A 144,179-nucleotide genomic window follows, 5' to 3' on the forward strand; every position below is an offset into this window, starting at 1 on the left:
TACCCATATGATGAGCTTTTCTTCAAGATGGAGGGTGGTTGTGCCCCTGGGAGGGGGATATCCTGAGGGAGGGGTATGGCAGAGGGGGCTGAGGGTAGAGGAAGAAAGTATAGATATTATCAGGTCACCAATTAATTAGTTTTCATTACCAGTTCCCAGCAGAATAGTATCAAAGATGTCAAAACAAACACAGCGTGGAAATCAAGAACATGTTTTTCATAAAAGTCTTTTCTAAATAATCTATGATTTATTTGTTGGTAGGAATCTGGGGAGCGTTATGTGAAAGGACCTGTCAGGTGTTTTGCCTGACAAGGTATATTACACACATGTCAAAAAGTAATATTTTTCAAAGATTTGATAATGAATTGGGTATTGACTAAATCATATTCATTCATGGCAACTTCATATGTTCAATGAGAAATCCACATATTGCTTACATTATTGAAAAAAAATGAAATATTTCATATTTCATAAAAAGACAAAGCTAACAGTGAGTGTGTGACATCAATGGATCCCTAATTTGCAGACAGACTGTGTTGATCACATCACTGTTTTGTGAAATTAATTTTTATAAGCAAAAATTGGAAATGTCATGACTTTCTTATCTGATTTATATGAAATATTCTGTTATATGTTTTTTCTCTATTTATTCAAATCAATTCTTGTTGAGATGGACTCTACCTTGAAAACATAAGAATTATGAAAGTATCTTACCATTTGGGGCATCTGGGAGCGGGATAGATTCCACCGTCACCTGTCTTGCATCTCTAATAGCCTCTGCAATCAGAAACAAACATTCAAAATATATATTTCATCATGCAAGTGAATATAATTACAACTTCTTTTTCAGTATACATTGAAAAAATAGAAATTGACATCCCATTTCAAGTTGTCCTTTCCTTACATACGTGGAGAACTACTTTGAGAATGCAGTCTTCATCCTAATCCAGCAAATTTACTTCTTAGATGCATTCCATGCCGTATACTTTGATTCACAAACACACTTACTTTATACAGACTTTTTTTTTTTTTTTTACTTTCAGATATTTTGGGGGTCTTTTTAATTAAAGTAGGTCCCCCGTCCAGCATAAGTCAATCTTCCAAATGTGGAATAATCACCTTTTACTATCAGCGAATCAGATTGAAGGATTTCAGAGGCTTATAAATGTAACTGTCAATTTTTTATTGTCACAAGATTTATGAAACAGACCCCAGAATAATCATCTAATTCAATGCATTATTTCTGACCAGGGTCCTGTTTCAAAAGACTTGTTATAATAACAAATGCAAGGTTTCTATAACAAATTTACTATCAGCGAATCAGATTGAAGGATTTCAGTGGCTTATAACTGTAATTGTCAATTTTTTATTGTCACAAGATTTATGAAACGGACACCGGAATATGCAAACATGTGTTAAATATCTTTCGCCTACGTCAAAGAGATTTGACTTATTAACCAGAGTCACATCTTGCTTTAATTTTTAACTATTGTTTTTTTTTTCTGATCTGCTTATTAATTCATGTTGATTTTTAATTGGTTTGATTACAGCACATATAAACAAAATTTGACACTCCAAGATTGGGTAAATAATTTACAAATAATACAGCTTGGAAAATACCAACGATGTAAGTGAAGATCAAATAAAAAATGGAAAAGCATACGTCATGCAGATTTCATCCATCCGGACACTGTTGTATAGAAGTTACCATTATGGTAACTTTGCCATGCAATGGTAACTTGAATGGAATCCTTGATTCTGATTGTCTGTTGATAAGCGTTACCATGGTAGTTACTATTGGATGGCAAATTGTCCATAATAGTAACTTTTATGCAATATGGCCCTGGATATCCAATTCCTTCAACAGTGTTTAAGAATATTTTGTAAATTGAATAATTTGAGGGCATTTTTCTCACCATATTCCTTGACTTTTGTCGTTCTCTGTTTTTCATATTTCTTCTCTGCCTTCTTAAAATCATTGTAACGTTCTGGTTCCTCACGACTCTGTGGATAAAATATTGGAAACATCATAATGACCATCGTCATATTCATGATCATCATCATTATTACCACCATCATCATCATCATCAAAATCACCACAACTATAATCATTATCACCCACCACTATCTAATAGCCCTGAAAGACATCAATGTATACTCATCTAAAAAAAAATACATTCTTCCTTGAATACATGTACAGATAACATATTACAGACTTATTATTTTTCAAAAATGAAATTGAAAAGTTGTTGAAAACCCCAAAGAAAAATAATTTTAGTCATTTGATATGTTCTTGGCTCTTGCAGGGACCCCAACTTCTGTAATTAAGCTATAATTTTGATTTTTTCCCAATAATAAAGATTTTCTATTGCACCTTTCACACATGTGTTTTATGAGATACATGTACTTATTTATCTAATCTGACAATGAATTCAAACAACTTTAAATGAATTATCTTGGGATTTACATGGACTTTAAAAACAAGCTTTCAAGCTATACTGTGCAGCCTTAATTCTGTATTCTTATGAAATGATTCACAATGTAAGAATTTTTACTAACTCACATATAGTTTTAAAACTCTATCAAGGGTTTCTTTTATTTTCTTTCTCTTTTCCTTGATAACTTTCTCATTCAGGTCTGTCTTCACCTCTGGATTCAACTCTAAAAGTGAAACAAGAAAAAAAAAATTTATTAATAACATAGCTAAGAGGGGGGGGGGGATAAATGATAACTCCCAATTTAAACTAATGTAAAGATAATAAGAAGAGGAGAAAATAGAAAGAAAAAGAAGATGCAAGTATGGATTAGGGATGGCTTGATCATGTTACTTGATAACTTTTTTTAAAATTTTAACAAGATTAATAAAAAACCATCCCTCCCCACCAACAAAAATATATTAAAAAAAACTGCTGTCACCCATTATATAATGTTGATTTAATATTTCTCAAAATGTACATTTTTTATACATTTAATAATACCTGCAAAAGTTATTGATATTTCATTAATGATCTTCAATTAATTTTGTTCTAAAGTATTTGAATTAATTAAACTCACTCATTTCTTCAACTTCAGAAAAAAAGTTGTTACAATAACAAGTAACCTAATTTATCAAGGGCAGTAATGAGCACAGAAAAACCTTGGTTCATCCAGTGTTGAGACAATATATGTGACTTTGATGATCTAAACCAAGACATGCATCACAGTACATTCGGGGGAAAACCCCATAAAATAAATGCATTTTCAACTGAAAATTCTGATCCACCAAGTGTAATATGGGCAAGAGTAACTCACCTAGTTCATCCAATGCTTCTAAGTCTTGTAGTAAACCCAATGGATCTTTGTTCTTCAAGACAGCAGCTCTCACTGCCATACGCTGCTTCTTGTTCTAATAAACCAACAAGAAAGTCAAACACCAATGATAATGTGAATATGAATTTGGGGTTGACTTGACTTTAAATATATAGAAAAAGGTGATGAATGTACATGTATGAAATGAGGCAATGTATGAATTATAAGTACATTATCCATTACATCACATTTATTTTGTCATGAAGCTCATTTCATCCTGTATGACATGTTTCCACATACATGTAATCAACGAATGGTATCAGATTCTTTAAAAAAAAAAAAAGAATTCTCCAAATTGCATTGGTAAAAAATTCTTGAAACGAGGATACTACAGTGATCAAGAACACAATATGGACATTCTACAACAGAGACCACCACATGAAGGCCAACTGAATTTCAGAGAAAGAACATCTCACTCTCCCACTTCATTACTTTATTCTGACCACATCACTTGTGTACTCTGGCTGAGCATAGGTTTAAAGTTTTGACACAGTGAGGGTGAACTTCACAGGTTTCTATGGAATATTATCAGTAGCTCTAAGAACATATCAATTCATGCCATGAGTCAGTCTCTTCTAATTTATATTTGAAATCTGATATGCTTTACAACATGAAATATTTAAATTTGAATGATTTATTATTAATTCATGGAAACACTTGTCCCATACATGAACATGTACAGAAGTCAGAACAAAATGAAAGACTTTGTAATCACTTACACAGTATGTGACAATGTGTAGTCAGAGACACACTGAGGTGTAAGTGATCAAAACGACTTGTTTTAGTTTTATATCAATATAATTTATCCAGTCAAGAAGGAGGCAAGGGGAGGAAACCATGAGACCCCATATTTACTAAACTACAAGGTTATTAAAGTACTTGCCTTCTTTAATTCCCTCTTTCTTGCTTCCTTCCCTGTGAAAATAAAATATACAATTGTAAAATAAATGTTTAATTGTCCTCTAAAGTCTTTATTTTAAAGGGCTAATGCTAACATCAAGATTTAACAGAAATCCATCCAATCCAAGCCAGCTCCATGTCCCAAGAATTACAGAACATGCCCTAAATTCATGAGAGGTTAAAGCCAAAATTAGGTTTTGAAGCTGTATTTCAGCTTCAATCTCATCATCATTGTGCAAATTCTCAGTCAGACATTGCTTCGCCATAATTTTTATTTAAACTGAAGTTAGCGACCAAAATCATGCAAACATGCGGCAAATAAACAGGTGTGCTGCCGCAGACAAATCTTTTGGTCACTAACTTCAATCCATGTCAAAATTACGGCAAAGCCAAGTAGACCTACTAAAAAAAAAAAGATAACGTCGAGATTGGAGCCGAAATACAGCCTTTCCCGATCGCGATATCTCAGACTCAGGACAAGGTCACAAGCTGGACAAGCGGTGGACATATTTTTATTGACTTCGTCTTCGGAATCGGATGTGACCGAGTCTGACTCTGAGAGTGAGAGACTTGCCATCAATCATCATATTTGCAAACAATTCTGGTCATGCTGGTGGGGAATTAGCTCGAAGTCGGCCGGTGCAAAACTGCATTAGCACCACTGGCATTGCCATTTGCATTAGCATCTCGATTTCGATTGGCATTGCCAATGGCAAATGGCATTGGTTCTATCATTGATACCGCCAGGCATAACAATGCATATTTATCTGCGTGTGGGACCAGGCCTTAATAAAAATAGATTGTCCCAATCCATCCCGAAGCACTCACGCATTCTCATTTCTTCAGCATGATTTACACAAAATTTACTTACTTGCTTGATCAGTAGGATTCATATACTTCCCACTTTTCGTGGTATTGATCGATCGTCTCCCCATTTTGGCAGAATTTTAATAGGAATTCTCCTCACGATCACAAAATCCACGGGCACGGTTAAAGCAAATGTACAATTATTGTATCTCTATCGATGAGGGCGCGAACACCGATGATGATCTCCCCGCGATTTACCCCCACAAAAAGCAATCCTACAGATCGAGGAGGAATTACTGGGAATTACTCGGATATAAATATATAATGATAATATATTCCAACATTTCCAAGAATTTAAAATTTCTGTGATTTTAAATATGTTTTCAGATTCATTTGAAGGAGTCTAGACCGACCAAATTAGGCAACAAGTTTTTCATGGCCCTCAAGGGCGGAAATCTCTCCCGGAAGGTATAGGGGACCAGGGGCTGGAAAATTTGACAATTAAGCAAAAAAAAATTAAAAAAAGTTTATCACCCCAAATGTAAGGTCACTTCGACCAAAATAAATTTTACAAGCAAAAAAAAAAAAAAAGAAAAGAAGGTTATCACCCAAAAAGTAAGGTCATCTCGTCCAAAATACATGTTTTATTTCAATTTTGAATTATGTATTTCTTTCCATCATACAAAAAAAGTAGGGGGATCAACATTTTGATATTTCGAGGCCTCCATCACTTTCAAGCTCCAAGCTTAAGATGGAGGTCTCCCACATTTCTATATATATATGTTCAGTAATTAAAGAAAATGTATATATATAGATATAATTTCACAGTCCAGTTGATATTTTATAATGATTTATGTGCATTATTCATTATGTTTAAAAAAATATTTGCCTATTATGTAATATTGAAAAAAAAATATTATACTTGTATATTTTTTGTTTTTGTTTTGAAATGTGGAAATAAAATAAATCAAATCAAATCAAATATTGTGTCCCCATACTATTTTGGGTAGGGAGGACGCGTCCCCCTGTCCCCCCTGGGATTTCCGCCCATGATGGCCCTGCGAAGCGGGGATGCTAAAGTTCAGCACCTCCTAGCTGAATTCTGGAAGATGTAGCGAATTTGGAAATGTAAGGAAAATGACTTTTTTCTAGGGACCAAAACGACCTTCATTTTGTAATGAAACTTTTTTTTTTGCTCGTCAAATTTACTTCAGCACCCCAGCAAAGGACCCTGAAAAGCTTCTAATGGAATGCTCCATGTTCAAAATTTTGTTGCACAATTAACACATGGCTTAATTTGTGATGCGACAATTAAGACAATCACAGAACTCTATGTCCACTCTCACAAAATAACAGATAAACATAGATAAATACATAAAGAAGAAGAAGAAGAAAGGAAGAAGAATTAAGAAGAAGAAAAAGAAGAAGAAGATCGAAGAATTGATTTGTCATACTACTTTTTGCGTTACGTTCTATCTTTATATACCTTGAAATTTATTTGTCACTGAATCTATAAAGTCGGCCTAAGATTTATTAAGAATTAGGCCTACTATTATCATTATTGTTATTATTATTAATATTACTTTCACCATCATCATCTTTATTATTATTATTTTCATCCCGGGATTTTCATCACCATTTTTATTGTTATCATCATTATCTAATATTAGTTTGTTCTTGTTAATTGTTGTTGTTATTCATCACTATTAGTGAGAGGTTTTCCTCTGTTCTTTGTTGAAACCGTAATCAATGATGTATTTACATACAGGCTTATATGTTCTCAGGCCTATTTCCCTGTATGCAACTTATTACTTTTTCCCGCATTTTTTTTTTACTGAAATGGAGTCATCTCGGTGTAGTCAAGAGAAAATCAATCCGATAAATCTGGACAGACCGGGGGCCGCGAAACGAGGGAGGAGGGGGCTGGGTTGGCTTTAGCCCCCACTTTTTTTTCCAAAACCGTGTACAAAAACATAAAAATTACCGTCGCATTGTTATTTTTGCATGGTCCCCCCCCCACCCCCCCCCCTTTCACAGCCGTTCTGCCTTCCGCGACCTATAGCTAGTCTGCAGGCACAGACTAGACCTAGACCAAAAGCTTCGGTCTCCGTTATGTTGGTTGTTCAGCTGAACTCCGTTTTAGTTGGCTTCACTCACCAAATGTGTACGAGGAGAAATTAAAAAAATTAAAAATGTAAAAAACCTCCTCGAAACAGACGGCTGCCAGCTGTCTAGCACAGACCCTGATTGAAACTTTCAGTGTGTCTCTACGCAAAGACTAGCACATATAAAACTTGCTGTTGAGCGCGAGAGGGCCTTCAGTATATACACAAGGCATGAGTAGGTAGGCTGCAATTCAGACCCTTTACTCGAGTGAAGGGTTTGCACAGCAGACTATAGCATTTAGCCCACTGAACTAGAGATACGTATTTTTAGTTCAGTGATTTAGCCGCCGCGCCCCTCCAAATTAGTCTGCTATGCAGACTCTGAATGGCTCGTGAAGTGGGATCTGCAGCTGGTTTGCGAAGCAAACCAGCCTGAAAGGGCGAGCGAAGCGAGCCATTTCAGATCTGCAGGCTCTAGTAGACCTAGTCTGCTATGCAGACTCCTTGAATCAGCTGTGATACACACACTGCAGATGTGGGTCTACAATTGTAGACTACCTCCAAATCGCATCGATGATGAAAAAAAAAGGGGTCCTATAATTATACTGCTGCTAGAGGGCGCTCGTTCTGGCCAAAGAAAGTAGCGTTTGCTGCGTCCTTCGGTCCCAGTCAAGATGTAAGAACAATCGCTTTATTTCGAACACATCTTAATATTCTCGTCGTAATTTGAAAATTTATGAGTATGCTCGATATGTTATCTTAACATGCATTGTTAAATTTTTGTATATAATCAATATATTAGCGTGATGATCATCGTGTCAATTATGCGAATCCATTGACGATCGAAGTCATTTTAATGACTTTATTGTCAATGAGTGGGACTGTACGAAATGAAACTCGGTTTCTAATTACGGTTTTCTTGAGTAGATCTACCCTGAAATGAAATCTTATTGTAATGGTTGTACATGTAAAAACTGTCCTCATAAACAAGGACCCTCGCAGGTAATCCTAAATCCTGGGTATTTGTGTTTAGCCTTTTGCTTTAGGCCTAACCTAGAGTAGCTTGCCTTTTCTTTTTGACTTTTGAGTAAAAATTTTAGTTTTACTTTTTAGTTTTAAAATTAGCCTTGGCTTTGGCTGCCACATGTCACATCCTACCTCAGGCGATGTTCGTGCAGGCTCCACTTCACTACCGCTACACTACGCTCCACCTACCCGAACATCGGGACCGTGAACCATTTCGGATATACCGAGTCACAAAGGTCATGAACAGTAGAGGCGCACGGCCAATATTGGAGACTGTCTCCAATGTGGGAGATTATCTCCAATATCAGAGACTTTTGTAAAGAATTTGGGTATCCAATTTCAGAGACAGTCTCCAGTTTTGGAGTCCAATTTCCTTTGTTTACATTTGCTGCAAAAGGATTACCTTGGCGGCAAATGAAAATGTGATAAGCAGATTCCTCATGAAAAATTACCCCTTTTCACCGTCTACTTTAAAAATTCACCGTCTACTTTTGTTTTGATAAGGATTTTTGTTGTCAATCACACACAAAACAAATGGGCTTCTGATCTCAGTGAGACAAAATTTTGGGTGGAAAAAAATCATGCTTTTGTTGGTGTTGTTTCTTTTGTCCTTTTGCAAAGCAAGGCTCCAATGTGGGAGATTGTCTCCCCTATTGGAGAGAGTCTCCCATATTGGCCGTGCGCCTCTACTGATGAAGGTGGGATGGCAATCATGATAATCATAAAAATTAAACAAAAAAAATATAACGAAAAAGATGATTGACTTAATATCTTACTCTACACCCGTATTTCACTCCGTGTCCATCCTCCGGTTATCCTCAAAATTTGTGATTTTGGGCCAGTATCTTTCTCCTCACACGTATTATTCACGGCTGATTTCAAATCATCGCATGCGATCGCGATCGGTTTGACTTTTAGACATCCGAATTTGAAAATTCAAACAGTTTTGTGAATCGTAGATATTGAGCCTCATTGTGAGCATATCAAACATGCTGGAACAGCCTTTCCTAATTTTCACCTGAAGTGCCTAATTTAATACCTCATTCATTTTAATGGCCCCAGTAGTAACAAGAAAGTTATGGTAGTTTTAAGTTCGTACAAATCGCCCCTTCAATTCTTATGTATTCCTTTGTTTTTTAAAACAAAAGTTGTGACCTTAATTGGGGACCAAGGTGCACTAATACTAGAAAACAACATACATTGGCATATGGAAGTGCCCAACAACACTCCCCAAAATTACAGACGCCGCCGAAACAGGGACATAAAAAACACACTTAGCGTCAGTAGATCTCTTTCAAATTTCACCGCAATGGAGTTGAAATGTTGTTCTATCGGAATAAATACCTTTTAGAGTGGGATGATACCTGTAAATATAAATAGCAAGAGGTTGAAAGCAAGGCCAAATTTCCAGTAGCACACAGGGTCGCAAGATCACCGAGTGATATTTTTTCAAGTCTAGACAGCTGCCATAAACATTCAACTACGTAAAAACAATGATGTTATGGGGAATAACTTTCCTTGCACATGCAAACACAATACAAAGCAATGCCCCCACAGTCACCCTGCAATTATAGGCAGCACACTCAATGCTTCATTCACTTTTGTAACATACCTATACCAAGGCTCCACATTAACTTTTTTTGGTGGTGGCCCGTTCGGGCCACCAAAACCATCAAATAATTTTTTTTTGGTGGCCCGATATTAAAGTTTGGTGGCCCGAAAAATATAAAGAAACACATTAAAAATTGATAAAACAAACTTCTGAAATATTAATTCTGCAGCCACTACCACTAAGTTACTTCCACTTTATCATCTTGTATGTAAACCTTGTTTGCTGTTATTTTACTTTGCTAATTGGCTTGTGGTAAAATATAAATTGTTTCTATCATTGTAAAAATGAAATGATTGAAAGAGAATAAATGAATTTTATTGTTCCCAGGTTGTGTGGACTTTTTTTAAATCTCTGTATAGACACACACACTCATAATGGTAAAGTAAATAAATAGTGCATAGCAAACACAGATAGATGTACAAAACTATGGTTTTTCATTTCTTCCTCTTTGAATCCTAAAACCTAAATTATGCAGGCCCCAAATCCATTTTATTTCTGTTTTCCCTTTTGCAGTATATTATAGCAGGAGAAAATCACAGAAAAATATTCTGCAAAATTAGAACAATGCATAAAAGGGGGAAACAAATGAAAATAATTTTCAAAAAGTATATTACAAAAAGAAAAAGAAAAGAAAAGAAATAAGTGAAATAAAACAAAAGAAAGAAAAAACAAAGAACAGGGAAAAAAAGAAAAGAAAAAATTAGAGAGAAAAAAAAAAAGAAAGTGAAAGAAAAATGAATAAAACAAAATTAATATAAACATGGGAAAAAGGGGAAAATTAAGAAGCCATTACGAATATTTGTTAACAGCTGTGGCAACAGTCTATTCTGACTGGAATATAATTAAAAGCCAAGCAAATAATTTTCACTTACCTTCTGGGAATGGCATTTTATATCCTTTAGTTTGTATTATTTTATTTTCAGTAGAAACATATTTTTTAATCAGGCATATTCAATGGGAAGGGGTATAAATGGTTTAACCACTGTAAAAAAAAATAAGAAGAAAATGGCAAAAGTTATATCTGGAAAAAAGTGTGAGAAAAGTCCTTCCCTAGTATATTTGCCAAAATGTTGGAAAAATTCACATTTCATATCAATGAAATGCCTTCCCAAAGTATTTACTTTCTCAAGAGTGGTTTAAGAAGTCATTTATAAACAAGAAAGAAAGAAACTGTCTGTTTATTTTTGGCTAGAAAAGACACAGCTTCGAAAGAAAACAAGTATCAACATACATACAAATGCACACATGGGACTGTGATGTACTTGCCTATGTGTTTTTATGTGTATTAATTCATTTGGAAATCGGTCTTTTGTAGTCTCAAGAGAGGTCATAATTCCTCTTCTTAATGCTTGCAAATAATCAGGGTACACCAAATTTTCGTAATATAGACTGTAGAATGTCATTCCATTGGTGTAAAATGTGACTTTGACTTAGATTTTCAAAGTTCTGTGGAAGATTTCTTAGCAGCGACATTTTTTATCGCAGCTCCCGGAGTCTGAATAGGCCGAGCTAGATCTAGAGCACAGATATGTATGCAGTGGCTTCATGCATGCAAAGCTCACGCCAGCCGGCCGGCGTGGCTGGCTGGATAATAGCTACTGTAGTAGGCTATAGCTGTAGGCTTAATATGCAAACTATGTGTGTGTGTATTTGTGTGTAGATCAACAAAAAGGGCGCATGACGAACTGGGTTGCAATTTGAACTGTAGAAAGTTGATAAATGCGTGCAAAATCGGGAGAAAAATTGCTCTACTTTGAAAATTATTGGTTGCCCGATTCGGGCCACCAAAACTTAACATTTTATCAATAATGGTTGCCCGAGATGAACTTCTGGTGGCCCCGGGCCACCGGGCCACCGCTAATGTCGAGCCTTGCCTATACTCTCCACGAAGCCAGGGATTCTATTGCATTCATCTACACATACCACAAAAATCCCTCAAACTTTCGCCCCCGAGATTTCTACTTTCCTTCTGAAAGATCTAGCCCTGAATCATGTAAATGGGATACAACTTCATTTCCGACATTTCTACGCTATTGATTTCATTTTTAAACAAGAATTCATCAAAAATATGAGAAAAATATTATGAAAAGATTGGGGAGACTCGCCTGATGTTTACGCCGCCATCTTGTTTCCTATTGTTCTTCCCCAACATTACTGACGCCCGCATCCTTAACGTGGTAGATGCACATGACTGGGACGCAATCCCTGGCTCTGTGGAGAGTAAGCACACATAAGTGAATGATTTTTTACTCTCTAGGAGCCTCCTTGCTAGGTGGGATGGCTGGCAGCAACTGCGGGAATCGTGGAATGGGGGAGGGCTAGCGTAGATCTATTCAATTATTTTACAGTGTGGTATGCTGGGATAAGTTTGACGAAGACCATTCAGCAACGACTTTTGTTTGCAAATAATTTAGTCCCCTAAGTAAAACCCAGGGCCAGGACATGTCCTGGTTTATGAGTATATCCTTGTTTTCTGGGACTGGGATGATCATCATTTTTGGACCAGTAGATCTAGCTAGAGGTGCAGGTGCTTGTCCAAAACTTGGGATTTAATATTCATGCATATGAGCTCACCCTAATAAAATCAATCAGCACCAATATTCAACTAACAAGTCTCAAGAGAACTTATTTATCACACAGCACAACAATAATTAATTTTTTTACACACCTGTAGTCTTATTACAGGGCTCCACACTAACACTCTTTTTCTACTGGTCTATTCATATCGGACCAGTAGATACCCAGATTTTGAATTTTTTACTGGTCTGAACCTAAAATTTACTGGTCCCCCAAAATATTTTAAAACATTAAAAATTATTATGCTGTCGTTAATTGATTTTATTCCCCCCATACAAATAAACAGTACACACTCACAACATAATTCGTGAGAGCAATTTCACAATTTTGGAGAGCCATTTTTATAATTTACAAAAGGAGAAAAGATCATTTGTATCAGTTTGATATATTTTTACTGGTCTGGGGCCATCGGACCAGTGCCAGTGTTGCATGTTGCTTATCATCCAATACAGCAAAGTCCTGACTTTGAACTCTTGCATCTTTTTTTAAATGAAATATCAATACGGATCAAGGAGAATACCAGTCAATTCAACTCGTAAAGTTTTCAAGATAAACTGTAATTCTTACATGTCCTTTTGTTTTTGCAGGCCAAGAAGTCGGACAAGGAGTAGAAGTAGGAGTGGAGGGAGGGGTGATAGGAGAAGCCGAGGGAGAGACAAGAAGAGAAGAAGCAAATCAGTAACAAGTAGAAGTTCATCTGGTTCAGACAGTAGTTCAGGAAGGTATGTCAGAAATTTATGTCCACTATCTATTTGATGTTTAGCAAAATATGATGTTTAATGACAATCTTTCTTCCTTGATCTAATGGAATTTTGAGAAGCTTAAAAGGAAATGTAATGGAGGAAGTAAAACAGATGGTAGAAGGCATACATACATTATAACATATGCATGGATAACAAATGCCTTTAAGGATTCTAAAGGGTCAGATTGTTGATCATATAAGATATTCCAAAGATATTTAACTGATCAATTCAAAATCTTGTTCATTTCATATTCTTTTTTATGCATTCAACCTATCACAACAGTGGAGATTCCTTAGAAATACTAGTATTTAGATCTTGCCTTACATTGATCACGAGAAATATTGTCAGTATTTCCTTTTAAATTTCATTTTGCCCATTGCTAATTAGTTCCAGCAGGTCAAGGAGTCGTTCAAGCTCCTCAGGGAGCAGTTCCGGCAGCTCCCGATCACGATCCAGGTCATCAAGATCCAGCAGTAGGTCCAGCTCCGGTAGTTCCAGTGGGTCAGGGAGTGATTCGGGTAGTGCTTCAGGGAGCAGCCGGAGTAGGAGCAGGAGCCAAAGCAGGAGCAGGAGTAAAAGCAAAGGAAGAAGTAGAAGCAGAAGTGTCACCAAAGTAAAGGGAGGAGCTGGAGACAAGGATGGGAAAGCAGGAGGTGCAATAGAGAAGGAGACATCCAGAAAGTTTGATGATAGAAAAGAGAAGGAATCAAAGGAAAGATCTAGACCAAGGAGAAGTAGAACAAGGTGAGAAAAGTAGAAGGGATCAATTAGTTAACAAAAAAATGTCTATCCTTTTGTCAGTGGGTGTATAGCCCTTTATTGTTCATAACTCAGTTTATCAAAAAAGCAGATGACTGTTGATGACAAATCTTACAATATCTGTATTTATAGACAAAAAATGGGGGATCTGGATTGCTGTCATGAAATCACTTGTGCGGCAAATCAGGATGATGGCATATCTGTAAAGCGCATAGAGACAGTCCGATGTATTAAACTCTAGTAGTATAGCAGCGTACAAAGCTATTGTCAATGTACCCAAGGCCTCCATTTTCCTTGTTTTTCCTTAGATCAAGAACACCCCCTCGTCGCAAGCGATCTCCCTCTCCCAAGTCATCCCGGCTTCATGTTGGAAAGCTTACACGTAACGTCAACAAGGATCACCTGATGGAGATCTTCTCCATCTATGGTGCGGTTAAGAGCATTGACATTCCTCCTGATCGGACCCATCCACATGTGTCCCGTGGCTTTGCCTACATTGATTTCATGTCATCCAATGATGCAGAGAAGGCTCTCAAACATATGGATGGAGGTAGGAATGTTTTCGTAAAGGCAGGGTTGTTTTAAAATGCATTTGAAATAGATTTAATACACGTTTTTTTATTTTTAATTTTTGATCACAAGTCTGCTTTGTGGCTTATTTCCCCAAAGCTGATTCCTACCCCTTTATTCACTCTTAGCTTCAGATTTAGCATGAGGAGCCCAAATTGTAAGTGATTGATAATCATATTTTTAAAAAATAACTGCTTTTTTTTTGTATTGTATGGTATCAACATATGAGTCATAGTTTTGATAAACCACTTTGAACTATGATGAAAAGAAAAATTGTATCTTCTGGACACCTCAAGTTATTTGAAGACGTGGGAATGAAGTATTAATTTTGTCTGTAAAATTCAAAGATTGATCATTGTCAAGAAAATTGATATTTTTAGTATAAATATCCATTACAGGGAATTTGATATGCACTATTTCATAAAAGTATATGTAATACAATGTGGTCACACAAATAGAATATTATCATTTTATTGGATCATACTAATCAAGCTGTTATTACTTGTGTTGGCTTGTAGGTCAGATCGATGGTCAAGAAATCTCTGCTGCCTTTGTATTAGCTCCAGTTTCCCGTCCCAGACCCCTTCCACTACCAAGACGTAGCCCACCCAGGAGAGGAGGCGGATGGAGACGATCACCTCCCCCAAGATTTAGGGACAGAAGAAGGTAATCAGACTCAGAGATTTGTTTTTAATTGTCCATAATTCACACAATCAAATATATGAATTTTTAGAAAAATCACAATAGGCCTACAATGAAAACATTTAAAAAATGTTTACAATCATGGAAAAACATAGAAAATGCTTGAGTAGAAAGCAATGTACCCTCAGGAAGATGAAAAAAAGTGGAGATGAAGATTGATTGAATAATTGCTGTTTACATCTTTGTCCTATCAATGGGAGGAGAAATTGTTATTTCACTTATTCACCTTTTTAAATAATGTCCAATATTTTTTATGCAGAGCACTGAAATATAAAGAGACATGAAAAGAATGATTGAAAGAATATTTGAGAATTCCTTTTCATCTTTCTGTTTACAAAGTAGATGTCCTACAGACAGTGCTCTTATTGGTCTGGTTCAGATGTGGGGGCCCTGTAAGTTTTCTGATTAATAACACAATGGCTTTCTTTGTGATTGCTTGCACATATTGATCAAGAAGTCAATCAATTATAAAAATGAGACATGCAATCAGTCCATAAACTTTCAGCTATTTGGCCTTGAGAAAATTGTACAGACTATTCCAGAAGAATTTGGGTGATTTTATTCACAAATCGATTTATCAGTTGGTGTTATATTTTTCATGTGAGTTCATTTAGATCTCCAACAAAAGTTGTCTTTTTACTTATTCTATGACCAGGTCACCACCAAGGAGAAGGTCACCCATTAGATCCAGGTCCAGATCTAGATCAAGGTCCAGGTCACCAGCTAGACGTCGTAGATACAGCCGATCAAGCTCCAGTTCCTCAAGATAATCCATTAGTTTCCTAGTCCTGTGATACCGCTTTGATATGTACAGCTTGCACGGATCGAGATCAGCTCATTCTGCACCAGTCGGACCCTGATCATTATTGCTGATCAGGCTCCAGTTACTAAAGATAATCCATCAGCATATCTTTGTCCTGTGATGCCACTTTCAATTCATACAGCCTTCAAAGATCTGGGATAGCTTGTTTTGCACAGGTGCGGGCCTGATGATAGCTGTTCAAGCTCCAATTCTTTTATGACAATCCATCATTGTTTCCTAGTACAGTGATACTTTCTTATTTGTACAAGTTACAGTGATTTGTCTCGCATCCTGCACATGATCCTAAATGTCATTTTGAATATTCTCCTGCAGTCATTGCTATGGCCCTTGTTTTTAAAGATTAAAAAGTATGGTAGCTTTGCCATTATTGTAACTGCCATGGAAACTTTGATATTGGTTGACTTTGGGGCTATATCACAGTGGAAGATAACATAATGGCGAAGTTAGACTAATCTTGTGTTCCTTGGTAAATGGACCACTGAACAGTGAATAACTAGTAGCCCTTTGTTATTAAATATGTTGTATCAGGGCAGACATACCGGTAGCATCGCTTGTAAGTATATTGGATCAACACAGAAATACTCTCTGATTATTCAGAAGTATTGTAGTATTTTGTATTCATCTGTTATTTTCCACAAATACTGCAAGTTCTATAGATAGTACTGTAATTTTCTATTTAAAAAATGTGCTTTTTATCGGTCAGAGCGCTGCAATGCTGCCTGTAAGTTCAACAAATGTGTAAGGGTAAAATACACTTAAACAGTAGTCTTGTTTGGGAAAATAGGAGGATTGATCAGAAATATTACCGTAAATGTTCTTGTGTGAGAATCACCAAGAGCTTATGAAGGGGGTTGGCATACAGATCAGGTATAGATGGAGTCTGGAGTGTAGTTTTGTTGGGCATTCGTCCATGACAAGTTTAAGTATGAAAGTGGTTTTCATATTTTATGTAATGTATGTTATTGAAATATTCAAAAAATGCTGTATAAGAAACGACCTTTCTTACACCCCAAAAACTCATTGATTCTAATATTTGGAAGACATGGGGCCTGTTGGATAAAGAACTTTAATTCATGGAAACTTTTCCATTGTAATAATTGCTAGGGTAACGGGCTGAGCAGCCAATCAGGTTTCCACTGTGGTTACCCTAGCTTTAGTTACTGCTTTATGAAAGATGATCAGTCGAAAGTGCTATAAGAAGTCCCTTCCGAGTAAAAAAAAAAATGAAAGCAATGGAAATCACTTTGACCTTATTAAATCATTGAGGATGTACTATTTTTGTTTCTTAATGTAAGATTGCAGTTAGCAAGATAATCATCATCGATAACAGTTTCATTCAAACAGCACACACTCTCAATTACGAAGTTAAGAGATAAGGAAGCCTGTTCATGTTGTGAAATCTGATTTGCTCCAGTATGATTATATGTAAATTCCTATCTAGTTGTATTTCATCTAGGATTGTTCTGTTTGTATTTTTTTGTAGTGAGGAGGGATAGTGATGGTTTAGCATTTTGTAAATAGTAACATAATAGTTTTCATTACAATACAAGTATGTACACACTTCATTTGTATGCCTTTGATATAATGTAGAATTATTATGTCTGCATTTAAGATCAAAATATGAATGGAAGTTAAGAAGATAATATGCTTTATGTTGGTATTGCTTTATATTGATCTTACATCAAGAGCAGACTTCTTTAATTCCAATATTTTACAAAAAATTATTTCCATGGGAACAGTCAAAGACCATGCTTTTACCATGCACAGTAGAGCAGTGCTAAGTTGCCATGATGATCATTATTCACTTTTAGGAAGCCTCTTTGAATTTGTACTTACATAACTTTTGCAAGTTGGAATGCAATGTTTAATGCATTGCCTGCATATTTTTTTATATGTAGAATTGCAGATACAAGCACTGGCATCCAATTTTGTGAAGGAAATAGAAACAATTGGTACTAACTGTTGACAAAGGTATATTCAAGTATCCCATCACTTCAAGTGACTCGATTTGATTACATATTTTTTATCATTATAGAAGGCAAAAAATTACAACAGTGCCATACTGGCCGCGAAAGCTAAGTTTTATTCTTTATTCTTTGGAAGACTTCCCTTGTCAACACATATTTTCAAACATAAATTGTTCCTTATCCAAACACACATACAAAACACCTTTTGTCTGTAAATGAATATTTGTACTTCATTGTAATTTGAGTAATTCTTTTGTAGGTATAGTGCAAACTGTTTGACAATAAATGTACATTGAATTTTAAAAACAGTCTGAAACTTTTTGTTTATTGTGTAGACCTCACTCTTGAATTGAAATCTCTGCAGTTTGGGTATGCATTCAGTGAAAATCATATTTATCTTTAAAATTGAAATTCATTGATCATGAGTATGGTCTTATCATATCTCAATGTAAACATAGTGATACGAAGTATTATGACATTCAAGAAGTTTGAAGGAAAAAATAAAGAGCAAGGATCAACTGCAAAGTGTTAAAATGCCCTCCCAAAATATATGTATGCCTGGAAGGTTTGTATCCACCTGGGCCCCGTTGTACAAAGAGTGACGATTGATCCGATCAATCGTAACTATGGCAAGCCAGCAAAGTCAACATACGAAATGCATGTTTGTTCAAAAAAATTCTAGATATGAATGCATATCCATAAATTCATTGATTTCTTGACAATTTGGGGTGTTCTCCTTTGATTACAAAGGACATTTTGCAAATTTCCTGTAGAAAAAATTATGACACTGATGGATTTCCAGAGTTACGATTGATTGGATCAATCGTAACTCTTTGTACAACGGGGCTTGGTCTACTATCAGATGGTCTAATTCTCTTTTTGTAAGTGGTAAACCCACTTGGTCTATTATCATTCTGGGCTTAATACTGATTTGGTCGGCCTTCACTTGGTCCACCTGCCATTTAGTGCTTAGATGGTCTCATTTCCACTTTGCCTTCTTATTATCTTGCCCTTTATCAAATAAGTATTTGGCTCATAAACAAATCTAAAGATATAAAGTGGATATTAAGATGAAATAGACACAATACAAAGTTGGGTGTAGCCTAAATGGTAAGGGTACCAAATGGTAGTATACAAGACAAACTAGGATTAGACCGTGTGGGGTGAGACCAAACGGAAGATAGCCAAAGTAGTAGTAGTGCAAATTTACTACCTCAAGTACATGTACATCTCTGAAAGCCCCTATTTGGATGATGTGTCCATTGAACTAACAAATCACAAGGGTCCCAAGAGAAAACCCCATGGTTGGCGACTGATCATAAATCTATTTACACGATAATCAGACTTTACAGGGGTCAGTATGACCAATTGCTAAGCTTTGTGTTATGGACTGCAGGTTGCTGTTTCATACTCGCTGTTCTAAGCTACCGAAATGGTAAAGATTGATTGGAAAAGAAATTTATCAATAATTTGATTTATTTTGTGTACTACGAAATGGGGCTCTGGCTGGAGTGATTTTTCTCACAATAAGCTGACTTTATTCTCTTGCATATTCAGGAAGTCATCAAAGTGTTTATAATAACAACTCTTGAAACTAACGAACTATTTCGTAGAATTCATCTCACTTGGGGAAACCTTCCATGAGGGCTCATCTTACACGGGACCACCTTACCCAAAAGGCAACTCCGTTTTTCTTTTGGTTAAAATCTAATTATTTAATGTAACTTAATAGATTGTAATTAACCTCACAATAAATAATACAAAGATGCAAGTACAGTAATGATAAAGCACATTTATTGTCACAATTCTTAAATCCCATCACATTTTCAAGAGACATAATGTGCAATGCTAAATTTATGAATATATATATATTTTGATTGCAATACCATACATACAAATACAATACACATACACACAAACTATCTTTTTAGAAGATGAATAACTGTGTCTTTACAGTGAACTATAGCTGTGCATAGCAAAGGATATGGGTGTAATGCATAACATAGCCAAATCCACTTGAAAAGCAAATTTATTCGAGAAAAAAGAGAAAAATCAAGCATAAAAGTGAACTTTCATGGCTGGTTCCATTTCTTAAAAAGCAAATTATATTTCATTAACAGTCATATAATTTAATTATTCCTCCTTATTTTGATACCTAACATGAGTTTGAAATCTTAATGTCAAAACCAGGTTGCACAAAAAAATGGAACAAGATTGGTTCGAGATACAACGACCATGCTTATTTGACGATTTGATGCATTTTTTTGTAATAGTTTCAAATTCAAGATATGGATATGGATATGGGTGTAATGTATAACATAGCCAAATCCACTTGAAAAGCAAATTTATTCGAGAAAAAAGAGAAAAATCAAGCATAAAAGTGAACTTTCATGGCTGGTTCCATTTCTTCAAAAAGCAAATTATATTTTTCATTAACAGTCATATAATTTAATCATTCCTCCTTATTTTGATACCTAACATGAGACATTAATGAGCAAGATGAGTTTGAAATCTTAATGTCAAAACCAGGTTGCGCAAAAAAATGGGACAAGATCGGTTCGAGATACAACGACCATGCTTATTTGACGATTTGATGCATTTTTTTGTAATAGTTTCAAATTCAAGATAAGATTCCACTCTTGCCATGAGTGTCAAATTTATAGTAAAAAATATGTTTAATAATTGTGAAATCTATCTCTGAAAACAGGTTTCCTTTTTGTGGGATGCACTGTATAATACATCAAAGGCATTACAACAAGAGATAATCTTGTAAGAGCTAATTAGTATTCTACCTTTTCCTAAACATTGACTGCTTCAACATATCTGGACTAAAATAGGCTGCATGAGCTGTTGCATGTATATTTACACAAATAAAAAAATAACATTTAGATTCCTTTGCCGTGATGTACATTTCTGCCCTTAATTAATGTTTGGTAGAAAAATAATTGTTTTAAAATACAATGTCTATTTATGACACAATGTTGGTGAAAGTTGGGCAGAACTTGATTAACTTGAATAAATACACAATATGATCAGTCTGTAATTCTCAATACATGATTACGTGACTGTGTTGTTTTAAAGTGATAACTGTGCAGATCTCTATCTTGTTACATTTCTTGCATTCATAGCTTGAAAATATTAATGAGAATGTGAGAATTTCAGCTTACAGTTGTCTTACAAAATTAAACAAACCACAGAACAAGTACAAAATGGAGTGATTCTAAACCCGTTGACTATTTCACATGTGAAACTGTTATTGGTCAGACTTGTGCAAGAGGAAGCAGATGTAAAATTCTAAAATGGTTATATATAAGTCAAATGGGGCATTTACGATACAGAATTCAGTTATATATCATTTGTGATGTGATCATTATAATTGTTGTAATGTGACTTCTCTACTCCTCTCTATAAAACTTTCACTTTTTAACAACAGAATAAAGGCAATGACAAACATCATAAAATGTGTTCCATTATCATATTTTTTCATCACTAGACAAATAAACACACACACAAAACAAACAGTAATAATATAAATACATATATTCATCTTGTTTTAGATTATAAAGACCTCGTCAGACTGAGTTTGATGACTTAATTGCCGAAATCATTTCTTCAATGATCTGAATATTCAACATGAAACATAATAACACCTTTTGTTCCACTAACCTTCCAATCAAAACTTGCTTTGCCTCTTTGTATCCACAAAGTTTAAAAACTCTTTAATGATATAATGATCATACTTTTATTAAACAGAAAAACCAACATTTTTCTTATGTTTTTTTTTTCAAGATACATGCACAAATGCAATTAAACATGATTTTGCACGTATGCCTACTAGCACATGCTGAACTGGAAATACAAACAAATATCCTGCTGAATCCCAAGCATCCATATAAAGAATGAATTTATTTTGAGCGCAAGTGGTTTGCATATCATCATCATCCAGTGATGATTAACCAATGGTGATGTCGACAGGGAGTTCGATGTCATTGAGGGTGTAGAAGTTGATGTCAGCGTTGTCGACAACACCCCATATGAGTGGGACAGGAGCAGCCTTCATCAGAAGATCAATCTGAGCAGCAAGCTCAGGGACAGGATCCTCCTCACTGTATCCAACAAGACAAAACAAATATTGTTTCTTAATACATGCACACACCATTACCACCATCACCAACATTATCATCCTCACTAATCATCCTTCTATCCCTCAAAATCACCTTCACCATCAAAACCACCTTCCTCATCAATACCATCATCACAATCCCCATTATCATCACCATCATTGTATCATTGTCATCATCATCATCACCGCCATCACCACCACCACCCCCACCATCATCATCATCACCACCGCCACCACCCCCACCATCATCATCACCATCATCATTATTATCACCATCATTCTCATCATCACCATCATCCTAATCATCTTCATCATCCTAATCGTCATCACCACCATCATCATCGTCATCACCACCATCATCATCACCATCATCACCACCATCATCACCATCGTCATCACCATCATCATCATCATCACCATCATCACCATAATTATTATCACCATCATTCTCATCATCATTACCATCGTCACTATCATCATTATCATCATCATCACCATCATCATCATCATAATCATCATCTTCATCATCCTAATCATCATTGTCATCCTAATCATCATCGTCATCATCATCGTCATCACCATCATCACCATCATCATCACCACATCACCATAATTATTATCATCATCATCATCACCATCATCACCATAATTATTATCATCATCATCACCATCATCATCATCATCATCACCATCATCAATACCATCATCACCATCTTCATCACCATCATCACCATAATTATTATCATCATCATCACCATCATCATCATCACCATCATCTTCATCATCATCATCTTCATCATCCTAATCATCATAATCATCATCACCATCATCATCATCATCATCACAATAATCATCATCATCATCATTTATCACCTTCTTCTTCAAGATCACCACCACAATCATCACTTCTCTTTTATATCCTACCTGCAGACCACCACACAAAAGTTAGGCTGACCAGGGTTGGTTTTCTTGTACTTCTTATCCGGCAAGAATACATCAAACACAATCTTGGAGTCCACAATTGGTGGAGAGAATCTGTACACAGAATTGGAAATGGAAAAAAAAATCATCATTTTCTTTGAAGAAAAATAAACCTTTGAAACCAGCTTAATTTTATACAAGAGGAAACTTTTAAAATATGGAAGTTTTAGAAAAATTGAATAAATGTTATGAAAGTTTTGAGCAAGTAAATGTTGAGATTGGGAATGCAAAGCACCTGAGACATGGGATGTCACACTTCAGTAATTTCCCAATAATTTGTGTAAAAATTTCACTTAAATTATTTTTTATGATGTTTTGGTAGATCAGGTGTTACTTATTTTTTATGAGAGGCTTCACCAAATATGAATGAAGAGTTAGCATTATCATATGAATTAGCAAAAAAGAGATGTTTGAGGGTATTTTTTTTTGACAATCAAAGAAAAGGGGGGAGTTATCAATGTGTGGCATCAAACATCTTGGTCACATTTCCACATGTAATTGAAGGATCTCCATTTATGTTCTTGCTATACAAATGCTCATAACTTTGTTATTGTTATTACAATCTTTATGGAAATTTTTTTATCTTATTCTTTGATTTTTCTGTTTTCTCACAGGCCAACTAGTTCTAAGAAATTCAGCATTCTTTATTAAAATCTATTACATTCATTAAAAATAAACACACAAACAAAGCATTCAGGAATCTGTAACACATTTAGCTTCTTAGCAAATCTTAGAAAAATTTGGGGTCTGTAAGACACACGAAAGTAGCAGTCTGTCACAAAACTTGAATAAACAATCAGTTTTGCAGTTTCATGTGCACCTTGTTCAGCATATCAATATTCAGCCCCATCAAAAACATGGCATTGAAATTTACATAAAATTAATTGAAAATATTTGTGATATAGGACCCTTATTGGTGACTTCTTACCTTTGACCTGCATGTTCACAGGTCAGATTGGCCGCCTGGATGACCTGTAGTTTGTTCAACAAATGACCTGCAATGACAAGATATCACAATTTATTAATTTTCCTTCATTACAGAATATACCATACATAAAATGTAAACGAAAACTGACATGGGAACCATGTTAAAAATCTACTGACAAAAACTGCTATATTGAGATTTATCATTCACACGAATTTAAGGATTTAAAACTTTACAGACCTCATCACAATTCTTTTTTCTGTTCCCATTTTAAAAATTCATGATACATGGAAAACTGCTGGCACATGATGTCACAAATAAAAAAATTAAATTGCTAATACAATCTCTGATGGGTTTCCTTCGAACATTCAACAATTTTATTATTCTTTGTCTGCTATTTTTACAATAAACTTTATGTCAGGCCAGTCAGGGTGTACTCAAGACCCCTTTCAGACATTAAAACAATAAGAACACAGAAACCCATAATATGTAATTAAGTTGCTGTGGAACTGACATACCCCTTTGAAGACAATGCATTACTTGCTTCTTATTCCTCATACTAACAAATACTTTTTGAGCATTGTTGCAACACTTTACTATTTAAGATTTTTTTCATGCTGAAATGATTAGAAAGTGATAGAGAATATGTTTCCCAATTTACAGGGAGACTCACTGATTTAGGCACTACTAATTCTATTGCAGTTAACATACCAATCTTTAGCAATCATTTTCCTTTCGAAATTCTTAAAATCTAGCAGAAGATATCCATGCAATGAATTCATCACTCATTCTTCTCATGTAATAATAATAATAATAATAATAATAGAGAGTATTTCTAAAGCGCCAAATCCACATTGATTATGTGCTCAAGGCGCTGCGAAAAGGAAATAAGAGAAAAATTACACGGTACAGGAAGGGACAAAGATAAAAAGAATGACAGTCATGACGATGAAAGGAAACTACTGGAAGGCAATTTTAAACAAATGGGTTTTTAGAGTAATTTTGAAATTATCGATATTTGAAATACTACGAATGGAATATGGCAACTGATTCCATAAGGATGGCCCAGCATGTGCAAATGTCCGATCCCCCCATGATTTCTTGGATTTAGGAACTGTAAGCAATTTACAACAATGTACAGCATATCCTTTCTTTTTCTCTGAGATATTCAGGGCTATGCAACAAAATTTATTGAGCCAATCCATAAAATGTGATTACTTTGTCTATGACTAGGTTGATGGACTAACAGACAATCATATTCAAGAGGTTGACTTCTTCTCATAAAAAAATACATGATTAGCACCAGGAAAGGATATACGCATACTTTTATAATCTATTCAGCCAATGGAAATATCAAATATCAATACATTTTTCATCTCCCCCTCCCCCTGGGTTGAAAACAGAAGGACATAATTCACTTCAAGACTATTTTGAAATTTTGGTACAAAAAAATTAGAGGTTACCTCCAGATCCTCAAAACCAAGGAGCATTAACTCAATTTATCTTCATACATGTAATGCCTATGAAGCATACAACTCATCACATCTCCTTAGATGTGCTTAATTATAGAAAAATCCCTTCAAAATCAATGTTTGTAGTAAAGGCCTTCTGTTTGTCAACCATGATTAATATCTCTTCCCATCTAGAGATCTGATCTACATTGTATATAAGCTCCTATTAACATATGATCTACCATCCACATCCTGTATTTCATGATGTACATGAGAGTTTATCCTTCACTTTATTATGTGCATATTAATGAGTAGGTGCAGATCCAGTGAGGGGAGGGGGGGGGGGGGGACATCCATCCCCTTTGCTCAAAATCATGCATTATGCCTCTCTTTTTTTATTTGTGCTTATTACAATTTTTTTAATCAAACATTTTTTTTTGCTTGTCAGTTTTGTGTTGAAGAAACTGCATGCAATTCTGGGAAATGTGAAAGAAATTGGTGCATTTTCTCAACCCCCACCTTACATAAATCCTAAACCTGCTCCCGTTGATATGAGGTTTGTAAATTCAATCAGTCTATCATAGAAAATGAATGAGGATGCGATGGAATGAATTCACCTGTAAGGAAATCTTGCACTTGTACTAAATTGTGATGATTTGAGAATGTATGTATGCATGTAAAGGGGCCTGGTAGCAAAAAGGTGCAGATTTGAAATTATAAAAAATGGTTGATTTGATATGTCGTTGTCACATCTGAGCCAGTAGCATAGTAGTTATCATAGTTGCTCTGATACCCAGTCATAACTACCCTGTTTACAAAACTCAACATCTGATCAAAATTAATGAATATACATACATGGGGGCGTCGTGGTCTAATGGTTTAGACTCTCATCTTTCAATATGAAGGACATGGGTTCGATTCCAATCCATGGCGTATTTTCCTTCAGCAAGAAATATACCCACATTGTACTGCACTCAACCTAGGTGAGGTAAATGGGTACTGGCAGGAAGTAATTCCTAAAAAAGCTGTGCGCACAGTAATTGGTAGACTAGCTTAGCCGGGGTAATATAGGAGTGCCTTGAGCACCTAACAAGGTGGATACATGCGCTATACAAATCCTATATTACTTATTTATGTATACATGTAAATCATGATTGAACGTAACGCTACAATAGCTGTGCTTTTTAGAACACAAATGCAATGGCCAGAAGCCATTGTAAAGTACAAAGAAAAGCAATCCTCATCAATTTGATGGCAGTATCTTGTCCACTCTGGTTGAAGAGTACAGCATTCAGATTTTTTTTGGTATTTATAACTAAAACTGGTTTTGCTATTTGATTTTTAAGCAAATTCCTGACATACCTGTTGATTTTGCATCACATGGTTTCACCAAGGGCTTGACAGTTCCACTCCAGAGATGGCCCACAGGGGAATTAACCAACTCAGTCAAATTTTGCTCCTCCTGGTGTTTCTTCTCCTTATACTCCTTCCAATTGTCAGGTTCCTTGGCAGTGTCACTTGTAGTCTTTGAGTCCTGATTCTTATCCTTCCTGTCACCGATGATCTCAAGAACATCTATGATCTTCTTGGACTTGGCCAGGAGCATCTTGTTGTTGTTGCACAGCTTAGTAAGCTCCAGCTGTTTGTCTTCAACCATTACTGCGTTTTCCATGCAACGGCCGGCAGCAATGCTTGCAGGTACCAGCTCCTTGGACGGGAACGGAAGGTGCGCAGGCTTGATGCTTGAGGCAATGTCTGGTAGAGCAATCTTATCAAAGTTCCAGTGAGGATACTCCAGATAGGCTTGGATGTCCTGGTCATTGATCTCTGGTCCCTTGGATGCTCCTTGCATCATCGGGACCACCATGTCAAGGAACTCTTCAAGATCTACAGATGTCTCAGAGGCAGTGTCAGAGAGCCCTAGATCGGAGCTAACGCTTCTCTCATGGTGCTTGTGCTTTACTTGCTTTAAGCCCTGTTTGACCCGTTTACTTGACAATCTATAATTCTGATCAAGCTTGGCCGACTCCTGGTCAAGGTCACTTCGTGTGTCTTTCCCGCTATCATCAAGTGTACAAGCTTTTTTGTCAGAGTGAGGTGGAAGTCGTGGACTAACATTGAGGTGTGAAGACAATCTGAACTTTCCTTTTCCTTGGCTGCTATCGCTTTCCGTATAACTCATTTTCATCTTTTTATGTTTCTTTGAGCCATCCTCACTGCTTGCAGTCAGCCTTCTCTTATGAAAATCTAAAAGACTGATACTCATGTCCTCAAAACCTGACCCTTTGCCAGTATCTTCTTCAGGAAAAACAGGACCATCAGAATAAACAGAACTGTCATCTGAAGTGTCTTTTAAAGCTTTGGTGATCTTTTCAGGGCTATCAATCGGTTCCATTGGTTCCACAAACTCACAAGTCTTTTCCGCTCTTGTAGTTTCTCCATCTTGCTCTTCAGATTGTTTCAAGTTTCTTGAGACCCCTGAATTATCCTCATCATCTGCTACCTTGGTTTGCTTTGAACACCTTTCCTGTTTGTTGATATCACTCATATGCTCCAGACTTTGAGATTTCATTTCATCTAGCCCTTCCTCCTTCTCACAAGTTTTGTACTTTTTAACATTGCTCAATTTTCCAGGTAATTTATGGTTTCTCTGTCTGGCTTTGATGGCTCTTGACATCTCTCCTGCACTTCCTACCTCTGAAGAATCACAGCCAGACTGCTCCCTTCCATTGCTGCTGTTCGTGTTGGCATTGCTGTTGCCTGCCGACATCCTGTTGCGTTTGTACCACTTCTGGGAGGTTATGGAGCTGAGGCTTCCACCACTGGAGTCGCTATCAGGCCAGATGGAATTCATGGGTTGGTCATTCCCAAGCTGCTGAAACCATCCCTGAACTTTGTGGTAGGCCAAGTTCTGTGTGTGACGGTATTGATGCATCCGAAGCCGATATTCATAGTCTGTGACATCAGACCTTCAAAAGATTTTTAAAAAATTTCATCATGATCATTAAGGATAACTTTTGTCTAAGAAATAATTGGAATCAACTCTACTTATTTTTCATTGGCATATCATCTTTAAAAGAAATATATCAGAAAACCATTTCAATCAAGGATAGTTCTAAATAGACCGTATGTTCTCTATTAAAGAAAGGGCTCTATTTATACCTTAAGGAAGCCTAACATTAATCAATATCAAACATTCACAATCTTGTTTTATGAAGCCTTGGTATTCACAGAATCACCAGAAAATGACATTTTTCCCAAACAAAAATGTCTCATGAATTCTCTTTTACCAATACTGACAATGATAGTGTAATTCCTGTCAGTATATAATCTTTGTTAGATCAAATGATTCAAGTAGTTCTGTCAAATTTAATCCTATTACTGTAAATATGTAGGGAGACAATAGTTTTCTCATGCCGAATCCTTCAAGTGAATGATGAATACTCACTCTATGTGCCGTGTAGTGATGTATCCAAGGCGCATGAGATGGCAGTATACCTAAAGAAGAAGACAATAATATAGAGTTCAGTGACCCCAACTCCAATATTTTGAAAAATGAAAGTGGAGTTCAAAATCTATTTCTTACCCACCCCAAAACCTACGGACAGTTCAAATTCCTTTAAAAAGTGTAAAATGTATAGTAACAAGTTTACTGGCGTGACCTTGGGCATAGAATTTCAATTTAAAAACACATTACATTGCATAGGGTGGAGTATTTATCTCACCTTGTCTGAACACTAAATAAATTTCTGCAGAGCTTGAATAAAACGTTCTCCTGGCTTAAACAGGGGAAAAAAAATATATTTTGAATATCAAATGATCTGTTAATACAGTGAATCTTTTCATTTGATTGAATACATATGAATACAGTAAAAACTAAACACCATTAAGGTCAAGATTTCCACTTACCCTATAATGTTCCTTGGGTATGTAAGTCGGGATCAGCAGATTGTACGCTCGCTGGACAGAGAGGGGAGTACCACCATATTTCAGCTCCATTGAACCCTGTGATATCATATGAAAAATCAAAGGCTCTAAAATGACTGAAAGTCACTCTTGAAATATAATTAAAATTTCACACAAGGCATTTTTTTTCATTATTTCAGAGAAATTAGAGTTCAAAATAAACTTGGATTAAATGAGAAGAGCTCTAGGCACATATTATTTATATCTTCTAATAATGCATTTAATTTTTTCATCTTTTTTTCACCAAATATTGGAAAATAGAAAAAATACTGTTACTTAAATAGAATATCTACATGTATTTATTGTTGATATTTTGCTTGTTTAATTCAATCATTTTCATGCACTGTAATTATGCAAAACAACTTTATCAGAGGGTGGACTACCCCGATAGTTTTTTTAATTTTTTTTTACAAATTTTCAGAACCTTAATATACAATGTATCTTTTATGATTTGATATAGCTAAACATATACTTGCTTACCACTTCAAGAAGAAACAAGCCTTCTTCAGGATAGAGGTACTTCTGACCTTGCAGCATATAGCCCATGGTGCGCCAAAACTTTCCCTTAAAATAAACAGGAGATAATTTTTTGACAGGTTATACTGCACCCTTTCATGAATGTCATCAGAAGTGGTGACACTAGCCTGCCCCCCCCCCATTTCATAAAAGACTTGCAACTGTTGTAACTTTGACATAATGGCAACTACCATGGTAACAGGGCTCAGCAGCCAATCAGAATCAAGGTTACCATGGTAGTTGCCATAATGGAATGGGCCCCTGAGGAAAAGTGCTTGTCATGGGGGGGGGGGGGGGGCTTTTTCTTTCATTCTCTACATTTATAAATATTACAAATGATAATTATGATATTCTACTTTTAAATATGTATCACTTAATACATAAGAATGTCTCAAAGTGCTTTACAGATATCAGATATTGGCTTGCCTTCACCCAATATTTGCACTTTCTCCACTCTCTGGGGAGCATTCCAAAGAGTTTCCAAACTCGATTGCCCAGCACATATTATAGGCTTTTGCATCATATCAGGTATCCATTTAACATCTGGGTGGAGAGTGGGAAAGTATAGAATGAGGCCTTGCCAAAGGATGCTAGGTTGTGGAAGGTTTGGAATACATGAATCCAACGAATCTACTGAATCCACTTAAGCACTTTATCAAATAACACATACGTTTTCAAAGCAAAGCTGAATCAGGAATTTGCATTTCTATTTCAAATTGCTTGGTCAAGTCTGATTACATGGAGAAAGTCAGAATCACTACACTTGGTAGTTCACTTCCACTATAATTGAGGGGTTGGGGAAATTACATTTTACCAAAAGACAGAACTCACCTTGTGGCTTTTGACAACCACTAGCTCTTTATCGGGCTCCCATTCTCCAACTGATAATGTGCCACTGAAAAAATGAAAGTGATTGGTTATCATTTTTACATAAAAATAGTATAGACATATTTATTTATAGTCTCAATTCAATTTATGTTATTGATTTCAACCATAATAGAATACAAGATTACAGAAAGCAATATATTCATGAATACTGTACAAGGAAACAATATTTTGCACGCTAAAGAAGCAGTGATCTGCTTTTTAAAGGGCCCTGCAACAATTTTCAACAACAATAAAAGCAAAATGAAGAAATGTAAATAAAAATTATCAACTTACACTAGTTTAAGAAAATATTCTCAAAGTGTAATCTGAGCAAAAAATTGTAAAAAATATAATTCCATGTTAACTTCCTTTTCTTAATATAGAATTTTCTCTTTTTTTAAGACTTAAAAGAAAACAATGATTTTGTCACTTAAACTTTGTGTAAACATATCAGGTGTATGGACTAATCTTATTTTTGCTCTCATATTTTTGAAGTATTACCTCCAATTTTATCTGTACAATTCAGCACTTCTGAAATGTTCTTGACACAATGTAGGGGTACTTTTATGGTGCACACAATTATGATGCAAAAAATTGATTGCATCAGATCTTAAAGAGCTGTAATAACATGTTTTTTTACTTTCTTTTTAGGTCCAAACTAAAATCATTTGGTACAGAAATGATAGTTGCACAAAAATTCTAGAAACTTCTTGTGCCAGATTTGAGTCCATTTTGAAGAAAATGGTCACCCCAAAGAATGAGATTTGGGGATATTTAGGGGTTAATTATGGGCAAAATAATCATTTGTTGCCCAAACTTACATCCTACCCTCACTGACACTAAATTGAAGTACATGAAGAGTGTTTTGTGTATAGGAGAGCAACTCCCAACAGTGAGTACCATACCCTCTACCTCCTATTTCACTCTATGCCTACCAATTTTTTTCTGCAATTTAGCCATTTAAACTTTTGTAAGTTATACAAACATCTAAAATTCTGCTGACAGATTTGATTTATTTATTTTTTACTGATGCTACACATGGGTTGTGTAATGTGGTGAATTACATATTGTTTTTATTTAGATTGACATTATACTTGGAGAATAATGAGCTTCATGCTCTTACTTTTAACATGTTTGTCTATCATTTAAACGTATGCATTGTGGTTTGACTTTGAGTCCCCAGGGGCTGATTTCATAAAGAACTATTGTAACTTTGCCATAAGGGAACTACATGTACCATGGTAACAGGGCTCAGCAGCCAGTCACACAATCAAGGTTTCCATGGTAATACAAAAACGGCAAATTTGTCTTTAAGAAATGGATCCCAGACCTACACCCCTGGAGTACAATTCATTTTGCCAGGGAATAACCAAATCACAAGCTTTAATTGAACATAAAGTCTATTTTCGAGCTTCTTTGCATTTTTATGAATCCACCCTTCAATCACTGCCCCTCTGGATCCAAAGAAACCCCTGTAAAGCATTGAATATTTCTGTGGAAGGAAATTCCTTGGAGTAACAATGTAAGATGCGTTGACCCATGTTCAACGTCACCATCAACGTCATGACTACAAAAGTAACGTGCATGGTGGACTCACACGTAAGGACATGTGCCTGTCTCTTTCATGCATTTATCATTCTATGCATCTGCTTTAATGGCGTGCATTCATTCTCATATATCGATACCCATTTTGACCCATCTGAAGCAGCCATCATTTATCCCCCAAAAAAGGAAGAAATCTAGCTCCATGATTACTATATTCCTATAAAATTAGATTTTGCACATACTTTGCTGCATGACTCCTTCCACAAATTTCAGCTTAAATTAAAAGTAAGCCTATGTAAGCATGCCCTATCCTGCTAAAAATTTATGTGTAGAAGTATTCCATACAGGAATTGAAATTTTGTAAGGTGTATATTGTGTATATTAACCTGCTTTCACAACTCAAATTGACAATTATTAATTTTTCACCTTCTTTAATTTCAACAAAAAATGATCAAAATAAAATATTAGATACCAGTAACAAATTAGAGATCATAATGATTGGTTATAGTTGATAGCTTTTATTCAGGAATGACTAAATGGCCTAGTCTACTGTACAGCACTAGAAATAGTAATATTTTATGCGGTAATTTTTTTTTAAAGTTCTAATCAAATTCTGATTTTTCTAGAATTTGTGATAATTTCTCCAACTACAGGTTGATTTGAGTAAAAAGAGAAAAGTAAACAAAAAAGCAGAGCACTGAAAAAAATATCAAATCAGAAATTATTAAAAAATGATATATTTTCCACTTTCAAAGGACAATTACATGTATATGGGCAGTATGAAATGCGAAAAACGATTCATGTTCCAATTTATTTTGTATTTCTTTGCATAAAATTTCACCTGTTTTATGATGACTCTTCCCTATAAAATCAAAAATTCTTAACATACTATAGAGATAGAGGTACATGTATTTATTGTCTCCATCATAAAAAAAATGCTTTAAATGAAATTGGGAACACATTAGCTTGTGTGAAATAGAGATATCAAAGAAACTAATCAATGTAAGATTGAGAAAAATCGAACAATATTGAGGTACTAACCAATGTTCTGGACATCCCCCAATTGGCAATGCAACTACATGTACATGTACATGTAAAAATGATGTTACACTTGTAAAACTGCCCAGTTACTTTCCTACATTCTACTAAATTTTCCCTTTTATCACATCTATCCATAGATCAGGTGTATTTTTTTTTTGAGAGGACATTTAACAGACGTTTTATGAAATATATCATGGACAAAGGGTTTGTACTTTCATTTTAGAATGAGATAAAATATGTTTTGGGGAATGTTTTTAGTGTACTTATGTGACATCACAAATCTTGGTCGCTTTACCAATTGGAAGATCTCCATAGCATTCATGAGTTTGATATTCAAATGCACACCACTTTATTATTGTTCTCTAACTTTCATAGACATAAAGTGATTTTATACTTTTTTACAAGCTAACGGATCAGTGTTTCATTTTCCTTTATGGCCTAATTTTTATAATTTGCTACAGTAAAAAAATATAACAAATGATGTAAAATCTTATGGCCCGAATTCACAAAGGTGGTTTTTAAACCATCGGTTGATCCAATGGTTTATGCAGATTTCCTTTATAAATTACGCTTATTGACCGTGTATATCAAAAACTGTCAAATGCGGATGCGCGCTTTTGTCAGTGTGCCAAATTGATGCCTGTTGCCATGGTTAATATCTACACTATTTTATTCATGAGTCCACTGTTTTGAACTTCAAACAGTGGACTCGTGAATAAAACCACAGCAACAGGCGTCAGTTTGGCACGCTGTGACAAAGCCGGCCCATGTCCCCCCTTTTGAGAGGCACAATTAGAATTTGTAATGTAAAAATGCCATTAAAACAGACGTGGGTGTTGTCACACACGTCCGCATATGTGGATGTCATGTGACCTATCTAGCCAATCAGAGACATGTACCCTGCGAGATACCGTGCATACGGCACTTCGACAGAGTATATAAGGCCTGCTTTTACAAACTTTGCTCATTCTCCTGAGGCCGACAAGAACACACTTGTCGAAACGTCGAGATTGGGTGGTCCTTTTCAGGACCAACATATGCCCAAGAAAGATACATGGTGTACCGTGAAACCTACTACACTGAGATCACTAATGCCATGTAGATCCTCCCATTGGCAATGCGACCAAGATCTGTGATGTCACAAACGTACAACTCCCTCATTACTTAAGTACTTATTTCACTTATATTCTCACTTTTATAGAGTCTATCACAAGGTGAGGTGTTCTCTTTATGAGAGGACAAGTACAGAGGTTTCACAACATAATATCATTGATGAATCGTTTGTCATATGATTAGAATGAGCAAAAAGAGATGTTTTGGGGTATATTTTCAGTGTCCAAAAGGGGAGAGTTGTTCATCTGTGACATCATAAATCTTTGTCGCATTGCCAATGGGAGGATCTCCATAGCATTAGTGATCTCGACATTCAAATGCTCATAACTCTTCTATTGCTAGTCCTAATTTACTCAAACTTTTGTTTATCTTATTCTTTGATTTTTCTGCTTTCACAAAAGCTAACTTGCTCCAAGAGTTTCATTTTCCTCTAAGGCTACCTCATCTGCACAAAAGGTGATGGGTGTGTGTCATAAGTTCTAAAAAAAAGGGAGTTGTGTCAATGGACAAAAGAGCTTTGAACTTACTTTTGACCAATTTACTATCAGGAGTTTTATGAGTTTACACAAACATCCAAGCATGTTTAAAAGTATAAACAGTTTTACAAAAATATGGAATGCAGAGTAAAATAGCATTGACATTTCCTTTGAAATGGACGTGAAATGAAAAAAAAAATGGCATTTTTAAAGATTTTGCTTTACTTAACACACCATAATGAACAGAATGCAGATTATTAAAAATGTCAAAGGCTTGGTATTTTTTGTGCGTTTTTTCATTATGAATTATTATCTACTGAAGATTTTATAAGAAGTGCTTGATTGAATCATAAGTCAGAATAGTGAAGAGTTGATAGATGAAGTTACTATGTTCACATACTTTGTTTTCATATTTTATGATATACGTTAATTTGAGATTACATGTACTTAAGAGATAGACCATGTTTAAGGTGGAGGAAAACATTGTAGGATGCAAATATTTCATATTCAATCATTTAAGAAAATATATTGAAAGCAAAAAAAAAATAAACACTATAATAGGACCACTCGTTAGCTATTGTGAAACTATCAAACCTTAGGAATGCTAAGTAGAACCTTCTTCATTTTTAAATAATTATGATGAAATTTCATTTGTAACCAATTGTTTGATTGTCCTTCACCCATTAAAATACAGTTGGTCTTGGGGTGTGCTTTGCCTGTTAAAGGCAATATATCACAGCCATATTAAAACATTGAGTCATGGATTCACATGTGCCCTGCAGTGTGGAAGAGCCCAGGGGAGTGTTTCATCAACATTTTCATTCAACAAGTTGTCAGATCTGACATCTTTATCTGATGTTGATTGGCTGAGAGGTACTGTTACTATGGTAACTGTCGGATAAAATGGGACTTGTCGGATAAAACGTCCGACAAGTCCTTTCATGAAACACCCCCCAGGTGTAGTGGTTCTGACTCTCGCCTTGTAAACAGAGGGTCATGAGTTCAAATCCCACTGCAGTCTAGCATCCTTTGGCAAGGCGTTAATCCACACTTTGCCACTCTCTACCCAGGTGCTAAATGGGTACCCGGTAGGATGTGAAAAGTCATTGCAGCTTGTCCAGTCATGTATGTGCTGATCCAATACAAAGGACTCTGGTGGAGACTTTGGTAGTGAACGTATATACAGGTTTATTATACAGGCCAGCTAGGCAGTTCAATCAACAGGCATGGTATCCATGTTGCGGGAGGTGTATATGTGCTTAGATATCAATACTGATATCGTAACATGTGCATGCTTTACCGACGACTGACTGGAATACTCCCTAGGGAGTGGAGAATGTGCGTACATTGTGTGCGGGGATGACTGTTTGAATCCAATGACCAAAATTAATACTAAATGTTGTAACATGACCCCAGTCAGCAACAATAAAGGGCTTTCCTTCCCAGCCCGAACAGCACTCACCGTTGGCCTATTGTCTGCTGCTTTGTTGGGAAAACAAAATGCTTGTCTTTCAACAATCTGTCGAATAAGTAGTTCCGAGCATGTTTCATGCAACTTTTTCCTGAACAAATGCGTCATTCATATTTGATGCATATTAAAGGTATCATTATAAAAGAGGAAAAGATGGATAATCCAGTTACCAAATTTGATTTCCAATAGATAGCAGTACAAGCCACAAAAATTCACTCAAAATCATAGTTTGCTCATGCAAATGAAAATTTGGCAGCACCACTTTCCATTGTTCGAACTTAGTCATGCGTGTATTATGAACCTTGTGATAGGTCTCAAATGAAATCTTTCCATTCCTGTACATTTCATGAAGCAAATTCATGATCATGGACTCATGGTAGGAAAAAATTACATTGAATCACGGTTTCCTTTTTTCTGGGACGCACTGTACATCTTAATAACAAGCTAGTCAAGCAGAATATATGTGATTTAGAACCGCATTATGATTATAAAAGTCATTGTAATAAAAGAAGTGTTTCCGTCATTACTTGCAATGTACTAACTAATTCAATTATAAGTTTGCTGTAATACGGTAGAAGAAGCTAATTGACCAGAAATTAAACCGAATGCATGTGTAATTTCCCTGGCACTAGGCATGATCTGTAATTCTAATGTAGCGACATGTATTTAAAGAGAAATTCCAGTAGTTGCAGTAAACACTGATTTCATGAGAAAGTCTGTAAAACCAGGCTTAATTGTCAGTATATCATCGAGGATCTAGATCTGGTACAGTTACATAAACTGAACTTTGTGAAATCTTGAAATCTACGCTGAATAATGTTCAGACTGAACTTCCCCAACACAGATAAGCGCACGTGGGACAGTGTATAATTATTGCTTTGAGCGTCGGGCCCGACGCTCTACCCGAATCCTGTGCTTATTTGCTGATTTCTCAGCAATTACACAATTTCTTCCAGAATCCTTTGGCACATGCGTTTTATTTATACAAACAGACACTTTGGTGGTCATTTCATTGGATTATGTACGAACTCATTTTGATATCGTTACCAAAACTAGCATTTACCTTTAAACTTTAGTCACACATGGACCCTACTACAGTGTACATATGTAACATGTAACACTGTACACAAATAGGGCTTTGGATTATAGCCGCACACATTCTGTTCTTGCCTTCTGAATAAGGAATGTCTAAGAAAACCTCAAAGCTTGTCCTACGGGCTTTACAGACATAGCAACAACAAATGTTGAAATATGGAATCCATATTGAATTCAATGTATCATGCTTTCAGACATAACAGCTGAATTTGATACGTTATTACAAGGGATACCTCCTCGTCATGACTGATCATGTGTCAGTTGCATAATGTCAATAATTTTGATGGTCCTCCAAAAAAAATAAACATCACATTAATTCCAGAACTTCTGAAAGCTCTGAAAGACCAAAAAACAATGCTGCCAGCAAGATCCCCACAGGACCTGGAACTTAGAAGAAAGCTGGAAGTTGAAGAAGACCATTAGAAGGTCACTGAAAAATTATCTGCGTATTATCAGAGATCTTAATTAAATGGAAGATCTCTGAAAAAGTGACGGAGACCACTGACTGATACTGACACATGTTGTTGTTACTGAACTTACATTAGTACCACCTTGTTCTTTCAAAAGTCTTTTAACACTCTTCCAGAGATCTTTAATACTTTTGTCGATCTCCAAGCAGGTCTTGCATAATTTGTCTTTCAATCCATCAAGAATCTTTCAGTCAACGGGCTTTTCAGTGAAAAGATTATGAAAAGACAACCTTTGAAAATTCACTGAGACTGAGTCTACTGAAAAACCACCAAAAGACAATTTTCTTATATGACTGCTAAAAGAATAATTTTGATTCCTTCCAAGAGTTTTGGAGAACATGCAGACCACGAAGACCACCGAGATATCAGTCAGGAATTGTGAAACTTCTCAGAGATCATTCAGTGTAGAGTGTTCTGAATAGACCATCGGAAGATCAAGCAAGTTTCATGCAAATGCAAAGTGCTTTTTTATATTTAAGCATAATTCATTATAGTGAAAGAGCTCCAAAGAAATGAGTTACAGCCTCTTTTAGTTTTGGTCAATCACCCCACACTCAAACAAACAAACAAATGGTCAGAATTCCAGTTTATTAGAAGATTAAATGAATGTGTACAGTGTATGCCCAATTCTGTCACTGATGACACAACATATAAAATGTGTTTAGCAAATTGTACTTTGCAATTTTTATATTTTGGTCTTTAAAGATCCTAACCAATTTTCATGAAAATGAAAGACACACATTTTTTTCTCTATTTGGTATAAACCATTTCTAAAGCATGGAATGGGCTGAAAATTTCAGGATACAATCATCTTTATGTTGCAGCCTATATGCAATCACTAAAATTTGCAAGATATGAGTTCAAAGGGTCATTACCGAGAAAGGATATTTAATATCCTGAAATGTGAATTTCAAGTTTCCACACAGAAGCAATGAAAAAAACAAAATTGTCACACAATTGGAATGGTAGATGGTACTCCAATGAAATTCACACAAAGATTTCAGACCAGCTTTATAAAGCCTTCTCTGTGAATTCTTCTTCTTCTTCTTCTGATAATGATGATGATGAGTAAGATCAAGGTTTTGGGACTTTTGGTGGGGACTAGCAAATGCAATACACAAGGTGAACACCCCTCTCTTTTACGATTAGTTTTCATGTGCATACATTGTGAGTGACTCTCCTCTGGGGCCAGTACCAGAAAGCATAGTGAAAGCATGGAAAAATCAGGGTCCCATAACTATGGAAAGCCAGCAATGTCAACATCTAAACTGCATGTTTGTTCAAAATATTTTCTAGATATGCTGTATATTCAGACACTCATTAATTTCTTGAAAAATCAATGTTCTCTTCATCGTTTATTAAGGACATTCTGCAAATTTACTGGAGAAAAAATTATGATATTGATGGATTTCCATTTACAGCTGAGGTTAATTGGATCAATTACATCCCTTTGTAAGATGGAACCTAGCAGGACATGTAAAATCAGGCACTAGGATTTGTGTTAAAGGTAGATACTTACAGTCTGGATACTCTTTGAATCCCGAGTAGCTCATGTCTTTGATCTCTCCTTCTCTCGATCTGTTGCTCTTGTTTGGTGCTTCCGTCCGGATGGCCTTCTTTAGGCCCTCTGTAAGGTATCACCGTCTGACTGTGGTTGTGCTCAATCAGATCCTTCGCGCTATATTAGACACAACAAGAGACTGCATTAGAATCACAGGTGTACATTGTACATTGTACAGTATAAGAGTCTTGTTTTGCAGATCTGCCAATCTTAATTGTGAAAAAATCCTCTTTATATTTCTTTTTATCCTATTTTCAAGCCAAAAATCACAACACAAAGTGGTTCAAGAACCACGAGTCTCACCCGATATTGCGGTCAATAAAATATGCAATATGATCTTTTGACCTTATCCTCATGAACGTGTGGTATTACATAGCTCCATGGCATTACCCAATGGTTATCAGGCCTCTACAAAAAAAATTTTGTCACTTCCCTGTCGGGCAAGTGATGAAAAAATTTGCATGCCCGATAGAAAAAAACTGCTTACCCAATATGTTTTATAATTTTATTATGACGGCACTACTATTATTTTTAAAGGTCATACAAAATAACAACAATTTAGAATCATGTATAGTATAAAAGAACACACATTTAAAAGTTAACTCAGCAACTTAGGCCTGAGTCATTAAGTTTATTTTGAAAAAACTTTTTGCATTTATAAATGGGCGTTTAAGGTAAAAAAAAAAAACCTTGACCAAAAGTTGCTAAAATTTCATATTTTGCATCTTTAAATCCACGGAATGTTTATCTGTTTGTCATATTTCCTTAGAATTGTTTTGATTTAGTTGGAAACTATTAAGAAAGCCAGTGAAAAATATTCAGCTCTTTCTTGACTCTGAAAAAGATTGTTTTATGATGTTAAAAAAAAAGAAAAAAAAATCATCAAAAAAAAAAAGTGGAGTGGCTAAAATTTCACATTTTGCATCTATAAATCCATGAAATGGTCATTTATTTTCCATATTTCTGGATTAGTTGGAAACTATCAAGAAAAAATTAAGAATATTTACCTCTCTCTTGTCTTTACTTCATCATTTTATGATGTTACACTCGGTCAATATTTTTTTAATTGTAGTCCCACATGTAGACTTTCATGTTTTTTTTTCATGCAACATGAAAGACTACATGTGGGACCACTGGACCACAATAACAAAAAACATTTACCGAGTGTAAGCATCATCATAAATCAGTCAAGAAAGAGCTGAATAATCTTCATTTTTTCGGTAGTTTTCAGCTAAATCAAAACAATTTCAAGGTAATATGGAAAATAGATGGCCATTTCATGGATTTTTGCAAAATGTGAAATTTTAGCCACTTTTGGTGTTTTGTTTTGTTTTTTTTTTCATCGGCAAATTGCGCAAGATAGTAGTGCATGCACAGTCATTGCACACATAGAACTTAAGATGCGATGGCACGGTTTTTTTCGAACGAGGTACCTGGCGATGAATTATTGGTAATTGGCGCTGATTTTACATCAGTTTCCAAGTGCTGTTTTTTTACTGGTTTGACATGATATGAGAGATAGTTGTGATTATCCAAAAGATATTGAAATTTAGATGGTCTAATAATATTTTTATTTCCAAAACAACCACTTGCCTGATCGGGCAATTGACTTTGAGAAATGCTTGCCCGCACGTCATTTTCACTTGCCCCGGGCAAGCGGGCAAGCGGGTTTGTCGCGCCCTGGTTATTTGTAACAAGTGTAAACACAATTGATGCAGAAATAAAGAAATGAGAGCAATTAGAACAAAAACTTGACCTTTTGACCACAAGATGACCTTTGAACCCATCACACTCATACACATATTCGGTATTACCCAATGATCATATGTACAAAGTGTTAACATAATTGATGCAGGAATAAAGAAATGAGAGCAATTTGAACAAAAACTTGACCTTCTGACCCTAGATGACCTTTGTCCCATCACCCTCATGGACACCTATGTGGTATTACCCAAGGATCATATGAACCAAGTGTCAACATAATTGATGGAGAAATAAAGAAAAAGGAGCAAGTTGAATAAAAACTCAAATAGCATTAATCATTTGACCTTTTGATCCCTATATGACCTTTGACCCCATCATCCTCATGGACACACATGTGGTATTACCCTGGGATCATACAGTATGTACCAAGTGTCAATATAATTGATGCAGAAATAAAGAAATGAGAGCATGTTGAACAAAAACTTGATCATTTTTGTAACAGACGTGACCTCATATCATTTAACCATTTGACCCCTAGATGACCTATGACCCCATCATCCTAATAGTCAAACATGTGGTATTACCCAAGGACAATACATACCAAGTATGAACTTAATTGATGAAAAAATAAAGAAGTGAAAGCAAGTTGAACAAAGACTTTATCATTTTGGAACAAACTAATTAACAGGCCAACAGGAATGGTGAATACTACATGTAGGTCTCTAACCGAACTTTGTTCAGGCGAGACAAAAAAAACATACCAAGAATCATCATTATTACAAGTTTCAATTATCCTATTTCAAGGGGGAAAATTCAATTACAAGTCACTTTCCCATTCTCAACCGCACACAGTTGAAATTTGCCTATTCTAGATCAAGAGAGGATTAAACACGTAACTTTTTCAAATAAAGAGCTTAGTGAACTTGACCCCCCCCCCCCCCCATTCAATAAGATTATTACAAAAAAACATGGACCCAGGAAGACCTTCCTTCCATCCTTTTTCTGAACTTAATTTGTTGTGTTGAATTCATTTTCCAAAAATAAATCTTGACCTACATGTACATGTACAAGTAAGGAGACAAGCTGCACCTTTAGAGATAATCGGGAAATGAGCAAAACATAAGGAAAGTTGTACATGTACTACTAAACCTCTAACTTTTGAAGTGAAGCAACATTGCCAATCTGGGAATTGCTATTCAAATTGAGACTTTTTAAACTATTGTATCTTTCAAGTTCTGTAAATCATTTTGAGTGAACTTTTTTTTTAACTGCTTCCCTCTATTTTCATTGAATATTCATACTTGACTTATTGGAAAAGTGAAAATTACTATAAAACTTTTTTTTTAATTTCATGTAAATAGTACACTAGAGTCTCTTTATCTGTCTTCTTAAAAAAATGGGTGTTCTTTGTTTAAGAAAATTCTAACTGTGTTTTCCACAAAGTATGACAATTTGATATTAATAAAGCAATTTCTGTTGTTAAAAAAACATTTAACTGTACACTAAACGCTGTAAACAGGTTGGATTAAAGAGTTATGCTGATTGTCTGTTTTATTTAATTTTGCTTTGTTTATAAATATTTATCTGCATTTTGTTGATTTTTTTTCTTTTGCCCCCCTAATTGTGTTTATTGTGAACTTCTTTGACTTTTATTTAAAAATTTCTGTATTGACGAAAACTGATGACTTTAGTGCCTTACCTCAAAACAAAGTCCTTGATATCACCTTCTCCTAAAGAAGCACCCATGGTAAATTCAGACTCCATTACCCCTGCCCGTTTGACCCCTTTTGGGGGAGTTGGGCAGTATCCTGGAATATGAAAGAGGTCCTTGTACTTCTTTAGAACAGACCCCGACTTCAGTTTCACCTCCTTTTTATAAACTCAGCTGCAACATTCAAGTCACCATCAAAGTTCTTTCAGTTCTCTTCTGCTCTTTCTAGCTAAATTATAATGAGAATTAAAAAAATAATAATAGTGGGTTAGTATTGGCACTACCTCAAGCCTTGAAATAAGCGGGCGCTGAGCGCAAATTCGCTCATAAAGCCATCAATTGAGCCCATAAAGCCCCAAAATCATCAAAATTTTGACGACCGGGCGCAAATATTTTCCAGGTAATTGCACCCGCCGTGAGTGAGCAGTGAAGCCATATCATACATGTAATTTAAATATCTGAAAAGCCAAAATCAAGTAACTTTCAATTTGCCAAGTACGACTTTTTTTCTGTACTATAAAAAGTGAGCTACGTCCGTTTTTTTTTTCTGTAATACATGTGCGCGCGTGCTTCCGGTAGCGGTTTTTCCATACTCCACCATGTGCAATTTCTAATGCACACATTTCCAGTTGGGATATCACAATTCTGCGATATAGTAATTCGAATTGCACAGGAGATAAATCCCTGTTCACAGCACATACGATGTGTGAGTCTTTTATCCTCTCAGTCGCCGACTTTGCTTGTCAAAACGGAGCCTTAATAATCCAAAATCACTTTGCTTTATATAGTTGTGAATTATAGCTTTTTAATTTCTTTCTTGGAGAGGGGTAAATATCAGACAATAAATCATCAAACAAGGCTCCAAAAAAAAAAACAGGAGGACGCCGTGCATTTGAGTGTGGTGTTAGCTAGCCAGTTTGAGCTCATGTTCTCTGTCAGAGCTCTGGGTGAGAATTCTATCAGTAATGGCCTATAAAGTGATGGTGATTTTCCGTTTCAGATAGAGTTTAGATTTCATGTTAATTTTTTAAAACTGTCAAAAACTTTATTTCTTCATTGTGATGAATATTTAAGTTATTAATGAATACATTTTCACCGAATTTAGACTCTCCCAGAATGAAAGGCATTTTCTGTGGAGATCTGCGTTTTCAAATAACTTGTGAAAAACTTAAGGTACATGAACCAACAATACATGTACATAGCCTGTGGCTATGTGCTGGAATTTGAATAGACTGAGTTAGATATTGATTTCATTTCTTTAACATAATTCATATGCAATCCAAATGTACCTCAAACACACTTAAACATTTAAATCTGATTTCTTAAATGTTTGAATACCGGTAAGCCTAATACTTAGCATGCTATTCATGTACTAATTAAAAAATTGCAGGAGCTGCGCTTACTATAAACAAATTTGCAGTGTGGTTCACCGTTATATATATATTTTTTTAATTGCCCCCGGTTCCTGTAAAAAGCCTGTAAGCCGGGGGCAATTTTTTTTGAAAAATTGCCCCTGGTCTGCAGCTGCTTATTTCAAGGCTTGCACTAGACAGCTGGCAGCCGTCTGTTTCGAGGAGTTAAAAAAATACATACACAGACGGCTCGCTATCGTGCAGCCACCATTAGGGGATTTACAATGCAAAATCCCCCCGTCAGGGCTCTTCAATTTTCGTCTTTAATGAATCAAACATTTGAAAATTAACGCAACCGAAATGCAAATTAATATTCCCTCTTGGCATTAATTGCCAAAAAACGGGGAAAATCAAGTTAAAAGGAACAAAAACAGTGACTTACCTCGGCTGTCGCGCAACTTCACTGCCCTGTTTTATCCGAACTTAATACACATAAACATATGGCCATTGAGTCCCCTGTACAGATCGCGCTAGAACTTCGGTCTCTGTTTTGGTGAGTGAAGGAGTTCAGCTGAACGGAGTTCAGCTGAACCACCAACATAACAGAGACCGAAGCTTTTGGTCTAGGCTTGCACTTCCTGCTATTCAAAATTGGAGATAGATATATTGGAGGGCACCTGGGATAATATGGCACCTAGACAAGACCACTTACAATTGAAAAGTTATGGAGATCTCACCAAAAATTTAATAGAGTATCATTTCTAACCCTCCCTGAAATGAGATTTAAAATGATGAACACCAGTTAGTGGTTGTTGTGTGCCTTTTGTTATTAGAATTGCGCAGCTACATTCAGCAAAGTGCAAAGTTGGGGAACCACATATTGTACATGATAATAATAATAATAATAGATGGGAATTGTAATGCGCCTAATCCACTCTGCAGAGTGCTTAAGGTGCAGTAAAAAAATGGAAAGAGAGAGAAAACTTATATACATTGATATAAATTAAGGAACTGACAATTTAGAGTAGGATACTAGTATATTAATTAGAAGTGCCTTAAAGTTTAAATGTGTCCATGGAAGTGCATCCACGGATAACCAGGGGAAGATCATTCCAATTCAATTTATTTACATTCTTAAATAAAAAACATGAAAAAAATCCAGAGGACAAGGCCAGTGTGAGCAAATGCCTGAAATTTCCTTTGAGTGAATGTGTTTAGGTAGGGAGTTCGGGTGAAATGCCGCTTTCAGAATATGTATCTGTCTGTGCACCCATGTATAAAACAAGTATAAAGCCATTAAAGGAGGAAAAACCCTATAGAAACCTATACCATGAGAAACTTTGAAGTTTTATGAATAAAATGATGTATAATTCAAGGGCATAAATTGCCCCACATAGCAGCGCATTGCACTTTAAAAAGAAGGATTACACAGTCCCAGTCATTGCATTTTGTGTAAGTTATGAAAATCAACTTTTGCTGTAAAAAAATCTGCACATTCTCCCATTTAAACAGAAATATCTCTGTCAATATTTGACATCATGAGTTGATTTTAAGCACCATTCTTTTTATACCACAAGCTTTCAAATAGTACCAAATTTGTTGGGATTCCTTCAAAAGGCTTCAAGATTTCAAAAAGCCACTGTCTCCCCACTCAAACAAGCTTTTATCATTTTTTTTGACAGAACAAAGTCTGCATATTTTTCCCTGTAAATTGGAATATCTCCGTCAATATATCAGACAATGAGTAGATTGAAGCACCATTATTTTTCTTATTTCACAATTTTTCCAACGATATCAAATTTGTTGGGATTCCTTCAAGATTTTAAAAAATCACCGTACTCCCTACTAGTTTAGGTGATAATAGAGGACTTGTCTTAGGCCTATATTTTACTTTTAATCATACCAGTCAAGATCAACAGATAACGAACGTAGACCTCACTCATGTCACTCCCAAGTCCCAGCTCACAACACAAGCCATCCATTTCAGGCATCACACTCAAACAGCTCAACCTAAGTCTAAAAATGAGGGCCAGCCATGTCTCCAAGTTCAAAATAGAAACACTGCTCAAATAAGGTGTGAACACGAAAGACTTCCTTATGTCCCCTCCACTAATTTTTAAAAATACTTCTCCAAAACCCTCTTCTCTCATTCTCTTTTTCTTCTTTTTTTTCTTCTTACTTCCGGTTGGAACTTGGATTCGAACCTCTCGTTGCAGAACGATGAATCTCCAGTCTCTCGCCTTACTCACTGAGCTAGCCACAGAAATTGTTGAAAGCAAACGGTTTCAACCGATATTACGACTAGTCTACTCTCCAAGAGTATTGGGCATTTATTTTTCTGACTAAATATACCAATGATATCGGGAATTACACACACTCGAATTTTTGACGGAATAAAGCCATATTTTGGTATGTATCCAACTTTTCCTTCTTAAAGGCCAAGTCCACCCCAGAAAATATTTGATTTGATTCGATAGAGAAAAATCAAACAAACATAACGCTGCAAGTTTCATCGAAATCGGATGTAAAATATGAAAATTATGACATTTTTAAGTTACGCTTATTTTTCACAAAACAGTTCAATGCACAACTCAGCGATATGCAAATGAGAAAGTCGATGATGTCCATCACTCACTATTTCTTTTGTTTTTTATTGTTTGAATAATACAATATTTCAATTTTTACAGATTTGCCAATAAGGACCAACTTAACTTAACCATAAACTGTTAAAATAATGGTAATTCCACATGTTCAGTGAGAAATAAAACTTTGTTTCACTTGACGAGAAGAAAATTAGAATATTTCATATTTCATATAATAAAATAGAAAAGAAATAGTGGGTGACGTCATTAGTCTGCCAATGTGCATACCGACCAGGATGTGCATATAACTGTTTTGTGAAATTAAGCGAAACTTAGAAATGTCATAACTTTCTTATTTTACATCCGATTTTGATGAAATTTTCAGTGTTTTGCTTGTTGGATTTTTCTCCTTTTTTTCAAATCAACTTTTTGTTGGGGTGGACTTGTCCTTTAAATCTCTTAGTCAGATATATGTTGTTAGATAATTCTTGATAAACCTTCTCCATATTTTTTTTTTCAATTTTAGTGGAGGGGACATATGGACATGATGGAAGTCTTGCCAATTACACAAGCTATCAAGTATAAATAATCAAGGAATCGTGATTTCCCCCATAATTTGTGTGCTTAAGAAATTCCACATGCTGACATGGTAATGGTCGTTTTTGTGTAGAGCCTGGGCGCTGGCATACACACGACACTCAGTCGATAGTGAGCTCCATTTGAGAATTCTCTAACTTTGTTACATATCTACGACTACGAGTACGACTACGCAATATAACGCACAAAAATCCTGCTTTTGGGATAGATCAAGAAAAGGGTATAATATACGCATTTTCGAAACATAAAGTAAACTTACCATAAATCATGTGAATTGTGGACTTTTTAAATAATTTTTTTGGCCAGGCGTACCGTACCGGTCCTCCGTATTGTTTTGAAGTTGAATCATTCACGATACGCGGCCGTACCGTACCCTCGCGCTCTCTTGATTTAAGGCCCGGGCGCCGGCTGCACTCGCCTAGCTTCGGCCGGCGGGAGCGCCGCTCACATCGCCTTTTACTCGGCAGATAATGCAGATATATGCAGATCGGCGTCACTGGTCGTCGTCACACGGCAGTACACGTGCATTTGGACCTTGTATAGTATACAACAACGAACGTAGAGGGCAGCAACACACATGCGTGTTGCTCTAAGGAAGGTCAACTCCGCTCGAATTTTGTGACCACTTTAAAAAATAAGGTGGGGTTTTGGGAAATTTGTCGAGTTGATTTTTTTTCATTTGTTAATTTCAAATATTTTTTAATGAACAATTATTAGATCGGTCATTCTGGGTATAAATATTAAAAATATTACTTTTATTTTTAAAGAAAATATCTAGCTTAAATAATCATGATTTTGACATTTTTCCTCATTTTGGAATATTAAGCCTGTGACGAGGATACCTCATATCTCTTATTTTCTTCTGCTGAATTTCGCTGCACCACTAATAAATGCTTAGACAACCACCGTAATAATCGAGGTCATTTTTCTGGCCTGGGTGCGCCGAGTCTGGCCCGGTCGCGCAGCTAGCTAGTGACGTTGATGATGCGCTGGGGCTTCAGGCGACTCGTCATAGATCTAGCAACTTAGACAATGACGTCTAATTTGCCTGGCCTGATTTGAAGTGTAATGGCTTCAGGGCTGATGTTTATCAACGATGATTGTTCAAGGTTAGATTTCAAATTTTAAATGTCATTTGACTTTTAAGTCTATAAATCTGAAATAAAGGCGCTGTATCCCCGAAATCCGGGTCTAAATTTCAACTCTGAGTCCGAGACCATGGCATGGACGGCGAAAAAACAACCCATGCATCGGATGCATTGCATTGGCTGCGCGCTGCGCTGCAGCTGCACTGTGATGATGGGTTCAGCGAAGAGCTCAGAGAAAATAAGGTGGTTATATTCAATCCCGAAATGCTTTGCGAGTGGTCACAAAATCGTCTCGACGCAAATCACCTAATACAGCCGTCTGGTGAAATCGCTGATAACAACAATCACCGATTTGGTAATGATTTTAGTTTCCTGAAACTTATATTTGTAAAGTTTTAAATATCAAAGTATGTTTTTATATGTATGTATATTCCTCAACATATTTTTAAAGTTATCTTTGATATTGTTGTAGTCATATTCTTTCATATTCGTTTTTTTATCGCTACTAATTTGTTGTTGTATTGGATCGGCATTTGATTTCGTTGGCATGAACAATAAAATACGCGCGCAGCTCAGCTGCATGCGCGTATCGAGTTGACCTTCCTTATAGCAACACGCTTGTGTGTTGCTGCCCTCTACGTTCGTTGGTATACAAGTACATAAACACGAACAAAGGAAGCTACCAATGTCTCTCTATTCTATTACGCAATAATTGGGGCGGTTGGGGGAGGGGCATTATGCTAGGAAACCGATATGTTCAAATGCTAACTTTTCATAGATATCGTTTATAGGGTCGGTATTCATGATGCAAGAGAATGTCGCTAAATTAGAGAAAAAGGTTGTTAGAAAAGAAAAGAGGTCAAGAGACTGGCCGGTCACTTTGTAAAAAGATGTAGGCCTACTGGGTCTATTTGACAAAAACGGTCATCCTAGTTTTAGAGAATTTTTTTTTCCTCCCAATACTAGAAAAAATATATACATATATTTTTTATATAAACAAGAAGGCACAATGATCTATAGATTTATAAAGATGAAATACATGTAACTGGTTGTTTCTATGTCAGGGGGGTATTTTCCAGAACCTCGACAGCATTGATAAGGGTCTCAGTTTATATGAAATGTTATAAGGGTCATTCTACTCATAATGATATGAAAGGGTGATTTTTCATTATGTATAAAATGGTGGTTCCTAAAACGAAAGAGTGCCGCTTATAATGGAAGGTCGCTTTTCACTCACTAGCAACCCCTTAGCTTGTTACAGAGCTCAAAAGTTGAATTCACCCCCCCCCCCAAAAAAAAAAAAAAAAAAAAATCGTTATTTTGTTATCAGATTTTAATGAAGTTCAGTTCGGTGAATTTTACCTGTATGAAATTATATAGTTAGAAAGAATACGTTCCAAGTTGGAGCAGTGGCTATAGGTATTCAAGAAAAAGTCTTACATCTCAAAGTTTCCTTGTGCGCCCGCTTAATTGGTCTTTTAATATGTTCTTCATTCGCAAATATAACTACAGTAACCTCCGCTCTATATTTATGCAATTTTAAGCCCTTTTGAGAATATGCGCTATACGTAGTTATCAATTTATTTATTTTGTGATGAAAGAGGTGCGATTCAACATAGAACTCAAATGTACAAAACATAAAAAAATAAAAGAGAAAGTCAAAGCTAGGACGCCACATTTCTGACTTTCCCATCCAATATGTTTTAGACACGTAAAGGTGGACATCATTCCACAACCCTCATCATCCCTTGACGCGAGACCCCCCCCCCCTCAAAAGTGCACAATGTTATATTGTCTTTAAAAAAAAATCCCATTTACAGATATGGATGGGGCTCGGTAGACCCCCTTCTGAATCTGCCACGGGTGACGAGGCGAGGAGGGGGGCCTGCCCTCTCTTCCTCAAACAATTTCAATATTTTGTGAAATGATTTGCGACAACACGAATCATGCGCTGGGTCAAGTGAATAGAGATGGATTTATTTTTGTCAGTGTCGTATTTTACATAACTTAAGTGAGAATGTTTTCTCCACTCCCCCATAAACATAAACACACCGCGTTCTAAATTTGTCAGAAATGAAATTGACAATTTCTGGAGTGATTTTTATTTTGTTGCTTGTAATCTCACCTGGAGATAGTTTTTATTATTATCGTGCTTTTTTTTTGGGGGGGGGGGTTGTCAGCAATTTTATTACAATCCCCCTTACCCAGCCTCTGGAATTTGGGCCTATAGCTTGCTTCACATTTGATGAAAGAAAATGATCGATAATGCACCGAGGTTAACAGAATGCAAGTTTTTAGTCCTCTTGAAATTATTTGGTAATTAATAGTTGGCGTTCCTCCTCTTTTGGAATTGAAAAAAGAAATAAGCCCCCTTTTTTGGGGGGGGGGGGGTGAAACCCTTTTTTCTTGACAGATTGTGAGAGAAATTGTGACGGTGAGATAATCTTTCGCTATTTTTCTAGTGACAAATAATAACGAAATTATTAATTTCATGTGCCCATGTAATACACCTTACTATAGTTGTGAATTGCTTCCCTTCCCCCCCCCCCCCTTTTTTTGTCCAAAATTACCGGGGGAAGTCTTGTCTGTTCTCTTTAATATTAGTAATGTCGTATGATTCAGATGCCCTGTGTATACTGTTTATAATAATAATATGTAGACACCATGTAAAAAAGACTAGTCATCATATTTTATCTTTTTTTAACATCTATATATCCTTTTAATATCATAACATGAAAATGGCTAAAATACAATTGAATACATAAAATAATATCAGTCCAAAGACAGGAAAGAAAGTAACTGATAAAAATATTCACATGTCTTGATAAGATTTATCCTAATGAAAGTAAAATTTTCACCATAAACTAGCTATGAATTTGTAGGCATGCTATGATATCATGATAGTTGTTATGCCGAATGAAAAAGCCGGGTGAAAGCCTTCTGACATTCATAAATATTGTCTCGCATTTCGTATTAAAAAAGAAATAATTTTGCAACACAGCTGAAATTGTTATCAGTTGTATATCACTCTACATGACGAGTTTTTAGAGATCTAATATAAGTAAAGCTGTGAAAAAGAAAACATTTTGGATCATGAAGGTATACTCCCTAAGGAATGCACCGGAACCACTGAATATCTGAAATACTAGTAGAATGACAGATACCAAACAATAGATGGCGCACTGACTTGCAGCTCTGGTGCTTTCAATCAGCTGGGATGTTTCACAGGGAATTATTCTTGTACCCCGTCTTAAATGGTTGCATGGAGAAAGCGTCACATACATGATATGGGCAAAGTAATTACGAGCAAAAAATAATTACATTAATCTACGAGTTAATCTACGAGTATTTTCAAGAATTCCGTAATTCAGCTGGATGAATACAAAAATGTAATTTCTTCGAATTCTAAAATTACTGGCAAGTTATTCTTGAAGATATCGTGATTATCGGACGCAGTGTGCGAGTGATTGAGCTAATAAAATGAATATTGCACTTGACTTTGGAGCATCTAAATTTGAATTGTACGATGCTTCCGATGGTTGATGCCAAATAGTGGCGAGTAAAACGTACCGTATTTAATAGTTTATATGGAAATTGAGTTATACTCAGCAATATATGTTTATGGCACATAAAGACAATTCGGGGCAATGTGGTTTCAGAAACTATACATATTGGTCGTTGAACACATGACAAGTCCTCTTACTGACTTTTATTCATTTGTATTTGTATATAAAAATCTCAACAATATCAACAACTTTGTACAGTAAGATAGATAACACAAATTAACACAAGCATTACGAAGGAATAAAACCACACGCCCTAACACAGTTATAAATACAAAATGTAGAACTTACAGGATATAGGAAACTACATAGAAAACATCTAAGGCACATTATAAGAATAAATATTTGTAATTTTATTGCGACGGTAAAAATCAATAAACATATACAATTAATTAAAGAAGGCGTTGGAATATACAAAAAATAGCATCTATAACCACACCTATGTCCTCCATCAAATAGATAAATAAGTGACCATGAGATATGTCACGTAGGCCCTAGAAGCTCTGGTGTGATCCTCTACTTTCCTATGTGGTGTGGGATGTACTGATGGAAGGACGCTCACAGAAGCCCAGATGAACAACATCTCTGTCTTGCAGAATCAAGTGGTAAGAGCATGGAGCTACTTAGTAGCTCCATGGTAAGAGCGTTTGTCTTCATGAACTGCAGTCTAGATCTGCAAGGTGTTCTAGGAGTGCTCTGCTATGTGGTGTGGGATGGAGGTAGGGTAGTCACACGAGCCCGGATGAACAACGTCCCTGCATTGCAGAATCGACCATTGATAAGAGTGTCCGTCTTCATGAACTGCAGCCTACCACGACGTTGCATGGTGCTCTGGACCTCATGAGGGCGTGGCATCTTATGGCAAGTGATGTTGGTGTTGAGGTGATTCTCACAGTCCACCTGGTCAAAGAGCATCAGGGTACAAACGGCACTGAACGGGAAGTACAGGTTCATGTCGTTCTCTCCTTTGCATAACATGATAAAGATGGACGTGTAGGAATCTGAGCGTGTCACATGACCCCTCAATTCAAGGCAGAGGCGGAGCTTGTATCCAGCGGGGGAAGTGTAGAAAGGTGGACTCAGAAGTGGTGCACTAAAGTCACGTGAGCATATTTGGATTTTCCAGTTGAGTTGGCCCGTGTAATTGGTATTCTTCATAATTGACAGGTCGCCCTTTAAACTGCTTACCTCTCTTGAAAGCTCTCTTATTTTCCTGTTGATAAACCAAATGCCGTATAAATCACGTTGTACCATATAGAACAGAATAAAGACGCGAGAGAGTATTTTCATCGTGTACCAAGCGGAAGCGGGATTTATATTAAGTTTACTGGCAGTACAGCAATATGTCAATTTCCCACTCAATTAGTCACATTCTTTAACATGCCCTACAGAAGTGTAATAGGTGATCTCTCTGCTCCATAGATGTAATTTTCACAAGAACATTGTACATAACACATCCACGTTTTCTCTATTCTCGGACTTACAGAAGAATTGCTTAAACTATTTGTGAGTAACCTTCGGTCAATACTTAAGTACAAACGATTGAATTTTACCAATAATTAACTGCAATTATTGGCAAAGTTGCAAAACATTACCTTGCAAAAAATATCTTCATCAGCCAGGGTTAGTGTTACCATATTCACAAGCTGCTCGTAATCAACTGCTTATGCAGAATAAAAAAAGTATATAGAAGGGGGTTGACAAACCTGTCAGCATCTCCATTCTGTCCGACCAACCGGGAGGAAGATTCTTGTAGCTCATGTATAGTGGAAGCCTGTTCCTGGATAAGCTGTGTCTGTGTCGTGCAGTGAGCTAACAGGAGATCTAGGTGTAGACCTTGTGATTCCTGACTGTGCAGCTGAAGATCACATCGTCGAACCTGTAATACAGAAAGGTTACAGATGATTGAATCATAAATTGCTCTCGGTCAAATGATTGGCTTGTCAGATAGGTTGTCATTGGGTGTTAATTTATAAGGATTGTGTCTATTGAAGTTCATATTTGGCTGCTAAATTTAGGGTAATTTATGATAGTTATCAACCCAAATGCCTGACTAAATGACGAGATACATAAAATATTTATTAAGGTGCCGACGTGTTTGCTGGATTAAAAAGTTAGAATTGACGTAGAAAAGGTAAGGGTCAAATCGGGTAATAGATAATTAGAAGAGTCGTGTATTGGAATCGATGGCGTCATGGTGCCGATTTGGCTGCCAACTCAAATGTTAAATTTGAATAATGAGATATGATATAACCTGGCCAAGAGACGTCTCACTCTGGACATGTTGGGCAAGTGTCGGATTGGGTGTCGAATCAAGTGTGCCGAGGTTGATGATCGAGTGATGAGTTTGGTGCTGGATAGAATGCCGAATTATTTAACCAGTTGAGTGTTGATTTTGGTATCGAATTTAATTTGGTGCCGAATTAAATTACTCGTGAGTATTGAGTTTGGTGTGAAATTGGATGCCAAAAAAGATGACGAGTGAGTGATGAGTTTGGTGTGATATTGGATGCCGAAAAGGGCGAGGAGTGGGTGGCGAGTTTGTTGTAGAATTTGATGCCTAATTAGATGACGAATGAGTGACGAAATTGGTATGATATTGGGTGCCGAATCAGATGACGAGTGAGTGATGAGTTTGGTGTGATATTGGATGCCGAAAAGGGCGAGGAGTGGGTGACGAGTTTGTCGTAGAATTTGATGCCTAATTAGATGACGAATGAGTGATGAAATTGGTGTGATATTGGACACCGAAAAGGGCGAGAAGTGGGTGACGAGTTTGTTGTAGAATTGGATGCCGAATTAGATGAAGAGTGACGAAATTGGTGTGATATTGGGTACCGAATCAGTTAACGAGTTGACGAGTGAGTGGTGAGTTTGTTGTGGAATTCGGTACCGAATTGGATTAAGAGTGATGAGTTTGATCTGGTGTGATAATGGATGCCGAATTAGATGACAGGTGAGTGATGAGTATGGTGTGATATTGGGTGCCGAATTAGATAGGTAAATGATGGGTTTGGTGTGATATTATGCCGAATTAGCTGACGAGTGATGAGGTTGATGTGATATTGGATGACAAATCAGATGACGAGTGAATGGTGAGTTTGGTGTGACATTGGTTGCTGAATTATGGACGAGTTAGTGATGAGGTTGATGTGATATTGGGTGCCAAATTAGATGACGAGTATTGAGTTTAGTTTGATATTGGGTGCCAAATTAGATGACGAGTGAGGGACGATATTGATGTGCCATTGGGTGCCGAATTATGGACGAGTGAGTGGTGAGGTTGATGTGATTCTGGGTGCCGAATCAGATGACGAGTGGGTGTTGAGTTTAGTATAATATTGGGTGCCGAATTAGATGACGAGTGAGTGTTGAGTTTGGTGTGACATTGGGTGCCGAATAAGATAACGAGCACTGATTTTGTGTGATTTTGGGTGTCGAATTAGATAACGAGCATTGAGTTTGTGTGATATTGGGTGTCGAATTAGATGACGAATGAGGAATGAGTTTGATGTGATATTGGGTGTCGAATTAGATAACGAGCATTGAGTTTGTGTGATATTGGGTGCCGAATCAGATGACGAGTGAAGTGGGTTTGGTGTGACATTGGGTGCCGAAGTAGGGACAAGTTAGTGGTGAGATTGATGTGATATTGGGTGCCGAATCAGATGACGAATGAGGGCTGAGTTTGATGTGACACTGGGTGCCGTATTAGATGACGAGTATTGAGTTTGATATGATATGATATTGGGTGCCGAATAATTGATACCGCATTAGATACCGAATGTTATAGAGTGCGTCCCAGAAAAAAAGGAAACCGAGATTTCCATGTCTTTTTTTTTCTTCAAAGGAAAATTAACCATGATGTTTCACTTACATCATCGCATGATTTAATTAATCCTCTATATTTTGATACCTAATATAAGACGAACACTTCACGCATTAATGAGCAAGACGAAGTTGAAATTTTAATGTCAAAGTCAGATTGCGCAGAAAAGTTGAAGATCGGTTCGTGATACGGTGACCGTGCTTATTCGATGACTGACTCATAAACATTTCTTTTGTATTCTTTGTTAAATTTCTCTCACTGATCCCCGACATTAGAGTGGATTTAGATTCACACGTGAGTTTCTGCGCAAATCATTTCCGACATGCTTCAATATTTGTTTGTAATCCGCCACGCGCAAACGATTTGCTAAGATGTTGGTCCCATATTAAGGCGACTGCACACCTTACGACTGGTCGGCGACTCGATTTCAGAATAAGATGTAGTAGAATTTGATGCTAATATTGAGACTTGGAATATCTTACTGTGTAATGTTCTAAATCATCGTACGAATACCTATGTTCAAATCTGTGACTATGCTATCATCCTCCTTAGAATAAAAGCGAATTTAATATCTAGTCGTAATGACGTCATAGCAGTCGTACGGTTGACTACGATTTGAAACTAATCTGGCCTTTACTCAAAAATAAAAGCTTGCAATCTTTCAAAATGGTTATATTAGTATTCTTTCAATTAATTTTAACCTCAAATAAAATGATACGTTCCATTCACATTGTCAGAAAATAAGCAAAATGCGATTTGTTCCAAAATCGGATCGCGAACAGTAGTAAGGTGTGCGGTGGCCTTAAAGATGAGATTCCATTCTTACCATAAATATCAAATTTATTGTAAACGCATATCTAATATCTGTGAAATTTGTCTCTGAAATCGGGTTTCTTTTTTTTTGTGGGACGCACTGTATATGAGAAGAAGTGTAAAAGAAATTACATGTATATTCAGTCATTTAGTTATTTTTTTTTCTCTAGGTAAGTTCATTGCATAATAAGAATAATCCAGAATGACTCAGTTAAGCTTTGTTAGGCATGCACATTTAATGAGGCAGAGCTATGATTGGTATTTCTGAAATGTACAAAGGCAGCCAGTAGGTGAAAAGTACAATAGGCTTAGCTATGTTGTTTACATTGCTTATTTCACTGAGATCATTCAAGAGTCTTCTGAAATTGGACTGCTCTAGAAATTGGCAGAATGTTCTTTTTAAAGACAATACTACCCAGCATAGAGGAAATTTATAAATATAAGCTGGCAGTTTCTTCAAGATCATCATGATATCATATCAGAACTCAGGGTTTCACAACAGACTTTATGTCAGAGTATAGTTTATTTCCATTTGTAATACAACGTTTATCTTCTGTGGAATTCTTTTGCACACCATCAATGAACTGTTTGCAGTTATTTTGAGAGAGAAATTCGCAGTTCTCATCAAGATTATACTCCTTTTCTAAAGAACATTTGTCGACCCATGGACTGCTGAAATCGACTCTTTATCATCACCAACTTCGTATTGTCTTCACGGACATTTCAAGTCACTACAGTGACTCTAATCATCCATCGCATTTCAACATCAATTTCATCATCGCCAGCATTGTGAGTGATGAGGTTGGTGTAGTAATTGGTGCCAAATTAGATGACGAGTCAGCATCAAGTTTTAAACGATATTGGGTGCCGAATTAGATGGCAAGTGGGTGATGATTTTGTTGTGTTGTGGAATATACAGATACTCTTTAGTTCTTAAGCCAGGGTTACACCATAGCCGAATTCTCCTGAATAAATTCGGACCGATTCTGCCAGAATATGGCCTGCTTTGGATGGATTCGGTGGTTTCGGAATCTATTTGTCTCTGATTCGGGGAGCTCCCCGAATAGAGACGAATGACTCCGGAAAAGATCCCGATTCAGCGCAGAATCGCCAAGAATTCACCCGAATCAATTTTGGTCATCCTGAATAAAGCCGAATGCCACCCAAATAGTGGCAAGAATCGAGACAAAGGTGCCCAGAATCGAGACGAATGTGACCCGATTGCTCCGATTACCAAAATGTTGACCCGAATCGGAAAGAATATGGCTAGAAGCGCCGAGCTCGGAACTGTTTAATACGCTCCGAATGATACGAATAGGTCCGAATCTGCCCAGAATACTCCGAATGCCTCCCTTAATCCAACCGAATGTCATCCGAATACATCCCAAATATGGCCCGAATGAAATTTCTTGTGGTCACATTCAAAAGTATTTTGGAGGGCATTTGGCTGGTTTTGAACATTTCAAAACGAGCCGAATTCCTCCGTGAAAGTTCCCAAATCCCTTCCGAATTTCCTCGCATTCGCGGATTGAGAACATAATACTCCCAAAACCACCGAATACGAGTATTCGGATTGATCAGAAACGCATAGGTCCCGAATAGGTCCAAAATCAGAGCATAATAGCCAAGAATTGACCACCCAGAATATTTCAAATGCCTCCCAGAATCCAACCGAATTCCATTCGAATGAAATTTGTTGTGGCCATTCGGGAGTGTTTTGGAGGGTGTTCGGCTGGTTTTGAACATTTCAAAATGAGCCGAATCCTTGCACGAATGGTCCCGATTCCCTCCCGAATTTTCTGGCATTCGGGGAGGGAAAACAGAATACTCCAGAATTCCCCAGAATACGTGTACTCTGATTCGGGGAGCTCCCCGAATCAGATACGAATAGGTTCCGAATCCACAGAATCAATTCAATTCAATTTTTGTTTATTTCATTCTCAACAGAACAAAGTAAAGTGTTCGAAAATAATTACAATGACATTTGCAAATAAAACTTAAATAAACAATATAAATTGAGGCATGTACAATATATATTTGTCCACGAATAAAACAAAACAAAGTATTATATATATAAGCAAATTTTATAAAGATTATAAAGATCTGAAAAAATAGAGGGATCTACTAAATAGCAAATGCTTGTAGTGTGTGGACTATCTAAATATTTATTGTAGAACTGCCAACGAAGACGGACACAGAGGTGACAGAACAGAGAACAGCAATATAATTTAAAAAAACAAAGAACAAGAAAAAAAGGGAAACACACACGAGGGATATGTAAATCCATTCGAGTCAGGCCATATTCTGGCAGAATTGGCCCTAATTTATTCGGGAGAAATCGGTTCTAGTGTAACCCTGGCTTTAGGTTATAATTTGTCTACAAAAACTTGTGTTGTGTAAACTTTTTTTTTATTATCATTTATATCATTGTATATCATTATAAATGTATGAAATTATTGTTCTGTTGGAAATCGAATGAAATTTGAATTTGAATTAGATGACGATTGAGTGATTAGTATGTTGTGGAAATGGGTGTCGAATTAGATAACGAATGATGAGTTTGGTGTGCTGTTGGGTACCAAATTTTATGACAAGTGTTTAGTTTGGTGTGATATATGAATGCCAAATTTTTAGGCGTATTTAGTTTGGTGTAGAATTTAGTGCCAAATTTGATGGCGAGTGTAATTTAGTTTGGTGTGGAATAGGGTGTCGAATAAGTTGACAAGTTTTAAATCTGGTGTGAAATTGGGTGTCAAATTAGATGAAGAGTGTTTAGTTTGGTGTAGAATTGGGTGTTGAATTAGATGGCGATTTAGTTGATATGGAATTGGGTCACGGTGATGAATTATGATTTGAGTTTGGTATATGGAATTGAGTGATGAATTAGAAAACGAGTGAATTTGTATTTCATATCGTATTGGATGCCGAATTATAAGTACACAGTGTCGGCGTTGACATGGTTGAGAGTTGAATTGCGAGCTTATAATGAGTGCCTAGTTGTAAGATCATATTTATAATTTGATGCTGATAGATAGAGATAGATTGCGTGCACAGCAGTTCTAAGACAAGAAAATATATGCATATCCATACCGTTTATTACCATATTTTGCATAAGTTTAAGACCACCGGAATTTCTTTTAGTATAGTACAGGGACGCGGAACGGTTTTGAAAGTGGGGGGAGGGGGGGGGGCTGCCCATGCAAAAAAATCACAATCAGATGGTAATTTTACGTTTTGTATACGGTTTTGGGAAAAAAAAGTGTGTGCCCCCCTCCCGTTAATTCCGCGGCCCCTGTAGTACATGTAATAACTGTAACAGTTTCAATAAAACTGTCCTAATAACATTTGTTGGTGTTAATTTTATTTAAAAGGTTAAACGGAAATTATAGTTGAAACTTGAAAGCAATTGTAAAATAGCCTGACAAATCCTTTTATTTTCAAAGTATTTTACTTCAAAACGTTTTTTTTTTTCAATATTACTATTTTTACAGAATGCTACAATTATATTCATGGTCTATACACACAAATTTTCAGGTGATCTAAAAATTTGGCAAATGATGTTTATATATCACATATTGTGCTCTTTGCCACTTCTGCATTCGAATCCTTCGCAATTGTTAACGTTCCTCGTTACCTTTAAAGTTAAGTACTAAAATGCAATATCAATTAGAGAGAAAGAGAGGGGAGGGATGAGAGGGAAAGAGAGAGGGAGAGAGAGAGGGGGGGAGGGGAGGGGAGGAGTTAGGAAAGACAGATAGTATAAGAGGGAGTGTGAGAAGTGAGAGAGGGGAGTGAAATGACAAGACACCGGAAGACTGTAGAAATTGTACCTGTGCATGACATCCCATTGCGCCAAATTTGCAAGGAACCATAGATTTAGGACAGTCGCCATCTTTGTGATCCGTGTGCTTCGGCATCTGTGGAACAAAGTGATACCATAAGATATAAGGTCAAGGAAATCTCACTTTCATTTTTACATTTGAGTTAAGATCTTTAAGGAGTTAAACAGTTGTTAATCAAGTTCTTGGTATCTTTTACTATATGTATTATTTGTATTTTATAATCAGATGTTGAAATAAATTTGAAGTGAAATTGAATTGATACAAAAAATGATTAAAATATGAAAATTGAACACTTTTTTTCAGGTCTCGCACCAGTCTGTATTCTGGCGCAACCCATAATGACTTGTTAAAGAGTTCTCATAAATTTGAGGGGGGGAATCATTTCGTTCATTCGCAAACCCTACAATAGATGTTTTGGTATTTATAAATTTTGTTTTCATTAGTTATCTCAATAAATAGACCATGGTATGATAAATCGAATTTGAGATTCTTCAAAGCCATTCCTTTTAATTGCATGTAAAGAACATAATAACAACCTCGCTTAAAAAGGGACAGCCAATGCATGCGGGAGCGGATACTGTTGTTTTGTATGGGGGATAAATGTTTGGCAATAATTCAAGAATGTAATATACTCACATCCTCTCTTATGATGTTGGCCTTCCCACACAAGGGACAATCTATGGCATATCTTGGACATAACAGCTGTTGATGTTGCTGAGAGAAATTCGAAAGGAAATAAAAAAAGCTTCATCATCATAAAACCAGGGGATGGGTATACACGGTATAAACTACGGAGTTAAAAACAACGGTTGGTGTTGTGAGATGATCGCATCCTCAGGTGTTAGTAAAAATACACCATATAGAGTTTAAATATAGCACCAATTAGTCTTGATTTAATAAAACTGAGTTGTGACAACGCACGTGGATGCATTGAAAAACAACCCACCATGAATTCAAATAATTTCATAATTCAATGAATTAAAATGATTTCTTTTAAAAGTTGCCGATTATCGACTCGCTCGATCATTTTGCTCGCTCGTTGGTTTTCTAAAACAATGTGCCAATGATGATGATGATGATGATGGTGTTGGTGGTGGTGGTGGGGGGTGATGATGATGATGACGGCGATGACGATGATGGTAATGATGATGATGATGATGAAGATGATGATAATGGTGATGATGATGATGACGATGATGAAGATTATTAACAACATATGTGAATAATATGCCCGAAGTAGATATTTTTGAAATGCTTACACTGAGTGATTTGAATGCCACGCTTTGCTGGCAGAATGTACATTCTACCAATCTTGAAGGACAGTTCATCTTATGCTCCTCTGTCTCCTTTCTCTTATGATGTGTGAGGCATCCATTGGAACATGGTATCATCGCATGGGGACAATCACGGATGTGCTCCTGAATCATTAAATATACATCAAACAATTTTATTTGTGATGAAACTCAATTTAATTTGAAAGGGCAAATTCAATCGGACAGTCATCTGGCAATTCTTTACGGGGTAGCCACATCAGTCGTTTGTACATCAACCATCCAGATCCAGAAATTAAAAACGAGGATCCATGTCAACTAAAGTGTCTACCAGACACTTCATGAAATAAGTATATATTCACTTCTCGTACTTGTTCGTTCTTCATCATTACCCTTCATCCCTAAAGTAAGCAGTGTGTTGCATGCAATCAGAAGTAAAGCACACACAATTACACGAACGAATTAAATAAAAGGAAAGAAATAAAAAGACGTTGATTTTATGTAACTAAAATTGTCAATATTTGCAATTTTGAAATAAAACCCCAAACTAACCTCCAATAATCGAAGTTCTCCTTTCCATTCACAGTCTACATTAGCGCAGAGTACTATCAATGATAACACCTCTCTCTTCATTGCAATATCTTCAAACACCTGAAGAATTAAATTTAAAAAAAACTAGGGGATAATGATAATATTTTTGGCACTGGATACGTTGGCTATAACTTTCTTTTATAATACATGAGTTAAGAAACTTTGAGGGTGGAAATTTATAATGTCTTGCTAGCTAGTAGATGGATTCGAACATCGGACCTCAGACCACAGCACAGGACATGTTCACTGTAATCCACAGATGACCTTGGATGGGATTTTACGAGTGCACTCATCAATTTTTTGTCTCACCTGCATAGCAGAGTGAGACTATAGGCGCCGCTTTTCCGACGGCGACGGCGGCGGCGGCGACGGCGACGGCGGCGTCAACACCAAATCTTAACCTGAGGTTAAGTTTTTGAAATGACAGCATAACTTAGAAAGTATATGGACCTAGTTCATGAAACTTGGCCATAAGGTTAATCAAGTATTACTGAACATCCTGCCTGAGTTTCATGTCACATGACCAAGGTCAAAGGTCATTTAGGGTCAATGAACTTAGACCATGTTGGGGGAATCAACATCAAAATCTTAACCTAAGGTTAAGTTTTTGAAATGTCACCATAAATTAGAAAATATATGGACCTAGTTCATGAAACTTATACATAAGGTTAATCAAGTATCACTGAACATCCTGCATGAGTTTCACGACACATGACCAAGGTCAAAGGTCATTTAGGGTCAATGAACTTTGGCCGAATTGGGGGTATCTGTTGAATTACCATCATAACTTTGAAAGTTTATGGATCTGATTCATGAAACTTGGACATAATAGTAATCAAGTATTACTGAACATCCTGTGCAAGTTTCAGGTCACATGATCAAGGTCAAAGGTCATTTAGGGTCAATGAACTTTGGCCAAATTGGGGTATTTGTTGAATTACAGCCATAAATTTGAAAGTGTGTTGGTCTAGTTCATAAAACTTGGACATAAGAGTAATCAAGTATCACTGAACATCCTGTGCGAGTTTCAGGTCACATGATCAAGGTCAAAGGTCATGTAAGGTCAAAGAACTTTGGCCACGTTGGGGGTATTTGTTGAATTGCCATCATATCTCTATAAGTGTATTGGTCTAATTCATAAAACGTGGAAATACGAGTAACCAAGTATCACTGAACATCTTGTGCGAGTTATAGTAGTTTTCAAAATCAGCACTGCTGCTATATTGAATCGCGTGATGCAGGTGAGACGGCCAGAGGCATTCCACTTGTTATACTTTGATAACCGTTTCTTAGTATAAAAGGTGAATAAGAACTGTAGGGCGGTGCCCTTCCCACCAGGATTTATCATTCTTTTGCGGAGGATATGGTAAGGGTTGTAATGGACCATGGCCACATGCATCGGAAGGGGGGGGGGGGTTGCAGGGGGAAGTTGCTCCACAAAAAGTTTGAAAACAAAATAAACAAAATTGCACACGAAATCCTTTAATTTCACTTTAGGAAGAGCAAAAGCACCCTAACGACAAGCTCGGTCGCTTTGCTATTTCGCTTTTGAGTTCTTCAGATATTTTCACATGTCTTGTTCCCCCGAAAAAAATTATGCGTTCGACCATGTGCATGATTTGATTTATTAACATGAATATGAAAAAATGTTCTTAAGATCCTAAATTAACAAGGACAGAAATGGTAATAAAGTGACTGGAATCAGGAGGAGGAGGAGGGGAGGAGGAGGGGAGGAGGAGGGGAGGAGGAGGAGGAGGAGGAGAAGAAGAAGAATAAGAAGAAGGAGGAGGAGGAGGTAGAAGAATGAGAAGGAAAAAGAAGAAGAAGAAGAAGAAGAAGGAAGAAGAAGAAGAAGAAGAAGAAGAAGAAAAAGAAAAAGAAGAAGCTAGAAGAAGGAGGAGGAGGAGAAGGAGGAGGAAGAAGAAGGAAGAAGGAGGAGGAGAAGTAAATTGGGAAATGAGGAAGAAGAAGAAAATGAAGAAGAAGATGATGAAGAAGAAGATGATGAATGAGAAGGTGACGAAGGGGGTTGAGGATGAGAAGCTATAATGCGACGAGGAGGAGGAGAAAGGGGGTCGGGGATAAAGACTAAAATATATACTTACTTCACTGCGGACATCAAAGAATAATTTATCCAGAGGGCATTTGGCCACATTCCCCGGTCTAGAAAAAGTAGAGACCAGTATTAAACTTTTAGAAAATCAAAGAAAAAAAATAACGGTTATGTTCCTTAAGAAACATATATGACTTTTCCCATGACTACGTAAGTTATAGAGTATCAGTATTCAATGCAATACCCATGCCAGTCGAATGTTCAAAGCATTTTCATAACATCGTTTAATTTCTTACCGGCATTGGTGTCAATACATTTTCCGAAAGTCGACAATATCTGAGTGGAATTACCCTGTACGAGTTTCTTTTTAAAAGCCCTTTTGTAAGTCTTGAGATAGAATATAATACTTGAAGGGAACTTCTTACCCACTTGCCAGCGTCAAACACACTTTGCAAAACCTGTGCCCACATTTCGTTTGCAGAGGGTCACGGAGCGCCGACAGACAGACAGGACATACATATTTCTTGTCCAGCGGGGATTCGAACTGAGCCTCGTATCCACAAACTGCTGGTGACTCTGAACCGTCCGTGGTCGGGGAGACGGCTGCAGCTACTGCTGTCGTTGCACCAGTATCGTATGTCTCTTCTGCCCCGACTGCACTTTCTTCTTCCAACGCCATGACTTCTTCTGTTATTGAAAAAGTGTCGGTAGGACCCCGCCCAAAACCGCCGCCGAATCTTTGATCTCTGCGTTCCCGCCGACTATCGTATCGGTCGAAGAATCCACGATTTTGACGACGAGTCACAGGCATTTTGAATTGGTATTTTTCTTCTCCAGAAGCAATGCAACATCAAACTCTTAGAGCATTTGAAAGATGACGATGAAGTACAAACCACCGAAATACTCGCTTCTCTAGCTCGTGAACAATTCACTCAATCACCCGGCTCAATCATTTCGGGTTCTTTGAAAAGAGGGAGTAATAGCTAATTCACCATGCTGTTCGAAGGCACCATGCGAGCAAACTATGTCAGGCATGTGCTTAACTGGATTTTTCTTACAAACTGAAAGACAAAAGATTCATGCCTGACTAGCTACAGGCTCATACCATTTTCAAAGGAAATGTGCTTTTGTATCACTGCCATTTGTCGGGTGAATAGGTGCGAATGGGGGGGGGGGGGGGTAGAGTGCATTGCACTGCCACCACGCTATAGGCATTTTTTGTGTGTCTATCGATTTCTCTGTTCATTCATCAGCATGTTTGGAAGCGTTCGGTAGCATTGGAAGAAATCCGATTGATTGATAACATCGCAATGATTTGTTAGCACGTAAAAATAAAACAATTGTGGATGCCGCCGGATAGTACAATACCAGTACTATCACCTAATTATCTAACAAAATTATTTAAAACTAAATCCAAAGTCATACATGTACGAACACATTTTGCATCATTAGTAAAACGACCATCGGCAAGAAATTGAATGTTAGAAATCGATATTTTTTAACTTCTAAAAAGATAAAATTGTAAACTCCAGCTGGTAAAAGCCTTGAATTTCCGAGCACCATTTTCTGTAGTCTTGTTTATAGTTATAGAATGACTCCGGAACCCGGGGGGGGGGCACTCGACCAAAAAAGTGGTAGGGGTGTGCCGCGGGCGAGGCAAAAAACGGGGGCCTTGGAGCGGGCTTATTGTAAAAAGGAGGGTCCTCGGAACGGGCTTCGGAACTACAAATGTTTGTGAAAAGGGGGTCCTCGGAACGGATCTCCGTATCTCTGTGAGTGCGTATGCATCCCTATGGAACGGGCAATCGTGCATGACGCAGCTAGCGCGGCCTACGCCGGGTGCGCTCGCGCTTAGGCGATGGTCGAAAAGCGCTCTACGGCCGCTTTTCACCAAAATTGTAGCAGATCAATGCGACCGGAACGGCGTAACGAAAAATATGCGAAGCTTTGGAGCTGATTTCTTTCTTCTTTTTTCTCGATAAGAAGGAAATGCTATGCCTTGGAGCGGCTTTCTTTGTTCTTTTTCTCAATAAGACAAAAATGCTATGCCTTGGAACGGAAATTTGAGTGTAAAAATGGGGGTCCCCTCCGCGGCACATACCCACTATGCATTATATACTGAGTGCCCCCCCCCCCCCCCGGGCTCCGGAATTGGATCGCGAGGACAGGCCTGTATAATAATATGTGGCGTGCCATATCGTGAGTTTGTGAGTAATCAAACTGCCTTTGCCTGGCGAAACCTTGGCCAGTCAAGTATAAAATGTTTAGAATTATTTATTTTGTGTTTGGTCAAGAGTTTTTGAGATTTGAATTAATCGCAATTAAAAGTTATTTGTCGTTTGTTTTGGTAAACAAATGCACGTGTGTATCGCTCAGCTGTTTTGCCAAAATACGTGACGTCAGGGGGAAGCCCAGGTCATGTGACTTCATTCACTGGCTGAGGATTTTGACGTCAGAGTGAAGCTGATTGGCTTTGCAAAGAAGAGGTTTTCGCGCGGGCTAAATTCCCATCGTATGTGCGTACGTGCGGCGTGCACGTACAATAACAGCTAAAGTTATCAAAATGCCGTCCGAGCAGCAGAAGACTTCGGCTAATCAAGTCGTTTCTGCTCAACCAGAAAAACCTTTTCACTATACGTGAGTATACGAATACTGTGATTAATACATTCTGCTTCATTCTATGATTGTTTCAAAATATTTCCATGTTGTCTTCATGATGTTTTTTCGCTTTACTTTTCAGTTACCTGAAGGAGTTTCGTACACAACAATGCCAGGATTTCTTGCAACACAAGTGTCCAAATCATCGACCTTTTACTTGTTTTCAATGGCATTTTCTTAATCAACGAAGAAGGAGACCGATACGAAAACGTGATGGAACATTTAATTATAGCCCGGATATATATTGCTCCAAGTATGACGAAACTTCAGGCCTTTGTGAAGACAGAGATGAGTGAGTATTGCCATTGTTTTTGTCCCGGAGTTGAGAGATAGCTCAGCTGTAGTGCGTTAATGACGCCATGTTTGTTATTGCCGATACGCAAAAAACTTGTTGACATAATTTGACAGAAATTTGCACTCGAGTAGTTCAAGCGACAAGAAGAAAGCATCGATGTATTGCATACCAACTTATGTTAAATTTACCACAGACTATTTTGATATTGTTAAAATCATGTGTTATTGGGTTAAAACGGCAAAATCTGTCGCTGCTGCAATGTAGTTACATCCAAACAATTCACAATGTGCTATTGCAAATGTAGTGGATTCATATTTGGGCGCGCTCCCGCACGTTTAATTGCGTGCCTTGTTTTGTTCGGAGCGTGACGGCCGAATGGGACGGGCACGGCATGCAATCATCCCAGGCAAGTGATAAGGGTCAGCTCGGCCCGGACCAGTAATCTGTCATGATTGGGGAATTGGGGTTTCATGTTTCTGAGCAGAACTCCATCCAAATCTAACCATTTGATAGTGCAAAAGGTAGTGAACATCTGACTGTGATTTGCAATACTAGGCCCGGCCCTGGCCCTGCACATGCAGAATGCCCAATTCCAACAACCACCCTAGTATAACGTTAGTGTTTTAAAACAAACAGCACCTGAGCATAGCCAGGTTTGTGTAACTATTGGTAATTATGTTTTTCAAATGGATAGCAGCCTTTTAATCAAATGAGAATGTTTATGCCAAATAAATGTATTATTCTTGCTATTTAATTAATTTTGAAGGGAGATCCAAACAAAATATTTAGAAAAGGAAGTTTAAAAAAATGAATGAAGCAGAAAAAAAAAATATTGTTTGTTGCATGTTTGTGATGTTAAGCCCCCATCACACTTATTCCGAATCAAGCAGAATTGGCCTGAATGAAAGGACTATTGTTTGACAACCAGTTGGTCATTTAAATCTACTTTGAACACCGTTCGAAAATATTCCTCAAATGTTTTGAACATGACCAAAACCTTCGGGACGGCCAAAAGAAATGACAAAAATATTTCGAATGCACTCAGAATGCAGTCAGGATATTTAGAATGCCCCTAGAATGTCCGAGAACGTAGCACGAATTATCAATCTGACTCCATTGCGGTTCATTTTGACTAGTGTATGATGATACACCTGGTCAATTTACTGAATTTCAACTCCAGTTTGGTGTGAAGAATTGTGAAGTTCCTCCCAAAAATTTCTAGATTTTTTGAATATTTTTTTCTTTCCAGCTTCTGCTTGATTCCTGCTGATTCCAAATAAGTGTGATGGGGGCTTTAGATTTTGACAACTTTTCCAAAAAATCATTCAGAATAATGTTTAAATTTTATACAGAAGTATGCTACATCTACATGTACATGTAGACCTATAATGATGATTGGTATGTGTTATATTTATTACCAATTGGTACAAGAATGTACTGTGCTTAAACTGTAAAAGCGCTGTTTAAAAATCAAGCACGTTGTTTAAGCCCATCAATCTTATAATTATTGTTTAAAGTTTTTAAACAACTGTTTAAATTTAAAAAAAAAAGTTTAAATAACTTGTTACAGTGACAGGCTTAAACAATGTGCTATATTTTTTTACTGTGTAGGCACTTGAAGAAATACCACAAACTCCTGAAATTAAAGAACACTACAAATGACAAAAAATGTCCTTTTTCAAACTTATATACATGTAGCATTCCTATTATATATTTTTTTGCTTTACTGTACGATGTAGGTTGGATTATACTAAAATGATTCTAAAGGCCTGCATTTAGCATTCACCTAATTATCTGACTTGCTTTAAAAGATATTCATACCTGTACATATAATCTGTTTCTGTATTTGCGTTGATAGACTGTTATACTCTGAAGTATGGCCAGTGATTGCTTTTGCGTAAAAATGATTGAAGTGTAAAGCCTACTGTAGTAAATTGTACTGGGTGTTGTGGCGTGCGCCTGTAATCCAAGCTATGTGGAGAAGTTACAAATTGATGCAGAGGTGTGAGCCCTGGTCAAGTCTTTCGGATGGTGACGTTAAAGGTTGGTCCCAGACTCAAAATACACACATACACACACACACTCAAATCCAAAAATGTCATCCATAATGAAACAATTACAGTACATGTGTGTTTACATTCTAAGACCAAAAGCTTCTGTCTCTGTAGTACTGTACATTGGCTCTTCCGCTGAACTCCTTTGGCTCCACTTACAATGTAAACAAGTGTTTTAAAAATGTATAAAAACTCCTCCAAACAGACAGATTTCAGCTGTCTCATTCTAAGTATGCATTTTAAGCACTTTCTCTGCAAATTAGTACAAGGTAGTTTGAACTTTTCAGTATAATGTATTGTATACATGTAAATGTATTTCTATCGAAGAAAATGATATAATCTACAATGCTACATAATGCATATAGAGTTTGTATATACTAGACTAGTGTTATTTAACAGTATCAACGAAGAAGGAAAGATGTATTGTACATATCTGGTGTGTATATTTGAAAAATCTAAGGGGGGGGGGCAAAGGTGAAAAAAATTTATCCACAGATGGCAAGCAATTCATTGCTTCAAAAATTACTATTGGTATTTATACCAAATTATTACAAACATTCCAAATCAAATGTATGGGAAAAGAAATCTTGTTGTTCTGAAACTTCTGTGACAAATCTAATCTCCCAGAAGAAAGTTTCTCCATGTGATAAGGTCAGTTTTAATATTCAAGATTTTAGCAAAATGTTTTAGAAACAAACATAATATGACAAAGCTACAAAGTACATGTAAAGTACATCGTACAGTAACAGACAGCAAAATATTTCAATTATGTTTCTGTATCTGCACACAATTACAGTATACTGTACGGTACATGTAGTTCTTGACTCAAGGAAAGATCGGGAACTTTTATGTTGATGAGTTGAGCTTGAGCATATAAAGTGAAACCCTTCATGAATACAGTACACTCTGTTGAAGTTGATATTAAGTCAAATAATTGCCTTCATGTTATGTAAATTATCAAATTATTATCTCAGACCAGAATTAAATAGCTTAGTCAAATACATGTTCATGTATATTTCTGTGGTCTCAAAAGATGCGACTTACATGTACATGTGTAGGTTATCCAGGTCCCTGTTGCATAAAAGTTACTCTTTTCAATCCAATGCTAATCAGCCAATGAGAATCAATGATTTCAGGGAAGAAACCATTGGATTACCATTGCCATCCAATGGTACAAAAGTATGTAACTACCATGGTAACGATGTTCAGCAGCCAATCAAAATCAAAGATTCCATGCAAGTTACCATTGTATGGCAAAGTTACCATTTGCTACAGCCCAAAAAAAGCCCAAAATTGATCAATTGATTGTGAAATTGCACCAGGGCCCTGTTCATGGTTGCCAACCATTCAGTTTTTAACGAATTGGTCCCGTTTTTTAAAGTTTTTATATCCCTAAAAAGACATAACGTTCCGACGTGGGGATTTTGGGACATTTGGCTTTTCATACTCGCATGGGTCCGAGTTGCGCTGAATGGGTTTCTGTTGCATGAAAGTTACCATTATGGTAAATTTGCCATCCAATAATGGTACATGTACATGTAACTTGCATGGAATCCTTGATTTTGATTGGCTGTTCACATGTACATGTACATGTAGTTAAATGTACCATTGGATGGCAGAGTTAACTTCCATGCAACAGGACCCAGAAAATTTGTGATTGATTGCAAATGTTTTCTTGCAACACTTCCTATGTCTTATCTGATCGCCAGGGGCACTGGAAATTTTTTTTTTTTTCGTGTTATGCGTTTCCCTCTATTCCCCCTATTTCATAGAAAAATCTACATACTGTATATACACGTAGGTGACATAAGCTATTGACAGTACCACAATTTTTTTTAGCCCCTGTGAGCATGTGATGTTGCCTCCTCAATCCAGCATTGCTCCTGGCGTGCCTTATGTATTATCGATACATACAGTGTATTGTGACAGTTCATGGACATTCATATATTTTAGCCTGTTGCTACAAAATTTCACAACACTCTTTGGCTGAACTTTTTACATTTTATGATGAATGCATGTGGTGTATGCACAATTTTTTTTTGTGAGAAAAAATGTTATAATAAAAAAAATTGCATTGTAGCCAAGTAGGAAGAACTCAACTGTACTTTAAGAGTGATGTTTTTATCATTTATTTCCTGTGGTAATGTTGCATTTTTTCATTTGTATCTGAAGGTGCCCCTACCTTCACCGAAATACAGGAGATACAGAGAGAAGGTACCACTTGAGATACTACAAGACAGGAACCTGTGTTCATGAGACCGATGCCAGAGGACACTGTGTCAAGAACGGTCCTCACTGTGCATTTGCACATGGCCCTCATGACCTACGACAGCCTGTCTATGACATCCGGGAGATGGCCCAGACAAAGGCTCCAGGACAGGGGGTTCCTTCGGTGTTGCCTCCAGAGTGCACGACGCTGTCAAGTGACTTAGGATCCCTAACGGCTAATCTCATCACCACACAGGCTCCTTCAGTAGCACCTCCTGCTGTATCAACAGACAAGGATAAAACAATGTATGTAGATGATCCTAGATGGCAAGGTGAGTTGATTGATTGTAATCAGGGAATAGATCCTCAACTCCAGGGCTTACATTAATCCAAGGCCATGGCTATTGAATGTCCTTTTTATTGGCTTCAATAGTACCGTTCTCATTATTATTGGCCTTGAAGAATTGTTGTGCCCTTGTAAATTATTTGTTTATTTGTGTTAGAAATGAGGCCCAAAGGAAAGTGATCTTACCCCCAATATATGTAAATTGAAGGACTGCATCATTAAAATCCCAATTAATTGTTTCATTTGGTGCATACAAATAACTGAAGCAGTAAAAGATTACCTAAAAATCTTAATAGAAGTGCCAGAGAGAGATACTGATAAATAGAAGAAAAAAAAGGATCTTGAATTGAATATTTTTACGGGAAAGGGATAGTCTTTTTGAGGAAAGAAGAGAAATTTGCTCTTAAAAGTGATTAGAATGTGTGACATATTGAAGCGACAGGGATGGGTTTTTCTTGAGTCATTCAAGAGACTATAACTTATCACCCTGTGTGTCTGTAGGAACGAAATGATGATTCATGAATGAGTGTATTAATTTGAAGAAAACAAATGAGGGAATTGATTAATGAACAAATACATGAAAGAGTTTGTTGATGTCAGTTAATAATGAAGATGAGAATGGCGCTGGTTGTGATCATGTGCCGTTTATGATTTTGTGAGATTTCCTTTGATGTACATGTACATGTATACATGTAAGCCTAAGCCGTTAAAGATTAATTCTATACAGGATCACATAAGTGATAAAGCAACAAATTATTTTAGCAGATACATGTGATGTACATGTATGTCAAAGTAATCATTTACAGTAAATTTGGAATAAAAATCTCTTTAAAAATTCAAAACACATGTACATGTAGCTCAAGATTCATCAAAATTCATTGTTTATGGAGTGTATATTTGTGTGTACATGTACAGTGTACTTCCTATTCTAGTACGCAATTGCTTTCTATTTTTTCATAGAAAGCCAGTCACTTTCCAGGTGCTTTTAGGTGGCAAGAGTTCCATTGTATAATCGATCTCATCGTAATATTGATTTTATATCTTTGTGATTTTACCAATGACCCCTGATTATATCTCATCCCTTGCTCTTTGTCTAGATACAAACTTTGTATTAGCCAATTACAAAACAGAACCTTGTAACAAACCCCCTCGGCTATGTCGTCAAGGTTACGCATGTCCTAGATATCACAATGCCAGGGATAGGAGGAGAAATCCACGCAAATGCAAATATAGGTGAGAAAATATTGCTTGTTTGTGATGTACATTGATCAACTTAATCCCTTAGGCCCGTATTCTGAAATTTGGTTTAACTTAAACTCAGGTTTAAAGTTGTGGTTTAAGTATGGATAGCCAATTGTTACATAAATCACTAACAGTAGAGATATCATATTTCAGTTTATTTGGCTCTCAAATCATTCATGATTGTCTAGAAAGTATAAATAGATGATTGTCTTCACCATTGAAGAATCAGGAAAGAGCACAGTAAATATGAGAAATATACAACTTTATAAAAATTTTGACACTTTTGGCTTCCAATAATTTTAGCACAGAGTTAGACCATGGTCTAAGTTGAACCTGACTTCAGAATACGGGCCTTAGAGACTGAGCGTACATTTATGCATGCTGGAGTCTATGGAAAACATGTGTTATATAGCAAAATTATTGAGTCTGCAATGGGTTAAAAGTTGAAAATAAGGTAAACATCATCAGCTACATGTACATGTAAATGGCTTTGCATTGATAAGAAAAGTAATTTGAATTTGTACTTTGTCATGAAAAATATTCATGTATGCACATCAGGGCTGAGTCTTGATGTTGATTTTGTTTTTAACTATTTTTTAAAGAATGGGCACTTGCAATTCTACATGTACTTTGTCAAAAAAATTGTCAGAATGGATTGCTGCCTGTATTCATTTCAACGGAAAATGTATAGAAACTATGTTTTTTTGATATTTGGAACCCAGAGATTAAGTTGTAAACTTGTTAAATTGATCAGTTTACTCAAGAAATGGCATGAATACATGGGTTTACACAAGGTTTGCCTTCATACATGTAGTTGGAAGCTTAATTACATTCTTTGAAGAAAATACTTGAATAATCTTTATTTGTTGAAGGTGCATGATATAAATTAAGTAACTTTTATAAATAAATCCTAAATTGAACTTGTAAGATATATACATACATGTTTGAAATGCCCTTTTAAAAGAAAAATAAACATTCATGAGAGCGGGTGATAGATTAAAAAATGAAAATCAAATTTTCTTAAAGAACCAATGTTTGAAAAAGCACTTAGTGGCCACTATTCTTTTGTAAGATCGGATTATGAAATGATAAGTGAGCTTATCCCACATTATTGACCCTTTATGAAAGCTTTAGACAGACTTTAAGCTGTTTGTTATTAAAGATATTAATGTTTCATTCAAGGTTATCTTTGTATAGTCCTTTGTTTAAATGATTTATTAATAATCTACCCCATCATACATGTACCATGCTGCAATGGAAAGATTAAAAATAAATGAGTGAATTCCCTCTTCTCCACTCCATCCCACTACCTTCATTTGCTTCTTTGTCGTGTCTTCAAAAATGAAATTAGTTTCTATCTTTGTAACTCTGTTAAATTAACATACATGTATTTACAGGTCTACCCCATGCCCTAATGTGAAAATAGGAGATGAGTGGGGTGACCCAGCCAACTGTGAACAGATTGATAATTGTCAATACTGTCATACGCGGACGGACCAGCAGTTTCACCCTGAAATCTATAAATCAACCAAATGTAATGACATGCAGCAGACTGGATACTGCCCACGGGGACCTTTCTGTGCATTTGCACATGTAGACCGTAAGTTTAATGCATATTAATTAAAAAGAATTGGCATGAACTATCCGGGACATTAAATTTTAATACTTGTGGATCATATTTTCATTATTAAAATAGAACTTATTTATTTATTCATTTTTTTTATGTTGCAAGCCTGCAAGGTAGAATTAACCCCTCTCCTTTCGAAACTTTTTAATCCATTGTTTATTGTATTGGGACATTTTGATAACTTCCACCTCTCTTTAGTGTAATAATGATGCAAGCAGACATGCAGCGTGTTTCGACAAAGAATCGTTAAAAAACAGAAATATCTTTTCCAGAATCGAAAACCATATCGCCCTTAAACCAAACTTTTTCTACAGAGCGATTAATCCGATTAACTTACATTCCATGTTGCAGGGAAGTTTTCTGGAATTCTGGATACTTACACGGGTAATACCATTTAATGATTCTCTGTAGAAACACGTCGATAGAGCAGAAGTCCAGACTCCAGTGGGCAAAATTTCTGCTACAGGAAGAGCTCGAAAATTATATTTAATTTCTTGTATTATAATTCACTTTCAAAGTTCGAATTCATTTTTTTTTTTACTTTAAGCAGGAAATGGGAAGAAAAGTTCAGGATAACATTTAAAGATATATGCATCTATTCTCATTGACTTTTGTTACAAAGAAAATTAAGATTTGTGAGAGAGGGCACAATATATGATCAGTGTTCAAATTCAGATTTTTTAAAGAATTAAGATTAGAATGTTGGAAATAGTCCAATATTAAAATTCACATATTACACCATTACTAAAGATTTATAAAGGCATTTCTGTATTTAGCATGGAATAACTCTCTACTGGGTTTCCTCTAGAATTCTGTAATATGATTACACTTCCTTGTGTTGTGTACCTATCATATGTAACACAAGAAATCATAAATTATCAGTTCTTCAATTGTCTTTTTCAGCTCTAAGTGTTACATTACCTGTGCCTAAAGCCTTCAGGTTAAAAATATAACACTGTTATATGTTTACCTTAAAGAAGGCCTCAGTTCTATTAAAGGTACTAAATCAATCTCTTGACTCTTGAAGAAAATAAATGGTTAATTGACTCTTTCTATTTAGGTGTTGATGGAAAACTTGTATTTCATCAATGTTATGATAGCTTATTGTACCAAGATCCCAAAAGTTTGATATCAATAATTCAATTTCTCAAATCATTGGTATTCTATGAAACTAGGCTCTTATTTGTTGCTACAGCGTTCATTTCATATTTTTTGTCAGTTTTGCTGGTATTGAGGAGTTATTCAAACATATAAACTAATATTAATATCTAACTCCATATGAAAACGTTTTTATATGTACTATAAGAATTCTAATAACTGTGAAGTCTGAGTTATTTGTGAGAGATTAAAATCTATTTTCATGTTTTTTTTTTACATCTTGAACACTTACATTGTACAGTACATATGCAAAAGAATTTATGTGAATTGATATTAAGACCAATGGGCAGAGACAAAGTGGGGCTGGACCAATTGACAAGTAATGAACTAGTGTATTTTGAAATTACATGTGAATTTCTCATTTGACCAAATCTTAACAAAGATATTTTTCTGAGGAAAGGGGTATGTGAATTTTTGTTTTTAGACCAACTAAGCAGTCGTAGACAAAATTGGGTTAGACCAAATGTGACCTGCCACTCCCAAACCAACCGTACATGTAAGTCACCCAAACTTTTTTAGAATAACCTCGAAAAGCACGTCCTACATGTAAGCTTTAAAATGATACTGTAGATATCAGAATTCTCAAAATTGATCAACAATATCCCATACAAGTACTTGCTTGAAGGTAGAAGAAATTCAGTAAGCACTTCAAAGAATAAGGAGAAAACAAGGTTCGAAATCAGTGTTCATTCAAGCATGAGATATGCGCAGCCTGTATGTTTTTAGGCTATTTACAGAGAACCTTCCCTGGTGTTTTGTGGCTGGTCATAAATGGGAACATATTATATTTGTTTTGAAGTAGAGTGATTGCTATGCACAGATATTTTAGTCAATGGGAAGTGTGAATTCATGTTGTCTATAAATGTTTCTTTACATTGTTCTATTCCTCATGTCTGCAGAGGAAATGAGTAACACTCAGCGTGAATTAACAGAGGACCAAACGTCTAGTCTATCCCAAATTTCACCTGTATCATCTGCATCGTCGACGAGTAATCCGGTCAGCAACCCCTCTCTTCAAACAGTGAGTGAATAACTAATGTCAATTGGGTTTATTTTCAGTTTCCTCATATCCTTACCACATACAATATATGCTTTGTACTTGAATGGTCCATGATGAAATCTAAAACTTGTAATATATTATAGTTCTGAAAAAGAAACATGTAAACTTTTCTATCCATTTGTTAGGTTGGGGCTGAAGTTCCCTTATTAGCATGGCTGATAAAAGAATAATAATAATAATATGCATTTATATAGCGCAAAAACTATTTCTATATATTCTATTGCGCTGCAAGAGCTTCCTAGGTGCTGCACATACTATTTGAATAGATAGGTATTTAATTTTAACTTGAAATTATGTAAATTTGTTGAATTCCTAATGTTGAGGGGAAGTTTGTTCCATAGTCGTGGGGCTGACATCAGAAATGACATATCTCCTAGTGTTGCTTTAGTCTTGTGTGGGGGTACTTGCAGTGTGAGTGTATCTTTTGAGCTACTTAGGTGATGGTCATGAGATCGGGATTTCAATTTTAAGAGATCTGAGATATAACTTGGGGCCTGACCATTAAGACCTTTAAAGACTATCATTAGGATCTTAAATGTGATTCTTTGCCGGACAGGTAACCAGTGTAATTCTCTCAGTAATGGGGTGACTGGAGAGAATTTGGGAAGACGACATACATGTATTAAACGTGCACATGTGTTTTGCACTCTCTGCAGTTTGCTTATTTGAGAATCGGGTAATCCATAGAGAACACTATTACAATAATCCAATTTACTTGTGATACAAGCATGAACAATAGTTTTCATGCTGTCTTGATCAAAAAATTTACGGATATGTCTCAAGTTATAGATCATAAAATAAGCGGACTTACAAACATTGATGATTTGTGATTCCATGCTTAAGTGGGTATCAAAGACTACACCAAGGTTTCTGGCTTTATCTGATGGAGTTATAACCGAATCGCCAACAGTTAAGCTATAGCCCCCAAATTTGAAACCTGATGTGGGGTACCAATGACCAACAATTCAGTTTTCCTATCATTCAACATTAACTTATTTTGAAACATCCAGGTTCTAATATATGCCACACAATCTTCTAAAGATTTATCATCTCATGATGCATTTGGGGAGAAAGATAAGTATAGTTGTGTGTCGTCTGCTAGCTGTGGGAAGTTATACTGGGAAACTCTCTTGTGATATTGGTAAGAAGTCTACTTGTGTACATAGTAAACAATAAGGGGCCAAGACGTGACCCCTGCGGTACACCGAAAGGCACCTTGAATCCATCTGACATACATGTAGTATTATCCATTTCGATTGACTGCCTTCTCTCTGAAAGATAGGATTTAATCCATTCGAGTGCATTGAAGACTGTAGATTGATCTAGTGTATCGCCTATTGGCAATTTTGCTAGTTTGTTACTAGTCTAAATAATTTAGGATACTTATATTGATTCCAAATAAAATTTAGAAGAATACAAGGAGGCTTTAAATATGTTGTAACCTGTTGCCTACTGGAACCGTATGGAATAACACAATCAATATACCCCCCCCCCCTGTGTTGAAGAATGTAAATTTATATTAACCATTCTATTATACCTATGGAATGATACCTTGTTAACACGTATGTCTTTTTGTGTCTATTACAGTCAAGATATAAATCTCCCATACTTGTGATTAAATTTGGGCAATTTTAATAACTGCATTGAAATTGACTGTTTCATTTGTCTTTCAAATTGAGGGATTTGTATAGTTGTGAGTACTTATAGAAGTGACATTGAAACAACATCTACCAGCAATTGATTCAGAAATCCATCCATACAGCTGTTTGTGTCATCATGATATGAGGAAATAAGATTTGATTCTATTATTGAATATACTCACATTGTTAGAGATTTAAACCTTGCACTACCATGACTGGGTATTGTACGAACTGACAATATGACACCTTTTAGGAAATGTAGATGATTTATGATTCTGAGAAATCAGTGATATGGAAGATTTATATTCTTTAATAGATTGAAATAACTATTCAATCATGCTAAACTGATTATTAAGTATTATATCCTACATAGATTGAATCCTGTATAGTGATTGGTTCAAATAGCATCATGTGACCAAATATATTTCAACTATGATGATGCGTGACGTCAGACCTCGATATATTTTTCGCTATACCAATATTCTGACGTCATTACATGTATTTCAGAAAACTGGATATTTAGCTAAACTCTCAGGCGCAACGGCCAGCGAGCTGTCTCTCCCGGGCAAGTCCCGTGATGCGTCGGCGCAGGCACTAATCTGCGTTCCGCTGAGCGCGGTGGCTCGGAGAAAAGTAGGTAATGCAACGCAAGTAACCCGACTTTGCAAGCTCAGCGCATAGATTTTGGTTATAAATTATTAAAAGTAGGATATAAAACAAATATATCAGGCGTTTCATTTGAAAGCATAGTGGAAATTATTAATCCTCGGTTGGACTGGCAAAACTACTATATTTCCCTCGGGGCTTCGCCCCTCGGGAAAAATAGTAATTGCCAGACCAACCTCGGATAAATTATTCCACTATACTTTCTCATAGCCTGATATATTGGTTTACTGTTGATGATGATGATCTTGATGATAATGGTCATGATGATAAGATGATGATTATGATGATGATGATGATGATGATGATGATCTTGATGATGATGATTTAGTAAAGACGTGACCGATGTAGGCAACAAGATGTAGTATTACCTTTAATTATTTTCGTGCAAATTCTGAAAATCATTTAAAATTTTGTTGCTGTAAATAATTGCATTATATGTTACTTCTGCAATATTAATCTTGATGTACAGTAGAGATTATGACTGTCTTTGCAAACCATTTTTTTTTGTGTAATGAGAACTTAACGTGATAAATGGAAATATAAACCAAAACGGGGGAAATGTGATATGCCTTGCAATTTTCCTGTAGAAGCTTATCACTGGCTTGCTGTTTTTAACTTGAAACAGGTGTCCATCAAATAAAGTGAAATTGAATTTTATGACTAAGATATGATATGTAATTGCTATGTCTATTTTTCCGTCATCTCGTGGTAAAGCTCTAGTCTGAAATTTGCAGAATCCAGCAAAGGAATTTATAAAATTTCAGTTTGATGATACTGCATTATTGGCTGATCCCCAATTATGTTTAAATTACAGGGATTTTCCTCTGCTTTTCAGAGTCTGGTGTCATCAAATTTTAACTACTTCCTATAAGTGCTCAAGCCCAACTGACTCTAATAGAGTGATATTTGATATTTTTCCTACCCATCTCTTTGTTCCCTTCAGGAGTTATGTCTTGATTTTTCATTTGTACCACCCAATGTCCATGGTCACATCGGGAGTGGTGATGCCTCTAATCTTAACAGCCCGGGTAGTAGCAGTCTGGGACCCATAGGCAAACCTCGCTCTAACAGTGCATCAAGTAGCTATTCATCCATATCTGAAACTTCTAGCTATCATCGTTCACACAATGCAGAGAAGGACGATAATTCAGTAAGTACCCATCTTCTGGGTCCCGTAACACAAAGGGTAGCGATTGATCGTAAGCTTGATTTTCACGATTGATTTGTACATTGTAGGCAATAGGATCAACGGTAGAAAAATGTTCTACGATCATTGCTAAGTTTTGTGTTACGGGCCCCTGGTTACATTTTGTTATTGGGACACCCTGCATTGGAGTAGATATTAGATGGATATCCACTGTTGAATTAAACCAGGTGGGTGTTTCCTAAGTTAGAAATGACTTTACTTGATGACCCTTTCTTGGATAAATGAGATATCCTTATGGTGCTGGGTTCGCACTTAAGAACTTGATCCAGTCGTTATGAATGTTATAACTTTAAGAAGAGCATTATGAAACACCCAGCAGCTATAAGTCAAACATTACATTGAAATCAGATGAAAACTAAAAAAGGGATGGCATTTTATAAAGCGTCCTATTATCTTGTTTCTGATATTGTAATATTTGAAATGATAATCACAGCAAATATTGTGATTTTTTCCCCCACAGAATCTGTTTTTCCCGACGTGTCCTATTCCTCTGACGACAAGCAACAGCACAAGTTCTTTCTTTACTAGCTCCATGTCTGTCAATGCACAACCATTCTATCCTACAAGCGATACTGTGGAATCTGTTATAGGTAGGTGGCATGATTCATGGCGGAGTACTCCTCGTTGTTCCCAGTTTTACAGGGGAAAGATATGGAGTAAACTTGATATTGATGAAAGTTGATTGTACTGTGCTGTTACTTCCTTTGTCAGAAGTCTCTAAGCACTCTACTTTTATAATGCAACATAATATTACACTGCACCCTAGCTTTTAAAAAGCAGCTGTTAACATGCTTCCTGGATTCAAGGAATGAATGCATGCCAGGGCACTGTCTTATAAAGAGTTACGATCCATCTAATCAATCTCAACTGTATGGAAGTCCATAAATACCATAACCTCATTAGTAAACAAAGAGAATCACTCTGAATCTTCAAGAGAAAGATGAATGTATGAATATGGATCATTTCTAGAAAACGTTTTGAACAAATTTGCATTTTAGATGTTGACGTTGCTGGCCGTCCATAGTTGTGGTTGATTGGATCAATCGCAACACTTTGTAATGCGGGACTCTGGCTCCCATTAACCTCACCTGGGTGCAGTGCAGCATAATATGTATAAGGAAATAAATGCCTTGGATAAGATTTAAATCCATGTCCATCTGATACACGAGTCAGAATCTTCACACATTTCTGGCAGGAATATATTTCTTAAAATGCAGAATGCATAACAGCTGTTCTTCTAAAGCCAGGTTAATAATGCTGTCTTATTGGCGAGCACTTGTGTAAATTTCTTGCTGAGTTGAATGAATGCCTGGGGAGGATTTGAACCCATGGCCCTCTATTATAGAGATGTGAGTCAGAAGCACTGCACCATGACACGTTTACATACATGTACATACTTTGAATGAAAATGGCATATAGTAACGTACAGTAATCTGACTCAATAGCAGAACACCCTCACCTCCCCCCCCAAAAAAAAAACACTACACAACAATGCTGTCATATTTCTTATCTGTTAGTATTCCTTTTTTGTCATAGACATGGTTCTGCATGTGTCCATGTGTCTTTTGATTGACATTCGTTGTTGAAACAGTTGTCTTTAAGTTCCTCTGTTGGTACACAAAAATCTCATGGCTGATATCATTTGCAATTTACTTACGCATAAGGCATGTGCAGTTATCTTGTGTTCTTACTTGTGGATATAATTATATTTCATTATAGTTTGTCCTTTTCATTAATATTCATTGATTGATTGATTTACTTTTTTTTTGTTTTACAAATTTTGTTGTTTTCACTGTTTTGATGTTCTCAAATGCTAGTCAGTTCATGTAGCACCTGAAGCTGTCACTATGCAAACTTATTATTTTTTTTATTATTTCACTTTAAAAAATTGCAATTGTGGAGGCAGTGCTCTCAAGTCTTTTGTAAAATATGTTTTTACATTTAAGATTTTTGTCATATGAAGTAAGATATTAGTACCCATTTTGTACAATTCTATTCATACCTTTCGAGAAAATTGGTAGGTAACCTTTTTAAATATCAAGTCATCTTGGCATGAAATTTCTCTTTTTCATTTATTTTTAATTTAATACTTTTATTGTAAGCTTCTTAATCTTAAAATGATGACTCATTGAGATTATCAATATTGCTTCGTACTTGAATGAATAAATTGTTGTAAAATATTTTTGGAAAAAGGCTTGGTCTCGTGTTGGCCAAAGACTTTCAAAATTTTTTTGGCTAAATTCCTATTGATTTCCTGTCACTTGAATAGTTTTAGGTTTGATATAATTTTCTTAGGTCAAACCATGAAGCGTACTCATATTCAAATAAAATGACATAAACCAACCCATTAACCCCAAACCCTTTGCAAGGCAACATACTATAGAATCCAAGCAATGGTTTTCTACCACAGAACAATTACAATTGAATGGGTAATAAGTATACTGCTGCCACTGCTACTACTACTACTACTACTACTACTACTACTACAACAACAACTACTACTACTACCACCACCACCACTACCACTACTACTTCTCTACTTCTACTACCACTACTAATATTACTAATACTACTACTACTACTACTACTACTACTACTACTACTACTACTACTACTACTACTACTACTACTACTACCACCACTACTACCACTACTACTACTACTACTACTACCACTACTACCACCACCACCACCACTTCTCTACTTCTACTACCACTACTACAGCTGCAGCGACAACAATGTTGACTACTACAACAACTTTTCTATCCCTTCTACTACTATATTGTGACATTTTAAACCCTCTTTCACCTACTACTACTCCCTCCATATACTAATATTAGTACTACACCAAAAGCCCTACTACTATTGTCCTTAATTATTTATTGATACTACTGCTACTGTTATACGACACCAATGACTATTTCCATCATGACGATGGCGACCACTATTGCTACTGCTGCTGCTACTTATACTTCTACTGCTACTATTACCACCACCACCACCACTACTAATACTAATGCCAATACTGCTACTACTACTCCTACTACAATGCCTCCACCATGCAGTGAGGACTGACCTTATTTTATATATTCCCAGGGAATGCTTTAGATGAACTGAATATGGATGACTTTGATGTAGCGGCGATAGACAAAGAGTTGGACAATGATAATTCATCAATAGGGAGTTCCACTACAAGTTTGGGCCATTTATCATTGGGTAAGTCTATAATATATCCACGCTAGAAGGGTTCTCTCTGATTTACTATTAAACTAACATTAGAGTAACAAAACGAAATAAATAGGATTTTAGGGTAGTATTCTTGGTCCTAATTGCTTTGTTATATAGTCTGCTGATTTTGATGATAGTTTGCATGATGCATGCCCAGTATTATTGCAATAGACGGGCTTGAACCATTTCATGTTGCGTTTTGGTTGATTTTCAGTCGATGGAAGATTTCTGACCTAAAATAATCAGAAAAAAAATATGTCGTTTATTTTCATTTTGATAATTTTTTAGTCAAAGCATGAAATTTGGCTTGTTTTATCAGATGCATGATATCTAGTGCCATATCGTTCACAAGCTTGTTTTTCATATTTTTACCATATTTGTTGGAATATAACATTCTGCACCCTTCTCAGATATTCATATTTGACATTTTCATACTAACCTTTTGTTTATTTCATTATTAAAATTCAGCAATATGACAGAGCAACATTGAATATACCAAAGTCAATAGCTGCTCTCATATTTCTTAATTGTTTTTTTTTTGGGGGGGGGCCAACTTGCAAAGAGCTTTATGAAACACTTCCTAGAAGTCCCTTGGTTCTCTTCAGTTATAAGCACAATTGCCTTGGCTGTCGCCAATATAATAAATAATGCTGCACATATTCTGATTTCTTGATTTTCTTCATGACAATCGCTCCATATTGACATCTATGGTAAACCTAACTTTCCACAGCTCTCGCCCTGACCTATCATGTAGTATGAGATATGAAGACACACAGCACATTTGCATTGGATAATTCCTGTATTGAAAATCTCCAACAAAAGGTTTTGTTTCAGTCATGATTATATAGCATTGGTCTCACTTGCATGATGCTAATCACAGTTTGTATTTCTAAAATAGTTAGGTTTTGAAGTCACATAAATAATCAAAATAAAAGTGGAGTCCTTGTGGGGGATACTCATTTAAGAAAAGAAAGAAAAATGACAACAACCCTTCATGGGGTTCACTGTACTCTTTTTGTACGAAGTTTTTCTTCTTTTCCACCATTTTACATGTTTGCATCTTATTTTGTTCCCTTTTTATCTCATTTTCATCCCATTTTTTCTTCAGGTTTGAGTTTAGGATCATCAGCACCTGTCAACATCCCAACCAGTAGCAGTCTAAATCACAAGTCTTCTATGCCAGAGAGTCCGGCTTCCCCCCTTTCACAGTTACCACCGGCATTTGTTCCACAACACATACAACAGCAACAACATCAACAACAACAAATAGAGCAGGTCAGTTGTAGAAATAGACAGGGGTTACTTTTCAGTTGATTGTATGGAAAACAGTGAATTACAAGTTCTTTGTTATAGCCACATAGTCTAGTGTCGGTCAATAGGTACCTTTTGATTTGGTTGTTTACTAGTGGACAGCACTTCTTAATAGCTTGATTTTGTGTTCACAGCTTGAACAAGATGTCAGTGGAGTGGGGTACTGTGATAGACATAGTATGTGAAAATGTCAAACTGCATGTCTGCTGTCCTGGCGACAGACATTATTTTTGGCGAACTTTGTATTTTTATGAACAGTTGGATATGTCACTTAATGTTAGTCGGGTTTGACCATTGTCTGTCTCCCCACAGACATTGTACGCTGTAAACACAAAATATGACATACTTGTGTCCCAATCTACTAGACAACATGCAAATAAATAAAGACCCTAATATAATTCCTTGATCGCTGGGACACATCATGGGAGACTCCTTAATTTTTACTTCAGGGTCTCCCAGTTCAAACACACCTGACAACCTCAGAACATTATGTTTTATTATTGGTATTTGATATTCTTTTTTTTGTGTATCAGGCTGCAGCTGCATTTATGAGTCAACCCAACACAGTACCATCTAGTCTAAGACACATAGGTTTAGGACACATCTTAGGAGATCCTATAGGATCTGCCTCAGGGTCTCCTAGCTCCACTACACCTCTAACAACCTCATCATCCAATTCTACCAGTGGGACCAGATCAGGGGGGCAGAACCACACCGGTGGAGGGGGCGAGGGGGAGACTGATGTAGGCAGGTTACAAGAAGAAGTCAACACGTTGAGAGGGCAGGTCCAGAAGTGGGAGGAGTCATGGGCACAGGCCAAACAGGTGAGTGACTTAGAGCTGGCATTGATCTAGGCGACTGTTTCATGAAGCTATTTGTATAGTATTTTAAGACTTTACAAATGATTGGAATATGGTTTGAGTGATAAACCAGTTTTTAAATAATTATTAGATCAATCAGCTAGTTGAAATAGGATCATTGTTGATAACAATTCTTGTAATTAAAAAGCATTTGGATGCAAAGGCTATTATTTTTCAAAATAAAGGGGATAGGAAAATACGGTCCACCTTTGTTGAAAAAAAAAAGGAAATGAGTATCGTATTTAGTGCAAGCACACATTCCATTTATTCATAATATCATTCGTAACTTTATGAGTAGCTTTGTGGAATAGTCCCCAGCTAAGCACCTTCTTGTAGATTTGACTAACACAGTGAATGTTTTGGTTTATATTGTTCTGATTGTTAACCCTTTAGCACCTTCTGTCATACATAGTTCAATGTACCAAATCCAAGAGTAAATGGCCCGAATTCACAAAGGTGGTTTTTAAAACCACCGCTTGAACCCATGGTTTATGCAGATTTCCTGTATAAATTATGCTTATTCACTACGTACATTGCAAAATATCCAATGCTGATGCGAGCTTTTGTCACAGTGCACAAAATTGATGCCTGTTGCCATGTTAAGTACACTATTTTATTAATGAGTCCACTGTTTGGAGAGTGGACTTATTAATTCAAAACAGTGGACTCGTGAATAAAAATAGCGTGGATAACCACAGCAGGCGTCAATTTGTAATTTATACAGGATATCTGTGTAAACCATAGGTTCAACCGATGGTTTTAAAACCACCTTTGTGAATTTGGGCCATTATGTTTCATTGATTTCACAGTGTTTCTACTCGTCTAAATGCACCCTCTGTGTATGTGATTACGAGACCTTCAGTTGGTACCCCCTTTTAAGACCTAATCAATTCCTGAAGATTTAATGTTCTAATTCTTCAACTGCACAAGTATTAAAGCCAAACTGTGATATTGTTTGACTTTGCGTCATTGTTATCAGTGCACAAAAAGCATATAGTGGGTTTAGGCCAATCATGTGTTGAATCCATAATGGAATAGCATCCTTATGACAATTTCTCAAAGTCTATTTTATGTGATTTCCATGGAAAGTGTTACTTGGGTTATATGTCCATTATTTATCCAGATTCTTTTATCAATGGACAGTAGGCCATTTCTCTTGGTCACCTCTCCTGTTATATTCATCCTATTCTTTTCAAAGCAAATAAACTTATGAATGTTTTATGCATACAATTGAAATGTTTGTCCACTTCGGTTACAATCACACCAACGAAACTTAACTCCAAACTCACTGATAATAAGAAGGGTTCGTATGAACCCTTGCGTTATATTCATTGCTTTGCTTCAATTTACGGCTGGTACTAAGCCTAAATTGTTTACCTTGACAGCCAATCACATCTCGCTGTTGAGCATCCATCGTCTCTTTGGGTTCCATTATATATTGTTTCTCCTTAGCGTTCTAGTCATTCATGCGATTTTACACCGATGAGTGCATGCCAAAAAGCTTCATTTCCATTTTTAAGGCTTTTTTATGATTTTGCGGTACCAAACACTTATTTATTGACTGATAATATATCAGTCGACTTAAGGAAGTTGTTATGGGTGTAACTGCAGCACTTCTTTAAAATGAAACATTTTAAATAATCCACAAGTAGATCCTCGACACAAAGATTATTTTTCGGAGGATTATGTTTGAATACATTACTGTCACATATCTTGCCATATCACCCATGTGGATAGTGGACGAACTGATGCTAGACGAAATGAAAGTAGACGAGTTGGTAATTGGACGAATGGGCATTAGCCCAATTGAAAATAAACCACGGGGAATGGCTTTAGTCTTGATCCATTGAGGTATCTGAGGTCAAATTTTATGATACAAGCTTTCTGGCAAGTTATGCCTCTCTTACTCTATCCAAATTTCATTTTTAATACAAGCTTGCCTGACATGTCAGAAGGTGCTAGAGGGTCAATGATGTTGGATTGCTGTTTTTTTTTAGTAACATACGATGCATGTTGAGTGGACCATTTGGAAGTTACAGTTTTTCACTTTCTGAAAGTAACTGACACATATGTCATTTAATGTCCTTGTGCATAATATGCACATACAGGTAGTAAATATCAATTGTTTGATGTGACACAGTTGTATGGGGCAATGAGTCGCCATGTCATTAATATTCCGGAAATTAATATTAAAATTCATCAGATCACTTTCTACTACCAATACTTTAAGTAAACCTTCAAAGCAAAATCATTTTTTGGAGTAAAGCAAATTTTTATTGTTTTTAAGACCCCTTTCATTCATATGTTATTCTGTGTTTGAAATGTACAATGAGGAAGTGGACTTTGTCCAATTAATAGTTTGATCAAGCGATATGATTGAAAGGAAATCATTAACCAATCTCTTAGAATAAACAACATTTATCTGCTAGGATCCATTTGTTCAAACATCTCAGAAAAATATTGGCACTGATGCCACAAGGTAATTTTTTCTGCAATATCTCCATCACCTGCAATCCTTTAAAAGCCTTAATACCAAACAAAACTACAACTAGTCCTCCAAAATCTTCAAACTGAAAATTTGCATTGTTTTTTCATCAATGCATTTTACATTTACTTTTGTCATTTCAACTACTTCCTCAATTATGCTCTCGAAGCAATTGGAAATTAGATCAAATGCAAGTAAAATAAACAAATTTGTACTCCTGAATATAGAATTCAGGAAATGTAATATCTGCACTTCATCAGCTAAACAAGTTTAAACCAATCACACCCGCACAGACAGACAAGATTTTGTATTTGAAACAATATAGCCAGATTTCTATTTAAAAAATCTTTCAAAAGACACGCCTGTTTCAAGAAACTGACAGTCAAGGCCTTATTGCTTGAAAATTAATACATGGTAAATCAAATCTTAATTACCATGGTAACAGTACTCATTAGCAAATTGAAATCATGGATTTCAAGGAAGTTACCATTGGATGACTAAGACACAACCATAATATTGATAATAATATATATTCCATTTGTAAAGCGCAGCTACTATAATTGCATATACTCTACTGCGCTTGATACTTGGTATCATATTATTACCCCAGCTGTAGCTGAGCCGCTGTATAGGTGCTAAAGCATTCAAGGAATAAATCGTACTTGGTACCCATTCACCTCACTTGGGTCTAGTGCAGCACAATGTGGGTAAAGTTCTTGCTGAAGGAAAACACGCCATGCCTGAGATTCAAACCCACGTCTCTCTGATTGAAAGACGAGAGTCATATACACTAGACCACGACACCCCCACTAAACAGTAACTTGTATGCAACAGGACAAATGTATGAATTGAAAGCAGAGTCTATAAAAAATATAAAAGGGAAATAGGGAGAAAAAAACTAGCATGAATTATAGTCTTCAAAATCATCCCAAATAATGCTACCACATACTCTGTGGTCTTCTGCAATTAGATTTGGGTAATAAATCTCAATAACATAGAATATACTGTAATTATTTCAACCCTGTCTGATTGAGGTTTACAATTACATGAGAACACCACAGATGAATGTTTACTTAGGTCTGTGGAAGAGAGGTCAAGATCATAATCTCATGACTGCCTTCATCAATCAGAACTTATCAGGCCTTTTTTCAAACAAGAATACTTATGATGTATTTATTCAAATAAAATCGTGGTGCATTTCTAGTTGGTTGTGCTTATGAATTCCTTCTTGCAAATAAATATCTGAGGTGCATTTTGATAAATTTTCTTTTTAGAGAGAGATTTAAAGGCCACTGCATATCTTACAACTTGAATCAGGTTTGATTTTGAAGAAGAAAATATGACATTTGCATTTTTTCTTTGAAATTTGATTAAAAACAGTATAGAATCTTATTTGATGCTCAAGACAATGTTAAAAATCAAACTTTTTATGAATTTCAAACTTTACGTTTGGATTGAAGTTCAGATCTGTTAAAAATTGTAGGTAAATAGTCATATGAATGCAGTGATTAAAAATTCAATTTAATTTTATACATATGAAAAGGAACAAATTAGGCTTAAATTTCAACTTACAGCAGTCATAGGATGACTCAGAATCTTTGACAGTTTTATGTTACACATTTTAATAATCACATCTAGCATTTTATGCTGAAATGGGTGATAGCAGACCTAGCAAGCTGGCAGTGGGTGTATGGTGGCCTTCAGTTTTGTTTTCCTTTGATTCTTGCAGGCATGTGATGCATGGAAGCGTGAAGCTACGGAATCCCAAGAGAAAGCTAAGCATGCTGAATTAGAAAAGAATACAGCATTACAAAGAAAGGAAGAGGTAATTGCTTCTTTCTCTTAATCTAATCTAAAGAGCAATCAAACCTTTTTAATAAGGTTTCATTTCTATGAAAAGAATATTGGAAAGAAAATGGTGCTGTAACATGTAGATGTGTACTTATTTTCTAGTTTCTTTTACATTTTGAAGACTGGAAATCACACATTTGTACTGAGGATTTTAATACCATTTTTCAGTGCATTATGTTGTGCTGATTGTCAGTGAATGATAGCCAGTAAAGTTTTTATATAGCTTATCGTAATACTAGAAGCTGGTAAAGGCCCGGTCCCACTGCACTTACGGATGCAAAGCGGATGTAAAATGTAAAAAAAATCTTGCCATCTGTTGGAATACGCTATGCATCCGTTGTGTACTCATACATGTAGCACGTTACATATGCTCTATCTATCGAGCATCCGTCCACTGTGATTTCATCCGCGCCAAAAGTCTTGAGCTGCATAAAACTGATAGAATGGATGAACTTTCCGCCGGAATTATGTAAATCCGCAACATATATACGAGCAACAAACGTTCCACATCCGCTGTATCCTCTCTGCATCCTCCGACTCAGATCCACTGAAGCTGAACAACGGAAAGAGGGAGGAAAGATAAAGTACGTGGAACGTCTATACATCGTTAGTAGCACGGAAATAGAAAGGATGCAAGCATATGCATCTCTTAAAGTATTCTAAACCCCCGGTAACAGAGCTGTCATCCACTTCCATCCGCAAGGTTTCCGATTAACAACCGTTTAACATCTGCGCTACGTACTACCCACATCCGTTCTTTTCCGTTATGTTTTTACAAATTTTTCGTCAATTTTGTCCATTTCTGGAGTGGATGAAAACGGATGGAGCCACCCACGAAATTTTGCGCATCTGTGTCCTTTACGAATACTTTTTTTATCCGTCAGCCAGTGGGACCAGGCCGTAATATGATGAACATTAAAACATTTCTTTAGATACGCAATTACTTGCAGTTTTCATTCATTTTGATATCATGTGAATGTTATACTATACCCATATTTTTTTTCAAATTATGTAAATGGATCATAATAATAGTAGCTTGCCAATCATACATTAAAGTATTCACCAGAATGTCGTTCGTCAGATATAGTGGTGCTTCCAAACCTAAGAAAAAAGGACATCCAATGAACTGTGCAATAAATAAGATGTGTTGGTATGTCAATTCATAAATCATCAGTCATCGGAAATTCTTCAATTCCTGGGGTCCCATTTTACAAAGAGTTGCGATTGATTCGATCAATCTCAACTGTATGGAAATCCATCATTGTCATAATTTTCCTACCAAAATTTGCACAAAGTTCTTTTGTAAACAAAAAAGAGTACATCAAATTGTCAAGACAACAATGAATGTATTAGTATACATCATGTTTAGAAAACATTTTTAAACAAACATGCATTTTAGCTGTTGACGTGGCTGGCTCTCCATACTTGTGGTTGATTGGATCAGTCACAACTCTTTGTTAGATGGGGCCAGATTTGTTGATTAAAATTCACCCAAATTTGTTGGTCTATACTGAATAGGAATAGCATGTTTAAGAGTGAATAGAACTATAGTTGATTTTCGATCTTGTCTTGACTAACAAATATGCACTTGTTCTGACCTGTTAAACTTGCATGAGACACTTAGGAGTGGTCTACCAATTAAGCTAAAATCCATTTTAAGTTAGATAAAATCATTGTTTGACACTGATTTATGTGATGGTGAATCACCCCCTCATATCATATACATGTATAATGTTACATGTATAATGTTTATCACCTTTGTTAGAATCAATGTTTATGCATTGGGAGCATTAAATTGTCTGTATTGTTATTTCAGTGCACCCAGTATTTATATTTTGTAGTCCTTTTATGTGCATTGTTTCATAGTATGCTTACTTTATAACCATTGTCTTGCTTTTTTCTGCCATTTTTGTAGTGACTCAGTTTACTTATTGAAGATGTATTTTTCTGGTGATAATAAACATCTAGACAAATTCTTAAAAAGAAAGTGAAAATTAGCACTGTTACATGACAAAACCTGTAAAACCTGTAATGCAATGAAATACTTGATTGTTTTAGTTATGCACATTGTTACTCAAGATGAAATAGGCAAACAATAGCTACATGTTCTCACTTTAGAATACAAATAAATGTATGCTTCAAGTCAGAGAACTATTTAATAGACACTCTTGATGGACTGCTTTTATTGTTACAGTTCGTGCATGGAATGTCTTTATAGAACTGCAGTGATGTATCTTCGCATTGCACAATAAAAACAACAAACAAACTGAAATACACATGGGGCATGACCTGAAATCTAGAATCTTTCCAACATTTGATCCGTTAGATCGTGGTAATTCATTAAATTCAGAGATGTCATCTTTCAGACTTTATCAACTCGTATTCAGCCATAGAAAAAACATTTTTGGGCGTACATAATGATTTTCAAACTTGAAAGATAAATCAATTCTTGAGTGACATCCCTGTACATCAAACTTTCAAGAATGTCTTGTTGTGCCCCCCCCCCCCCCCGGTACGTGCCCCCTGCTCTTCCATCTTAGATATGCCACTGTAGAGCTGAAGAATGTGTATGTACAGTCAGTTGAGATGAGCATGGCAAACAATTAGTACACTCTTCATAGACCAAGACATGCCTTATATCAGAGCATCACACCGTATGATCATCCATTGTGTTTCTTCCTTGCAGGCATTCAATGAATCTAGAATACTAAAGCAAGAGATAGAAGGTTTATCAGGAGGACCACATTTACATGTGCTAAATAAGGTAGCTGAACTGACAAATTTACCCGTGACCAAGCTTAAACAATTACAATTACAGCTCAAACTGGATTTAGAAAGGGTTGAAAAGGTGAGTGTGAACACGTCTTTCTAAATTTGTAGTTAAGAAATAAGAAATATTTGTGTTGCCTTTATTTTACAATGATTTTGCGCTATTTTGTGCTAATGCAAATTTGAATGAAGTTGCAAATCTGGCTTATGCTTGTTTTAAAATCATCTCAATCTGGCTATTCCGGTAGCATCGTAAATTAAGTAGATGCATAATCAAGCTATACACCAGCAGCTGGGCACAACAGTCTGCAACTACCACAGACTGTCTGATATTTTAAAAGCATAATGATAATATGTTCATTTATGTAGCGCTCTTACAAAATAACATTGTTTTAGAAGAATTTATTGAGTTTGTCAAAAGTAAAAGAAATCTCGTCCTGGTGTACAGTCAACAATATTGGAACTTTTTACACAAAATTAAAGTAATTAACTATCTATTAAAAAAGGCAGCAAATAATCAAGATTTGGCATACACCATGGCTAAGAGCACCCAGCTGGTAGACTGCTTAGGGGGCCTGTTGCAGTGACATGCAAACCACGCGTACCAGAAGAAAGATACGGTGGTTCCCTTATAGCCAATTCATTTATTGAATAAATGGCTACTTGGTTTAAGAAACTCTGGCCATTCTTTACTAATTTAAATATTACAATTATGATATATCGTGGGTTAGTTCTGTAAATTTTGATTACTTTTTGTTACACACGAATAGTCTCATCATGATGCAGTATAGTGGCTTCAACTGTTGAGATAGTCACCTTGGATTTGGACATAATATTAGTACTTTGTGGATGTCGGGAAAACAAAAGTATTTTCTGAATTTCTTGGGAAACAACCCAGCTAATATGTTTTAGAACATTCACAAAAAGGTCCTTAGACTGGAAAGTAAAAGCAGAAAAGATTCAGAAAATGTCTATGTGCTAGCTGGGATGAAAAGGAAGAAAGAGAATAAGAAAAACAAGCATTATTCTGTGATGTGTGAAATATTTCTTTCTTGATTTTATCTTTCAGGTGTTACATATAAGAGAAAACTTCACTTGCTGCCTGTGTCACGACAGAGAACGTAGCGTTGTGGTAGGACCCTGCCAACACTTAGCCCTTTGCTCATCATGCGCAACAACAGTCAGTGAATGTCCTGTATGCCACATACAAGTCAACAACAAGACCAATGTGGTGGTGCCGGCACCCCTCTGACTGTGGCATAACTGGGGGCATTTCTGTGCCCCTCTGACAGGGGGATAGTTCCTTGGGTAAGGGGGTATACCTGCACCCTTCTTATTGTAGGATAAGTCTTGGGGGTCAGGGTAACTCTGCATCTACATTACTGAAGATTAAGTCCTGGAGTATGGGGTATCTCTGCACCTCTCTTCCTGTGGATACTTCCAGGGGTCAAGGTCATTCTTGCAAGTACCATAGGAGGCATTATCCATGCACCCCTCTTGCAGTAGGATAGGTCCTTTGGTGGACTAGAGGGCATTTCCATCCTCTTTTTAATATTGAAAGCTAATTTTGTTGGTAGGGGATGATTAGTTACAGGGATAGGGGTTATTTCACCTCCCTTTTTACTGTAGGATAATTTCTGAAGTAGGGAGCATTTGACATCCTAACTTCAAGATAAGTTCTTGGTTGTGTTCCCATACCCATCTTACTATAGAGGATGCACCTTCCTGCCTCTAACCAGGATGCGCCTAGGTTTAGAGGGTTTGTCTGTGGTGTGGTAAGAACCAAACATCACATTTTCAACTTCCTCACTTTGATTTCATGTCTTGATGTTCTGTTCTATGTTAATTTTGTCGTGAGGTAATAATTGCAAGAACATTTGTGATAGAAAAGGGGGTATTGCAAGATTATTTGTGATAGAAAAGGGGGTGTAAAGTAGATCGGAGGTATCAGACTTGTTTATTATTGTTTCAAATGGTGGTGTTTCAGTATCAGTATCACATCATTGTTTGATTTGTTGATGTTTATTTTGAGATTATTGTCAAGTACATACCACAGTGTATCCTTCAATCCATGCTAGCGAACCCCCAGAGGTAGGTCATATTTTATATGATACAAAATCCTCTCCATCATTCTTCCATATCCATGCTGCTTTCCTTCCCCCTCAGCTAGGTGCATCATCATGTTATATTTACCGGTATCTAGTATTTATTATATCATTTATAATTTTGTTCAACTGTACGCTTGTTGTGGAGGATTAGGTGACTGATATCTTGTGACAAGTAGTTGAATAACATTCTTGAAAGTAATGTTTAGCTATCTCCAGGTATTACACTAGTATACAATTGTGAAGTTATGAGTATTTTCACATTAAAAATGAAACTGAGGAAAATGATACATTAGTATACTTTTCTCATGAAATAAAGGGTACTTTCACGTTGAAAATTAAACCAAGGAAAATGGCTACAGTGATGACACTCGTGTTATGTTCTTGTGAAGTCAAGAGTACTTTGAAATTTAGAATTAAACCAGTGAAACACAGATTTGGGGAAACTCCCAGTTTACTCAAATTCTCAAATTACTCAAATTCAATATTTTTTTAACACAGAATACTTAGTCATATTGACTAATCAGACATTGTGAAGTGAACACATTGGTGGCTTGAAATTGAAGATTAATCAGACATGTTTTCCTACTCCCTACCCCCTTCCAGTGAATCAATGTTGTAAGTTATTACAAGTTGATTTCAAGTCTCTGATGTTAAAAGTGTAACATTTGCCGCTTCCAGGCACATATGATTATGAAATATGAATAATTACACATTACAGCGTTGAAGTATTCAAAACCTTGCTATTAAAGATTTCTTACATTACGATAACGATGTAAACTAAAAAGGTGATACTTCATATTGTTCAGGGTTAAGTGAGTTCATTTGTAATTTGCATCTTTCAGAATAAAGGATGAATATTGTTTGGTAAAAAATAGCTAATAGAATACAGTAAATAATGTATACTGTTCATCCTTATGATTCAATGCATAATGTTGTTCATTAGCATGGCTATAATGTGCAAAACTCAAACAACATTTCACCTGACCTGGATTATTCTTCATATTCTTAGAAGTACCCCCCCTCCCCCCTTTTCCCCGCCATAATTGTGGTATTAATGTCGAAGCATTATGAATGCCACAACCAAGGGACATAGAATTCACATCCTTTCTAGGGGACTTGATCTAATTCATGATAGATGCAATTATGATAAGTGCATGATCTTTATATTGGGAGAATGTAGCATCTTATTTTCTAGACTTCATTTATTATTATTATTATCATTATTATTATTTATTTATTATCATTATTTATTGAAATAAAGAACCCTTTTCACTAATCACTAGCATTTATTTAACGATTTAGCAGGATAATGCAACTTATTCACATGATTTTTATTTAACATGTGTTTTGTCATCTGAAGGAAGCTTTGTCAATAATGTAGAACCATCTAAATGAACCTTTTCCCTTATTAATCTGTATGGGGTTGGTAAGATTAAAATAGTTTGGTTAACAGAGGGACATACATTTCAAAAAGTAAGTATTAGAATGATACACAATAAAATTACCCTCCTCTCAAAACACAATTATAAAAAGCAAATCATTTATGATGTTCACCCGATCGCTATGTTTAGATGTTAGAACATAGGGATGTTCATGTCCATTAGGCAATGATTTATATTATATTTTTGTTATGTGACCGTATATTTGCATGATAATCATATTGTTGTTTTAAAGAAGTATATTATCTTGTTCTAAGTAGCTTTAATGAGTGTTTAAACCTTCAGGTATATATGATTCATCATGTGTTATAAAGCAGCTGTATTTTTTGTGGGTTGTTGTTATTGTTGTCATTATGTGAAGCAACTCAAGTCCCCCCCCCCCTGTCTATTTGTGACTTTAAGATCATGATGATGAAATCACTTTGACTATTATTAGATTTGAAACTGCATTATTATTTTGATTTAGGATCTAGTTTTTTTTTTCCAGATTTATCTGACCCATGATAACAATGACAATGAACAATATCTGATGATGATCATTTTGAAGTGGCACAAATGCTTTCTGTCATATTGTGACTATCATCAGTGGGCTATTTAAACTTTGAATCTCAATATTGAAACATTTTGAGGATAGCTCTGAGCAGCTGTATTTTAGAATGATGGCAATGGTGGTAATCTCATATTGTTTGAAAACAGTCTCCTATGTCCTGTAGAAAACTTTCTTGGAAAAAGAAGGTTGCCACTTATAGCATAAGTCAAATGTATTTCTTTTTAGAGCTGTCAAGAATTTATCAAATTTTAAAACAGAGGGTGTCAACAGCCCACTTGTAATATGCTTTCATGGTATTAACTGAGGGGGGCATTGTTAACTTGCAAAATTTTATGTGAACATGAGGTTCATAAATCAGTCATAAGTTGTGTAATTAATTGCAAACTTTCAGTTGCTTACTTAGGTTCTACTTGCAAAAATAGGATAGATTTAGTTTCTGTAATTGTAAGTGGGTCTGTCAATATGTATTTGATTGACGTTTACAATTGATTGGAATAGTTAACTTACAACATGCCTGGAAATACCGGATTCTCTTAAAAGAAACCTCACTGGCCAACATTGCTTGTATGACATATCCATATGTGACAGTTGCTCCAGTGACGTAAAGAAAAATACTGGTCCCAATTTCTCTGACATAGCAACTGCTCAGCAAACACAAAATGTTTTCAGAATGTGTGGAAAAGGGTTTTCAACATGTCAAAAATGTTTCGATAATGTTTTATATCGTTCTCAAACTTGTGGGAAATGGTTTTGATTTTTTTTTTTAAGGTCCTTAATTGCTTGTTGTGTTTGCTGGCTAGTATATTGGATCTTGTCTCCAGAGCAGTATTGATATTGGAACAGGGCTCTGTTACACGTAGCTTAGCACTTGATAGTTGGACTGGTTTCATATTGATCATGCTATTGAATCATCAATACAAATCAACTATACAATCATTTTCGTAGCTTTGTGTTACCGGGCCCTGGTCTAGAATGAAGCAGTTTGGTCTTAGCTACAACTGTAAGGTAACAAACTCTCTGTGATTTTTAGCAACAGATTTGATGCAATTGACCCTAACAATTTTCAGATCCCTTAAGGCGACCGCACACCTTACGATTGGTCTGCGACCCGATTTCAGAATAAAACGTAGTAGAATTTGATGCTAATATTGAGACTTGGAATATCTTACTGTCAAATGTTCAAAATCATCTTAAGAATACCTATGTTCAAATCTGTGACTATGCTTTCATCCTTAGAATAAAAGCAAATTTAATATCTAGTCGTAATGACGTCATAGCAGTCATACGATTGGCTACAATTTGAAACTATTTTGGCCTTTACTACAAAATAGAGGCTTGCAATCTTTCTAAATGGTTATATTAGGATTCTTTCAATTAATTTTAATCTCAAATAAAATGATATGTTCCATTCACATTTTCAGAAAATGAGCAAAATGCGATTTGTTCCAAAATCGGATCGCGAACAGTCGTAAGGTGTGCGGTGGCCATTACACATGTTGATGTCTGAATAATGGGAATAATGACTTCACCCCTCACATATTCCATAAGTTCTATGAAAAATTTGATGAGATAAGTAAGGAACAGAAGTAAGGTCCTTGTTGACAGGTCGTCTTTCAATATTGATGAAGTTGAGGTTTGATTGTATTTATTTGATGGATGATAATGGTGCTTGTTGGCCATGATTTTATTTCATGTGAAAGATAATCTGAATGGTGTATCCTCGTTAAAAGTGAAATTTTCACAGAGACATACCCCCCCCCCAATCATCTCCCCTGACACATTCTAGGGTGTGAGCTTTGCTCTTTTATTTTGCAATTCATTCTTAATGTCATCGTTTTAAACTTTCCAGTATATATTTTTTAATGGACTGAAAGTGATTTCACTTACCTGTTTTATCTTGATCGGCCAATATCATCTTTGATACATGGGTTAAACATGGCATGATGTAGTATCTCTTATATGTGATCATTTTACATTTAGTGGAAAAAATTATATTATAGATTAGTATATTTGCCCATGTATGTGAGTTTTAATGACATAGTCTAAAATTTATTCATGAGGAAGGATAAAACAGTTACCCTTTTAAAAGCTATTTTGTTCTTTAAATTCATTTTATTGAAAATTACATTGTTATGGCATGTACATGTATTTATGATACAGTATTCTGAAGAATTAGTTTTTTTTTAAGGAAAGAGATATCAGTACTGTTTATATTTTGTTATTTAGATGTGTCAAATCTATCTTCCCTTCTCCTCAGGCTTATATTGTTATTAAAAGCCCCGTCACATCGTTTCGTGCAAGCTTTTCGGGTGACCAATTTTGCTACCCTTTCGATACCCTCGGGTTGCCCGCAAGTCAACCTCATTGACAGTATCTCGCGCTTATCTCACATGCAGTTGCCCACAGAAACACATGCAAATCTGATTTGCACGCAGAATATTTTTGAAACATGCTCAAAACTTTGCTGCGGCGAGTTGCGGGTGATTGCCCGCAACTCACCTACAAGGCTTGCATGGAATGATGTGACAGGGCCTTAAGATGCAGAGGGTATTTACACTTTGATGTTAGCCAAATATGCTACATGTTTGTAGCTTCATAAATAATAGAAGCATGTAATACCAGGGTTGCTGGTTGATAAAGCTATTCAGAGGTTATGTACTGTTCATGCATGAGTTGTTACCAGGGAGCGTTTCATGAACACTTTGTCCGGTAAGTTGTCAGACCTGACAACTTTCCTTGGTTTTGATTGGCTGAGAAGCACTGTTACTATGGTAACCATTGGATAAAATGAGACTTGTCAGATAAAACATCTCACAAGTCCTTTCATGAAATGTTCCCCAGGCCTTGTTATAGGTGAGATACCTGAATCTTTTCCATTTGAAACATATTGGCACTTAATGTCCTGTAATTCTACCTGACAAATCATGAAACTATTTTCGTTCTCAAAAGATAAAATTTAAACTCTAGCTGATGCGAATAAAAAATGGTTTTAGAGTCTGGTAGCACCCAAGAGGAGGCACAAGCCGTGCGTAACATACAAATATGTCAGCTTAGCAAAACACCATCAGAATACCAAGTTCAAGAAACTACGACCCTGTTTTCATTACCGCCCTAAAACTAGTTTAGAAAGTCAAAAAGGGGCCTAAGCTTTCGATCCTAGCAGAATCTTCGTCGGAGGCAAAATGACAAACATATCAACTAAAACTTGTTTAGCGGAAACTAGTTTAATGTGTAAAGAGAACAGTCGAAGCGGTTTTTTAAGCGATCTTATAGCAACAAGGCGACTTGTTGTGGCCATGTGAAGTGGTTTTGAAAACTGATCAAATGGGAACACAAGCAAAGTGATCTTCCAAACTGGTTTCCTGAACCAATTTCCAGTAAACTAGTTTTAAAAGTATAATGAGAACAGCGTCCACTTTAATGTAGTGTTATATAGGGAAATCCAGAGAGAAGTGGAATCTATGGATTGCTGGGTACAAGTTCATACCGAGCTTATTCACCTGATTGGTTGATATCTTCAGAACGGACGTGCTTTCCAGCCAGCTGTTTGTAGAGTTCACCTCGTGGTACTACCTTTAAAGCTGAATATTGTACAAAAGTGGGGTTTCTTTGTTTTTTGAAAAACGAATAAAACCTTCACATTTACAAATTCTAATTCTGAAGAAATGATACGACATGTAAATATATGATTCAATATATTTGCCTAATATTTGACTTGATTTATGCTAACCATTGCTTGAAAGGTGAGAAATATACCCTGATTATGAGAGGAGGAGGGTGGTGGGATTGAATGGAAGATTTTATGTGTTTGGTTTGATATTAATATGAGAAGAGAATCTAGAATTTGTTTAATTCCTGAGCCGTATTCAGTATTCGCCAAACCATGTAACTTCTTACGTATTTCACCAATTAAATTGGTGAACGATATATTGTACTCTTTTCCTCGTTTACTAACTATAGAGACTTTCTGAGATGAAGATGTGTTTTATTGGAAATAGCAAAGATGTGGCAGTTTTATTTGCCTCAGATATTTTTATGTAGCTTGGAAGAGAAAGCTGGTAGATGTGTTGTTTTACTTTTTATCTTGTCTCATTTAATTGTGAGATGTGATGTATGATGTTTCACTTGCTTGTATATTCTGTAGAGTTGTTTTTTCGTCATGTCATGATTAGTTATGTTTTTTGAAGCAAATTTAAATTTGTACTTGCAAAGAAGTACACACAAAAAAGAAACATAATATGCATGTTATGAATAAAGATATACATTCTTTACCTTATTAATTCCTACCTTTGTCAATGTTTTCTTTCTCTTTGGTTTCACATGTGATTTTCTGGATTCATCTCAAGGAACTTGCAATCAATTACAAGTCAACTTTAGGTCCATTTATCAATATTGCTTCCGATTCCAAAAATTGAGTTTTCCGTTGACTTTTGTCTGGGCTTAATTAAAATTAACAAATGATTGTATGTATTTTATGGTACAAATTAATTTGCTATAGTAAAAATTCAGTTTATTGAATACAAACCCTGACACTGATTAACATAAAAAGAACATAAGATAACAACAACAACAAAAATCACAGGGTTTAAATTTTAGTGAAGGCAATAAGAATTTAAACAATAGGGGAAGGCGGGGTAAGTTGTGACACTTTTTGATATTTGCTTGTTAGAACTGATATGACTAAAAGTCTTGTAGAAGTAAGTACCTTGCCTTAAAATTTAACTCTTCTGAAATATTTTTCACCCATACCTAATTTTCTATCCCCACACTGAAAGTCATTGTCACCTTTGAAAAAAGAGATGTCAAATGGCTCAACTTGCCCCATCTGTGGGGTAATTAAGTTGAGCCACCTTCTGGGGTAAGTTTAGCCACAAAATCTATGCACAAAATGTACGGGGGAAGAACCAGCATACATCCTCTAAAAGAAAGAGAACAGTCATGTAAATTTGCTCCTTTCTGCCTGCATATTGATGGCTTTTTAAGGTTTGTTTATTTATCATATACATTACCATAAGAATTACCATGGCTGAACTTGCCCCATGTTGGCTGGCACAACTTAATTACCCCAGTCCAAACATTTCTTAAATATATATATATATATATATATCTCTCTCTCTTTTTAATATATATATATATATAAAAAAGAGACTGCAGCAAACGTAACTTTTAGTATATATATATATTAAAAAGAGACTGCATGCAGCAAAAGTAAAGCCCCCACTAGCTCCCCGGCCCCAAATCCTTGGGGCGTACTATCCCTGAAACAAAAGGATGGGTTGTCTTAGTTTCTTTTTCATAATATTCTGCTTTTGAAAATTCTTTTATGTAAATCTTTTCTAAATAATGTGCTTATGATGAAAAGGGTACGTAGGCTACCGGTTTGAATGAAGGATTGATAAATGATCAGATATATACTACCTCTGATGAAGGTTATCTCAAAGTCAAAATCGGAATAACACGACCGCCTCAAACCGGAGTCGTACACAGTTATTTTGAGGCATATGTCGTAAGTGACTTTTGTGACGATTATCGTTCATGGCCAATGAAATGGGCCGCTACATAGTACGTAAAGCAAAGTTTTCGCTTCATCGAGCTGCGAGGAAAAGCTGATGCAATCTTAATGCCTATTTACACACTTGGTAGTATTATACATACGACAAAGAAATGTATTTTTAAATATATCATTGAATGCAAGATGGTGTCCTTTCATTTATTAAAACGAATTGCAAAATCGCTTATTATATGCAAGACATAGGCTACAATGTCATCTTTTCTTGATATTATTTGTCAGTTTTTAAAAGACGTAAGATCCATTTGCGCATTAATATTCCTTTCATTCTTAGTGATTCGGTCGACAGCCTTTTTTATTAACGAGTCCTGGCGCGCCTCGACCACATTTCCTGCTCGTTCATTCATTCATCCATATATATTGAGAAAATATTGGGCAAAATGGCGGTTTGAATTCTGAATTTTTGCAACCCTTGCTCTGCAATTCGCAACGAATTGCATCATACAACATGGCGTAAGTCTATTTTTATTTAAATTGAATATCTGTGTGTTGTTTTGGTTGAGCGAGTGCATGAATTTTGATGTGGGACGTCTTTAGTTTAGGCTTAGCAATTTTTTTTTGCCGCGTGGCATTAATTATGCCAGGCATTAGCCTTACCCTATTGCCTTAAGTTACGTTAGGACTAACTTAGGAGAAAACAGAAAAAATAATTTTAAAAAATAAAACACCCCCAGGGCCCCAAATCATTACAAGAGAGTGAGACATATCTAACGTTAGTCTAGTCTCGATCTAGGCTATGTAAAGATCTAGCCTAGCCCCGGGGGGGGGCACTCGACCAAAAAAGTGGTAGGGGTGTGCCGCGGGCGAGGCAAAAAACGGGGGCCTTGGAGCGGGCTTATTGTAAAAAGGAGGGTCCTCGGAACGGGCTTTGGAACTACAAATGTTTGTGAAAACGGGGGTCCTCGGAACGGATCTCCGTATCTCTGTGAGTGCGTATGCATCCCTATGGAACGGGCAATCGTGCATGACGCAGCTAGCGCGGCCTCCGCCGGGTGCGCTCGCGCTTAGGCGATGGTCGAAAAGCGCTCTACGGCCGCTTTTCACCAAAATTGCAGCTCCTTGTAGCAGATCAATGCGACCGGAACGGCGTAACGAAAAATATGCGTAGCTTTGGAACGGATTACTTTCTTCTTTTTTTCTCGATAAGAAGGAAATGCTATGCCTTGGAACGGAAATTTGAGTGTAAAAATGGGGGTCCCCTCCGCGGCACATACCCACTATGCATTATATACTGAGTGCCCCCCCCCCCGGGGCCTAGCCTAACAATTATTAGATCGTTAGAAATAATATAATATTTGGTTGTCATGACGGGCCAGCACCAGCAAGGCAGCATGACCAGGGCAGGGGGGGGGGGGGTGATTCCATTTTCAAGTTCAATGTAGGGTTGGAACTAGGCCTACCCCTTATCGACCACCTAATCTTCTAAGCATCGTATCTGCGAAAATATTCATCAATTTTACCCAGTTTTCGTCTCATTTGTGCAGAAAATTGAGCAGATCAGATTCCCATGTTTCGCTCGGCGACTCCGATTCAATCCGCGTATATATCGACGAACAATGAATAGACAATTTTACATTTGCACCCGTCTTTTGAAACCGAACACCCGCGATACGCCAAGTTTACTGCCGAATCTTGTCGCGGGGGCGAAATATTTTTACTCTTCAAAATCAGTTCTATGAGTATGATTAGTATGATGTCAACATGCTAAATTATCGTCTCACTACTTCCAATTCCATTGCGAGCTCTGGCACATGATTCGATGATTGATGACAGATATTTGTTCTAAAGCCGTTTCTTATCGGATTTCTTTGTTTTTCAGCGGGGTTTGGGTCTGGTCAATACAATTTTGATTAATTCTACTAAATTTTTACTTTTTGAATTTTGTTGCTTCTTTTTTTCTCGTAAAATCGATTCTTACCGTTTCTATGGACACTGCACCTACCCCCCCCCCCCCCCCCCCCCGTGCGTATCGTTTGTAATACGCAATAATTTTAACGCGCGCAAGGTGGTCGGTTTCAAAAGAGGTGGTCGATATGTGGTAGTCTCACCATACCGGTAACTAACATTTAGGCCCTATAAATATAAAATAGTAGGCTTAGCAAGTTAGGGGCCTAACAAAAGTATGGCAAGAGGCCCCTAACGTTAAAGAGATTAAAGTCATACCACTCGTCCTCCATCTTCAGGGAATCCGGGATGGCATGCCATTGCATATCTAGCATGTCCAGGGTCAGGGAGCTCCGGCCTGCGAAGCAGGCTGGAGCTCAGGACTCATCCGTGTAATAGGCAGCGGGTACTCTCCAAAATAGGGTAGAATGGGTTTGCAATAGCAATTAGCAAAAAAAATAATTTATGCACTTGCCTCGATTATATGGATGAAGGTCTATCGTGACACAGAATCCTAACATCGCGGGCCGGAGCTCCCTGGGTTAGCCATTGCACTGTCACACGCACCATGATTTTTCCCACGATTAAACTCGAGTTAAAATCAGAACTTTTCTTAAGGGTTTTGAGCCCAAACTTTATGTAGACCCTAAAGTAAATGGGCTACAAGTAGAGGGTTTATTTTTACCCCCTGCATGCACTGCACTGGTGTGTGGGTTTTCAAATATAAAGTGTAAAAATATTGATTGTGGGGGGGGTCCCTCATGACTAGCAGCTCAAAATGTTTAACTTTGTGACTCTATTCCTAGTTTAATAGCCTGTTCCTTAACAAGTTCACCCCAGAAAATGAATAGACTAGCATAACGCTGAAAATTTCATCAAAATCAGATGTAAAATAAAGTAGATCTAATGGCATTTTAAAGTTTCGCTTATTTTTCACGAAACAGTGATCAGTGTCATGCAAATGAGTCGGCTGATAATGTTTGTCACTCACTTTTTCTTTTTGTTTTTTATTGTTTGAATTAGATCTAGGGCCTATACAATAAATATTTTGCAGATATAACAATAAGGACAAAGTTGACTGAACCATGTAGTATGAAACATTGCTAATTCCACATGTTCAGGGGGAATTAAGAGTTGTTTCACTCTACCATGAGGAGAAAATTAGAATATTTCATGTAATAAAATACAAAAGAAATAGTGAGTGGATGATGTCATCAGTCTCCTCATTCGCATACCTCCCAGGATGTGCGTATACTGTAACTGTTATGTGAAATTAAGCGAAACTTTAATATGTCATAACTCTTATTTTACATCCGATTTTGATGAAATTTTCAGTGTTGTGCTTGTTGGATTTTTCTCTTATTCAAATTAACTTTATGTTGGGGTGAACTTGTCCTTTAAAACTATTTGTTTCAACAAATTACAATTATTATGTCCCTTCCACAGACTCCAAAATGGCTTCTTCGCATCTGATGCACAGCTCACTGGGATACATTCCACTGAGATACAACAGCAAACGACCACACCAAGTTCTATATCATCGTATCACATAAACCATCAAGATGGAATTCATAAAAGAATCAGAGATTATGTCGCTCTTCAGCGACAATGCCTCTTTGTGGGGGCAGCTACCGGATGAGGAAGAACTTCATCTGGGATCTGGTCTGGACTCGCATCTGAAGACCGAGCCATCATCAGGCTTGGGCTCTACTGGTCCTACTTCACCACAATCAGGTATGATACTGAGCTGTCGGCTTCTAATTGACCTTCCAGAACACTCCCTGTAGGACCCTGTTGACATATTCCTACTATTAATGGGCTTGTATTGGTGCGATGCATATTTTGTTTTTTGACAGAATTGATACGATAAACTTGTAGTTCACAACACGAATACCCGTATTTTACCTGACTGCTTGTATGCTCTGGGGCTCATTGCAGAAAGAGTTGCAATCAATCGCAACTCTTAAAATCACGCGCAACTTGATTTTCAACCAATTAACAGCACGCATTTGTGACTTGCGATTGATTTTTTGACTTGCGTTTAAACGCAACTCTTTCTGCAACGGAGCCCTGGTGTGATTAATCTTGAATACAATACATGTATGTCAATTTTGTAAGTCAGGAATAGCGATGGTAACTCTGGGCAAATATCTTGGGCATTAATTGAATACCTTGCGGCTTGTTGGCTATTTTAGAATCAACAGAAAGCTGATATTTGACATACGGGGTAGTAGAGATCCAGTTTTTAACCAGTCTTTCTGAAAATGAATGAGACTGGCGATTCTTCTACTAAATGGAAGGGTGACTGGTTCTAATTGAACTGAAAATTACTATTCACAGCAAATCATGACCGAATTTGTTCCTTTCCTTGTCCCACTCAGATGTATCGGATGACCCTCTTCCAGACTGGATGTCTCAGAAAGTTTCTTTGTCAGCATGGCTTGGGGATGAGGAGGACATCCCTATGGCAGACCTCATGACAATCCCATCCTCCCCAACTCCAAAGTCAACTCCACTTCCTGCTGAAGAACTACTCAAGGAACTCCTTGTTGATATTGGTGTCCCTCCAACATCTCCTTCCCCTGGTGAAGATCAATCAGCTGAGGCATTGCTGGCATTGTCTCCAGTGAGTTCCTTCAGTGATCCCGCTTCTCCATTTCATCAAGACACAATGTCCTTGCTGGCCTCTGGGTCAGCATTACCTTTGGACTTCGGGGTTGATTCTACACCAGCTGGAGACCTAGAGAAACAGGCTCTGGCTGATTCTCCAGAAGTTCATGAAGAGACGATGTCTCAGCCACCCTCAGGGCCAACATCCCCTATGGTGTCTGGTGTTGATGCTGCACCAATGAGTAACTTGGAAGAACAGGCTCTTGCTCTTCTTGATGCCATGGGATGTATGGAGTTCTCAACTACTCAAGATCCCTCGGGCACACGTGTTATAACAATTACGCTACCAGTCCCTGATGACCAAATGACCATCCAGCAACCACATGTAAATCCTCCCGAGTCTCCCAGTTCCATTGATTCATCATCTATGCCATCATCCCCTGAAGAATCTCCTGTCCCTTCTCCAATCCCAACTCCAGCAAAAAGAATAAGGTCAAAGCCCAAACTTAAGAACGCTTCTCCCATTGAGAAAAAGTCCAGAAAGCGCGACCAAAACAAACAGGCAGCAACGAGGTATCGAGTCAAGAAGAAGACTGAAACCGATGCTACTATGAGTGAACTCAGTGTATTGGAAGATGCAAACAGAGAATTGAAGGACAAAGCTGAAGGCCTAGAAAAGGAGATAAAATACCTCAAAGATCTCTTGATTGAAGTGCGATTGCTCAAAGGAACGATTAGTAACATCAAAGCAGATTGAACTCTTCGCTATGATTTGTATGTTAAATTAACTTTTGTGTTGTAAGATGTAAATGTAAATAGAATTTTATTTTCTTTTACATCCAATTATTGAAAAAGACGGGGGGAAAAAATCGAAAATAATGAATACAATCTCTAATTGGGGGGAGGGGTTCCGAAGCGATATCATTTATGTTCTCAAGTGGGGTAGGGGATGGGGGTGGTGACTAGACATGTGACTTGTAGGGGCGTGCACCTTGCGGACAGTATCCTTCCTTTTTGACAAAGACCAATGTAATTTGCTTTTATGTCCAAGTCCAGTTATCTCTGACTTATAGTCTTCAAGAAGTCTCCTTTGGCAAGTCCAGCTTACACTTGAAACAATTCTTTTTTAAATATTTTAGGTGAAATGGTGTATTGTGTAATGTCTCACAGAATAATTTTTTTGTACATGTGTTGTACATATGCACATAATTATGTGAGTAGTGACAGCGTGATATTCAAATGTCATTTTCAAAATTGGATTAAAATTTGTCAAATGTACATGTTTACGCCAAGTCCTTTTATTTCATACATCTGCAATTGCCTGCTGTGTGTCTTGTGATGTGATGATAATGTTTAACTACAAATGATCAAATTGCATCAAAGAAGTTTGTGAAATTGATTAGCTTCATTTTGGCAAAATCAGGATTTAGCTAAAAATTAATTTTCAAAGAAATCTTTAGATTGTAGGAATATGTCTTCACAACGGTATCTTCACTTATGCAATATTTTTACATCTGCGATTTGGCTGTAACTGTTACGTGTAAACAATCTTGAACTCTGAAGTTATTGGTTTAAAGAGGAAGTTCACCCCGACAAAAAGTTTGTAAAAAATAGTAGAAAAATACTGTTGAAGGTATGAGGAAAATCCATGATCTATCCAAGACTAAGAAAGTTATTCATTTTAAGTTTTTGATTTGTGATGTTATATACAAACAGCTGCCCAATACAAAATGCAGAGATATCCATTTTGTTAATGCTTCATAATGACTAAAAATTTTCTTTCAGGAGTGGATGTGAAGTACTTTGTTGATACACTGAATGTATAATAAAAAAACATTTTCAATTGTCAAGAAAATGACATTTCATAGATACTAAGTATTAAAATTCACATCATGGGAATCTGCATGCAAGTGATGTCACAAATATTAAAAAAAATCAAATTCTAATAACTTCGTTTTTAATGGATTTTCCACAAACCTTATTTTTTCTGTTTTTTTTATAAAAAACTTTTTGTCAGGGTGAACTTCCCCTTTAATGCCCTAATATAATTGAATCCTTTGTGAAGTGTGGGATGGTGTTACTGTTAAGTGGTGAAGTGTTAGGTGCTGTTAAATGAATACAATGATGGTGTTTGGTGAAGTGTTGGTTGCTTGATGAATTGTATGATGGTGTTTGGTGAAGTGTTGGATGAATTGTATGATGGTCTTCGGTGAAGTGTAGGATCTGACTTTGATGAATTGTATGATGTGTTTGGTAAGTGTTGGATGAATTGTATGATGGTATTCGGTGAAGTGTTGGATCTGACTTTGATGAATTGTATGATGGTGTTAGGTGAAGTGTTGGATCTGACTTTGATGAATTGTATGATGGTCTTCGGTGAAGTGTAGGATCTGACTTTGATGAATTGTATGATGGTGTTTGGTGAAGTGTTGGATGAATTGTATGATGGTGTTTGGTGAAGTGTCCAATGTTTGATGAATTGTATGATGGTGTTTGTAGAACTAATGTCAAATTGTGTCACTGTTTGGTGAAGTCTATGCTGTTTACTGTTTGAAATGTGGGATGTTGTTTTGTGAAGTGTATTACGGCACTCGGTGAGGTGTATGATGGTGCTTTGTGAAGTGGAGAATGGTATTTGAGGTGTATGAATGTCTGAAGTGTGTTATTATCTGTACTGTGAATGAAAGAAATCCGGCATCTTGAACACCTAATACCTATCCCAGCACCAGTTTTGCATGTATTCAGTGTTGGGCTGGTGTAAAAAGAGACAACTAAATTTTTCTCCATAGTTTTATGTCCTTATTCTATCCCTCCTTTTGTTTTAGCAATGATTTTCTCTCTCTATCATCACTTACACTCTCTTTCCCTATCTTCTTCCTCACGCTATTTTATCCACTTGCTCTATCCCCATTCATCTTTCAGCCCATCCTGATCACTTCTCTCTATCTCGGGATCCCCTCCCTCCTCAACTCCGAGAAAAGCAAAAGACTGAAGGGGTTTTAGCCACTTAACTTTTTTGGGACTGTAAATTAACTGATCAAGGAAAACGTTCAATTGTACGCAATCCTGCCGCAAGATGGCGATACTGCTATTTGTATCACGGTCAAAATAATCTTTGTTCCCTTTCCATCACACATTTTTTTTTAAATGGAGATCCGAGGTCAGTAAATGTGAAGGAAAGGGGGGGGGGGGCATTCACTCACTAAACATATTGCTTCAAACATTTGGTGTATGCCAATAAAACACTTAAAGGGATACCCCGGGCTGAAAATATTTATATCTAAATAGATCTATTTAAATTGATTTTTGTTCATCAAGCAAAACGCCAAATATTTCATCAAAATCTGATAACAAAATAACGAAGCGATTGAATTTTTAAGTTTAGCAATATTTTTTTAATAGTTATAAGCACGTCGTCACGATATTCATCAGATGGCCCTGATGATGTCACATCCCTACTTTCCATTTTTTTTATGTTATACATGTGTGAATGACATGTCTCCCTTATAAAAAAAAAAAATTTGCATCAATGAACGATGATGCACTATATCAGTTGTCAATCCAATTTTTTTGTTCTTGGAGAAAAAAATTAAATAAGCCTAATTTCATATAATACAATACAAAAGAACAGGTTGGTATATGACATGAGTTTGCTCATTAATATCCATGAAGACACACCTAGAATAATGCAAACTTTAAAATGTCATAACCAGATGTTATTCCTTGTCCGATTTTGATCCAATTTTCAGGTTATATTAATAATATTATTTTCATCCTGTAGTACCCCTTTATCACTGTTGTGGGGGGGGGGGGCGGTGGAGGTGAATTTTGATACTATTGGGGGAGTAAGAAGTCCCATCTGCATTGATCGAATCGCGTGTCGTATGTTTGGAATTACCGCACATTTGTATGTAAACAGAGTTGCCAACCCTTACGGAATATTAAAGGAAAGCAAAACCCAAGAACAGAAGCGATCTTTTTGGAGAGAGTCGCGAGATTAACAATTTAAAACAAGATAGGCAAGTTATGGACGTTTAAAAAATCTTGTTCTACTTTCTATGGGGATCCTCAAATTGGCATGCTTCAAAATGGCTGATTTTGTGGACAGCCTTTCATTGTTTTGTACACAAATTTTCCCCTTAGTTTATTTTAAATATTTCAAATAATTTTCTCCTGACCTTGACATAATAATGTGGTAAGAATTACATTTTCCCATTACAAACATTATGCTCAGAATGAGGAAATATGCAATTTGAAAGATATTGGGGGGAATCTGAAATATTATGTACATAACAAAATGGAGAGTTGTCCAAAAAATCAGCCATTTTGAAGCATGTTTGCCAATTTGAGGATCCCCATAGAAAGAACAACAAGACCTTCCATAACTTGCTTGCATCACAACCGATTTTGATGAAACGTGTTTTAAATTGTTCCTCTCATTGTACTCTTTCCAATAAGAATGCTTCGATCTCTTCTTGGGTGTTCTAATGTAACTTCAGTGTTTACTTCCAGATTGAATGACTGACCGATACAAACTTTTGTTAATATGTTTTGTCTCAAAAGAATTGGTTCAGGCGTTTGGTTATTCGTATTGTAATTTATTATCTGATTAATATTCCATAACAGTGGGCATCTCTGTGTAAATCTAACTGATTTAATAAATTCAGAGCGACTTAACCATGCAGTCGAACGTTTGATTCAGAATCAAACTTTGTGGATTTTGACTTTAAAGCTAAAAAGATTTTATGTCATAATCCAAAATATATCCTAGGATGCAAAATATAGGTAAATCCAATGGCATTCCAGTTGTCACTTAAATATTCACAACCGATTCATGTTTTACTATACATCCTCTTAATTCAAAGTTCATATTTTCTTTGAACAGCCAGGCATCGTTTTAGGCTACAGCTTTTTAGCCTTTAGAGGATAACATAAACAACGAAAAAAGATTAATATGATATAGTTTGACTTATCAACAAGACACATTTTATCTAGGTTTAATAGCCTGTAGTTTCACGACTCATTAGTGTTGAAAAATCTTAAGCTGCCCCTCCAGATACGATGCAAGAACAGAACAAGCAAACAATATCAAAGAACTGGAATTCTTCTTTAAATAGAAATTTATTGTATCAAACGTATTATAATATCAAACAAAATGTAAAGGTGTAATGTTCGACAAGAATAAATATTCAGATTCTACCGTCAGCAATCCACAGGACTAATTGCTCATGGATGCTCTCATGATATTGATAAGTATATCTGGGGGCCGTTTCATAAAGCTGTTCGTAAGTTAAGAGCGACTTTAAGAACGACTGGTGAACCTTTCTCACGCGCTGCATAATCATCAATGAACATTTAATAGTGAATATTATTTACCACAAAAAAGGATCACCAGTCGTTCTCTACGAACAGCTTTATGAAACGGGCCCCAGGTATATTTTTCATGACTGTTTAATCGGTAAGATATTTTAGTATTAATTGATTATCAGCAAAATTACAGATAATGAAAACTCTGTACTGTAAACAATATTGGGTAAATGTTTTACCACCACGAGGGCAATTATGTGTCCAACCAATTTGGGGCAGTATTTTACCCAATGCGGGAAGCATATTATTGTCCAGTAAGGTTAAAAACTAAGCAGCAATTACCTTAGCATGGGCAATATTTTCATCACACTGGACATGCTGGATAAATAAAAATGCTCAAAAGAAACGCCCAATGTTGATTGGACACATAATTACCCTCATGGAGCATTTTACCCAATATTTTTAGAGTGGATTCTTTAATAAATAAGAAATAGCTTATCTAGTTCCATGCATATAATCCGGCCCATATTTGGCAAGAAGGTTATCGACTATCATGAGGAATTATCCATTACCCATAATCAACTCACATCCCATCATTATCCGAATGCCAATAGCACACAGCAAAAACTGTGGTGTTAACCGGTGTACATAGAGGACCACACCAGTTATTTTACTCCGGTGTTAAATTGATGGTATTAGTTAAACACCTATAGGTGTTATTACAACACCTTTGGTTGTTACATTTACACTCTTTGGTGTTATGTTCAATCTCTAGGGTGTAATTTTAACACCAGAGGGTGTGGTCCTCTATTAACACCAACCGGTGTCAGTTTTAACACCACAGTTTTTACAGTGCACGTAATGCAATAACAGTGGAAGCAGTCGGACCGCAACAAGAATTTTACACCATTCTCAAATCTCTAGTGTTCGCTCAACACTGTGGTAGTATTCTGTTTGTTATTTTTGGTGTAATATTCAAACTAAACACCATGCTGTGTTACCTGTGTATTAACACCCGCGGGTGTGACCATCTCATAAAACCGACCGGTGTTGCTTTAAACACCTTAGTCTTCACATTGTGCCTTCTACATCTTGTCGACAGATATAGTTTCGCGGAAGACTGTTTTGTGAATAAAAGGTATGATTTGTGAAGATAGGGGTTATAGTACTTCAGTTTACATTGTTCGTTCTGTTATCAGTGACGAAGTTTGATTATTGATACAAATTGAAGAATATTGTCTGATGAAAGCAAGAGTGGGTCCAGAATTTCGTATTAAGGGGGGGGGGGGTAAAGTGGCACAAAAACAGTGCACCGATTTTTGTTTTCTTCAAAATTCTGTCAAGCAAAACAAAAACAGTATAAGAGATAATGAGAAATATTATTTTTAATTAAATGAAGCGCATTTTAATAGAAATGGGAGCATTGAGCAAAAGGGGACATGTACCCCGGTGTCACCTCTCTGGATCACAGCCTGAATGAAATTATGTTTTAAAATGTTATACTGGCTGTTTGTCAAGACATGGAAATTTAATCATGGAAACATACAGACAGAGAACTAGCATTGATGAGTTGCGATGTGACGACTCGATAACAACCTTCGGGAAAAGGGAATTACAGATATTTGCGGGGGTGAATTTGGAAGAAAAATATGCTGGCTTATGCATGAAACATGCATTCATTTCAGATGCAATGATAATAAATGACAAGTTTAAACAATTCAAGCAATGGAGGTACATGTATATTCTTGTAGGAATAACGTAGAAACTCACAATATATTAAACTGCAAAATTTGCATAATTAAACACAATGTCATATATAGCATAATAGCACCATTAAATGAGTGATTTTAAAATAATGATAAACATATAGTGATGGAAGATCATAACTTACTCAAGATGAGGTTTCGTCATAAAAATATGAGATTAAGGATATAAAAACTAATGAATGCATTGTGTGCTACAACGGTAAATAAACATCACATATACTGTATCATTGTAGCAACAGAGTATAATTGTAATAACAAATTTGGTGAAATGATCATAATAATATATGATCATTAATAATTATGATCATTAATAGTATTATCTTTGGTATGATACGGACGTTAAGCTCCGTGTGCACGCACCAGCTGGGTGTTTCACAAAGTTGTTCATAAGTTACAAGAAACTTTCGAAGTTGGTAAAAGATATAGGCTATAATACACCAAATTTTCATTGATGTTGATTCAGTTCGTAAGAAAGGACCACCGGTCGTTCGTAAAGTCGCTTGTAACTTACGAACAGCTTTATGGAAACACCTACCTGGGGCAACAAAGATATACAATTGATATTTTCAATCGATATGGGCTGGGGGCTGGGGACATTGATGTGTACCTAAACGGAGCACATGACTGCACATACCCACGTCACCTATCATTCACCCCCCCCCCCCTCCCATCGCCCCGTCCATTAATTTGTTTAAAGATCGCTTGCTATATTATATATCAGCTGAACTGATGTGGAACCAGTCAACCCACATGACCTTGTCGAAATACCTTTAGATTAGCTCACAGACAAACCACATTTCCCTTTCAAATTACCAAACCACACACACACTCAGTTCAGTTTTCATCTGTCAAGGGCACTATCATGGCGAGGCCTATATCATAGCTGTAAACACTATATGCTTTGCCTTTAAACAAGAAAAGTTTGATATAATGTTCATTTCCGGAAACTATGGTTGTCCAAGTGAACACTGATTACTGTCAAATTCGACTAGATTATCTCCTTCTGACAGTCGGGTGTAAATTCAGCCAAGGCACATAATGAGTTTGGATCAAATCCATTGATCAAATCCCACTATGGAGGTGAATCTCGCCATTCCATATGCTGTCAATCATAACTTTGATAGTCTAGTTCCCCAGGCCCGGTTTCATGCTGCTGGTGCCCGTACATGACGACGGGGTTACACATGGCATACGGAGTGTCTTTAGGTTCGGCAATGACCTCTCTGTATAGATCAGCAACGTTCACCTTAATCCCATAACGGCACCGAATTCCGAACATTTCACAACCATAAAACTGAACGTTATACCAGTCTAATCCAACCTGGTCGTAGGCCGTATTGACAATCTTCTCCGCTCGCAATGGCTTGTATTTTAGAATCTTATGTTTGTCGTTGTTGACGCGAACGAGTCTCCCACTCACTGCTTGCGTCAATGCTTCTTTCTTCACCCATGGATGCCGAACGTGGATGATATAGCCGTCGCCCACGTACACGCCCCAGTGGTTGAATGTCGAGGAGGGATGAAGAACTTCGATGAGGTCCCCTGGCTCGCAGCGAGGGAGAAGACGATCTGCTGAACAGAACTTGTTGTTTGACGCACCCATTGTCACTCAGAAACTGAATAAGAAATATAATAGGCAAACGTAAATAGAATAAAAAATCCTCAATGTTGGGACGACACTCTGACGGGAAGGGGGGGGGGGTCAACATTGGTACCGCTACCCCGCTGCGTCCAGCTGATACTTGCACGCGGAGGGGAAAGGGGGGGGGGGTTGGAAAATGGAGGGCGCTCACTCATGAATTTTCTTTCTCTTTACTGTATCGTTTTTAGAAAGAAAAAAGCTAAATTTCCCTTTAAAAAAATGCTTTCTATTTCTTTTCCGATATCGGATTCTCTCTCCCTTATCTCCTTTCGTTTTTATTTTTAGTTTTACCAGCTGAATCGACCGATGTGGTGTTGTAGGGGCGGACACGGCTCGTGTATCGACCCCATGCCCTCTTCCTCGTGGATACTCCATTTTGAAGCACGTAAAACATTTATGGAACTGAACTTACTGAAGTCATAACATTCGTTGCAGAGAGTTTATTGGATGAAATCCAAAGTGAGACATTATGATATTGACAGGTGTCAAGTATGGTACAATAGTACATCACCATGCCAAAGAACCTCAGAAGGGGGCATGTTTCAAGACATATCATGCCATCGAGGGTTTTGGTTTAGTAAGATAACCTCATTGGCACTTGTCACATTTTTTTATTTCTTACACACCGTCATATCCGGTTTCAAAACACTGAAGTTCGTGTCGGCCTTATCAGCGACCCCCAAATAAAGAAGACAAGGACCGCGGAACGGTTTTGGAAGTGGGGGGGGGGGGGCTAGCCATGTAAAACTCACCATCAGGTCACTTTTACGTTTTTGTGGCTTTTGAAGTTAAGTGGGGGCTGAAGCCCCCCCCCCCCCCCGTTCCGCGGCCCCTGAGTATTGAGACAGATGTCGAAGTCAGTTACAGTCCCCACTCCCCAGTGCATTGGTATGATGAAGGGGAGCTAGGAGCCATTGATCATCTCTCCCCTAATCAATGATCCCACCATTGGACGATCTTGATGGACCATGGTAAGTCAGCCATCTCATGTCCCCACCCCATAATCTTGCAAAGTCCAAGCTTCTTACTCCCAACATACTGAAAATAACCTGTCAATAGTTTGTACGGCAATGAACCAATCGATAAAACTTGAATTATTAAAAGCAGAAACTGAAACGATCCGCTGTTATTCTCATTACAATTTTCCCAATTTCCCTCAAGAAAATTATACCTTGCCATTACGGTTCCCTTTTATCTCCACGATTAAACCATGTAATATCTGATAATAATCCCGCGAAACCACTGTGATGGTAAAAGAGAGATAAAACAATATATAGATTTATTACCAGATTTCATTATAACTTCATCATGAAACTAAGATTATTCCACTCCGTGATAAAGAAAAATTATTAAGTCAAGCCTAAAATGGAGACAATAATAAAATGCGGACATATAACCAATTTGATCACTTGTAATATTCATCATTTCCGATCGGATTTTTCTCATAAATATCCAAACCATTACTCTTCCTATGAAGTGAAACAACCAAAGTAGATAATATTCGTCAACTCCATCTCACCTAAATCGGGCCTGTGGCTCCAAGACTATCTTTAAGAAGCAGAAAATTCCTTGAGATCGCCTTTCAAGTTTTGTGAGTGACCTGAGAAAACACGGTTGTCAAGGTAACCTGACCTTAGCTTGGGTTGGTGTCCGGTCACTTGCTACGGGCAATATCAATCACCTGTAATGAGAAACGAGAGAGGAAGGAGAGATGATGAATGTTACTCATTGGGAGATCGGTCCAGCGCCAAGAAACATCAGATAAAAATTACAGGGTTTTTTTTGACGGAGGTTTTCGCTGATATTTCTACATGTTCTAGGAACAGAACGAGTTCCAGGATTTCTCAAAGATATCATTATTGGTTAACAGACTACACTGGTCAAAAATCTACTCTTTATAATGAAGATCGATGCCTACCGTACGTTCACTCCGCTCATGATCTAGCAAAATAACTTAAAAGCTGAAAGTTGACATTTATGAACCTAAAATATAGAGCAAATATCTATGACATATAAACCACCTTGAAATCATTCAAAAGGACACTAAAACCCCAAAACAGACAGTCATAATCTATTTTTTTTTTTACTAATTCCAAGATATTCGTGGAAATTTCAGGAATTTCCCGTGTTTATTTCAGAATAATTCATTTTAAAAAGTGGAAGCACTGCATGACTCCAATCATAATTACGCTTTAAAATTACTTGTCATACAGTTACAATTTTTGACAAGGTTGTTGAATGGCGATGCAAAGTTCCTCCGTCTTGACCATGGTCTCGACCAAAGGAAATAATGCAGATTCATATACTCCTAAGCTTCCTTTTTTTTCACTCCGACCATGTACACAGTTTATAGGTCCTATACCTCAAATCGTTTAGTATATCACCGTCACGACGTATTGGGACTAGTGTATTTGCAGGATCCTCCAAACGATAATTATGGTCATATAGGGGAAACTAGATTTAGGCTATAATTTATTAGGATAATAAATTTAATTATGTCAGATTTCCAGGTATGGGAACAGGATGCATCATCTCGGGAGTGGCAGTTTAACTTTATATGAGTTAGAATGCAATTTCCTGTTTGAATGGAATGTGATAGTAATTTGTTTATTTTGTTTGTTCTGTAAGCAACTCCGACAAAAATAAAATGGGCAAATTTCTTATAGGCCTATACGGCTCGAATACGAAGAATCGAGCTGGGGGTATGGGTATGTTCATGACGTGCGCCCTTACCCCCCCCCCCCCCCCCACCCCCTCCTCCTTGCGTCCTGCCAGCCGCTCACAAGCACATCACTCATTTTCACCCTTTCATTTTAAATTCCAGTTCCCGATCTAATTCTTATTTTACACTTCATTAAATTTCGGAGCCACATGCCCCCATCCTTTCCAAATCCGAGTGCACCCCCCCCCACCGGATATTATAATATCACCTCAATTGGAGATTATTACAGTGCCATTTGCAGATGCAGACCCATGACAAAGTGGTTTTAGCAAAATTTTATATTTCACAATAATTCATCAACATTTTTCAATATAAGTCTTTTTTGTTTCTATTTCAGCATCTGTCATTGAGATAATGCGTTACCTTTGGCCAGTATCACCACGAATTGTTTTATTTCATCCTTTTTTTTGGGGGGGGGGGGGCTGCATCTAAGAGACTGATGAAAAATGAAGTGGAAGAGAGAAAGAGAGAGAGAGAGAGAGAGAGAGAAAGGGAAGGGTCATGATTGATCGCACACTATGATCGAAGCAGGGAAGTGGAAGGAACTTGTTTCGCAAATATTCGTGCCCCTCCTCGAATTGATAACAGGTGAGATATCGTCTCATCAGCTGACCCTTGACCCCGTGGAGTGGAAGGGCGTGGCTTGTTATCTTCTCCATGGGAACCTCTGTATGTCTTGTACTACCCAGCATAGGATATTATGATTTTATGATTTGGTGAATATCCATCAATGATACATTATTTCACACACGTTCGTTTGAAAAATTGGCGTGTACATAATAGGATAACAATTAGGATGACCGAGAATAATGAGGAATAATTGATATTTGTGGGGGAAAATCAAGACATTAAATAAAAATGATTATCATGACAATTAAGTTTAAGAGTAGTTACTTTAATAAAATTTTGTACTTTTAAAATAAAATTAAATCTGTCATCCTCTGATTTTTGCCAGACTTCTATTATTCTCGTAACTACTTCCGACGAATGATTCTCCAAATCCGACGAATGATTCTCCAGACACTCAAAGTATGTAATGGGGAAGGGGGGATGCCCAGTGCTAAAATTGCGCCCCTGTCCCCTCTTCCTACAATGACACCAGTAACATGGTGTCCCTTTCAACTTGACATCGGTAGCTCCAAATAGATATGTAACATACAGTGATTTATTCCCCATCTGGCTATATTCAGCAGCCCATGTAAAAATAATTACAAAAAGGAAATTTCCGACACACATAGGCCGCCTAAATGTCGATCTCGCGGTATTTTCATATTTTCCGTCTTTATTGTTACGTGCATACCATGAAAACGATCATGAAACTTTCACAACTAGACTAGAAGAAGGCTGGAATCGATTGAGAGGCATATTATGGACCTGGCCTTGGTATTATAGGGCTCATTTTGTCAACAGACAATAAGTGGAGAGGGCTAACATCATGACTCAGCAAGATATCTAAAATCTAAATCTGTAAATCATTATCAACGGGTCAGAATAGACGCAGTGATCATGATTGAAAAATAATCATTACCATCCCCCAAAAAAATATCAGCCTCTAAAAAAAACCTCTATTCTCATCATCACCGTGGCGCGACCCCCCCCCCCCCCACTGCTTTCAGAGCAGGCCTCAAATGAATGAAACTGAACGGACAGTCATCACTACGGTTCGTTTAATCTACAGTGACTGACAGTACCATTAGAAATGATTGAAGCTGGGCTTATGATAGCAATTCGAGAGTCATGTTGGAGCCATGTTTTAGGTATTGAGGAAAAATAACTCAAATTCAAAAGAAAGGTGTGACCGTCACTGTGACGTGACGTCAAAATATTCCTCAATTTGGATGATGAATTGGTGGTGATGATGATGATGATGATAATGACGCAGATGATGATAATGGTGATGATGATGATTGTGACGCAGATGATGATGATGATGATGATGGTGAATGGTGATGGTGACGCAGATGACGATGATGATGGTGGTGGTGGTGATGATGATGGTGGTGGTGGTGATGATGATGGTGATGATGATGATGGTGGTGGTGATGATGATGGTGGTGGTGGTGATGATGATAAATGATGATAATGATGATTGTGACGCAGATGACAAATGAAGATGGTGATGAATAATTATTGAGATCATTATGATGATGGTGTTGATGGTGGTGGTGGTTTTGACGATGATGATAATAATGACTGTGGTACAAAAAAATGACGGGCATATTTGGTAATCATCATAATGCAAGCGACATAAAAGTATAACAAAAGAAGTGTAAACATACTTGGCAATTATGGGGCCATTATACTATTATAGACCTCGTACTAGTGTGAGTGGGGCCAGGCAAGCCCCGATTGAACATCCCCCAATTATGGTATTTTGAGTGGGACAAGAAATCAAGACCAAAAGGTGATGTCACTTTTATTCTCGAATCTCGATGAAATAGGGTAGCTCCTATAGTTTCAGTTCAAAATGCAGTTAATTGCCTGAATTTCATGGACTTGAAGCTTAGCCCTGGCCTTGGCCTTCGAAGCATTAAGCTGATTGTATCTGCACGGCGTACGTACGTACGTGTGTGTGTGTGCATTTGTCTATGGTGTGTATATGCGCTATGCATGTGCGGGTTGTGCGTTACACACGTTGTACTAGTACATCGACGTCGCGCATAAAAAAAAAGGGCGCGAAAATGAGCGGGAAGGGGGGGGGGGCATGCAGGCGGGGAATGCGCGAAATCCGTGTTGAACACAATTATAAAGTATTTATTTATTTATTTATTTATTTTGTTTTATTTATTGTATACTGCAGGGTAGGCCTGTTCAGTTCTTAAAACTGCTTTACAAAGGCGCCCTGCAGTTTAAAATACATGTCAAGATAACTATGAACAACAACAACAACAACAAACAACATCAAAAATACAAAATATCTAACATCAGAAACAATTAACACCAAGATATAGAGTGGGAAGTGACAATTTAAACATACATAGCATTGTCAATGGAATATCATTTCGCTCGAGCCTTTCATACGAATTGATAAAGATCTTTATCAATTCGTATTGATAAAGATCTTTATCAATTCGTATTGATAAAGATCTTTATCAATTCGTATGAAAGGCTTTGCATGAATTGATAAAGATCTTTATCAATTCGTATGAAAGGCTTTGCATAATTTTTTAAAAACTAACAAGGAGGTACAAACTTGTAAATTTGAAGGAAGTGCATTAAATAATTTGGGTCCGACATATGCGAAAGATTTTCTTTTATGTTCAATTCTAGCTTTGGGAAGCTGAAGGGGGCATCGTGAAGAATACCGTGTCCTGTATTTCACGGGCCGTTTACATATACTAAAGGTTTTAAATAATTTGGAACTAAATCATTCATTATTTTATATACAAGAACACAATCGGAGGCTGATATTTTATACGCTGATCTACTGATTGCCACTTCAGTGACTGCAACAAAGAAATTTGTGATAATCTTTTTTCAAAAGCATTCTAGCATATTTATTTTGAAGTTTTTGTATCTTATCTAAATGTATTTTTGCACTGCTTCCCCAAGATGTAATACAGTAATCAATGTAAGGTAAAATCATAGAAAAGTACAGCTTCTTCATGATATCAAAGGACAGTAAGTGCTTAATCCGCCTTACACAACCTATTGCCCGAGATATTTTACAAACGATATGTTCGCACCAAGTCAAGCCCGGATCAAGCATGACACCTAAGTATTTAATCTTTTTTACATTTTCTAATTGTATGTTCCTGAATTTCACTGACAAATGAGCACCCCTCAACTTTTTCTTTTGACCAAATACCATGGCTTTTGTTTTTTGCGGGTGTAAATGCATATTATTTAAGTCTAGCCATTTACTTATTGAATCAAAATCATCTTGCAAATACTTTTGTACCTCCTTAATTGATTCACCGTGATTAAAAATGGCGGTATCATCAGCATAAAGAGACATTTTAGAATGTACATGCAATTTCAAATTACACATGTCATTAATAAAAATACAAAATATCAATGGACCCATGCAGTATACGAAATACGAGTAATGAAAAACATTCGTTAGTCCACAGCTGAGTTAGTCGTGACAAGCTTTATAGGCCCAGACTAACAAAGTTAGTACCTTGGTAAAACGGGAATTTAATCATGGTTTTGTAACCAATGTTTTTACACTTTCATTAAACCACGGTTAAAACCATGGTTATGTAACCATCGTTTTCAAACTATCTTAAAACCATGGTTAAAATCATGGTTTATAACTGTCGTTTTCAACCTTGCTAAGACGAATGTTTAACCATGGTCTTGTAACCACTGTTTTTACACTTTCATTAAACCACGGTTAAAACCATGGTTATATAACCATCATTTTCAAACTATCATAAAATCATGGTGTATAACCGTCGTTTTCAACCATGGTAAAACGGAAATTTAACCATGGTATTGTAACCACTGTTTTTACACTTTCATAAAACCATGGTTAAAACCGTGGTTATATAACAATCATTTTCAACCATGGTAAAACGGAAATTTAACCATGGTATTGTAACCACTGTTTTTACACTTTCATTAAACCACGGTTAAAACCATGGTTATATAACAATCATTTTCAAACTATCATAAAACCATGGTTAAAATCATGGTGTATAACTGTCGTTTTCAACCTTGGTAAAACGGAAATTTAACCATGGTTTTGTAACCACTGTTTTTACACTTTCTTTAAACCACGGTTAAAACCATGGTTATATAACCATCGTTTTCAAACTATCTTAAAACCATGGTTAAAATCATGGTTTATAACTGTCGTTTTCAACCTTGCTAAGACGAATGTTTAACCATGGTCTTGTAACCACTGTTTTTACACTTTCATTAAACCACGGTTAAAACCATGGTTATATATATAACCATCATTTTCAAACTATCATAAAATCATGGTGTATAACCGTCGTTTTCAACCATGGTAAAACGGAAATTTAACCATGGTATTGTAACCACTTTTTTTACACTTTCATTAAACCACGGTTAAAACCATGGTTATATAACCATCATTTTCAAACTATCATAAAACCATGGTTAAAATCATGGTGTATAACCGTCGTTTACAACCTTGGTAAAACGGAAATTTAACCATGGTCTTGTAACCACTGTTTTTACACTTTCATTAAACCACGGTTAAAACCATGGTTATATAACCATCGTTTTCAAACTATCTTAAAACCATGGTTAAAATCATGGTTTATAACCATCGTTTTCAACCTTGCTAAGACGAATGTTTAACCATGGTCTTGTAACCACTGTTTTTACACTTTCATTAAACCACGGTTAAAACCATGGTTATATAACCATCATTTTCAAACTATCTTAAAACCATGGTTAAAATCATGGTTTATAACCGTCGTTTTCAACCATGGTAAAACGGAAATTTAACCATGGTTTTGTAACCACTGTTTTTACACTTTCATTAAACCACGGTTAAAACCATGGTTATATAACCATCATTTTCAAACTATCTTAAAACCATGGTTAAAATCATGGTGTATAACCGTCGTTTTCAACCTTGGTAAAACGGCATTTTAACCATGGTATTATAAATACTGTTTTTATGCTATCATAAAACCATGGTTTAAATCATGGTTTTATAACATTGATTTCCAACCTTAGTAGAACGGGAGTTAAATCAAGGTTTCCTAACCATTGTTTTTATACTACTGTGAAACCATGGTTACAACCATGGTTAAATTACTATGGTTTTTTTCACCAAAGTAGAAAGATGATTTTGTCATGGTTTTATAACTATTGTTTTTTAACTTTCTAAATGTGGTATAATGATGGTTTTTATAACCATGGTTTTAAAATCTTCATAAAATGACATTTTTATCATGTTATTATAACTATGGTATTTTAACAATGGTATTACCACACTTCTGCCACACATTTACCTTGGTTATGAATTTAAAACCATGAACTACCATCGATCCATTGTAAAACCGCCCCTAACCATGGTTATACCATGATTACGGTTGTAAAACCATGGTTTTTTTTTATAAGGGAAGTTAGAGTTTGAACATGACACATGCCAGTTTTTTAAAATAAAAGATAAATGTTGGCATTTTATTCTTCTTCCCTTTCATCCTCTTTTTACCCTTGTCCTTTTTTGGTTCAATACAATTTGAACGTGTGCCGTCCGGGCCCGTCCCTGATGTGAATGCCTGTGACATTTCAAATATATTAAAGGGTAATACAGCCAGGCCTAAAACCAAAGTATCGGATCATGGACCTACTCCATGACAACTCTCACAAATGATTCTCTTCCATTTGCATGCTTCTAATGTCAATGATACAATAATACACCTACCTCTGTTATTATGAACTCTGGTTGACGGAATTAGATCACTCCCCAGTTCTGTCATCACAAAGAACTCTTTCCACACGCTAAGAAACTATACTGCAGTGCAACTAGGCAGCCACTTGACAAGATAACTACGCCTATACCACCGGCTTAACAATGACTCCTTTATCCGAACGAACAACTCTCTCTCTCACAGCAGGGAGCTAGACCAAGGAGACTTCACAATCTCTCTCTCGCTGAAACAGTTTTGCAAATTAATGGCATTCTCGCAGTCAAATCCTTGTCACAAATGAGATCCTGCATGCTATCTATTTCCACATAATGAGAAGTATTTTTGTTGTCTCCAAAAAGCTCAAGTAAATAGTAAGATCCGTTATAGCTCCTGCCTCCTGGATAGGGCAATCAGAACATTCCTGATGACTTGAAACTAGAAAAGTTCATGCAATAAACGGGACGGTGCGATATCAACCCCATTCAACTCTGTAATCGTAGTCTGTGTATCCATACTGCATTATGATAGCGTGTCAATTCAATTCCTCGTTTTACCCTCATCAACGGGGTATTAATGTTTTGGACTGTAACTTTCACTTAATAAATATCTTTATGATCTTATTAAGTTTTGAATTTCCTGATAGTTAGATATTTCCCCTATTTATTTTCTTCTCCTGTTTAAAATTAAAAAGACTATTTTACCATACATGTGCGTGTCGTCACACATCAAGGTTTTCTTTCCCGTTGTGCATACAGTGGATAACCGAACACAAAAGAAGTTTATTGGACAACACCCAAAAAGCAAGCTTTATTTTCCAGGTTTGAATGGGAGCGCAATCATAAGTAATGAAGGTTTTAATATTCTAATCGTAATTAGTATACACAACCTGCCAGTTTGGTTGTCAAAGGGATTCTGTATTAATTTCATCATTGATTTAGGTGATCTTTTTTGCTATCATTTCACCCGGTCATTGTGATTTATTTCGGTCATTTTGCATTTGGCAACTCTGTCAATTCAATACATTCAACAAAGGTGAACAGCAAGAAAATGAACATTTTTCATTATTGGGGGTGATAACCAACTCCCTTTTGTCATATTATTGAATTATATATAAATATTCTGCGCCAGGTCATTCATGAAATACAATTTCAGCATTGTTTTTATTTGTTAAGGTCTGTGATAATTACTTTGGTAATTTATATGATTTAATATAGGATTGCAATATTTCATTCGATTTTATTTTTTGAATCTTCATGAATGATTTTGAGGTGGACGATAATATTTAGGCCTACATAACCTATATGCCTACACATATTTCATAATACGTGCGCATAGAGGTACATACTATAGTAGATTGATTTGCTCAACAGTAAATCCATTTCATTTATGTCTATAATCAGGAAAATAACCGGGTACAAGAAGTAAGGCAGGAAAGTCACATGTTAGGTCATACCATAGAGCTATTACAGAGCAGTGGCGTAATGTGCAAACAATTTTGAGGGGCAAGATATGGCGTTTATGAGGCAAAATTTAATTTAAAAAATAATAAGAAGAAGAAATTGTGAGTGAGCAAAAATCCAAGATAGATTGTGACATATAATAATATTCAGAAAAAATATCATATTCACTCTTCTCTCTTTCGTTTTCTTTCCTTTTCTCTTTTTGTTAGTCATGATTTTTTTTGGGGGGAGGGACAAGCGCCCCAACCACCCCCCCCCCCCCATCTGTACGCCACTGATATAAAGGATGTGTATGCTTTGCCAATATACGAAGGGAGAAGTGAGGCACGGGATGCCGGAGTGGGTAGCAGTGGCGGATCCAGCCCCCTCCCGTCCCTGAGGATATTTTAAAGACAATAGAAAAGTTTGGGGTTTTCAGTGCACCCACCCCCCCTCAAGTGACTTTCTAGAAGGTGCTCATTCGATTTTTGGGGGCAGTTTGGTTTCCCTATATACTGGTCGATTGATCCTGCATGTTTCAGATAGACATGCATAGAGGGAGGGGGTCGAGCAGAGAGAGGCAACACTATAAAAACTGCGGTGTTAAAACTGACACCATGCAGTTGGTGTTAATAGAGGACCACATCCCGAGGTGTTAAAATTACACCCTAGAGATTAAAAATAACACCAAGCGTGTAAATGTAACAACCAAAGGTGTTGTAATGACACATATAGGTGTAAAACTAACACCACCAATTCAACACCGGTGTAAAATAACTGGTGTGGTCCTCTATGTACACCGGTTAACACCACATTTTTTGCTGTGAAGGAATGATGGGGTGGAAGGCAGACGGAGAAAGAGATGGAGAGGGGGAGAGCGGAGGGGAGAGGATATGAAAAGAGGAAGAGGGAGAGAGGAGGAGGGAGAGATAATTATGGGTATAAACTTGAGTCTGCATGATATCAAAGGACTCGATCATGCGCTGATGCGGATATCATAATCATTGTATCACACGACATTTTATCTATAATAATCATGAACAAATTAGCTTTCCATCATGCATGCATACCGGATTTGTAAGACTTCTTCCTTATCTTATACAATTCGGAAAATAATTCAAAGATAAGCATATTAGATCGAGATAAGTTTGTTTGGTACTTTTGTAGGATTTCTTAAAGCCAACTGAACTTGAAGATGCTTAAAGACTTTGGACTCGCTAAGGTCATTCTATTATCTGGTGAGTCACACAAAATGTAGACGGAGTTGACAGATGGATTTCAACATTCAACATAGAGAAAACTCAATTTCAAGTATACTTAAATAAACGGTCCTATTCTATTTTGTTTAACTCATATATTTTTTTTACTGAAAATTTTGCCTTTTGATATAAAAATGCACTTTTGTGATAAAGTTTGATTTAAAACTCAGTAAATACCATTATAAATCACCCCTGCTCATTTTCCTTTCTTTCATTTTCTCCCTTTTACTCTTTGTCGTGAAAAATTTTAGGGTTCAAGGCCCTCAAACCCCCATCTGTACGCCAATGCTTTCTATTGCATATATGTCACGACATAAACATGAGGGTCTATATCTCTTTCAATTTACCTGACGTTTCTCTTTTCTTCTTACATTTCCCTTTTCTTTGAACGTGTTGTATGGATCTTATCCAACATGAACATAGTACTGCAAGGTATACAAGGCTCTTATTGAGGAAAAAAGTATCATAAAACCCCTTGAAGTTGCAAAAGCGAAGCAAGCAAAAATTCTGCATGGTTTGAGGGGGTGAAGGCTTACACTGATAAAGTTGATTTGAATAAAAATATGATAACTGTATGGGGGAGCCTTGGTGAATTCATCAAAATATGATGCAAGATAAGAAAGTTATGCCATTTCGAATGTGTTGTCTAATCTCCTAAAACAGCTATGTACAAACTTATACGGTTGATATGCTAATGAGAGAGCCGATGAAGTCTCACAATCACTATCTCTTTATATCTCATTGAATTAAATATTTAAGGTAGTATATTTGTCAATGAAGTAGCTCTGGATTGTAAGGTTATGTCACGTGCATATTGAAGAGGAATTAAACAAAGATATTATTAGATGAAACTTCATTGCTTTGCACTACCCCCTTGTTTTGTTAATAAGATTATTTAAAAATGCAATGTTTAGAAACTATTGTTACAATGAATATTCTTTTTTTTTTTAAAGATTAAAAAGTGATATTGCTCATCACCTGCATGAAAGGGTGCAGGTGATGCATGTCTCTAAAAGTTCCATTCAAATATTTCCATTGTTTTTATGTAATTTATATTTTCTCTCAAAGATACAGACCATCATTATTTTTAATGATCAAATTAACAATGTCTAAGTAAAAAAAAGCTGATGAGGAAAATGGCAACAGATATACAGAAAATGAATTTATATGTTGACAATAGATGGCGTACTTCCCTAAAATAATTAGGACTTATCCAAATCCAAATGCGTCACAATAGTTGGTGTCAAGAAGATTACACTTTTTAAATGCAAATAAAAAGAGATACTGAATGCGGCAAATCCTATCACGAAGGCACGTAACACGAATACCAAGTTGATTTCAATATGTCTGGACAGGTATGTTTTGGGCAATTTCAATGATTTTAATCAATACTATTACTTGCAAAGTGATGTCGGGGATGCAATACATTCTAAAAAAGTTTAGCCAATATTGGGTAAAATGGGAACATGCATGTTTGATGGGTAAAAAGATACCAAATATTTTGTAAATTTTACTCAATGTTACGTTAAAATTAACCCTTCAAACATGCATTTTGCCCAATTTTTTGGGGAAAATTACCCAGCAAATATGCATATTCCCTTATACCCAATATTGGGTAAATTTTTACTCTATTTTTTTAGAGTGTAGGAAGGATGTTGACATTTTGTGCTTTATATAAATCCAAAAGCAACCCAAGGAAGGAAATCATCCCCCCCCCCTTCCCTACAGCTTATAGCTGCCAACCATGCATCTTGTGCGTAAAACTCATACTGAATAACTATAATTATTTCACAGATTTTGAAATTATGGGGGTTGACCTTCAAAATATTGCATAATTGTAAACAATTTATGCAAGCTTTATTTTGCACAGGCAGGTGTGGTGCCACAATGGGGGGGGGGGGGGGGGCAGGTGTGATCGAATGCTTAAAGGAGATTGAAACCCTAAGCGAAATTAAGTTGCCTTGTTTGAAAGCAGGAAAAAAACAAAGAATAATAAGATGTACGCAAGTTTGAGTAAAACTGAACCAGCATTAAGATATTTATGATCATTATGTTTAGATAACTAAATGTATGGAGATCCTCTCATTGCAAACAAGAAATGTGATGTCACGCATTATGAGTGACACATACACAACTCTATCCATTGGACACTGAAAATATACCCCAAAGCATCTATCTTTCGCTCATTCTAATAATATGACAAAGAACTCATCCATGATAATGTTGTGAAAGCCTCTCTTACATGACATATCTTCTTAAAAAAAGACAAGATAAAAGAGAAAATTGAAGTGAAATGTAAGAAAGTAGGATAATCTAAGTAAGTTGCAAATGCGAGACATGACTGACACCCACTGATCTTGGCCGCATTGCCAACAAAAATATTTGAGTGATCTAAATATTCAGATGCTCATAACTTTTGAAAATTTATAATTCATTCAATCTTCCTCAAACTTCCATTAATCTGTTCCTTTAATTTTTCTCTTTTACATGAATTTAAATCGTTTGAAGGGTGTAATTTTCCTTTAACAAAAGGAGAATAAGGCTAAATGTAGGGAGAAATGTGTAAAGAACTATGAATAGAAGGTGCTTGGTCGTGATACTCTAGCCTCTCATTTTTTAATTGAGAAAAAAATATGTCATCTAAAATCATGTTAGGTGCACAATCTCTCAAAATCCCTTGTCTTGCTTGTGCTGCACCTGTCATATAGTACAAAATCATGAAAACAACTTACCATACAGGCTTGCGTTGCATACACAGTAAAATAAAAATAAAAACATTGTTTAAGCCTGTCAACATCCGTATTAAAGGCCAACTCAACATTCAACAACATGAAGAAAAAATTCAAGCGGGCAAAATGCTGAATAATGATCAAATTGGTTACAAAATCGATATTATTTTAAAACTCCAATTATTATTTTCTTTTAAAGGACAAGTCCACCCCAACAAAAAATTGATTTGAATAAAAAGAGAAAAATCCTACAAGCATAACACTGAAAATTTCATCAAAATCGGATGTATAATAAGAAAGTTATGACATAATTAAGTTTCGCTTAATTTCACAAAACAGTTATATGCACATCCTGGGTGGTATGCAAATTGAGGAGACTATGACGTCATCCACTCACTATTTCTTTTGAATTTTATTATATGAAATATGAAATATTCTAATTTTTTCCTCATTATCAAGTGATATAACGATTAATTCCTCCCTGAACATGTGGAATTAGCATTGTTTAATACTATATGGTTCATTCAAGTTGGTCCTTAGTGTCAAATCTATAAAAAAAGAAATATTATATAATTCAAACAATAAAAAACAAAAGAAATAGTGAGTGATGGCCATCATCGACTGACTCACCTAGTTGTGCATATCACTGTTTTCAGAAAGATAAGCGAGAATTTAAAATGTCATAACTTTCCTATTTTACATTCGATTTTGATGAATTTTTCAGCACTACGCTAGTTTGATTTTTCTCTATTTATTCAAGTCAGTATTTTCATGGGGTGGACTTGACCTTTAAATCAGATCTCATGCTTAATATAATATCCAATATGTACAATAATTGAGCACGTGATGACGTCACATATTCAACTACTAGTATTTCTTTTTAATCCGTATGAATCATAATATATGAAATATGAATTATTTTCATTTCGTTCCCCTGTAGAAATCGTTAATTATTGGTTCCATTGTCTTTTACGAATTGTCATCGTATCATTGATTGAGAGATCCTTTATCATCAAATCAAAGAAAATTTAAATAATTGACATAATTATTAAATCATATATTCATAAAAAAGAAAGAGTGAGCGACAGTATTAACTCTCTCATTTAGGCCTATATACGTATCATCTATGAAGTGCATAATAATTGTTTTGTGAACTCAAACGAAACTCTGAAATGTCATACTCGTAACTTTCTTGTACATTTTTGGGGGATAAAATATAATCCCTTTATATATTTAAAGTAAAATACCACTTTTGATTTGTTTTCAATCAGTTAATCTTCAAATTTTGAATATTTATAGTGGTAAATTGAAATCAACACATTTATAGTCAAGAAACCGACATCGACCACGCCCTCCTGCCACGCCCCCTGCCACTCCCCCTTAAACTGAGCCCCAGTCTATAGCCTAAGATTGAGAGAAATCAGTGGCGAACTCATAAAAAATAAAGTTAGAATACGTTTTGAATCAAACTGTGACTTAGAGCTCATTTCTAGACTCGTAATATGATATTACGAGTATGTTTGCCAGAAATCACATGACTCTTTTTATCAAAAGAGCACGTCATTAATACGTCATTGATAACTCGGAACCGAAATAACTTAAACGTCATCGTATGACACGTAGTTGTTAATTTTAGTCCTATTTCTATATTTTCCCGATTTACAACGAATTGTAAAGCTGCAAATACAAAAAAAGTTAAAAATTTTCACGTAATGTATTATGATTTAGAGTAAAAATGATATTTTATCCTTGTAAGAATTAAAAATTTAAAAATTTAAGTGGAAACAATTTGAATACTAGCTACTGGGGTATAAGTTATCAGACAGAAGACTAATCAGAGTTCCCTGAAAGAATATATTTAATCAGGTGGTTTCAACAAGTGTATTGTAGAGAGCCTCTGATGCCCCATTTCATTGCAAAGGGAACGAAGACTGTTATAGAGTTTATGAATTTCATCCGGCCCTGTATTGGAACAAAGTGGAGTGAAAGTGTCGGAGAGTAAAACAGAATTCAATTTGTTTAGACCAGTCTACAAATTACATCAAAATAAATTTGCAAAATGGCCCATCATCATCACAGACAAGAAAACCGTGCACTGCGGGTGAGTACCGGGGCGTAGCCTGGAGGCTTCTGGGGAGTAAAAGTCATCTACTCTACGTAGGCTTACTCCCCATTGGCATTGAAGCGTGGTACGCTTAGGCATAGTCATGCACATACGGCCACAAAACCTGAAACTTTTGCCCCCGAGATTTCTACTTTTCCTCTTAAAGATCTAGCCCTAAATCATGTACACGGGGTTCAACTTCATTGCCGACATTTCTGCGATATCGATTTCATTTTTAAAGAAGAATTGAATTCATTAAAAAAACGAGAATAATGTTATGAAAAGATGGGAAGAGCTTAGCCTTTTAGTTATGGCCATGTTTACGTCGCCATTTTGATTTCTTTGTCTTCCGCTTGAAATCGCGCGATTTGCGTGCTGTCGCCAAGCGGAAGACAAAGAAATCAAGATGGCGACGTAAACTTGGCCGTAACTAAGCTCTTCCCATCTTTTCATAATATTTTCTCGTTTTTTTAATGAATTCTTCTTTAAAAATAAAATCGATTTTGCAGAAATGTCGGCAATGAAGTTGAACCCCGTGTACATGATTGGCCATATTAGCTAATATGCCCAGCCGCCATTAATACCGCTCATCTAAGTAAAAAATCCGGGACGGGCGCAAAACGCACACATATGAACACACGGGTACAGTGCTTCGCGAAGCGAAGCACTGTGTGTGTTCATATGTGTGCGTTTTGCGCCCGTCCCGGATTTTTTTTTGTTGGTAAAGCTTTACGCGGTATATATAAATTTTAATTTCACATTGGCGAGGGAATAGGTGAGCGTGGCGCAGTGCATAATACGTAGGCATCTAAGCGTTCGTGGTTCGAACCTCAACATGGTTTTTTTTTTTTTTTAGGGGATCGGGGATGTGAAGTATTTCGGTGCTATTTCTAAAGGTCGACATTCGATCGTTTTTATTGCGTATTTCATGAACTTCAACAACTTTTCTATATTGCTTAAATCCGTATTTTCAGGAAATTTGTCACTCTATACTAGCACCTTAATATGCCCAACAACTTTTATATATTTCTTTATTCCGTATTTTCATGAAGCTTGTCACTCTATACTAGCACCTTAATATGCCCAACAACTTTTATATATTGCTTTATTCCGTATTTTCATGAAATTTGTCACTCTATACTAGCACCTTAATATGCCCAAAAGAATTTTGAATAAAATTTGCTTTTCCTACTTTTCTCTTTTCGCTCTATCCCCCCTCAGACATTTCAATCCCCCTGTCCGCTGCTTATATACCCCCAAAAGAAAACCCCTTTTCTCGCCCTCCGGGCCAACACGAATTATTAGAATCTTGGCTTGTTCATCACTCTATACTAGCACCTTAATATGCCCAACAACTCTTCAATATTGCTTTATTCCGTATTTTCATGAAGCTTGTCACTCTATACTAGCACCTTAATATGCCCAAAAGAATTTTGAATAAAATTTGCTTTTCCTACTTTTCTCTTTCGCTCTATCCCCCCTCAGACATTTCAATCCCCCTGTCCGCTGCTTATATACCCCCAAAAGAAAACCCCTTTTCTCGCCCTCCGGGCCAACACGAATTATTAGAATCTTGGCTTGTTCATCACTCTATACTAGCACCTTAATATGCCCAACAACTTTTCAATATTGCTTTATTCCGTATTTTCATGAAGCTTGTCACTCTATACTAGCACCTTAATATGCCCAACAACTTTTATATATTGCTTTATTCCGTATTTTCATGAAATTTGTCACTCTATACTAGCACCTTAATATGCCCAAAATAATTTTGAATAAAATATGCCTTTCCTACTTTTCTCTTTTCGCTCTATCCCCCCTCAGACATTTCAATCCCCCTGTCCGCTGCTTATATACCCCCAAAAGAAAACCCCTTTTCTCGCCCTCCGGGCCAACACGAATTATTAGAATCTTGGCTTGTTCATCACTCTATACTAGCACCTTAATATGCCCAACAACTCTTCAATATTGCTTTATTCCGTATTTTCATGAAGCTTGTCACTCTATACTAGCACCTTAATATGCCCAAAAGAATTTTGAATAAAATTTGCTTTTCCTACTTTTCTCTTTTCGCTCTATCCCCCCTCAGACATTTCAATCCCCCTGTCCGCTGCTTATATACCCCCAAAAGAAAACCCCTTTTCTCGCCCTCCGGGCCAACACGAATTATTAGAATCTTGGCTTGTTCATCACTCTATACTAGCACCTTAATATGCCCAACAACTTTTCAATATTGCTTTATTCCGTATTTTCATGAAGCTTGTCACTCTATACTAGCACCTTAATATGCCCAACAACTTTTATATATTGCTTTATTCCGTATTTTCATGAAATTTGTCACTCTGTACTAGCACCTTAATATGCCCAAAAGAATTTTGAATAAAATATGCCTTTCCTACTTTTCTCTTTTCGCTCTATCCCCCCTCAGACATTTCAATCCCCCTGTCCGCTGCTTATATACCCCCAAAAGAAAACCCCTTTTCTCGCCCTCCGGGCCAACACGAATTATTAGAATCTTGGCTTGTTCATCACTCTATACTAGCACCTTAATATGCCCAACAACTCTTCAATATTGCTTTATTCCGTATTTTCATGAAGCTTGTCACTTTATACTAGCACCTTAATATGCCCAAAAGAATTTTGAATAAAATTTGCTTTTCCTACTTTTCTCTTTCGCTCTATCCCCCCTCAGACATTTCAATCCCCCTGTCCGCTGCTTATATACCCCCAAAAGAAAACCCCTTTTCTCGCCCTCCGGGCCAACACGAATTATTAGAATCTTGGCTTGTTCATCACTCTATACTAGCACCTTAATATGCCCAACAACTCTTCAATATTGCTTTATTCCGTATTTTCATGAAGCTTGTCACTCTATACTAGCACCTTAATATGCCCAAAAGAATTTTGAATAAAATTTGCTTTTCCTACTTTTCTCTTTCGCTCTATCCCCCCTCAGACATTTCAATCCCCCTGTCCGCTGCTTATATACCCCCAAAAGAAAACCCCTTTTCTCGCCCTCTGGGCCAACACGAATTATTAGAATCTTGGCTTGTTCATCACTCTATACTAGCACCTTAATATGCCCAACAACTTTTCAATATTGCTTTATTCCGTATTTTCATGAAGCTCGTCACTCTATACTAGCACCTTAATATGCCCAACAACTTTTATATATTGCTTTATTCCGTATTTTCATGAAATTTGTCACTCTATACTAGCACCTTAATATGCCCAAAAGAATTTTGAATAAAATATGCCTTTCCTACTTTTCTCTTTTCGCTCTATCCCCCCTCAGACATTTCAATCCCCCTGTCCGCTGCTTATATACCCCCAAAAGAAAACTCCTTTTCTCGCCCTCCGGGCCAACACGAATTATTAGAATCTTGGCTTGTTCATCACTCTATACTAGCACCTTAATATGCCCAACAACTCTTCAATATTGCTTTATTCCGTATTTTCATGAAGCTTGTCACTCTGTACTAGCACCTTAATATGCCCAAAAGAATTTTGAATAAAATTTGCTTTTCCTACTTTTCTCTTTTCGCTCTATCCCCCCTCAGACATTTCAATCCCCCTGTCCGCTGCTTATATACCCCCAAAAGAAAACCCCTTTTCTCGCCCTCCGGGCCAACACGAATTATTAGAATCTTGGCTTGTTCATCACTCTATACTAGCACCTTAATATTAGAATCTTGGCTTGTTCATCACTCTATACTAGCACCTTAATATGCCCAACAACTCTTCAATATTGCTTTATTCCGTATTTTCATGAAGCTTGTCACTTTATACTAGCACCTTAATATGCCCAAAAGAATTTTGAATAAAATTTGCTTTTCCTACTTTTCTCTTTCGCTCTATCCCCCTCAGACATTTCAATCCCCCTGTCCGCTGCTTATATACCCCCAAAAGAAAACCCCTTTTCTCGCCCTCTGGGCCAACACGAATTATTAGAATCTTGGCTTGTTCATCACTCTATACTAGCACCTTAATATGCCCAACAACTTTTCAATATTGCTTTATTCCGTATTTTCATGAAGCTCGTCACTCTATACTAGCACCTTAATATGCCCAACAACTTTTATATATTGCTTTATTCCGTATTTTCATGAAATTTGTCACTCTATACTAGCACCTTAATATGCCCAAAAGAATTTTGAATAAAATATGCCTTTCCTACTTTTCTCTTTTCGCTCTATCCCCCCTCAGACATTTCAATCCCCCTGTCCGCTGCTTATATACCCCCAAAAGAAAACCCCTTTTCTCGCCCTCCGGGCCAACACGAATTATGAGAATCTTGGCTTGTTCATCACTCTATACTAGCACCTTAATATGCCCAACAACTCTTCAATATTGCTTTATTCCGTATTTTCATGAAGCTTGTCACTTTATACCAGCACCTTAATATGCCAACATTTCTGTATTGCTTTATTCTGTATATTTTTTATGCAGTCACTCTATACTGCATCAAATTAATACGGACTAAAGCAATAGAGAATTAAGAATCTTGGCTCGATCATCACTTAGTACTTTATGCCCACAAACTTTTCTTTATTCCGTATTTTGGTAAAGCTTGTCACTCTTTATTAGCACCTTAATAATTATGCCCCCCCCCCCAAAAAAAAAAAATATATATATTATTGCGTTTCAACTTTACTATATCGGTTTTTACGTATTTTGTTGAAGTTTTTATACTAACACCCTAATATGCCTCCCATTTTTGTTGCCTTACTTTTCCTTCGCTCTACCCCCGCCCAGCCAGACATTTCAAACCCAGAACACCACTTTTCCCGCCCTCCGGTCAATAGTAATTATTAGAATCTCGGTTGATTCGTCCCTATGCTCACCAAGTTTTCCGTTTTCTCTATAAGCTTTATCCCGTATTTAGTGAAGTTTGTCACTATACTAACACCTTAATCAATTTGCCCATCAAAAAATTCAAATTGCGTTTTAACATATGTTTTTCCTTTATTCCGTATTTGTAGCTAATCACCTTTGGAATATACATCTGTACCATTAAAAGTTCGTCTTGCTCTTTCTTGAGGAAAATAAAAGTAAGCTAACATTGACAAAATCCATTTATGATAGAGTGACGATGGAAGAGTAGAAAAGATACGCAAAAATGTTGGACATAATAAAATGCCCTATATAGAGTTTAACAATTACGGAATAAAGCAATATTGCGAAGGAGGAAAATTAAGAAACAACATAAAAATACAGCATAAAGTGAAAGTTCATGAATAAATAAAATCATGAACAGATGAAAAAAAAGAAAAAAAACCCACAGAGACACGTAATAAAGCAATATACACCATAAAGAATGAAGACTATAAACAAACGTAACAAATTTATTTATTTATTTAAATATCTTTATACAGGATAACAAGCTCAGATTCACTGTTTTTAAACATGGTCCTGTTAAAATGGAATAACAATATATACAAAAAGATAAAAGTGTAACTTAGGTTCTATACAAATAGTGAATGAATTCGATATCAATAACATTAAAATCAGAATCATCACTAGTAAAACAATTGTATAAAAATAACATATTCAATTTTTGAGGAATCAATGAAATGAGAACATTTCTCTCTTGCTTTATTCCATATTTCAAGAAATTTGGGACTGCATGTATACTAGCAACTTAATATGCCCAACTTTTCTATATTGCTTTATTCCGTATATTTATGAAGTTTGTCACTCTATACTAGCACCTTAATATACCCACAGAATATTAAATTGTGTTCAACATTTTCTATATCGCTTTATTCCGTATTTTGATAAGTTTGTTACTGTCTTTATACCAGCACCTTAATATGCCAACATTTCTGTATTGCTTTATTTTATTTTTTTTATGCAGTCACTCTATACTGCATCAAATTGATACGGACTAAAGCAATAGAGAATTAGGAATCTTGGCTCGATCATCACTAAGTACTTTATGCCCACAAACTTTTCTTTATCACTTTATTCCGTATTTTGGTGAAGCTTAATTGTCACTCTTTATTAGCACCTAAATAATTATGCCCCCCCCCAAAAAAAAAAAAAAAAAAAATCTATTATTGCGTTTCAACTTTACTATATCGGTTTTTACGTATTTTGTTGAAGATTTTATACTAACACCCGAATATGCCTCCCATTTTTGTTGCCTTATATACTTTTCCTTCGCTCTACCCCCCGCCCAGCCAGACATTTCAAACCAAGAACACCACTTTTCCCGCCCTCCGGTCAATAGTAATTATTAGAATCTCGGTTGATTCGTCGCTATGCTCACCAAGTTTTCTCTATAAGCTTTATCCCGTATTTAGTGAAGTTTGTCACTATACTAGCACCTTAATCAATTTGCCCATCAAAAAAATCAAATTGCGTTTTAACATGTGTTTTTCCTTTATTCCGTATATTTGCAGCTAATCACCTTTGAAATATACATCTGTACCATTAAAAGTTCGTCTTGCTCTTTCTTGAGGAAAATAAAAATAAGCTAACATTGACAAAATCCATTTATGATAGGGTGACGATGGATCGGAAGAGTAGAAAAGATACGCAAAAATGTTGGACATAATAAAATGCCCTATATAGAGTTTAACAATTACGGAATAAAGCAATATTGCGAAGGAGGAAAATTGAGAAACAACATAAAAATACAGCATAAAGTGAAAGTTCATGAATAAATAAAATCATGAACAGATGAAAAAAAGAAAAAAAAAGACACAGAGACACGTAATAAAGCAATATACACCATAAAGAATGAAGACTATAAACAAATATAACAAATTTATTTATTTATTTAAATATCTTTATACAGGATAACAAGCTCAGATTCACTGTTTTTAAACATGGTCCTGTTAAAATGAAATAACAATATATACAAAATATAAAAGTGTAACTTAGGTTCTATATACAAATAGTGAATGAATTCGATATCAATAACATTAAAATCAGAATCATCACTAGTAAAACAATTGTATAAAAATAACATATTCAATTTTTGAGGAATCAATTAAATGAGAACATTTCTCTCTTGCTTTATTCCGTATATTTATGAAGTTTGTCACTCTATATACTAGCACCTTAATATACCCACAGAAAATTAAATTGTGTTCAAAATTTTCTATATCGCTTTATTCCGTATTTTGATAAGTTTGTCACTTTATACCAGCACCTTAATATGCCAACATTTCTGTATTGCTTTATTCTGTATATTTTTTATGCAGTCACTCTATACTGCATCAAATTGATACGGACTAAAGCAATAGAGAATTAAGAATCTTGGCTCGATCATTCATTAGTACTTTATGCCCACAAACTTTTCTTTATTACTTTATTCCGTGTTTTGGTGAAGCTTAATTGTCACTCTTTATTAGCACCTAAATAATTATGCCCCCCTCCCCCCCCAAAAAAAAAAAATCTATTATTGCGTTTCAACTTTACTATATCGGTTTTTACGTATTTTGTTGAAGATTTTATACTCTCACCCGAATATGCCTCCCATTTTTGTTGCCTTATATACTTTTCCTTCGCTCTACCCCCCGCCCAGACAGACATTTCAAACCCAGAACACCACTTTTCCCGCCCTCCGGTCAATAGTAATTATTAGAATCTCGGTTGATTCGTCCCTATGCTCACCAAGTTTTCCGTTTTCTCTATAAGCTTTATCCCGTATTTAGTGAAGTTTGTCACTATACTAACACCTTAATCAATTTGCCCATCAAAAAAATCAAATTGCGTTTTAACATATGTTTTTCCTTTATTCCGTATTTGTAGCTAATCACCTTTGGAATATACATCTGTATCATTAATAGTCCGTCTTGCTCTTTCTTGAGGAAAATAAAAATAAGCTAACATTGACAAAATCCATTTATGATAGGGTGACGATGGAAGAGTAGAAAAGATACGCAAAAATGTTGGACATAATAAAATGCCCTATATAGAGTTTAACAATTACGGAATAAAGCAATAACGCGAAGGAGGAAAATTGAGAAACAACATAAAAATACAGCATAAAGTGAAAGTTCATGAATATATAAAATCATGCATAAAAGTTTATGCATTATGTGCGAGATGCGGCAAGACACATCTTGATGTCAGTGGGGCACGATTGACATGATGGAGGGCGCAACTTTTCGCAGAGGATTAGAGTGAGGATTAGAGTGAAGAAAGAAAGGTTTAATGAGAGAGATGATTGATGAGCTTGCCGGGCGAAAAAAAAATGAGGAAATTTGTTGACTTGGAATATTTTGGCGGAAGGAGTGAAGGAGGTTAAAATTCAATATAACGGGGCATTTATATATAACCAAGAAGGATAACGCAAAAGTGAGTATATGAAATTATTTACAATTTCTTGTGCATACTTTTTTTTTCAATTTTGCCGTGCCTACCAAAATGCCACATTTATTTGAAAATATCCGAGAAGATCGTATATTGGCGGACCGATAGCGACATGATGTTTGCTGTAGAGGGGATTACTTGGGAGTTTAGAATGAAAAAAGGAAGCTATATATATGTATGTTAAAATAAAGTTTTAGGCCTACACGCCGACTACGAACATCAAGTGCAAACTAGTTGCGTGAGTTTTTTGTTCCATGTTTAGGCCCCCTGTTGCCTAAACAGAGAAAAGTTCCGGGTGTTATTTCAGGTGACTCAATATACTCAATAGTAAACGCACATCGTGTTAAATACATAGCGATAATATAAACGAAGTGAAAAAAATAACAAAATCCTGTTTGGAATTATTGGTACCATTATCTATAGCCCCTGGATCCTTAAATATATATATTTTCTAATTAATTAAATCACTGATCGTTGATTCCCTGGCCTGCTAACTGCCGCCGGGGAAACCTCCGTACGACTTGAGCGCTAAACCAGTTTCGGCTGTCAGCTCATCTCATGTGGCGTGCTGACTACGATGCTGGACTGCAGATCAAAAGGTTCGAGTTCGATTCCCATCAAGGACAGAAAAAATAAGGTTAGTAAAACAGTGTTATGTAATATAATATGAAATGAAATGTACAGTATGATGAATAAATTGGATGGAATGAATGAATGAGGAATAAATCCACCCACCATGTATCATACAGAAAACACAAAAAGAAAACGAAAATATGATGCACGTAGTCTTTTATTGAAAACCCGCCGATTTCATATATTTTAGTGCCCCTTCACCCCCCCCCCCCCAATCCCTAATCCCCGCCCCTCTCTCGCACAGCTGAAATACCCATTAACACGCCACTTCACTGAACGCCGATATCCCGCTGACTGAGCTTTGTTATTGTGCGGTCATGTGTGACACCGGTCGCACATGCTCTTACGCGCTACGCACGTCTAGCGATAAGAATTTTCACTGGGCTGAGCAGTTTTAATGGCGCTTGGGCACAATAGCGAATTTGGCCACATGATTTAGGGCTAGATCTTTAAGAGGGAAAGTAGAATCTCGGGGGCGAAAGTTTCAGGTTTTGTGGCCGTATGTGCATGACTATGCGTAAGCGTCTCAGGCTTCAATGGGGAGTAAGCCTATGTAGAGTAGATGACTTTTACTCCCCAGAAGCCTCCAGGCTACCGGGGCGGTGGAGTTGATGGGAAACTTTCCCATAGTACAAATGTTAGGCCCGATATGCGGCCGCGGAGATCTCTGCATTCCTGGAAGCATTGTAATTTACACTGTTTGTCCATCCAGCTGTTTTAATTGGCATTCAGTTACTTTGAATTTTTTAATAGTATTTCATGGGTTTTGCTGGTTTCGCAATCTCAAATTCTATGGTGATCGACGTGGCTGAAAAAGTTGTCTTAAAAAGTGTGAGCCTATTTTTACTCACAGTAGTAGGCTAGTACTACTAGAACTAGTTACTTTCACCTTTAAAGACAAAAAGTCAGTCAACATCACCGGGGGGCCACTTCCATTGACGAGTGGATACCATGCGCGACCACGGGGTCTCGAAAAGCACCCTAAACATGTATTTTCCAAGTTCTGAAAATGCACCCCTTAACAAGTATTGGCATCTGAAACCCTACCCTTAACAAGTATTGGAAACAAAACTATTCTCATGGCAAGTATTCCCTTAAATTAACACCTAAACAAGTATACAGCAATATTTTATTGTTGTGTCACGGGTCCGTCGGTCGTCGGTTTTACCTAATTTACACACCAATTGGTTTAGTACGGCCCCACCTTCCTCACCTCGCGCAAATCGGGACTCTAAACACGTAGTGTTGGGGCAAAAAGGACATCCTTTATACAACATTTTAATTTTGTTTTATCATCCCCGCAAATTTGACCCTAAACACGTAGCTTTCCTAGCGAAATAGATACCCTTTTTTCATTATCTTTGTGTTTTTGACACCCTTATAACGTGCCCTATCTTGAAAAGGACATCCTTTTTACGTGTTTTTTTTGGTTGCGCATGGTATCCACTCGTCAATGTAAGTGGCCCCCCCCCCCCCCCAGGGTCAACATCATCAGATGGAAGTTAAAATGCCACAAAATAGGTTGGTATCACATTTTACTTTATGCTTTCTTGAAGAACTCTGCTTGTAAAATGATGATTTCTTGATGCCTGTTTGCCCTGTTGATAAGATCAGATTTTCTCTGAGTGAACATAAAAGTTGACAAAATTTGCCATGGTCAGGTAGCTTATTCCCTGAGTATACTTACCTTGAATTTACTATATTCAGACCTGCCAACCAGTACGTTTTAGCCGTATTTAGTACGTTTTTGCAACCAAAATACGGCAGTACGTTCTTTCTTTAAAAAATACATTTTTTTTTATACAAAATCGTAATTTATTGAAAAAAATCATCTCTATATGTCTCTATTTCATAAAACGTACACAAATATGGTTATTAGATCAATGTAATTTCAGGTAACTTGTTTTTTTTTCAATCATTTTGTAAAAACCAGGGTGAGATATACACAAGTTTCAATGGTTTTTTTTTTCCATCTGCAAGAGCAGTGCGCATTTTAGCTTGCATGCAGCTTGAGCGCCGTGTTGGGCGAGTGCGCCAAGCATTTTATTATGAAATACACTTTTTTGGGGAAAAATACAAAATATTTATCTAACACGGTAAAAATACTGATTTTTTTGTCAAAATCCTGATTTTGGGGGATAAGAATACTGAAAATGCAAAATACAACTTGGCAGCTCTGTATATGTGACTATAGTTGTAATAAAAGAAGATCATAAATGTGAGAAGATCGGGACAAGTAGAAGATGATTGAACAGGACAGACATTACCAATCAGACAATTTTTAAATAATTTTATTTACAAATGGTGACCATTTGATTCTATTATAACTAGCAATTTTCTTCTTCAGTTATGAATTCTGAACCCCTTTGTCCTGTGATTAACATCACTTATAGTCATATAATTTAATTATGAATGGTAACCCTTTTGAATGTTAAAACCTTTATTACTTTTTTTCAATGTATGGTAAAGTCTACTCCCTCAACCCTCTTGCAGCTGATAATTGTCATGAATGTTAATAAAATATATAAAACATGAACAACCCCATCGAAATATC

General features: G+C 36.4%; 6 protein-coding genes and 1 long non-coding RNA gene across 11 annotated transcripts in view; 3 read left to right on the forward strand and 4 right to left on the reverse strand.

Moving 5' to 3' along the window:
* LOC129269306 (WW domain-binding protein 11-like) overlaps positions 1-5,274 on the reverse strand; it is a 9,749-nt gene extending 4,475 nt beyond the window's left edge. The window contains exons 1-7 of the mRNA XM_054906799.2: positions 5,120-5,274; positions 4,232-4,263; positions 3,292-3,385; positions 2,564-2,661; positions 1,917-2,004; positions 715-777; positions 4-88 (exon numbers count right to left, since the gene is read on the reverse strand). Coding sequence (XP_054762774.2) covers positions 4-88; positions 715-777; positions 1,917-2,004; positions 2,564-2,661; positions 3,292-3,385; positions 4,232-4,263; positions 5,120-5,183 — 524 coding nt within the window. The 5' untranslated portion in view covers positions 5,184-5,274. The remainder of the gene's footprint in view (positions 1-3; positions 89-714; positions 778-1,916; positions 2,005-2,563; positions 2,662-3,291; positions 3,386-4,231; positions 4,264-5,119) is intronic.
* Positions 5,275-7,735: 2,461 nt separating this feature from the next.
* LOC129269307 (RNA-binding protein with serine-rich domain 1-like) lies at positions 7,736-18,245 on the forward strand. Of its 2 annotated transcripts, XR_010294865.1 has the most exons (7): positions 7,736-7,836; positions 12,963-13,097; positions 13,506-13,862; positions 14,186-14,427; positions 14,966-15,113; positions 15,805-16,493; positions 16,633-18,245. XR_010294865.1 is itself a non-coding variant. In XM_054906800.2 (6 exons), coding segments are annotated over exons 1-6 (999 nt in total). In that variant the 5' UTR covers positions 7,750-7,834; the 3' UTR covers positions 15,920-18,245. The 2 variants fall into 2 exon arrangements, 1 of the variants encoding a protein (XP_054762775.2); XM_054906800.2 differs by having other exon boundaries at positions 7,750-7,836; positions 15,805-18,245.
* Positions 18,246-19,711: 1,466 nt separating this feature from the next.
* Positions 19,712-48,027, reverse strand: LOC129269308 (uncharacterized). 3 transcript variants are annotated; one of them, XM_064105592.1, is made up of 11 exons: positions 47,746-48,027; positions 42,944-43,184; positions 39,499-39,657; positions 30,733-30,796; positions 29,866-29,949; positions 29,329-29,424; positions 28,868-28,917; positions 26,782-28,388; positions 23,972-24,038; positions 22,987-23,097; positions 19,712-22,045 (listed from the first exon to the last, which is right to left on the reverse strand). In XM_064105592.1, the coding sequence occupies exons 2-11, from the start codon at positions 43,006-43,008 to the stop codon at positions 21,892-21,894; spliced, it is 2,457 nt and encodes an 818-aa protein (XP_063961662.1). In that variant the 5' UTR covers positions 43,009-43,184; positions 47,746-48,027; the 3' UTR covers positions 19,712-21,891. The 3 variants fall into 3 exon arrangements, with proteins under 3 accessions (XP_063961662.1, XP_063961664.1, XP_063961663.1); XM_064105594.1 differs by having other exon boundaries at positions 42,944-43,180; positions 47,746-47,951; XM_064105593.1 differs by lacking the exon at positions 47,746-48,027 and adding an exon at positions 44,985-46,149 and having other exon boundaries at positions 42,944-43,246.
* Positions 48,028-51,262: 3,235 nt separating this feature from the next.
* On the reverse strand, positions 51,263-65,697 carry LOC129270342 (TNF receptor-associated factor 6-like). The gene is made up of 8 exons (XM_064105595.1): positions 64,962-65,697; positions 64,589-64,646; positions 62,445-62,543; positions 61,881-62,039; positions 61,258-61,335; positions 60,610-60,696; positions 53,844-54,016; positions 51,263-53,350 (listed from the first exon to the last, which is right to left on the reverse strand). Exons 1-8 carry the CDS (start codon positions 65,345-65,347, stop codon positions 52,837-52,839), a joined length of 1,554 nt encoding a protein of 517 aa, XP_063961665.1. The 5' UTR covers positions 65,348-65,697; the 3' UTR covers positions 51,263-52,836.
* Positions 65,698-66,990: 1,293 nt separating this feature from the next.
* On the forward strand, positions 66,991-95,830 carry LOC129269309 (RING finger protein unkempt homolog). Of its 2 annotated transcripts, XM_054906802.2 has the most exons (14): positions 66,991-67,173; positions 67,277-67,486; positions 71,716-72,083; positions 73,195-73,330; positions 74,737-74,939; positions 77,024-77,145; positions 80,434-80,640; positions 81,158-81,287; positions 83,794-83,913; positions 85,034-85,200; positions 85,770-86,060; positions 90,311-90,406; positions 93,119-93,280; positions 94,271-95,830. In XM_054906802.2, exons 1-14 carry the CDS (start codon positions 67,100-67,102, stop codon positions 94,451-94,453), a joined length of 2,469 nt encoding a protein of 822 aa, XP_054762777.1. In that variant the 5' UTR covers positions 66,991-67,099; the 3' UTR covers positions 94,454-95,830. The 2 variants fall into 2 exon arrangements, with proteins under 2 accessions (XP_054762777.1, XP_054762778.1); XM_054906803.2 differs by lacking the exon at positions 90,311-90,406 and having other exon boundaries at positions 67,041-67,173.
* A 7,117-nt stretch (positions 95,831-102,947) lies between these two features.
* On the forward strand, positions 102,948-108,218 carry LOC129269311 (cyclic AMP-dependent transcription factor ATF-4-like). Its single transcript, XM_054906804.2, has 3 exons — positions 102,948-103,320; positions 106,198-106,485; positions 107,133-108,218. The coding sequence occupies exons 2-3, from the start codon at positions 106,314-106,316 to the stop codon at positions 108,116-108,118; spliced, it is 1,158 nt and encodes a 385-aa protein (XP_054762779.2). The 5' UTR covers positions 102,948-103,320; positions 106,198-106,313; the 3' UTR covers positions 108,119-108,218.
* A 5,818-nt stretch (positions 108,219-114,036) lies between these two features.
* Positions 114,037-125,641, reverse strand: LOC129269312 (uncharacterized). Its single transcript, XR_008585384.2, has 3 exons — positions 125,151-125,641; positions 117,596-117,757; positions 114,037-116,050 (listed from the first exon to the last, which is right to left on the reverse strand). It is a non-coding gene; the product is annotated as an uncharacterized LOC129269312 (long non-coding RNA).
* Positions 125,642-144,179: the final 18,538 nt, after the last annotated feature.

This window comes from Lytechinus pictus, chromosome 10 (genome assembly GCF_037042905.1).
Source record: "Lytechinus pictus isolate F3 Inbred chromosome 10, Lp3.0, whole genome shotgun sequence".
NCBI classification, from domain to species: domain Eukaryota; kingdom Metazoa; phylum Echinodermata; class Echinoidea; order Temnopleuroida; family Toxopneustidae; genus Lytechinus; species Lytechinus pictus.

Bases quoted from the DNA above. Each gene is read 5' to 3' on its own strand.
- LOC129269308 (XM_064105592.1), bottom strand. From the start codon at position 43,008: ATGGAGTCTGAATTTACCATGGGTGCTTCTTTAGGAGAAGGTGATATC. The intron at 30,797-39,498 runs GTAAGTATCTAC...TCATTTTTTCAG, and splicing joins ATTCAAAGAGTATCCAGACT to TGGCACATTATCAGTTGGAG. The intron at 22,046-22,986 runs GTAGGATATAAA...TGTTGGATACAG, and splicing joins TTTTGTGTGGTGGTCTGCAG to TGAGGAGGATCCTGTCCCTG.
- LOC129270342 (XM_064105595.1), bottom strand. From the start codon at position 65,347: ATGCCTGTGACTCGTCGTCAAAATCGTGGATTCTTCGACCGATACGAT. The intron at 64,647-64,961 runs GTAAGAAGTTCC...TACTTTTTCTAG, and splicing joins TGTTTGACGCTGGCAAGTGG to ACCGGGGAATGTGGCCAAAT. The intron at 54,017-60,609 runs GTACAATTTCTA...TCTGTATTACAG, and splicing joins CAATGGGATGTCATGCACAG to GTTCGACGATGTGATCTTCA.
- LOC129269309 (XM_054906802.2), top strand. From the start codon at position 67,100: ATGCCGTCCGAGCAGCAGAAGACTTCGGCTAATCAAGTCGTTTCTGCT. The intron at 67,174-67,276 runs GTGAGTATACGA...TTTACTTTTCAG, and splicing joins GAAAAACCTTTTCACTATAC to TTACCTGAAGGAGTTTCGTA. The intron at 67,487-71,715 runs GTGAGTATTGCC...TTGTATCTGAAG, and splicing joins CTTTGTGAAGACAGAGATGA to GTGCCCCTACCTTCACCGAA.
- LOC129269307 (XM_054906800.2), top strand. The intron at 13,098-13,505 runs GTATGTCAGAAA...ATTGCTAATTAG, and splicing joins TCAGACAGTAGTTCAGGAAG to TTCCAGCAGGTCAAGGAGTC. The intron at 15,114-15,804 runs GTAATCAGACTC...TTCTATGACCAG, and splicing joins AGATTTAGGGACAGAAGAAG to GTCACCACCAAGGAGAAGGT.
- LOC129269311 (XM_054906804.2), top strand. From the start codon at position 106,314: ATGGAATTCATAAAAGAATCAGAGATTATGTCGCTCTTCAGCGACAAT. The intron at 106,486-107,132 runs GTATGATACTGA...TGTCCCACTCAG, and splicing joins TCCTACTTCACCACAATCAG to ATGTATCGGATGACCCTCTT.